The sequence below is a fragment of the Rhineura floridana genome, chromosome 15 (genome assembly GCF_030035675.1).
Source record: "Rhineura floridana isolate rRhiFlo1 chromosome 15, rRhiFlo1.hap2, whole genome shotgun sequence".
Taxonomy (NCBI): domain Eukaryota; kingdom Metazoa; phylum Chordata; class Lepidosauria; order Squamata; family Rhineuridae; genus Rhineura; species Rhineura floridana.
Genome location: NC_084494.1, coordinates 35,817,571 through 35,954,325, shown reverse-complemented (window position 1 = coordinate 35,954,325; position 136,755 = coordinate 35,817,571). Strand labels below are relative to the sequence as shown.

General features: G+C 43.5%; 2 protein-coding genes across 3 annotated transcripts; one reads left to right on the top strand and one right to left on the bottom strand.

Annotated features, from left to right (window-relative positions):
* Positions 1–18,297: 18,297 nt before the first annotated feature.
* Positions 18,298–94,607, bottom strand: ARHGAP35 (Rho GTPase activating protein 35). Of its 2 annotated transcripts, XM_061596418.1 has the most exons (7): positions 94,127–94,215; positions 65,905–69,784; positions 53,768–53,912; positions 27,417–27,494; positions 26,818–26,949; positions 22,891–22,996; positions 18,298–21,683 (listed from the first exon to the last, which is right to left on the bottom strand). In XM_061596418.1, the coding sequence occupies exons 2-7, from the start codon at positions 69,592–69,594 to the stop codon at positions 21,323–21,325; spliced, it is 4,512 nt and encodes a 1,503-aa protein (XP_061452402.1). In that variant the 5' UTR covers positions 69,595–69,784; positions 94,127–94,215; the 3' UTR covers positions 18,298–21,322. The 2 variants fall into 2 exon arrangements, with proteins under 2 accessions (XP_061452402.1, XP_061452403.1); XM_061596419.1 differs by lacking the exon at positions 65,905–69,784 and having other exon boundaries at positions 94,127–94,607.
* Positions 94,608–108,577: 13,970 nt separating this feature from the next.
* Positions 108,578–123,702, top strand: AP2S1 (adaptor related protein complex 2 subunit sigma 1). The gene is made up of 5 exons (XM_061597479.1): positions 108,578–108,827; positions 117,851–118,000; positions 119,538–119,651; positions 121,974–122,033; positions 123,085–123,702. The coding sequence occupies exons 1-5, from the start codon at positions 108,825–108,827 to the stop codon at positions 123,184–123,186; spliced, it is 429 nt and encodes a 142-aa protein (XP_061453463.1). The 5' UTR covers positions 108,578–108,824; the 3' UTR covers positions 123,187–123,702.
* Positions 123,703–136,755: the final 13,053 nt, after the last annotated feature.

The following is a 136,755-nucleotide window of genomic DNA, read 5'->3' as shown; positions in this document are numbered from 1 at the left end:
TGCAACATTGTAATGGAAAAAACCACAAGGTGAAATTCTCCCTTCCCCCTGCACAACTTTTAAAGATACAGCCTCCAAGAGGTCTTTTGTATCTTTAAAAGTTCTGTAGGGGGGAGGGAGAATCCCACCTTGTGGTTTTCTCATTACAGTGTTGCAAGAACACCTGCACTTGGCTGACTTTCTCTTCTCCTAAAGATACAGGATCAGTCTCAGGCCAGGAACCTGGCAACCCTAATTCAGAGGCAAATTCCCTCTAACAGTGGAGGCAGACCTGGCCATCCTGGCTAGCAGACAGCCTTTTCTCCACGTATTTGGCTAACCCTCTTTCAAAGCCATCCAAGCTAGTGGCCATCCCTGCCTCCTGTGAGCGCAAATGCCATTGTTTACCTCTGCCCTGCGTGAAGAAGTCCTCTCTTTTGTCTGTCCTGAATCTTCCGACATTCAAGCTTCATTGGAAGGTCCCATCTGCTAGTATTACAAGAGTGAGGTAGAGAAACTTATCTCTACCCACTTTCTCCACACCATGCATAATCTTATACATATTTATTTATTAATTTATTTATGACATTCATATGCCATCCCGTAACACTGAGGCTCTCCTGGACAGCTTACAATAAATAAGTAAAAATCAATTGAAATACAAAAACATAACATGATTAAAAAGGGAGGCGTGTAGGGGGGGAACTTACACAACTCACCATGTGGCAGCTGAAGTTGTGAATACTTTGGTTTTCAAAAGAACACTTAAAAAAAAAAGTATTGAGTACCAGGCATCAGGTCAGTTCTCCCTGGCACTTAGGATATCCGTTCACGTCCACATATGCACAATCTGTCAATTCTGGTTTCTGTTTCTCATTTTTCAATCTTCACTTCATCACCGAATGTCTCCTTATATACACATACTTGTCTGCAATTTTGCCTAATGTACCCTTTTTTGCAAAACAATTTCCCCTAAGATAATGCATTTTTGTATGTTCTTTTCACCAATATATGTGTTTCTACACACTTTGCCCTAGCATATGCATTTATGTACAGATGACTTGGCTAAAGAACTGCACTGCAAAATCTGAAGAAGGGTGAATTTAGAAGCATGGCTCCATCTCAGTTCTGGTATGGTTTCAGAAAGAACAAATAAGGTCGGTCACCTACAAATGTGAACTGAATTTAATTTATTCTCCACCCACCATGGGCATTGCTTGATTTCTTATTGCTTCTGAAACCTGTGTGAATTGGTTACTTTTAAAATAATTGAGGAACAGCCAGTGCTCAGTGGGCAGACCGTCTGCTTGGCATGCAGAAGGTCCCAAGTTCAATCCTCAGTGGCATCTCCAGGTAGAGCTAGGAGAGACCCCAGTCTGAAATCATGGAGAGCCACTGCCAGTCAGTGTAGACAGTATTGAAGTAGATGGCCCAGTGGTCTGAATCAGTGCAAGGCAGCTTCCTATGTTCAGTGGAGACTGGTGGCTCTGATGTCAGCGGGACAGTGGAATCCGCTCCGGGGTTTAGTCCAAATTTTCAAGGAGCTGAAAGCACCTTGGACAGTTCCTTGAAAGTTTGGACTAAAACCTGGAGCAGATTCACTGCCCTATTGAGATTGGAGCCACCAGCCTCCACTGCCTATGTTTCTATGTGTTTGAAGCTGTACAAAGGTTTGCTCCGTGAAGCTGGATCTATGAAGGCCCAGGCACACACTCCAAGCCGTCACTTGATTCCGCAGTCATCAGACAATGGATGGGCCAAGTGCAAAGCACCTTATGATGTTTCATGAGGTCTACCACTGTTGGAGGGCTGCCGTGCCCCACTATTTCCCTCCTCGAATGTGGCCAAGGTTATGCCTTTCAGCCACAGGCCTTGGCTCCGTTCTGAGAAGCCACGGTTTGTCGGCTGATTGAGGTGGGAGTGTGTGTGTATGTATGTGCGCATGGGCATGATTTCCTGCATACTTGAAGAGGCTTCTTCCAAGCAATGGAATGCAAGCGTGATCAGACAGATGAATGGGAAGGGAGGTGCATGGAGATGCAGGGTGCACATGGAGAGGGGCTGTGGATACCTTTTCCCCCACGCACACACAGGTTGCCTGGAGGGACTAGGCCCAAACCTGACCTGTGGCTCGTTTGGGAAGCCCTTTGACCCCAGCTGAGCCTCGGCTGTCAGTCAGGTAGTTTCTAATCCATGTCAGATGATCCCTGGGGGGACCCTGCGCTGCTTCATAACTGATGCACCAGTTTCCAGACACTGCCAGCTGCTGACACAAGCCTGACCCCCATTAACTCTTTCATTGCTTGAGTAGAGGGGTGGGAGCGGAGAGGAGGCCCAGAGACTGGCTCTGGCATTAACCCTTCAAGCACAGCAGCTGGGCCCACAACGGCTATGTCCTCCCTCCATCGTTGGAGGAAGTATACCTCTGAATACCACTTGCTGGAAACCGCAGGAGGGGAGAGGGCTGTTGGGCTCAGGTCCTGCTTGTGGGCTTCTCAGAGGCATCGGGTGGGCCAGTGTGAGAACAGGATGCCAGCCTAGACGGGCCACTGGCCTGATCTGGGAAGCTCGTATGTCCTCACATCTTGCACTTTTAACATTGTAATTGTTGAGGGCACATTACCTTGTCCCTGATTCACATCTTCCGCAATACTGCATTTTAGAGCTGGTGCTGAGCCCAGGGGTGTTGAGCCCAGGGGTGCTGAGCCCAGGGGTGCTGAGCCCAGGGGTGTTGAGCCCAGGGGTGTTGAGCCCAGGGGTGCTGAGCCCAGGGGTGCTGAGCCCAGCTTCTCTCCTGAGGATCAAGGAGGGGGAAGGCATGAGTTGCAGGCGCCTCAGCCATCAGCAGGCATGGACGATCCAGCTGTTGTTGAGTCTAGACCAGACCTTGAGGAAGAGAGCGAGCTAGCTGCCCTGCCAGTTCCCACGGATGGCCCTGCCCCTCAATGGGACAACGCTCAGCCATCAAGCACCCCCACGGAGCCCTTAGGGGAGGATTCCGAAAGAGCAGTAACTCCTCCTGTGCCAAGCAGTATCTTAGAGACGCCCGATGCTCCCCAGCCCTCTGCTTCCCCGCCTGCAGATGAGGACCCTGTTCTGTCAGATGAGCCCAGGGAGACTCACCCCCCTTCACCGCACTCACGATGTAGGGAAAAGCGGACAGGGCAGAGGGCGTGTGTGCGCAGGAGTGAGAGGTTACGCTCCAAGACCTCTCCTATTTAAGACTGCTGCGCTGTGAATGGGGTGTTGCATCAACTTTCATCACATGTTGCAGAGCATGTCTAGAGGGTAGTTAGGGACTTGCAGTGAGTTAGCATAGGGTCTTCTCTATGAGGCGCTCAGCCTTTGATGTATCCATTACGTTAATAAAACAAGAGTTCCTTGCACCCTCGTCTCCAACTTGTGATTCCCGCTCTGAACCGGACAGCTGGTGGACTTCATTTATTTATAAAAAAGGGGACAAGACCTGTCTGGAATTCAGCCTCTGTGCCACCACCCCGCCTTCCCATCCCAGCCCTGTCCCCTAATCTCAGGTACACCAAGACAGCTTGCAGTTTTTCAGTGACTAAATAAAAGCAATTCACACATGCTCAGAAGCACTCTTTACCCCCATATGCCTGACTTCGAACCTAACTCTGCACCAGGTATCCTCAACTCTGCACCAGGTATCATCCTGGTGGCTGAGGTTTAAGTTAAAAGCTGCTCTGCTATTTGAAGGGGTTGGTGGGAAAGGAACTTCAGCCTGATGTTATGTGAACAGGATTGTTGTTGCACTCTTCATTCTCACCTGCCTCTTGTCCTAGTGGTAGGGCAGGCTAGAAATGTAATCAGATGTAGTGGCGTCTCCTTTTCTTTTGCCCTCCCAACCCAAGGGGGGAGTCTGTTTGATCGCCACCTCATTCTCTGTAGCAAACTGATGCCATGCTGCCACCTGCTGGCCAGGTAGTAACTACACAGTGCACTTCAGGGTTGTTCAGTTAACAGAAGTGGGGAACCTATATTAATATTAATATTATATTAATAATAATAATGATGATGATGATGCATTTATATCCCATCTTTTCTCCAAGGAGCTCAAGGTGGTCTACAAACATGGCTCTCCCCTCCTCATTTCATCCCCACAACAACCCTGTGAGGTAAGTTAGGCTGAGAGGCAGTGACTGGCCCAAGGTCACCCAGTGAGCTTCATGGCTGCATGGGGATTCAAACCCTGGTCTCCCAGGTCGTAGTCCAACACTCTAACTCCTGCACCATACTGGTTGACCCGAGGGCCACATTTCCTTGGGGGGGGGGGGACCTGCCAGTGAACAGAATACCTGACAGACGATTTATCTTTCCACAGTGTAGCTTCTACACACACCCTTCTCTGTCCTCTATCTAGGCAAGTCAGAAGCATGATCAAAGGACACGTTTCAGCCAGGTGAAAACACCTCAGGTGCAAAGCTGGGCCAGTGAGTGGTGTGGCCTGGGGAGAGTTCCAAGGGCCAGACAGAGAGGACTGGGAGGCCGCATATGACCACCAAGCCTGCTTTTCCCCACCCCGAGTTAAGCTGCCAATGACCCAAGGCAGAGAGAATGGGGCAGACCCCTTTCAGATCTTATCTGCAGAGTCGATGGGGAGACACAAGTGCTTTGAGCACCTTGGACAGCTCCTTGAAAGGTCAGACTAAAGCCCAGAGCGGATTCACTGCCCCCACTGACATCGGAGCCACCAGCCGCCACTGGTTCTAAGCCGTGGCCGCAGCGTACCCAAGGCAATGGCGAGGTCTAGCAGATGGGGCCGGCCCTACCATTAAGCAGACTGAGTCAGCTGCCTCCAGGGATGGCCCTAGAGACATTTTGCTGCCTGAGACAAAGGAGAAGATGGCCACTCCTTTCCCATTCTGCATACAAAAGTCAACTGGACTGGCTGCTGAATTGGAGTTCGGCACTGGTGCCAGGATAGCATTTCCCACTGCCCCTGAGGTTGCAGGGCCAAGAAGAAACAACTCCGCAATGGAAGGGAAGCATCGAAGGCTGAGAAAGAACCGACAGATGGCAGCTCCTGCTGCGGCCTACCCCTTGCATCTGCCACCCAAGGCAATCTCGCTCTGCTTCATGGTAGGGCTGGCCTCGGCTCAGCTGAATTCTGGATGAATTATGATTCGTTGCAGCCTTTCCCAACTGTTGGGTCCCCAGATTTTGCTGCACGATGATTCCCATCTGTCCCAGCCAGCATTGCCAATGGCCAGGAATGATCGGAATTGTATTCCAGCAACATCTGGAGAGCCCCAAAGGTTGGGAAAGGCTGATTTATTGCACATTTACCGCCAGGGAGGGGCAAAGGTGTTGCTGGGATTCTTCTGCATCAGGTGCCAAAAGAACTCTTGGGTGCTCGTCACTTTGGGTGCTGTCCCTCTGCAAATGTCTTGGGCCAACCCTGACCAAAATACCATGGGCAGTGTGTGCATTCTCCTTCCCAGAATGCACAGGGGCTCCTTGGCAAAGGAGTGGGTATGAAAGTGGGCCTCCTAAGGCAGAACTTTTGGCCCTCCGGATGTTGCTGCACCTGCAAGTCTTGTCATCCCTGGCCAATGGCTGTGTTTGCTGGAGCTGATGAGAGTTGTAGTTCAGAAACATCTGGAGGGCTGAAGGTCCCCCCCCCCATCTCTGTCCTAAAGGAAGACTGAATAAAAATTACTGAAACAGGAAGGTCTCTTCCGATCCCAGGTTGGGGGGTGGGGAGAATTTGTTGGGATGTGCTGCCACCTGCTGGACCCATACATATTTGTAGTTGTGTATTTATAAAGCAAACTTGGAGAAACTGGGTGGGGAGGGAAGGGAAATGCAAGAAGATAATAAGGGATGCTAAAAAAGAATTTGAGGAGCACATTGCTAAGAACATAAAATCCAACAACAAAAAATTCTATAAATACATTCAAAGCAGGAGACCATCTAGGGAGGCGATTGGACCCTTGGATGATAAGGGAGTCAAAGATGTACTAAAGAACAATAAGGAGATTGCAGAGAAGCTAAATGAATTCTTTGCATCTGTCTTCACAGTGGAAGATATAGGGCAGATCCCTGAACCTCAACTAACATTTGCAGGAAGGGATTCTGAGGAACTATGACAAATAGTGGTAACGAGAGAGGAAGTTCTAGGCTTAATGGACAATATAAAAACTGACAAATCACCAGGCCCGGATGGCATCCACCCGAGAGTTCTCAAAGAACTCAAATGGGAAATTGCTGATCTGCTAACTAAAATATGTAACTTGTCCCTCGGGTCCTCCTCCGTGCCTGAGTACTGGAAAGTGGCAAATGTAACGCCAATATTCAAAAAGGGATCCAGAGGGGATCCCGGAAATTACAGGCCAGTTAGCTTAACTTCTGTCCCTGGAAAACTGGTAGAAAGTATTATTAAAGCTAGATTAACTAAGCACATAGAAGAACAAGCCTTGCTGAAGCAGAGCCTAACCCTAACCCTAACCCAAGGGAAAGTCCTGTCTCAGTAACCTATTAGAATTCTTTGAGAGTGTCAACAAGCATATAGATAGAGATGAACCAGTGGACATAGTGTACTTAGATTTTCAAAAAGCGTTTGACAAGGTACCTCACCAAAGACTTCTGAGGAAGCTTAGCAGTCATGGAATAAGAGGAGAGGTCCTCTTGTGGATAAGGAATTGGTTAAGAAGCAGAAAGCAGAGAGTAGGAATAAACGGACAGTTCTCCCAATGGAGGGCTGTAGAAAGTGGAATCCCTCAAGGATCAGTATTGGGACCTGTACTTTTCAACTTGTTCATTAATGACCTAGAATTAGGAGTGAACAGTGAAGTGGCCAAGTTTGCTGACGACACTAAATTGTTCAGGGTTGTTCAAACAAAAAGGGATTGCGAAGAGCTCCAAAAAGACCTCTCCAAACTGAATGAATGGGTGGAAAAATGGCAAATGGAATTCAATATAAACAAGTGTAATATTATGCATATTGGAGCAAAAAAATCTTAATTTCACATATACGCTCATGGGGTCTGAACTGGCGGTGACCGACCAGGAGAGAGACCTTGGGGTTGTAGTGGACAGCACGATGAAAATGTCGACCCAGTGTGCGGCAGCTGTGAAAAAGGCAAATTCCATGCTAGGGATAATTAGGAAAGGTATTGAAAATAAAACAGCCGATATCATAATGCCGTTGTATAAATCTATGGTGCGGCCGCATTTGGAATACCGTGTACAGTTCTGGCCGCCTCATCTCAAAAAGGATATTATAGAGTTGGAAAAGGTTCAGAAGAGGGCAACCAGAATGATCAAGGGGATGGAGCGACTCCCTTACGAGGAAAGGTTGCAGCATTTGGGGCTTTTTAGTTTAGAGAAAAGGCGGGTCAGAGGAGACATGATAGAAATGTATAAAATTATGCATGGCATTGAGAAAGTGGATAGAGAAAAGTTCTTCTCCCTCTCTCATAATACTAGAACTCGTGGACATTCCAAGAAGCTGAATGTTGGAAGATTCAGGACAGACGAAAGGAAGTACTTCTTTACTCAGCGCATAGTTAAACTATGGAATTTGCTCCCACAAGATGCAGTAATGGCCACCAGCTTGGACGGCTTTTCGGCGCCAGGTGAAAACCTTTTTATACACCCAGGCATTTTAAAGTGTATTTTTACAGTATTTTATTACTATGCTGTATTCTGGATGTTGTTTGGTTCTCGTATTGTTTGTGTGTTTTTGTTTTTTGAGTTATTATATTTATTGTATTTATATATTGTGCCTGCTTTTACCTTTTATGTACACCGCCCAGAGAGCCTTCGGGCTTAGGGCGGTATATAAATTAAATTAAATAAATAAATAAATAAAAGATTAGACCAATTCATGGAGGACAGGGCTATCAATGGCTACTGGCCATGATGGCTGTGCTCTGCCACCCTAGTCAGAGGCAGCATGCTTCTGAAAACCAGTTGCCGGAAGCCTCAGGAGGGGCGAGTGTTCTTGCACTCGGGTCCTGCTTGCGGGCTTCCCCCAGGCACCTGGTTGGCCACTGTGAGAACAGGATGCTGGACTAGATGGGCCACTGGCCTGATCCAGCAGGCTCTTCTTATGTTCTTACTCCATCAATTGTTGCTTGAAGATCCCTGAAAAGGTAAACAGGAGAGGCAGGTTGCCTGGTGCCCAGGATTTTGTGAAAGAGCTCAACCCCTACGCAACCTGTCAGGTACGCTTTAAGTTGGATTCCTGTATTGAGCAGGGGGTTGAACTTGATGCCCTTATGGGTCCCTTCCAACTGTACAATTCTGCAAAAAGAAATACAGCATGTCAAGACATGCCATTGATCACAACAAAGCCCAGTAACATTAGAGCCCTACTGACTTTGCCTCTCCCTTTCTCTGCCCTCCTGCCACTATCAACTTTAATCATCCTTTGCCAACCTGGTGCTCTTCAGATGTTTTGGATTACAATTATTTATTTATTTTATTTATTTATTTAGTTTCATTTATAAACCGCCCATAACCAATGGCTCCCTGGGCGGTGTACAACATACAAAAGTACAATATAAAATACAAGTGCGCTAAACAATATCAAAAACAACTAAAGCAATTAACACATCAAAATACTTAAAAATATATTAAATATATTTAAAATGTATTTAAAATGCATTTAAAATGCCTGGGAGAATAGGAAGGTTTTAGCCTGGCGCCGAAAGGATAACAACATAGGCGCCAGGCGTACCTCCTCGGGGAGACTGTTCCACAATTCGGGGGCCACCACAGAAAAGGCCCTGGATCTTGTCATTACCGTCCGAGCTTCTCGATGACTTGGTACTCGGAGGAGGGCCTTAGATGTCGAACGAAGTGCACGGGTAGGTTCATAGCGGGAGAGGCGTTCCATCAGGTATTGTGGGCCCACACCGTGTAGGGCTTTGTAGGTCAGTACCAGCACCTTGAATCTGGCCCGGAAACAAATTGGCAGCCAGTGCAAACGGGCCACAACAGGTGTAATATGTGAGGACCGACTGGTCCTTGTCAATAATCTGGCTGCTGCGTTTTGCACTAGCTGCAGCTTCCGAACCGTCTTCAAGGGCAGCCCCACGTAGAGTGCATTACAGTAGTCCAATCTAGAGGTCACTAGAGCATGAACAACTGAGGCGAGGTCGTCACCGCCAAGATAGGGGCGTAGTTGGGCTACCAGACGAAGATGGTAGAACACATTCCGAGCCCCCGAGGCTACCTGAGCCTCGAGTGACAAGGAAGGATCGAAAAGAACCCCCAAACTACAAACCTGTTCCTTCAGGGGGAGTGTAACCCCATCCAGAACAGGATGAACATCGTCCATCTGTGCGGAAAAGGCACTCACCAACAGCGTCTCAGTCTTATCTGGATTGAGTTTATTAGCTCCCATCCAGTCCATTATCGCGGCTAGGCAACGGTTCAGCACATCAACAGCCTCACCTGAGGAAGATGAAAAGGAGTAGTAGAGCTGCGTGTCATCAGCGTACTGGTGGCAACGCACTCCAAAACTCCGGATGACCGTACCCAGAGGCTTCATGTAGATGTTGAAAAGCATGGGGGACCAAACCGATCCCTGTGGGACTCCACAATGGAGAGTCCAGGGTATCGAGCAATGCTCCCCAAGCACTACCTTCTGGAGACGATCCACCAAGTAGGAGCGAAGCCACTGCCAAGCAGTACCCCCAACTCCCAACTCCGCGAGTCTCTCCAGAAGGATACCATGGTCGATGGTATCAAAAGCCGCTGAGAGATCAAGGAGAATCAACAGAATTACACTCCCCCTGTCCCTCTCCCGACACAGATCATCATACAGGGCGACCAAGGCTGTTTCTGTGCCAAAACCAGGCCTAAAACCGGATTGAAATGGATCTAGATAATTGGTTTCATCCAAGAGCGCCTGGAGCTGGCTGGCAACCACACGTTCCAAGACCTTGCCCAGAAATGGAACATTCGCTACCGGTCGATAGTTGTTCAAATTATCTGGGTCCAAGGACGACCTCTTCAAGAGAGGTCTCACTACAGCCTCCTTAAGACAGCGAGGGACAACTCCCTCACTTAAGGAGGCATTGATCACTTCCTTGGCCCAGCCGGCAGTTCCAGCCTGGCTAGCTTTAACTAGCCAAGAGGGGCAAGGGTCTAGTACCGATGTGGTTGCACGCACCAGTCCAAGCATCTTGTCAACTTCCTCAAGCTGCACCAACTGAAACTCATCCAATAAATGCGGACAAGACCGTGATCTAGGTACCTCAATGGATCCAACTGTCCTAACATTAGAGTCGAGGTCCCTACGGATGCATGCGATTTTATTTTGGAAGTGCCCCGCAAACTCGTTGCAGCGGGCTTCAGATGACTCTATGATATCCTGAGGGCCAGAATGTAAAAGCCCACGTACTATCTTAAAAAGCTCTGCTGGGCGGCATAAAGATCTAATAGTGGCAGCAAAATAACACTTTTTTGCTGCTCTTACCGCTTTTATATACAACTTAGTGGAGGCACTTACCAAAGCATAATTGCATCCGTCGGGAGTTCGCCTCCATCTACACTCAAGCCTCCTCCTCTCTTGTTTCATCACTCAGCTCCGGGGTATACCACGGAGCTGTATGAGCTCTATATCGAAGGGGGCGCACAGGAGCGATCGTGTCAACAGCCCGGGTCATTTCCGTATTCCACAGTTCGACCAGGGCCTCGACAGGAGCACTAGTCTTATCAGCCGGAAAATCTCCCAGAGCCTTCTGAAAACCCAAAGGATCCATTAGTCTCCGGGAGCGGACCAACTTAATAGGTCCCCCACCTTTGCAGAGGGAAAGGGACGCTGTAAGCCTAAATCTCAGCAGGCGGTGATCTGTCCATGACAATGGGGTAGATGAAAAACACCCCACCTGCAGGTCACTATCTCCATGTCCAGTGGCGAAGATCAGATCAAGAGTGTGTCCTGACACATGCGTTGGTCCAGTAGAAAATTGAGACAGCCCCATTGTTGTCATGGCGGCAATGAAGTCCTGAGCTGCTCCAGATAAGACAGCCTCGGCATGGACGTTGAAATCCCCCAGTACCAAAAGTCTAGGGGATCCCAACAACACCTCCGAGACTATCTCAGTCAGCTCAGTTAGGGAAGCTGTTGGGCAGCAAGGTGGGCGGTACACCAACAGGATTCCCAATCTGTCTCGCTGGCCCAGCACAAGGTGGAGGCACTCCAATCCAGTCACCGTCTGGACAGGGTGCCTGGTGAGAAGAACTCTTATAGACCACAGCAACCCCCCCTCCCCGGCCCTCGGATCTACCACAGTGCTGAACCTCATACCCGGGTGGGCAAAGCTGGGAAAGAGCAACTCCTCCCTGCTCCCATCAGCCCCAGCCAGCACAGCACAGCTTTAGTTTGTAAACTCCCTGGGGCAAGGGCCTATTTATCCTTCCTTCATTTTTTGCTTATGCCATAAAGAGCACTATGTGAGTTGAAGGGTGCTGCATAAACAACAAGATGTGCAGGATTGCATCAATCGACAAAAAGTCTAATGTGCACCCTGGTCACCTCTCCCCCACCCCAACTATAGTATTCTTCTTATCCTTCTGGATTTCCCTTCCCGCATCTCGGTCCCCTCACCTCTGATTTTGGCAGCAGAGGCTAGACCTTCACTGCCCTCATCACTCTGGGATGCCCCCCTAACAACTCAAACATTAGCTTCCCCTTGGTTCCTAGATCCAGCACAACTTCCTTGTCCTTACCTTCAGAGCCTCCCATCACCTTGTTCCCTGCCCCTGGCTCTCTGCTGACATATTCCTGCATTGAGCAGGGGGTTGGTCTCGATGGCACCTTCCAACTCTACAATTGGATGATTCTGTGATTTCCATACGCAGCTCTACTCCTGAACTTTACCCCTCCAACTCCACCATCCTTCCCTGTTCAAAGGGATGCTTCTTCAAATGACTCTACCCCTTTCCCCTTGCTGTTCCTTACACCTGAAGCTGTATCTGAGAACACCTATGCGATGCCTTTCCTCAAAATTGAACTTTTCTGTGAGGCCTTTGGCAGAACTCCTTAATTCCCACACCTTGCTGCAAATTGGGCCCCCTCCAGAAATCCTTGTTATTGCACATTCATGATGATTTATGCGGATTCTATGGTCATATGCAATCCCGCTTTCACTACGTTTCCATCTGTGAAAGTTTCCAGGCAGACGTACAGCTTTGTTTCCACTCTGTGCATGACTCATAGCTTCCTGCTGAAATCCTGGAACTTTTCATACCACACGTTTCGATTTATTTTTTGTCCCTTTTGTTACATTGTAGTGCAAGAATGTCCCTCCAGATGGCAATAACGTGGCAACACTGAGGAAGCATCACAGAACAGTTGCAACTGGTATGACAGCTGTGGTAGTTCCTGGATTGCACTTGCTGCTGATTTGTTACTGGATCAAGTTCAAGGTGTTACCATTAGTCTACCAAGTCCTTAACCGCTTTGGACCAGTTAACCTGCAGGATTGCCTTACCCAATACATGTCCACTTGGCTGCTTTGAACTGCGGAACTGGCACTGTTGCAGATGCCACATAAGACTCAGCAATTGTCAGAAACCAATCTTTTAATGTGGCTGCACCTACACTTTGGAACTCCCTGCCCATTGACTCTTTCCAGTGCCTGCTTAAAATATTTTTGTTAGGCAATCCAATCCAGAAGTTGGACAGATGTAGAAGTTACATGTGTTTTAATCTGTTTTTATAGTTTACTGATGATTTTGTTTTTGAGTGTTTTTAAATACCTGTTTTTAAACTGTCTTCTATTGATAATTTTCTTTCTTTTGGTAAACTGCTTTGAGGTTTTATTACAGTAAAGTGGTATAAAAATTTACATAAACACAATTAATAAAGGAGAATGATGTTTGTGAATGGTCCAGTATGAATCCACCACTAATGCACTACAACATTGCGTCAACATGTTGCAAAACACACCTCACTCTGCCACCCCCCCCAAAAAAACCCATCCAGCCTGGAGGAGCTATAAGCTTAAGTGCACATCACTGCAGTGATCACATTTGTCCCAGATACTCCTGTTCCCGTTTCCCTCAGGTTATTATTATTTTGGTTATCCTATCCCCAATTTCAACTTTTAGACTCACTACAAGTCCATCCTCTTCTACTCTGCAGAACACTTTTTACCCAACCTGGCGCCCTGCAGTTCTGGACTACAGATCCCATCAATCCCAGCCAGCGTGGCCAGATGGGAGTTGTAGTTCAAAACATGGAGGGGCACCAAGTTGGGGAAGCTGCTGCAGAGCCCTGTGTGTGCATTGATTATTTGTTTTATAAATTATGAATGTTTAGTTGATTAATCCGTGCAGCCAATTATTACAAGCTCAGATTTTATTCCTGAAAATGAAGAGCAGTGAAGTGGATAGACTCTTGGGACAGGGACTAGACAAGGTCAGATTCACATCCGCACTCAGTTTAGTCTTAACATACCTCATGAGGTTGAGGTTACATCAACCTCCAGCTCTTTGAAAAAAGAGCTATTAAACATAACATGGGAGCTTTTATTAAATGGTAAGCTTTTTCTCATTTTAGTATCTCAAAACAAAAAAAGCACCTTCAGGGAGTTCTTGATAAATCTGTAATCAATTCAATTACTAGCTACCTGTCCTCAGACTATTCAGCTAACAATTATTCAATCAGTGAAGAGCCATAACAACAGGCTTCAGCTCCTAAATGTGCTCATTTTCTTGAAAAATGGGGGCACTGACATGGAGGGAAAAGGCGGTGAAGCCTGCAAGTGTTCCTAATTACTTAGTGCAGTTACATGAACCTAACACTTTTTAAAAAAGTTAAAAGTCACATTCCTCATAATTGATCAAATCACTAGACCGGGAGGAGCAGATGCATTCTGGGATCTAGTCCAGCATCCTGTTCTCACAGTGCCCAAACAGATGCCCTGATGGGAAGCCTGCAAGCAGAACCAGAGTGCAACAGCGCTCTCCCCTCCTGTGGTTTCCAGAAACTAGCATTTGGAAGCATACTGCCTCAATCATGGAGACAGAACATAGTCTGCAGCACTTTACAGATGAACTTGTTCATTGTATAATGAGCGTACACAGGAAGAACTCAACCTCATAAGTGTTTTATTGCGACCCAGAAATGGCTACACCTGACTCTCCCACATATGCTTTCTGCCCTTTAGGGCCAAGCGTATGGAGCTGAAAATACAACACCTAGAATTGACAGAGAAAAGGGAAGCAGGCCATGGCATCAGTTCTGCTATTGGACTCCTTGAACTGTTTCAATCCTAATAAGCCTGCAGAAGAACGTTGTCATTTTAAGAACCGGTGGCCGCATTTTCTTCTTTTCCTCCTCCTTCCCAATCTCTTTCTTTTTGTGTCACGCCCTTTAAATTGTAAGTCTAAATGCAGGGATTGTCTTTGATTGATCTGTAAGCAGATCTCTCTGAGCTATTCTGAGTGGGAGCTAAAAATGCTTTTTTTTTAAAGGGGAAGCCAGCCCTAATTTAGCATTGTAGAGCAATTTATAGCAATGAAAATAATCCAGATCATACCTGCAAAAACTTTCCTTCCTGGTTACAGCTCTAACAAAAAATAGGTGCTTTTCAAAAACTGTACGGTTTAGTGTCTTTTATAAGTATTTTTAAAATATGCACTTCAGAGCTAGCAAAAGTAGAACCGCACTGTGTGTTGGGAGAAATAGTTAAGCTTCATGACTTCATGCATTGGTATCATCTGCCTTTTTGGTGGCAATAAGCTTAACCTGAGAGGGGGTGTTCCAAAGGCCCGGCATGCAAAATGTAGCTGGCTGTTATGTGATCTTGCTCTGCATTTTAGAGCACTGCTTGTGCCACTCTTCTGAGACTGTGGAAACTGTTGCATGTCCAGATGCCATTCCTGTAACAGCTACTTGCTAGGGCATCACAGGCTGGGTTAGCCATCAAAGGTAGGATTTGCATGCACACGCACACACTTCCTTTTGGATAGAAGAAAACAAATGGGTTTTGGTTCAAGCTCACTGCGATGCTTACACAGATCAGATGAGCAAATGGGCTACAAATAATCTGCCACATATAACAGAATGTGTGCATGGCTTAATGGTACTTGGGTCTGTAGCAGCAGGCTGTGCTTGCCACATGTGTTAACGCTAAAATCCAGAGTCTAGATAGTGAGCATCATGTTCACTCCGGCAAAGTCTGTGGACAGGCAGCCATGTCAACCAAGCAGTAGGAAGCTTACTACCTTGGTCTTCAAACTGGGCTTGACTATCTTCTGCACAGGTATTGTCATGTATTTGTCAATCCCGGCTGACCTTCCACAACATACAGGTGCTTGTTGATAGATGTTCCCTAAGTTAGTGAACAGGTTAGACTAGGTGAACATTCAATTGCTCGCTCATCCCCACAATTCCAAAAAATTGTGGTTAAGCAACTTATGCTCTCCTAAGGGGATCCATCATCAATCTGCTTCAGGACAGATTGATAAACAGGGTGTATCTACTTTACAACATGGAGGGCTAAAGGCCTGCTTTTCATTGTTTTTAAAATGGAAGCTGTAATTCTTTGCCTGATAAATCCTGCAAGTTATAAGGGTCAGCCCTTTTCCAAGAAAGGCACAGACGTACATGAGGATGGGGGTTAAATTACCTCTCAAAGCCACACACTGCTGCATGTCACTTGTGTATCTAGTAGATCTTGCTAAAGAAAAACCAGCTAGTTCAAAAGATTGGGTTGGTGGGATAAAACAAAGGAAGAAGGTGGCAATCTGTTCCACTCCTGTGCTGGAGGGAATTATTTTTTCTCCTTTGGATATCTTAAACCATTCCCTGTACTCAGTTCTGCTACTTCTCTGCAATGCTAAGGTTTTCCTGCTGGAATGTAAGACAGCCTGTAGCTAGCAAAAATTTCTCTACAAGAGACAAAGAGGCAGGAGCAACACAAAGGATACGTGTGTGTTTATACGGAGAGACAAGAGCAGAAACAGCCGCATAGGTGGGTTTGGAGGGATTTTTTTTTTACAAGATTGATTTATTAACTATGATACATATAACATAAGGCCTTTAAGTTTTTACACCATTCCCACTGAGACACGTACAATACTCTGTAGCAAATACATGATTGTTGTTCATTTAAACTCAGCAGAAAAGGGCCTTTTTTGTTTGCTCAGAGCTTTCAACATTATCATGCACTAATTGGATTGGCCTGGGAAAAAAGAACCACAAATTGTTAAAAATGTCTTTTAAAAGAAGCATAAAAAGGAAATATTCTATCACCAATAACTAAAGGATGTTGTTAGGCTTCTAAAAATACAGAGAGGTAACCATTATACTTTTCTTTACATACAGATCTTCCAATATTTCTTGTTTGTTTCTGTGAAGAATGTTTTGGGCACATACTTAGGTGGAACTACTAACACATTTTTATTACCATTAATATTTTTTCCTCCTCTTCAGGTCCAAAAAATTGTTAATTCAACATATATAGAGATAATTTTACATGTGAAAATACAAGTACCAAGGGAAAAAAAAGCTGAGTGCAGAAGCTAAATCCAACTTTTCAGGACAAGTTTATTCCCATACCATATGAGAAACAGATGGGTCTTTTTAAAAAAATGTACACAGGAAAAAAGTTTTTTTTATTTAAACAATAACTTATGCCCTGCTTTAAACTACGCTTAAAATACAATACTTCTATTGTATTTCAGTTTTACAGAACAAGGGTGGGGGGAGTTAAACCTAACAGTTAAACTAGGACCTATTATAGAGGCAGTGAGGGGCAATGCTCCCCCCAAAAAAAACCTCTACAAAAGACTAATCAAAGATAGTTTCAGACAAAGACAGATCTTGTGGGTTGCTGGTGGTCACTGCTTGGTCTGCAGACCGAAAGCACATGCCACTGGCTAGGCATCAGAAACAGGTAAGGAGAAACCAAAACCAGATGTACAAAAATGCTAAGTTAGACTTTGAAGATTGGCTGTCGAGACAAAAGGACAAAAGATCCAAACAAAAACTAAAAAGAACTCCCCAGTAGGATTCCTTTAGATAATGTAAAAATTGCACATGTAAGTTAGCTGATAGCAGAGTCTCGATAGCCTTGAAATGTTTGCCATATTCAACCACAAGAGTGGTTGGATTTAGTGTACTTTTGAAATGAAGGTTGAGTGGCACAAATTTGCTGCTCGTCTCCCACCTTAAAACTATCACAAGATAGCAAAGCACAGCAACCCTCTCAAAGGGTGAAAAAGCAAAACCTTTGGCACCAAAAATTTGGACTTCCAAAGCATGTCTCTGTGAGCTTCCATGAAAACATGTGAGAGAAAGTGTCCAATTTGCACAGATAAGCACTTTTAGAACAACCTTCCCCAATCTGGTGACCTCAAGGTGTTTTGGACTGCAACTCCCACAAGCCCTACCCAGCATGGCCAAATAGTCATGGATGATGGAAGTTGTGGTCCAAGGCATCTGGAAGGCAACAGAAGGACTCTGCCACTCCCAAAGGTTCAGATGATGACATTCGAGCAACATTTTCAAGGCTTGAGGAGAATGTTGTCAGATTTAGCTGGACTGGGACCAGTGATACCCCTATGTGCTCCTGATCCTTCAATGACATCCTCTACCCCTACCTATATGACAGTCCAAATGCATGCAACTGCCTCACTGCCCATCTCAACTATGGAAAAGAGCCAGGAATATTTGTGCTACACACATGCGAAATGAAGTCCGTAGAGACACTGGTGTGTGCAAAGGGATAGCACTGCTTAGGCAGACCAGGGAGGGGGTGGCGCAGGATAGGGTATCAACTCCTTTAGCAAGCTGTAAACAGTCTCAGAAGAACCCCTTGGAACTAAAGAGACTTAGGTAGTTTATTGTCTCTCTCTCTCTGTGCCCAGTTTGAGTGGGCACTAGAAGCCACTTATCTCAAAAGGAGGAATGGCAGCACATGAAGCAAGTTGGTAGGTAGATTTGTAGAGCTCATCCGGTCTGTTCCTTGCCAAGAACTCTTTATTTACTGTGATTTGTTTTTTAAAAAATGGCCTCTTGGTCCTGCAGTGTACACTTCTTCCATTAGGCTGGACCATCAACCTTACTTCTCCAGCAGACTTGTAACATTGCAAGAATCCCCTTGAACAGCTAGAACAGCAAAGGTGTGTTTTCTCCCTTCTACATACAGAGCTGGCTTCCTCATCTCACTGCAATTTGAAAATTAAGCAGGATCAGACAGAAGTACAACTCTTACTACCACACACCTTCCCCTTTAAAGCACCACAACTGAGGACAGAATCCACAAGGCCAGATCAGTAACTGAAGAGAACCAGCCAGCATGCAGTGACACTCCTTCTCATCCCCATTAAGTGGAGGGAGAGGGAGGGAGAGAGAAAGAGATTATATGTTTGTGTGTAGTCCTCACAAAATAGCAGGAGTTAGAAATCATCCTGAATCAGCAAGCAATAATTAGGCTGTGGTGGAAGATTCAAGGGGCAGCAGCCCAAAGTGGTGGGAGGTGGTTCAGTCGAATATCTCATTGACCAAGCAAGATATATACTAGCAAGGAAGAGCATCCTAAATCCAAACAGTTGTTAATAAGAGGTCCTTCAGAGGGAGATGTTTGGCATTAGATCCTTAGAGAAGGCACAGAAATGACACACCAGGTAGGAAAACTCAATGCTCACCAGCCCAAGGACCACAGCCAAAGTGACCCTCATCTTTGTCAGGTGCAAGTCAGACAGGAACTTTTCCAGCCCCTTTATGCTCCTCTTCCTCCTCCCCCTGTGGGATTTTTCTCTAGCGTTATGCATGCATAAAGGATGGTGGAACAGCCTGCTTTCCTTTTTACAGTCTAAACAAACCAAAAGAAGTTTGTTATTTACACAAAAGCTTCATTAGCGTATGAGAATATAAAAACTTGTGAGGAATGCTTGCAAGGGAAGTTTCCAATCACATAATTCTGACATAGATAAGAATTTTAAATGTGGTTCTAAAATAAGGAGTACGTAATTCAGCTTTTTTATAGGAGAGAGTCAGTTTGCTTAAGATTGGGTTCTGTATGCTGGAAAGAGGCAGAATAAAGGTGAAATTTTGTTTTGGAAAGGATTGGGGTTTCTCTCCCCTCCCCCCCCCCGGCCTACTGAATTTAACACAAACATCCTTGAAATGTTAAAAATAGCAGTAAACCACAGGTTCTGTTTTAAAGTGCGAAGAGACAGAAAGGGTGGCATAGGGATTACGCCCTTGTGTCCTCCCAGGGGTACCGTGGAAATTCTAGTTAAAACTGCCATGTTACTGAGAATAAGTAGATTTCTCTCTCTCCCCCACCCCCCAAACACACTCACTTCACATGCACGCACACACACACACAGGACAGTTTGCCAGGCACTGCTGATATACAGCCACCATTCCATTCAATGGTGCCTGCACAGGAAACATTGAGTATCCCAAGTGGTTCACTTCTTGCCTCTTTCCTGCACATAAACCCACAGAAAATGCAAGGAAAGAAACAGGTCACACAGTAGCAAAGCTGGGTGCACTGCATGCCCAACAGGCACCCTGGTGAGGAAAAGACCACAGTTAGTTTAAGAGCTGATATGAACATACAGTGGCTTCAGGTGTGGGCAAAGGGCAAGAGCCAGTGCACTGAGACAGGGTGTACCACAGAGTGGTGCCAGGGCACATAAACACACACACTGCATGAAATCAGAGGTGGGGGGGAGTGGCAGAAGCAGCTCAGTAACAGCATGTAAAGAAGGTCCATGCATTGCACTTATGACTCATGACCACTTTCAGTGATGCTGGAAAGGCAGCTAATCCTAGTGCTTTACGTTTTGCCCAAAGGCTTTAAAAACTTGCCGTCATTCCCACACACACATGCTACCATCCCATGACACAGTCACTCCCTGAACCACCTTCATCATGGAAACCAACTCCATGCACTGAGTCATCAAGGAGAGAATGGATCAGGAGTCTGCTCCCTAGAACCCATCAGGCCACTTAGAGCATTTGGGTAGGAGTGACCAGAAACAAAGTCTTAATGAGTGTCTCTTTTTAAGAGGTATTTCCAGCTCAGCTCTCTGCCTCCAAAACTACCAGGTACTCAGCCACTCCAGAAGACCACAGCAACATGGAAACAGAGGGCTTTCAAAATAGCTCCGGCGATGCTCTTCTCCTGGCCCACTACTTGCAACTCTAAGGTTTGGGGGGAAAATATTGGCTTGCACTTCCCTCAACTTCATTCCTGCATCATTTTTAAAAAGCTATGGTACTAGTCACATCACTTGCATCCAAGCCCGTGCCCACACACACTCTCACACACAAACATTAGCAACAGTGTCTGTTAACATAGTGTTCTACGGGAATTAAATCCCAAGTCTGACAGCAAATCATCATCTGTGTTTGCAAAACACACACTCACCTTACACTCTCTCCTCTGTTAAGTGCCAACACCAATATTTTGCAGGAGACGGGGGGGGGGGGGTCTGCGGCAAGAGATGTTAATGATTTGTCAAATGAAGACAGCAGAACCAGCCAGACCAAACCTGGACTATCCTCACCCCACCCTGCCAGGGAACCTCTGCCACACAAATTATCTGCTCAAGTAAAAAGGAGCCATTGTCCCACACTACTTTGCCAGATTAAAAACAACCCAACCAGCAGATCATGGGGATGCTAGAAAAAGTGTTCCTCATTTTTTTGTTGTTTCAAGGTAAGTTTCTCCCCCCTTTATGATTGGCCACTACTTAAAAGTCAAGAGAAAGTTCTATTCCAGCTTTGCCAAAACATAAAAGAAGCCTTTCTTTCCAATGTGTTGGTCCAAACCTTCCGAGCAGCTATACTGGGATGGTGAGAGCTGGTCTAAGCTAAAATGATGGATGGTCCCCCAAAGAGGCAAGATGTCCAGCAGTGCACAACACGCCTTGGTTATAGCTCATGGAATGTGTTTGGGGGAGGTCTCCATATCTTGTCAGGCTCTAGCAGTTCTTCTCCCTTCATGCACAGGACAGATTCCCAAACACTCATCCAAAGCGACCAATTGAAGACCCATCCAGCTGAGCTTGGCAGTATTCACATGAATTCTACAGGTGTGATTGGGTAAGAACCGATCAAATCCAGCATTCAAAGACAGGTCCAGACCCTTCCTGCTCCAAGGAATGTCCGTCGCCATCCTTGACCCAGCAGGTCCTTCCGTGCCAGGCACTGAGGCACAACCAAGGCGTCACAACTGTCTGATGCTCCAGTTTGTCCCTGCTCTTCTATCAGGCCACTGAAGTTTGCAACAGGTGGTGTGGGGGGAGAGAGGGCCAAACAGATGGCGGGGTTGAGTTTCCAGTCTCTGTTCCACATGTACAAAGAGAAGTAGACCTCGATTTCCTCCTGTGCCAAGGTTCACAGTGTGTGCTGCTCAGCCTGAAGCTGGGGTGGAAGAAGGGGCTGGAGAGGAGACTGTGGTGAGGGAGGAGGAGTCTGTGGAGGGGATGGCTGGGCTATCACAGGTGTTGAGGAGAGGAAAGGCGTGCTGGCAGGAATAGCAGAGGGAGAACTGGGCATGGCACCAGGGGGCTCAATGATCGGCCGATTGTAGAAAAAGAAGGGACACTGATGGATGAAGAGTTCTATGATTGTCTGATAAATACGCGTAGCGGTGAGAGCATCCATGGTACTGAAGTCGGGCCTCATCAAGGTGGGCCAGAAGCAAATGGAGAGGTTCTCACTTGTCATCAGATTGATTTTGCTGTTGTGGCTCACTCTGAAAGACATGGGAGACACCACCACACAAGATTAGCAAGGTCTGCTCACAACCACAGGGGAGTTGTGCACTACTGCACAAGAGGAAGGCATACCCTACACTTTCTGAAGGAGGGTCTTACACAGGAATTGTAGAGATTAGGGGCTAGCTGTGGGGCAGGCTAACCCCTGACCCAAGCTCCTGCTGCAGGGCCGTTGCCTTTCCCCAATCATGTGTGTCTCTCGCAGCTGCTGGTATCCCAGTTATGCTCTTCTTATGATACTGGGTATGTGAAGTAAGGTAGGAGAGACAGCAAGAGGTGTTGATAGTCCCCAGGAACAGGAGGTGTGGTCACAGAGGCAACGGAGGGGGAGGAGATGAGGCAAAGTTTAGGTGGCCTGGATAGAGATGGCAGATCAACCAAAGTCTGCAGGCTACACCAGATCCACCTGTCATCTCCAACCAGCCTACCTAAACTTTGCTTCATCTCCTCCCCACTTTTTTATTCAGATCAGTCAGAATGGTTTAAAAAATACTAAAGAGGAGAGATTATTTTGCCTCCTCTCGTTCTATAAGGATTTAAAGAGCAGAGCAGGGCTGACAATAATATTCCTCCAATGAATACATCCAGAACTGAAACACAGAGATTAAAACTGGCCTTCAAAAATGCATTCACATCTATACAAGAAGAGTGGAAAATCTTTTCACCACCTTGCTTTTCTGAACTGTAAAGCTGTTAGAGTGATGCCAAGAACACACCTTCAAGTGTTGCAGGGTTATTATAAGCTGTATTGTGGGCTGTGAGAACAGAACCAGAGGGCTGGTGGTTATTTTGAACTCATTAACTGGGAATCTTAAGAGTACAGCCTTGCGAATATGACCTCTGACAAGCTGCAAATGCCCTCTGGCCGTGGCTAATGAAATTGGGGAGACAGCAGGCCTAATACAGCCTCTGCCCGAGCACTGCTGCCAATTTCTGGAGAAGCAGGATTTACCAAACTTAATGAGACCCCTGATAAATGGAGGCTTGCTTAATTGGGAGAAATGTCAGGGAAGAGATTCTCTTCAGGCAGGCTCCACCACACCATTGTGGCTGTGAAATGACCCAACTTTAGCTTTACACAACTCCAGTGCTTGTTAAGAAACCAACAGCTAAAACTAAGGTGACATCCCCTCCGCTCCCCCATTTGCATCTCAGAGGGACAGAAGAAATATGTGTTGACCATACTTGTTCAAGTGAGAGATAACATATTTGAAGACCTCGTGGTTTTCCTTGGGAAATTTCTTCAGCACCTCTTTAAGTGCATGCAACTTCTGCTCTCTGTCATTGATCTCTGTTTAACAGGGAAACAGCCAGAATTCAGAATTTTTCAAGAAGCAAAGTTACTCATGATCTCAATTATCCAAATGCAACTTGAAAAGCCTGCAACTGATGCTTAAGGAGTAAAATGCATAAATAAAAATCACACAAGGCCTTCCCCAAAATGGTACCTGACACCCCTTTGTGTCCATCAATCCAAAGAGCAAATACAGTCCATTTGTTAAACACTGAGGGCTTCATAGTGGAGAATCACAGCTAATTTGCAGGCAATGAAAATAATGTCCTTTTGTTTTATCACTATGACAGGTGCCAGACCACATTCAGTTTACAAATTGCATTTGTTCTGCAACAGTCTGCTTGCAATGGTTATCCTCCATTAAGGGTTCAAACTTAAAAATTAATATGGAAACTGCTGGGGAACTAAAATAAAATGAAGCTGAGCTTATTTCTACTGCCTCGCTTGATAACCAGTACTGTTGATTATGAAAGCTAGAAGTATATTTTTTTATAAAAAAATTGAAGATGACATAATCAGGATTTTAACGGAGGCCCATAGGCAAGTCTAGGTGTCCCCTGCAGACCACTTACTACCCATTCCTGTTCTAAAAAGAAACTGTTTTAAAATAAATTGCCTGACAGGTCAACTTTTTAAAATGCATGTTCCTTCAAGATCCAAATACTAGGAAGAAAATCGCTGCTTCCTGATTGGTTTCAGGGTCTTCAGTGTGTAATTATGAATATGCTAATTTTCTACATAGCTAGCAAACTTTCCTATGAAGGCCTCTTTTCCTTTTGAAGTATATAAGCATCACAGGGGTAAATTTGTCTTTTCCACCCTAAGACCTTTTGCATCTTATATCACCAAAAAAAGAAAGGGACAAGCACCATCTCTCAGAAATCTACTGGAGGTCACCTCTAAGGCAGTGGGGTACCAAAGCTCAGAGACTACTTGGATAGTCCAAGAAAGTTATAATATTTAAACACTGCACAGCATCAAGTCTTTTTCAAGCCCTGACAACTCTTGATGCACAGCTTGTAACAACTAGAAGCCTGCATTCAATGCAGTGGTCCCAATCCTGTGGACTTCTCTCCCAACTGAGAGTAGACAGGCACCCTTTTTGTTGAACTTCAGGTGCATGATTTTTCCCCCAGCAGGCATTTTAAGGTAGTGTTTGGTTTTATGATAATTGTATTGTTTTGTTTTATGTATGGCTCATTTTAATGCATGTCCCTTAGAAATGTGAATGATTAAGTGGTATATAGATCTTAAATATATATATAGGTCTTAAACAAACTCTGAGCATGTCTGAAATTAAATTCTGAAATGGACAGAATTATTTCAGATCTAAACCAGTGTCTTAGATCTGCACCAAAGTGGTTCCTGCAGAAACATGACAGTTGCTGTTCAAAGCAGTTCTGTGACCAAAATTGTGACTGGTGTAGTGGATCTTCTGTCTTGCTTTCTTTTTAAACCCAAAGAGCAGCTGTGTGCGATGCCTGATTTCACAGAAGAAATCTCTTGAGGTGGGATGCAGTGTGAGAGAATGTGGGGTTGCCTAGGCTTTGGTTGAGTAAACCCAAATGAGGAAAACACTTCTAGAATGCATATACCTGTTACCTGTTGGGTCGATGACAGGAAACTGGTCCAGCACATATTGCTGGTTTACTAATATAGTGGTATGGTTTGCTTCTATCTGCTGCTGTATTTTGTATGCCGATTGTAGTGTGTCATGTGGGCTTTGCTGCATTTGTTAAATTACCTGCTTTTTATGGCTCTACTGTGCAAACCTCTCTGGGTTGGATGCTTAATAGCTTAGTTAATTTGTTTCAAAGGGTTTTAAGAAGCTGAGCATGTTGCAAAACAAAACTGAACAGGGTACACATGCCAGTTTTGATTATGTGAAATCATCCAGTAAGAAGGCATCCAAGGAGTGGAAGACTGTTCATAATTTTTATAGTACCATCATGGACCACTAATTACACCAATGAAAGGATCCAGCCGAATCTGTGACACACCAGCAACCTCATGCCACATGATTCTGCTATTTAGGGGAGGTTTCACATTTCTCACTAGGTATAAAAAGCTATGCTTTGAGTGGACAGATATATTGATTCCTCCACAAGTGCTATCTTGAGGAAACACTCATGGGACACTGTGCAACCAATGAGTATTTACTATCCTACAAACTGATTGTGTCCTAAAGGCTGGAAGTCATTCAGATTCACAGTACTATCTCCTCGGTTGTAACAACTGCACTCTCTCGTTTGGGGCAGCTCCATTTGATATCTAAGGCCACCTTGCTTTAACCTTTCCCACGTCACTTTCCAATGTCTTTTGATCTCAGCAACCCCTTTGCTATGTACTGTGGAACAAGGAGGCCAGGCAAGTTCAACAAATGCCTGCCTCAATCATGCTGATTTTTACAATACTAAATATATCTTCAGACTAGTACATATGCTAAAAGGTTTAAAAACAAGTGCATTCTGCAATTCCAAAATAAGTTACAAGAGGCTCAGCTAGCTCATTTTATCATACAATAATAAAGTGCCAAATGGTCTTCAACCAGCACTGGTTATCCAGGCTATTTTGGGGGGAGGATGGGGTCAAATGTTAAAGAATCCCATTTCTTTTAAAGGGGATAGCACAAGAGAATTTCCCAGTGGATTAGTTTCTTGGCTCAGAACTGTTCCTCACCCATGCTGAAGCCTGTCATGTTGTGCCCAATACATTGATCGAGGCAAATATTGCACCTCAGGTTTTCATTCAGTGTAAACCAGGAATGGGGAACCTGTGGTCCTCTAGATGTTGGACAACATCTTCCTGATGGCTGATAGGGGTAGGAGTCCAAAATATCTGGAGGGCCACACGATCATCATCCCTGGTGTAATCAGTTACATTATAAAATCAAGTGACTGCTGTTTCTTATCAAGATTGGTAAAAAAAAATTACAATCCAGAAGATGCTGCCTCAGCAGCTGACACACAATAGAATTCTTTTCCGTGCTACTTTATTTTCTAGTTCTAGATGTCGCCACAGCAAGACTCAGGACTATTCACTAAATCCCCCCAGGGGGAAAATGTTCTTTTAAAAGAAAATATTTTAAACAGCCCTGTCAGAAGAACTGACTATAATTCTTCTGTGGAGAATTTGTTTGGTCAATTTTAAAGATTATTTGTGCCTAGCACAATTTGTGCATGCAACTCAGAAAGAACCACAGCATTATACCTGCTTTTAAACCGGAATACGAAAGAAAAAGCAGTTTTTAAAAAGCACACCCATTGACAGCTAAGCATGTAGCAGCCAAGAGTGGTCCTTAAGGATCTTGTGCAAGTCACCACATTGAGAATTTGAAAGCAGGCCTGTGAAACACAGGTCTTATATTTAAGGCAATTCTATAACTTCTTCAAATACCCTAGCTGTTAGCTACTTTCTTAAAATGTAGATCCTCAGTCTGTTGTTCTATTATCTGTGACTTTTGATCTTTATTAAGGTGGCAGCCTGTTATGTATTGGGAAAATGTTATCAGCAAGAGAATCCCAGGATATATTGCAGAATCTAAAGAACATAAGAATGGATTAAAAGGTTAGCAAGAGTATTCACAACCATTTCCTAACTCTCTTGCTATAAGCCATACACACGTTATGTTGGCAACATAATGGAAGTGAATCAAGATGGAAAAATATGAAATTAAAACCTGCACATGCAGGTCAGCAGTTATGAACATGGTTTCCTGAACAGAAGGAAAGTCAAATTTGACACTAGGTGAGAAATGTAGAAAATCTCTAATAATGGAAAAAATAATGACTTCTTATCACCAATTAATGCATACTCACTGTGGGCCTCCACCAGTTCGATCTGCATGTTGTAAGGTACCAGGGGGTCAGGCAGTTCTGAGAAGAAGCTCTTCATGGCTCCAGCTACAGCATTAACAGTGAAGTCTTTCTCTGCAAGGTCCAGATTGTGATCTACAAGGAGAAGATTTAATGGTCACACCTTGCTAAGTGCTGCAAGGAGACACACAAATTTCAGCTATTATTGTTACAAGTATCAGATCAATCAATGAATGAAAAAGAATTATCCCTGCTATTGCCAGATTACTTACAGGAGAATTATACCGACTACTGTAGTACAGCAGAGGTGCATGTATCTATGTACGTAGAATGATAGTTAGGACTTGGACAATTGATATATTTTGAATTTTTAGCAATTGGAGATCAAGTGCACACTAATTCAGATATTGCTGCTATAACGAGCGCACAATACCTAACACTTTGGAAAGTCAATTTGTAACCTGGCCATTCCTTGTGCCAGTATGTGTATCAACAGGAGAATTAACACAGCATTACAGAGATTGGCATTTCTACTATTGCAGTGAAGAGATCCAGAAATACACATGTGTATATTTCTAAGGTTTGTTACAGATGGGCCTTACCTTGATCAAACTGCCGCTGTAAACTTTCCATCTCAGACTTGTTTCCACTCACCCGATAGATACCTTCAGTGCCCAACCCTGGTAAAAGAAAAATAATGTTAGAGCAAAAATGCAGGTCTAAAGGCAACATCAACAGAGAAAAAATGTCTTGAGAAACAGAACAGAAAATTTCTGCCTGCAAAAAGAAAATTGCAGATATGTTCCAGGGTATGGTGTGAAGGCAGATGAGGCTACCATATTTCTGAAGTTCTGGGTCTGGTCAGTGCCTGGATAGGTGCTCATCTGGGAACCATGTGTATGCTACCTTGGGTTCCATGATGGATGAGAGGTGGGATATAAATGTAAGAAAATAAATGAATAAATGGCCATGTCACACTAGAATAGGAAGCATATGCATGCAGAATAGGAGCAAAAACAAGAGAAAGGAGTAGAACATTTGGGCTTGTATCTTGCTGCATTACGGAAGGATTGTAAAGTATTTTCCATAGATGATATCTGCAGCAACAACTTAGTTCACTTGTATTGCCTTATCTAAATCCACGGTCAAACTTTCTGAATAGATGCCACTGAAGACGACTTGTCTCAAGTCGAAACGCGTCTGGCCTATTTATTGTGATATGTGGTGTATTTTTTTTAAAGGGAGGGGCAGAAAGAGAGAAGGGGTGGCCGTGCCCACTCCCTGATCTGGCCCCTCACACTCATAAAATCACAGAACAGTAGAATGGGAAGGGGCCTATAAGGCTATCTAGTCTAACCCCTGCTCAATGCAGAAATCCAACTTAACTCATACCCAACAGGTGGCTGTCCAGCTACCTCTTGAATGTCTCCAGTGTTGGAGAGCCCATCACCTCCCTAGGTAATGGGTTCCATTGTCATACCGCTTAACAGTTAGGAAAATTTTCCTGATATTTAGCTGAAATCTGGCTTCCTGTAACTTGAGCCCATTATTCTGTGTCCTGCACTCTAGGATGATCGAGAAGAGATCCTGGCCCTCCTCTGTGTGACAACCTTTCAAGGACTTGAAGAGTGCTATCATATCCCCCCTCAGTTGTCTCTTCTCAAGGCTAAACATGCCCAGTTCTTTCAGTCTCTCCTCATAGGGCTTTGTTTCCAGTCCCGTGATCATCCTTGTTGCCCTCCTCTGAACCTGTTCCAGTTTGTCTGCATCCTCCTTAAAGTACGGTGTTCAGAACTGGATACAGTACTCAAGATGAGGCCTAACCAGTGCCAAATAGAGAAGAATTAATACTTCATGCGATTTGGAAACTATACTTCTGTTAATGGAGCCTAAAATAGCATTTGCCTTTTTTGCAGCCACATCACACTGTTGGCTCATATTCAGCTTGTGGTCAACAACAATTCCAGGATCCTTCTTGCATATAGTATTGCTGAGCCAAGTATCCCCCATCTTATAACCGTGCACTTGGTTTCTTTTTCCTAGGTGTAGAACTTTGCACATCCCTGTTAAATTTCATTCTGTTGTTTTCTGTCCAATACTCCAGCCTATCAATATCATTTTGAATTTTGTTTATGTTCTCCAATGTATCCCTCCCAATCTTGTATCATCTGCAAATATGAAAAGCATTCCCTGCACTTCCTCATCCAAGTCATTCATAAAATGTTGAAGAGTACTGTGCCCAGGACCCAGCCCTGTGGTACCCCGCTCATTACCTCCCCCCAGTTTGAGAAGGAACCATTGATAGCCACTCTTTAAGTATGATTCTGCAGCCACCTGCAGATCCACATGTTGTTCCATCCAGCCCACATTTAGCTAGCATGCTAATCAGAATATCATGGGGCACTTTGTCAAAAGCTTTTCTGAAGTCAAGATATATTATGTCCACAGCATCTCCACAGTCTACCAGGAAGGTTACCTGATCAAAAAGTGAGATAAGATTAGTCTGACAGGATTTGTTCTTGACAAATCCCATGTTGGCTTCTAGTAATCACTGCATTGTTTTCAAGGTGCTTACAGACTGACCACTTTATAATCTGCTCCAGAATTTTCCCAGAGATTGATGTCAGGCTGACTGGTCTGTAGTTCTCAGGTTCCTCCTTTTTGAAGATAGGGATAACATTAGTCCTCCTCCAGTCATCCTGCACTTCATCCATCTTCCACAATGTTGCAAAGATAATAGTGAGTGGTTCTGAGAGTTCTTCAGCCAGCTCCCTTCAATACTCTAGGATGCAGTTCACTGATGGCATGACAGGTACCCCTGACAGAAAACAGGTTTCCCCCTGTTTCTAAGGTATAGGAAAGTCAAGTGGTTAAGAAACCAAGATGCAAGTCATCGCCAGTTCAAATCTTATCTTGCTGGCATTGGGAAAGCCACTCTCTCAGCCTCAAATGTACCCATTTTACAGGCCTGTTAAGGATCAATATAATACATGTGAAGCACTTTTAACACTCTATGTAAGTGCTATATAAATCCCAATTGTTATGACAAGGTAAAAGGTAGCATGCCTCACCATTTTTGAGGCTTAGGTTGTTCTATTGTTTGAATAGATATTGTTGAAATAAACTGTTTGCAATTTCAAATGTTGTCTGTAACTTCTTTGAACAGTAAAATAAAGAGAAGTGGCATCTAAATCTACAATTAAATATAAAAAGGTCAAGGACACAAGATGGCAAACATGGCCAGCCTCACTAGCAGGATGGCCATCTTTGGTGCACCTATAATGCTGGAAGGGGGAGTGGAAAGTCTCAATGTAGTAATTGTTTTAATTACTGGTTTCTGAGAAACCAGTATTAGATGAAATAAAAGCTGAAGGCCAACCAGACTCCCAGTCTAGGGATAGATTGATGGTAGGTGGATCTGGAGCTAAGAGGATTTATTCAGAGTACAGGTCATCAATTGTACATCTTAAAAGCTTTTAATTGCTACAGAGGCTCCTGTGCAGGGAGCTAATTTCAGAGAAAGCAATTCACCTCACCAGGGAGGGAAACTGGGTTAATGGATCAGTCCAGAGAGCTGTATAATCCCAAGCCTGGAACAAAAGAGTCTGTGCCCAGGCATGGGGAGAGGGAAAACAGCAGCAGCTGCTGCTGCTGTCGCTGCCACCATTTGTCTTCCCACCGCCTGGAGTCCAAACAAACTTGTCAATGGACAATACAGGATAGATTAAACACGCAAAGTATCTGTTCTGTCTGCTCAGAAGCAGGCCTGAGTAGGAGGCAAGGTGAGGTGGGCTTCTTAGCAGTGACGCCTGAGTACAATAAAGGACAATAGAGTGGAAGACACTGTGTAGGAGAACTTCCAGTGGGTTGTGCTATTTGGATATTGCCTGCCTCTGGCACAAGAATCTCTTTAGGTTGGCTTCGCTAATCATGTTTTTTCCCAGTGAAGCTCTCATGCTCAAGTTTGGCCACATTGCCCAGCAAAGGCACCATTGAAAGGAGTTTCTGGGCTTCCTTCCTCACATTCATTTGTGTTTCCCAAGGCACATCACATTTTGCTATGTTATTTGCAGCTGCAATTGTGTTTCCTTGCCTTTAGAATGTCTCAGAGCACACTATCATCGCTTCTCTGTCACAAAAGGTGGCTAGTCAAGCAACTGCCCATACTGGTTCCATTTTCTTACACAATGGGGCCCAGGCAGAAAATCAAAAGGCAAGTGTGTAAACTAGGAGGAGAAGAAAAGAACCAGCGAGAAACATGAAGGGCTGTTTGAACACCTTAAAGCAATCATTAAGCCTCCATAAGCTCTGCGCTCTGGTTAGCAAGCTTGATCCTGAACGCTCCCTGATGCACCACACCAAACAAAGTTAGCCTAATTTCTGTGGCAGGAACATGTGTGCTACAGAATTATGCAGTACATGCCAAACTGATGCACAACACAAAGAGATCAAAATGAGACATGAGAGGAATTTTGTCCTTACACATCAGGCTATGCAAAGGTGTACATAACAAACAAAACACACCTTGGGGCAAAGAGGTCAGTTAAGATAGCTCTACAACAACCACCCAATGAATCCTGTGTCTGCTTGCCTCCCCACCCCACTCCCCATTTCCTGGAATGCTAAGACACCCTCACATATATGCAGTTGCTCTGTTTCTTCTTTCCATGACAGCAACTACAAAACATCAATTACCTACAAGTTGAGAGGAGAAGTGTAAGTCAGCGACAGCTTACAAACCATGCAGTTAACTGAGATGAATGCAAGACAATTGTAAAAGCCACTCAGCTTCAAGACACAGAAATGGAAATGTTTAATAACAGGCTCAATATTTCCTGCAATCCACTTCCATGTTTATGTTATAAAATCCTGTTTTACACCAGTCCTAGAGACATGCAAAAGTGGGCAGGCCTCATACACTAACAAGAGTATGCGAGCTAATATCATAGACTTGTGTATGTGCCAAGACAAAGAAAGGAAGAATGAGCAATGGCTTTGCAGAACACAAGCAACAAAGGCCCCTTGGATGCCAGGTATATTTGTATACTTGAATGAAATCACAAAAACCCAACTCTGAAGTAGGCCTAACACAGGCAAGCAATTAAAATGGCAATTGCACCTCTTGATCCATTCACTAGAGACCAACTAAAAGACTAGGAAACTATAAAAATATGTACACGTAATTATGATTAACAAAACAGAGTTTTTTATTATACCACCTGCAGCTACAAGGCACAACTACCAGAACTCGCAAGGCTCCATCATATACGAATCTATTTATGGCTAAACTGGAATAAGAGATCCTCAGAAAGGCCATTAACCACCCACTTATATGGTAGCAATATACTGATGACATCTTTGTGGTCTGGAGAAATGGCAAACAGAGCTTAGAACAATTTAAAAATTACATCAACCCTATTCATCCATCTATTAAAGTTTACATTTAGTAGTACAAATGATAATCCACACATCCCTTTTCTTGATATCCTCCTCACCATGGAACACAAAATAGCCACTGATCTCTACAGCAAATCCACTGAAGCCCACACCTATCTAAACTGGAAATCCTGCCATCCTAAACATATTCACTAATAGGCAAAAAACCTTGCAGTTTAAGAACATAGCTATAGCCAACAGATATTTCAATCAACCCTTAAAAAGCAGGGAGATTGGGCAGCTATAGAGAATGCACCAGGGGAGCAGGAGACCTAACCTCCTCCCTGAGATATTGTACTGCCCTTTCTAGGATGAATAATGAGAGAAATATAATCTTCTAGGTTAGATTCTCTGTAGAAACAGCAGTAACACAGAAAAGAAGCAAAGTAAAAACAACAGCAAACATACAAAAATGTAATTCTTCATCTTTGGAGATGGTAGGCGTTGCCACCACTCAGCATATGCTCAGAGGCACATGTTACCAAATTCTTCCAAGCTACACAGGAAGTGGATTGAACTGCGAAAGACCAACCAACCCAAATTGTGTTTGCATTTTTACAAATTTGTAGGGCAGTACAATATCTCAAAGAGGAGGTCAGGTCTCCTGCTCCCCTGGTGCATTCTCTATAGCTGCCCAATCTCCCTGCTTCTTAAAGGTTGACTGAAATATCTGTTGGCTATAGCTATGTTCTTAAACTGCAAGGTTTTTTGCCTATTAGTGCTCATCCTAAACCGATGCCTGGAGACTGTGAAGAGCTGGATGTAGGCTAACAAACGGAACCTTAATCCAGACAAGACGGAAGTACTGCTGGTCAAGGGAAAAACTGCACCAGGGACGGAGTTGCAACCTATTCTGGATTTATTTATTTATTTATTTATTATATTTATACCCCGCCTTTCTTTTCATGATTGAAACCCAAGGCGGCTTACATATGGTTCCCAGGAGGTCTCCCATCCAAGCACTGATCAGACCTGACCCTGCTTAGCTTCAGCAGGGAGCTGGCCACATGTGCCTTCAGACCATAGCCTGGGGTTGCACTCCCCCTTGAAGGAGCAGGTCCGCAGTTTGGGAGTCCTCCTGGATCCTGCCCTGCTGCTTAAATATCAGGTGGCTGAGGTAGCCAGGAGTGCTTTTGGCCAACTCAAACTGGTCTACCAGCTGCGTCTGTTCCTGGAGGCAGTTGACTTGGCCACAGTGACACATGCATTGGTGACATCGAGGCTTGATTACTGTAACGCACTCTATGTGGGGCTGCTTTTGAAAACGGTTCAGAAATTGCAGTTGGTTCAAAAATGCCGCAGCCAGAATGTTAACTGGAGCATGGCGCAGGGAGCATATCACCCCTGTGCTTTATCGACTTCACTGGCTCCTAATATATTTCCGGGCCCAATTCAATTTAAAATTTAAAATTGTGTTTTAAATTGTTTTTAAAATATGTGTTTTAAATTGTATATTGGTTTTAATGTTTTTGATTGCTGTAAACCACCCAGAGAGCTTTGGGTATGGGGCGGTATACAAGTGCAATAAATAAACAAACAAACAAACAAACTCACTCAAAGTGCTGGTTCTGACCTTTAAAGCCCTAAATGGCCTTGGACCAATATACCTGAGGGACTGCTTATGCCCTTATGTACCTGCCCAGGATTTAAGATCATCTGTCTCTGGTCTCCTCTGCGTGCCTGGAATAAAAGATGTTAGACTGACAGGCATGCAGGAGAGAGTTTTTTCAGCTGTGTCCCCCAAGCTTTGGAATACCCTACCCCAAGAAGTCTGCTCTGCTCCCTCCCTGTTGGTTTTCCGGAGACTTCTGAAAACGATCTTGTTCCAGAGAGCCTTTGTAAGGGACTGAAGGTAGAGCCTATATATTGTATTTTATATAGTTTAATTATATTTTAATTTATTTTAATGTTTTTGTGATTTTACTGTTTACAATTTTATTATGTAAGTGTTTGATTTTATTTTTGTAAGCCACCCTGAGTATAGAAGGGAGGGATAGAAATCTTTTAAATAAATAAATAAATAATAGTTCAAAAAGGTACCTGGACTAACTTCTTCCTCACCAAGGTTTGCTTTTACCACAATTTAGCATTACAACAGCCTTGGCATAAACAATGTAAGATTGCTCTCATAACAATAGTTTGCACACCCAATTCAAACCATTGTTTCAAGGACAAGCCTGGTTAGTGTTAACTATGTTTGTGCCAAAGCCATCATAAAACTAAACTGCAGTTAAATTAAACATTAGAAGGGAGAGGGGAATTTGCATATGAAGGGGAGAAGGGAGATTGTGCACAAGTTCACTGCACGCCATTCATTTTCTTCTCCCTAAACTGGTACTACAAATCAGACCTATTTTTAGCTTTTTTGTAAACTTTTCCAAGACATCAATGAATGACAATCATTCAATCAATCCCTAGAGGAAGATACTGCTATGAAACACACCTTATTGCTTCTTTTGTTTAATCTAGCCAAAATTGACCATATTGGGTAATGGCTATCGCATTAAGTAGTGCTTAATGGAGCCAGCAGCCTGCTTAATTCACTCTATTTCCAACATGCACCAAGGAAATACTGACAGTCTGCAATATTACTTACCATTTCATTCATTTACAAGACAAGCTAATGAGGATTATTTGTACTCCCTGTTCTGGCTACATTAAGCAAGAACGAGACCATACATGCTAAAATGGTACAAGAAAATCATCTGCCAACAACATTGGGGGAACATTGGGGCTGTGCACTGGGGGAGGGGCCATAGCCCAATGGAAGAGAGCATATTTTGTTTGCAAAAGATCCCAGCCTTAATCCCTACATCTCCAATTAAAACATCTCAGTCAGGGAAAGGTTTTCCTCTGACTGAAATCTTGGAAGGCCGCTGCCAGATAACATGGAAAGTACATGGCTAGATGGACCAATACTGTAACTCTGCACAAGACAGTTTTGTTACGTTCGTGCACAATACAATGCAGACTTGTTTCAGGACAATCCACAGTGATCAAATTATTATCACAACAATGAGTGCTTAAGTTTTGTATTTTCTGCTTTTAAATCTACCCAAAGCAAGCAATCCTACCTAACCAATACAGAGTTTCCACATGTTACAAAGATCAGCCAGAACATTGGTGGGACTGTCCCAAGACTGATTTTGGGGCATCATGACATTTATTACTTAACCTCTGACCAGAGATAGATGAGCTTCTCCCACCCCCAGGTTCACTTTGGACTGGGTCAGAAATGGGCCAAACTGTTTTCCCCAAACCCAAAAAATGGAGACAACCTCCACTGATTGGCATGGGAGCTGCCTGAAAGCATACATCTGCGGAAAGCCACCACCTGTAGGGGACCCTTCTTGCCCCAAAGATCTCATGCAGGGAGGGAATGGACTTTGTCTCCTCCCCCCACCACCCCCATTTGCCATTTTGGGAGGCTGCAGCCTCTTTAAATAATCCTGTTGAAATCATTAAAGAAAGAAGGCCAGAGGCCAAACAGCAACCCACTGCTTAAAATCCTCTTGCCCCAAGGCTTTCACTTCTGGGTTGCTACTTGTCCCTGTCCAGCTGTGCCATTTGGGGGGGGGGGGTTAACAGCACGGGTGGTCGGGCTTTAATCTGAGCCAAATAATAATCTGGGAGCTACTAATACTCACCTCTCCTTTGAGGGGAGCATTACTAAGCCCCTGAAACTCATTTTTGGGCCCAAATCTGATGAACTTCATTACCTCTAGTAGCAAGAGAGCCCTCTACTAATGACTTGCTTCCTGTTACTAATCCTCATGCAGAAGTGTCTTAACGAAGCCAACCTACACATGAGTTTTCAAAGAAGTCAGGAAGTTATAATTCAGCCTCTTCCTTGCCCATATATTAGGCTGGCATGATTTCCGGCCAAGGCAACAGCTTGGCCAACTCTAGTTACCCTCTATTAATATCCCAGTTTAAAAGTAATCTTTCTTGGACAGCTGGCCTTATTTATTTTAACATGTTCAAACCAATAGCTCAATTACTCAAACTAGCTATTGCTTCAACAGACTTTTGGACCTAAAGCAATTCATAAATTCTGATCAAATACACCCTTGACAAATATCAAACACACACTTAAACACAGAACTCATTTTCCAGCTGAATGCCTTACGTAGGTATTTAGCCTTACAAGTGGGACCTGCAACAAAATGTTCCCATGCTGGATGCTCTTGTTAAGAATTCCAGACAGGCAGCCATACCCTATTCCAAGGTAGTTGATTGTATTCCCCTCTCCTTCCCGCCCCAGGTTTCCAATCTCCCCCAACAGTCAATTCCATACTCACTGAGCACATCCAGTCCTCATTAGGTTATTTTGGAGTTCCCACCTCCTTAGGGTGTTTTTCTGCAAACCTAAGACTCCCCCCAAACCTGTTGAGATCTCCCAGCCCCTAATATGTGGATATTGTCACATAAGGATCCACACTCTGAGAGCTGAGTTCACTATTAGCACATAGATTTCATGATCAAAACAGTCCTAATTTAAAATGGGCTTTGATAATCCTTGGACAGTAAACAAATTATTTGCCTCTACTTGAAAACCTTCCATCTATATGCTAAATTATTCTGCCAGATTACTTATCTGCCTACTCATGCACATTTTTTTGGCTGGTGGCTGTGGAACTGGAAATCATTTGCTCAGTTCCATCCTTCCATTTCCAATCAACTATCCAAAACCTTGTTTACAGAGGTCTGATAGCGCTATTTTTATTACTGGGTGGTGGTTGTTGTTGTTTTGTTTTTCAGGCCACCACATTCATTATGGAAATCACTGGGCCAATTTTTGCTGGTGTACAGAAGGGTCACCAACTTTTTTGGGCCAGTGGGAACATTTGGAATTTTGAGAAAGTGCCACGGGTGCTAGCCACAAAATGGCTGCGTTGGGGGCTTGAAATGTTTGCCACGTCTAAAGGATCAGAAAGAGGCAGGATCACAAAAAGGCACAGACGCCTGCCTCCCAAAGCAACAGGGAAAAAGGCACCTACATCAGTCACTGCCACATTTACTCACAGAGAGAAGCTCTTTGCACCTTCCCTGTGTTCTGAACAGTTGGGAGGGTGGATGTCCAATCCTGCATCCAATATAATGCAGATATGTTCAATGTCGCAGATGCTGAGCCAGTGTAAACAGGAACTGAGCGCACAAAAAACAGCCATGCATTGTGGATTTTTGAGGAGATATTTATTGAGATCTTTCACAGGTGCCATAGCAGGAACTGGAGGACAGGCTGGCACCAATAGGCACCATGTTGGTGATCCTCGGTGTACAGGTAATATAACTTACATGGAATGCCTCATTAAGTGAAATGAAAGTAGCTTATTCTCAAATACATACAACGGTGGCAATAAACATTATTCTCCCTGGCATTCTAGTTTCCAAATTGTTAATTTTTAAAGTCATATTTGCTATTTCTCTCCCTTACTTTTATTCTTTACTCAGATTTTATTGTTTTATATTGTCATCTTGATATAAATGTTTAAAAAAATAAATGCAAAGTTTTAGACATCACATACTGCAACATTTTTGTAAAACACTAATTAAAAGGGGATTACAGTGTTAAAAAGTGATGCAGATTTTGTTTTAGGTCAAGACAGTTCAGAGGCAGACTGGTCAAGCTAGTAAAATGCTCATGCCCAGTGAACAAAACTATGCTTGGTTCAGAATAATTTTGACATATGATTGTCAAAACCTTCATACTATCAACTGAAGATATACCTGTTCACTCAGGCTTTCCCTGACTGATACTGATTCTGATACTGGTTACTGTGATTTTTACTATTATACTGATTATTTCTATTTAATTTGTTAGGTTTTATTACTGTGAACCGCTTTGGTATTTCTTTCTGTAAATGAAAAGCAGTATGCAAATATTTTAACAGATAAAAAATGACCTCCCTCTAAAAAGAGAGAAGCTGTTATTTGCAGACTGCTTCTTGCCACAAATTCAAGAGGGCCTCTATCCCTTATGTTGCACACAGATTTGATGTTAAGCCAAATATGCTCACTTCAGAGAGCAAATCAGTTACACAAAGTTCATCAACAGTAAACAAAGTACCTCACCAAGTGCTACACAGTGGGACATCTGCCACTACAATGAGTGGTTGTACCTTTGGCACGAGCTGCAGGCAAAGGATTTCCCATCATCTTTGAAGCTGAAGGCAGAATATGCTGAAGGAGGTACAAGAGCCAGAAGAGTGAGGAACAAGGTGCTGATTGGGTTGGAAAGACCCATGCGATTGGCCACACTGTCAGAAAAATACCATAGAGAAGGTGCTCCTAGAACTGTATAAAGGAGCCCACGTGGGGACATTAAGGACAGAAGGACAACCTTTGTTGTATTAACTCTTACAGATTTAATAGGGTTATTGTATTGTTGAGATGTGACATGAATTAAATCCTTTCTAATATTTTGATATATGCTATGTTTTTTAAACTGACTTTCATTCTAATATTTTGTGATATTTTCTTTTTTGCTGTTAGCTGCTTTGGGTTTCCCTCAAGAACACCATGTGGGATATAAGCAATAACTGAAATGAAGTCTAAAACTTATGCAGCACTTTCTGACCTTCAAACAGGAACTGCCTATTCATTTTCACCATCACTTTTGTTGTTATGTGCTTTCAAGTCGACTACAACTTATGGCGACCCTATGAATCAGCAACCTCCAAGAGCATCTACCACATCAAAAACACTTCAAAAGAGTATTTTAAGAATGAACCTGAGATTCCTATGATTCTTTTTAAAAGCCTCTTGAGAACAGCAGGAATTAATATTTAGACTATTAGGTATCAGTCACAGCATCTTCCATAAAGCTATGCACAATTGCCCACAAATAGCTGTTCAAATAAATGCATAGCAGTTTGAGTCTGCAGTGTTTAGCCAGAGCTTCTCAGGGAGTCATTCCTTATATTACACTATTTCATGATGTACTGAAACAAGAACACAGTCCTATGATCTTAACTACTTATGCCAAGCCCAACCTCCTACTTATTCAAAATTACCTGATGTGAACTAGGAAAAGCAACAATATATGGCTGGAAACCAAGAGACTCCATGCACCTAGTAAAGTTTGTTTTTTTTCTTCTGAGAGGTAAACACACTCCCAAAGCCATATCAAACTGCTTTAGAAGAATTGCTTCAAACTCAAGAAGGTGGTTTGCCATGTGGCACAGAGGACTGCTTTTCAGAGATAGCAGTGAAAGGCACATGAAACTGGCTGCACAGCTGTTTGAATCCTGGATTATGCTTGTCGCTGGGAAGCACGCTGATAGATACTGAAGCATGTGTTTAGGGTCAACAGTCTCAAATGATTACACTGCTATTAGAATATGGTCTGAAAATGTTAGCACCATAGTAGAGTATTGCAGAGAAACAGAGAGAGGGAGATTTAGATATCAGACATCTTTCTTTCTTTTAAGAAAAGCAGGAACTACTAAGATTATTCTGCATTCATATCTTAAGGCAGCACCAAGCTTGCAACTATGAACTAAAGTCCACTAATTCCGTCCAAATATTTTTATGTAACATTTTACACATGCAAAGATCAAAAGCAGATTTCTAAACCATCTTCTGTCTTTCAATCACAGTTGGTACCCACTTAGCATTTATTACCAAGGCTCACTGATGTGTCAACATCACCACACAGAAGAAATAGAAGCCTTTTGTGAAGGATAATCCCTTCATGTCTCACATAAGGACACAGGAATATAAGTAGAAAACAAAATGACAAACATGGATAATAAATGTGCCAATGCTCTGGGTAATGGTACATTCAAGTTCATGATTTAGGGTCCATCTTACAAGGTATTCTGTCTAAGACAGGAGTGGGGAACCCTTTTCAGCTGAGGGCCAGATTTTCTTCCAGGGGCCTTATTTGAGGGGGTGGAGGAAGAGTGCAGAGGCAAAACTAGGTGCAGCAATGAGTGGAACTTTTACTTTTATATAGTAGGCTAGTTTCTACACACATTCACACACACACCCCTCTATCCTCCATCCAGGCACACAAGATAGGCATTAACAGAGTTCACATTCCAGCCGGGAAAAAACACTGAAGGAGGGTTTGAAGCACGGTTGGTGAGGGATGTGACCAGGGAAAAGCCCCAAGGATCAGACAGAGAGGACCGCAGGGTCACAATCGGTCTCTGGGCCTGAGGTTCCCCACCTTGTGTAGCACCAAACAAACATCCAAACAAGCTACAGGCTAATTAATGAATGAGCAACTTCTTCATCCAAGCTCTCCCAATCCGTATGTGTTCTTGTTCAGAATACATGCCCAACCATCTTTGCAAACGTGACTTCTGATTATCCCAGCCTAAGTAACAAAAGGAAGTTAATAGTAAGGGTATATAAAGCAAGAATAAATGTTGGACTGAGCAGAGCTTTCTATAGGACACAATCTTTGGGAATGGGTGGGATGTAAAAGGGTTTTTGACATTTTTTTATTTTTTATTTTTTTAATTTATTTATTTTATTAAATTTTTATACCGCCCCACTAGCATAGCTCTCTGGGCAGTGAACAACAAAGCAATACAAGTATATACAATAAAATCCAATAAAACATACAGCAAAGTACAGAGAATGAAAGATCTAAAAACCATTACAACACACTTTAAAACTAAATTAAGTTAAATTAAAAGCCCTAGAAAAGAGGAAGGTTTTAACCTGGCGCCGAAAAGACAGCAGCGTCGGCGCCAGGCGCACCTCATCAGGGAGACTGTTCCACAGTTTGGGGGCCACCACAGAGAAGGCCCTAGTTCTTGTTACCACACTCTGAGCCTCTCTGTGGGTCGGAGCTTGCAGGAGGGCCTTCGATGTGGAATGCAGTGTACGGGCAGGTTCATATTGGGAGAGGCGTTCCAACAGGTATTGTGGTCCCGCGCCGTATAAGGCTTTATAGGTCAAAAACAGCACTTTGAATCTGGCCCGGAAGCAAACTGGAAGCCAGTGCAAGCGGGCCAGAACAGGTGTTATGTGTTCGGACCGCTTGGTCCTTGTTATCAATCTGGCAGCCGCGTTTTGCACGAGCTGTAGCTTCCGAACTGTCTTCGGAGGCAGCCCTACGTAGAGCGCATTGCAGTAATCCAATCGCGAGGTTACCAGAGCATGTACCACTGATGTGAGGTCGTCCCCGCTCAGATACGGACGTAGATGGGCTACCAACCGAAGATGGTAGAACGCATTCCGTGCCACCGAGGCTACTTGAGCCTCCAGTGACAGGGAAGGATCTAAAAGAACTCCCAGACTACGAACCCGCTCCTTTAGGGGGAGTGTAACCCCATCCAGGACAGGGTATATATCCACCGTCTGATCAGAGAAACCCCGCACCAACAGCATCTCAGTCTTGTCTGGATTGAGTCTCAGTTTGTTAGCTCTCATCCAGTCCATTATCGAGGTCAGGCAACGGTTCAGCACATTGACAGCCTCACCTGAGGAAGATGAAAAGGAGAAGTAGAGTTGCGTGTCATCAGCATACTGATGACAATGCACTCCAAAACTCCTGATGACCGCACCCAACGGCTTCATGTAGATGTTGAAAAGCATGGGAGACAAGACCGACCCTTGCGGGACTCCACATTGGAGAACCCATGGTGTCGAGCAATGTTCCCCAAGCACTACCTTCTGGAGACGACCCGCCAAGTAGAAGCGGAACCACTGCCAGGCAGTACCACCAACTCCCAGCTCCGCGAGCCTCTCCAGAAGGATACCATGGTCGATGGTATCAAAAGCCGCTGAGAGATCAAGGAGAATCAACAGAGTTACACTCCCTCTGTCCCTCTCCCGACATAGGTCATCATACAGGGCGACCAAGGCTGTCTCGGTGCCGAAACCAGGCCTGAAACCCGATTGAAATGGATCTAGATAATCGGTTTCATCCAACAGCGCCTGGAGCTGGCCAGCAACCACTCGTTCCAAGATCTTGCCCAGGAATGGAACATGCGCTACTGGTCTGTAGCTGTTGAAATTATCTGGGTCCAAGGAAGGTTTTTTCAGAAGTGGTCTCACTGCCGCCTCTTTCAGAGGGCCAGGGACCACTCCCTCTCGTAAAGAGGCGTTTTTCACCTCCCTGGCCCAACTAGCTGTTCCATCCCTGCTAGTTTTTATTAGCCAAGAGGGGCAAGGATCCAGTATCGAAGTGGTTGCACGTACCTGTCCAAGCACCTTGTCCACGTCCTCGAGCTGAACAAACTGAAACTCATCCAATAAAACATGACAAGACTGTGCTCCAGACACCTCATTAGGATCAACTGCTATAAACTGGGAATCTAAGTCCCGACGGATGCATGAGATCTTGTTTTGGAAGTGTCCAGCAAACTCATCGCAGCGGGCCACCAATGACTCTGACATGTCCTGAGGGCCAGAATGAAGTAGCCCTCAGACAACTCTAAAAAGCTCCGCTGGGCGGCAAAGAGATGACTTAATAGTGGCTGCGAAATGTTGTTTTTTTGCCGCCCTCACCGCCTTTGAATACAGTTTGGTGGAAGCACTTACCAACTCATAGTTGCATCCATCGGGAATTCGCCTCCACTTCTGCTCAAGCCGTCTCCTATCTTGTTTCATCGTTCTCAGCTCCGGAGTATACCATGGAGCTGTATGAACTCTACACAGGAAAGGGCGTGCAGGAGCGATCGTGTCAACAGCCCTGGTCATCTCCGCGTTCCACAGTTCGACCAGGGCTTCGACAGGAGCACCAGTCTTATCAGCCGGAAAAGCCCCCAGAGCCCTTTGAAAACCTTCAGGATCCATTAGTCTCCGGGGGCGGACCAGTTTAATAGGTCCCCCACCCTTGCAGAGGGGAAAAGCCACTGGAAGTCTGAACTTCAGCAAGCGGTGATCTGTCCATGACAAAGGGAGAGATGTAAAACTCCCAACATCCAGATCACCATCCCCATGTCCAGTAGCAAAAATAAGATCTAGAGTATGCCCTGATATATGTGTTGGGCCACTGACATATTGAGACAGCCCCATGGTTGTCATGGAATCCATGAAGTCCTGAGCCGCCCCAGATAAAGTAGCCTCGGCATGGATGTTGACATCCCCCAGTACCAATAGTTTAGGGGATCTCAGCAATACCTCTGAGACCACTTCCGTCAGCTCAGTTAGGGAAGCCGTTGGGCAGCAAGGTGGGCGGTACACCAACAAGATTCCCAGTCTGTCCCTCTGACCCAACACAAGGTGCAAACACTCCAGACCAGTAACTACATGGACATGGTGCTTGATGAGTGAGATGGAACTCTTGTAGACCACAGCGACCCCACCTCCCCGACCCTCGGATCTACCATGATGCTGAACCGAGTACCCTGGTGGGCAAAGCTGGGAAAGGCTGACTCCTCCCTGTTCACCCACCCAGGTCTCGGTTATACATGCCAGATTGGCTGCCTCATCCACAATTAAATCATGGACGAGGGAGGTTTTATTATGTACCGATCTGGCATTTAAAAGCAGCAACTGGAGATCCGAGGGCTGGCTGAGAGGACAACCAGCAACCCTGCAGATGTGAGAAGGACCGGAACAAGGCACAGCTGCTACATGTCTGGGCCGCGTTCCCCTTACCTGGCACGTCCTTCGCACAACACCATACCTCCCTCTGCCCGTCACTACACTAATTGGGGCCCCCTCAAGTCCCCCAGATTGATGATAAAGCCTCTTTCCCAGGCACATAATAAAACCTAAATACAAACACAGATCCACATTCACACCAGCCAGAATAACAAATACCCCCCAACATTCATTCAAAAAAGGTCAAATACACCAACACAATCCCCCACACTCTGTACCAGCAGGCATCAACACTTCTTCTATCTTGCTCCACCATTGGGGTCAATGGAAGGCACACTGCACCACAAGGACTGATGTCACGGCTTCTCCCCCACCGCCACAGAGAAGGGCGCCGAGGATGAAACAGGCACCACCACGATTCAGGTCCACTGCACCACACCCGCCACTGGCCGTCTCCCCACCAGACAGGAGGCACCCCGAGGCCACACCGGCGAACGCCACCCTCCTCAGGAGGCAACCAAGCAGCAGCAGGGAGGGCGGCCGCAACAGCGACGAAAGCCCAGGGCGCGACGAAAACACAAGCCGTAGCAGCGACGCCGAGGAAACACGGGGCGCAACGGGAAGCGGTAGTGGCGAAGAGGCACAGGCCAAGCAAGGAACACAGGCCGCAGCGGCGACGACGGGAAGAACATGAGCCGCCGCAGGAACGCAGACCACAGCGGCGGCGGCGGAGAGGCACAGGTGGCAGAGAGGCACAGGCCAAACAGGGAGAGGGAGGCAGGCAGAGGCCGCAACGGCGGCGACGAAAAAGAAAGCACGAACCGCCGCGAGAGCGCAAGGCGCGACAAAGAGAGCACGGGCCACGGCGGGAACACAGCGGCAACGGCAGAGAGGCACAAGCCGCAGCCGGGACCAGCGACAGCAGAGAAGGCACGAGCCGGAGAGGGACACCCGTCCCACACACTCCTCTTCTGAACCCCGCAGCCTCGAGCCCCACAGCAGATGGTGAGTCCCGCTCTCTCTGTCTACGGCGTTCGTACTATTGGAGTTTTTACTGCCAAACCCCTCAGTCCCCTCCAGAGGGTAGCCAAAATAGAAGAGAGAAAAACGGGGAGGAAACAATCACTTGCATTCTGCAGGTTCTCTCTCGAGCCCCAAAAGATGTTAAAACGATGCCAAACGATGTTAAGAACATAAGAACATAAGAAGAGCCTGCTGGATCAGGCCAGTGGCCTATCTAGTCCAGCATCCTGTTCTCACAGTGGCCAACCAGGTGCCTGGGGGAAGCCCGCAAGCAGGACCCGAGTGCAAGAACACTCTCCCCTCCTGAGGCTTCCGGCAACTGGTTTTCAGAAGCATGCTGCCTCTGACTAGGGTGGCACAGCACAGCCATCACGGCTAGTAGCCATTGATAGCCCTGTCCTCCATGAATTGGTCTAATCTTCTTTTAAAGCCGTCCAAGCTGGTGGCCATTATTGCATCTTGTGGGAGCAAATTTCATAGTTTAACTATGCGCTGAGTAAAGAAGTACTTCCTTTTGTCTGTCCTGAATCTTCCAACATTCAGCTTCTTTGAATGTCCACGAGTTCTAGTATTATGAGAGAGGGAGAAGAACTTTTCTCTATCCACTTTCTCAATGCCATGCATAATTTTATACACTTCTATCATGTCTCCTCTGACCCGCCTTTTCTCTAAACTAAAAAGCCCCAAATGCTGCAACCTTTCCTCGTAAGGGAGTCGCTCCATCCCCTTGATCATTCTGGTTGCCCTCTTCTGAACCTTCTCCAACTCTAGAATATCCTTTTTGAGATGAGGCGACCAGAACTGTACACAGTATTCCAAATGCGGCCACACCATAGATTTATACAACGGCATTATGATATCGGCTGTTTTATTTTCAATACCTTTCCTAATTATCGCTAGCATGGAATTTGCCTTTTTCACAGCTGCTGCACACTGGGTCGACATTTTCATTGTGCTGTCCACGTTAAATGTTAAAAAGATATAAAGCGGCGGAGCTCTAACTCCAGCGTCCTCCTATGCCGCCATCTTTTTCATTTCAGTTAGATATACAATATCATGTTCTCTTATACAGTAGTCATTCATAAACTGCCTGAGCGTTGGTGGATGGGGAGAGAAAGACAAAAACCTCTTGGTTGACCTTGAGAGGTACCTGTTCTGGGCCAGCTGAGTTGACACTTCAATTTTGGGAGGCGGGGGAGTGCTTCCAGGCACAGAATCAGCTCAAACACTCCTTGTGCTTTGCAAGAAAAAGGAACCCAAGGGTAATTCTGATCCATATAGAAGCATCTTAAACAGGACACAAGCGAGGTTTGTAGAACTGCATCTACTTACCCAAGCACAAACACATGTCTGCAGAAAATATACATGGCTATACATGGAAGAAGAAGAAAATCTTGCAGTCACCCAGGCAAAATTTGTGACTTGTCATTTAGTTTTTAAATTTCATTTGCCAGTGGAAAACGCAGGAAGCCAAGACTGTTATCAGATTTCAAAGCCATGGCTTCCTTGAGGTCTTAGAATTTATGCCCAGCAAAAATTTACTATCAGGAACCAAGCAGCCATTCTTGATTACTCTCTCCATTCAGAACTTTTTCTTAGAACTACTAAATGTCATAAGGCAGTTAAAACAGGTTCTGAGAATAAATCAGGTTTAGAGGCTTCAAAGCCAATCTGCTTTCTAAAGGTCTCTTGACCTGCAGAGAAAATGCTTTTCAGAACAGAAACTTCCACAAACAAAGGTAAAATGTAAAAATCTGTGTACTACACAAAAACTCTCAATCAGCATCTAGTTGGCCACTGCAAGAACAGGATGCTGAACTAGATGGGCCATTGGCCTGATCCAGCAGGCTCTTCTTATGTTCATATATTTGACCAAATCAGTGTGGCACAGCAGCAGACATCTCAACTACCTATAAATAAAAATTTAAAAATTCAAATGTTCAGCCACAACAGAAATTAACTGAGAACTATAGATGACACACAGTCTGATTTAAAGCAGCTATTTATCTACAAATTCAAGTAACAAACTGCCACTGTCCGGTCTATAGACTGAAGCTTGCACATTAAAGTAAGTACTTCTATGTGCTCAAATGCTAGCCTAACAAGAATGCCTACTGATAATTTATCTTCACAAGAACTTTAAGGTTATTAGTCATGATCAAGAATATCACCACTTTTGCTTGTAAGTTGATGGGCTAACAAAGCAGTACTCCAACCACTGGGGAATGAACTGTTTCAACAAGTAACCACACAAAGCCACAAGCAAATACCATTCATCCCACAATGTGACACCGCAGCCAAGCCCCCCCCCCTTAGAAGGAGGAAGTGGGGACTAGGCTAGAAGGCTAAGAGGATTTTTGTCCACATAGTCACTAACAAGACATCCTTGTTTTTGCTGTGAACGAGAGAGCAGATCTTTCACTTTAAGCGTTTATTTTGCAGTTTTAGCCTCAAGGTTCACTGAGCATTTCTCCTAGGGGCACAAATATATGCAAGAATCTCTTTTAAGGCTTCAAGATCAACCTGGCTAAAAATTCATTTTTAAAACAGTCCACAGATGTTATCCCATTTCACCTACCATTGTTGCAAGGGATAAAAAGAATCCATATTCTGTCTGAACTTCCATAGTTAGGCACATTACCTCAATTATTGATATAGCAAAGAGGTGATTTTAAACTAGCTTAAAGCCATTACTTTAGCTTTAAGCCATCACTGAAAAGTAGAAATTCCATTTTTGTCCATTGGGTACATGATACAGGCTCCATATGCTTAAGTATTATTTACATCACATTATCCCTCCCTCAGGGAACCTGGGACAATGTACATAGTTCCCTCCACCCACCTACCAATATCTACACAGCAACTCTGTGAGGTAGAATAACCTGAGAGTTGGTGATTGGCCCAAGGTCTCCCAAGTGAACATCATGGCTGGAAAAACTAAACTGAGGCTCCCTAATCCAAGTCCAGCATTCTAACCACTATACCACACTAACTCTTTCAAACTCTGGGTTTTAATCTAGTTGAGTGGTTTTCAATCAGTGTACTGTGTAACTCTAAGGCTTCATTCTGACTTATTAGAATTTTCTCAACTGGAAAATCAGCAATAAGCTTCCCTGATGGACAGCTTGCATATCATGGCTGATCTTTCCCTACAACATGCAGCTATAGGAGAATGTCAGGTGCCTTCTGGATCACACACATGCACAGTGATGGTAAAGGCCTGTTGGAATTGGAAGTGACCATGTCCCAGGATCCTCTGCCAAAGTAGACAAGTTGATTGGAAGAATTCCCCAAGTATAAATAGGTTTAAAAACCACTGCCCTAGCAACAACAAATGCTGGGCTATTAAAAGCATATAGTAGCCAAGTTCGTGTTCAAGAAACAAGGTTACTACAGATGCTTCATCTTTTCTGCCAGAACAACTGAGCCATGTCCACAATGCTACTTTGGCAAGCCATTTGAAAGCTTTTGTGGTGGCAGCTAACTTGCACTGTTTTGAAGTCAGCCAGAAGACAACATGATCATGACAGATTTGAGGATCATTGCATAAACTAACCCACCTGCAAATGGATGCCCTTTTGCAACATCAACCCAAAGTGTCTAATTTTAGAACTTCCATTACTTAACTGATACTGTGTTTGTGTAGGAGGCTGAGTTCTTTTGCTTTAAGGCCCATCCTCTGACCACAAAGTACCGTGATGCACTGTTCTCTGTGTCACACAAATACCCATCTGCAAGATTATCCTGGGTTACCTCTTAGGGTTACATTGGAATAGTGAAGTCAAATACTATGAACACTTGAAATGCACTGTTAAATACATTGCCTAGTATTATTACCAGCACAGTTCTATGGACTTAGACTATGAACCTTGTTCGCTCCTCACCCCACCTCTGGGCTTGTCAGGAAAATCCCAGGCACCCAGTAGCCTGCACTCCTTCATATTTTATGCTGACAACTAGGAATCTGAAAAATTTGTTCAGCCAAGCACAAGGCTGGTGCCAAGAAATCTGAAGCTCATTTCCTCAAATACTAAGGCAATGCCTAAGAATTCAAAATATTTTCTCCAGACCCCAGTTTGATCCAACTTTCTTTGGCCGAGGTCCTGATAATACAACCTGTCAAAGGTGGGTCTCTTTTTCTACAGAGCTAGGAAAAAAGAATGTTACAGCACTTGGAACTCTGCGTTAGAAGAGGGAGAGCTGTGGTGCTATCCACAGGTTATTTCATCCCACTGGGACTACAAGATATAGAAGCACTAAAAACAAATCTTGTTCTTGTAGCTATTTATACAATACTGTCTCAATATATTACTGCCAAATATGTTAAAAGCAGCTGAAGAGAATAGCTGTCCATGCAATGTGGAATCAGCTATCTGATGTCACAAGACACCGATAGGAAGAATTGACAAAAAATCCCCCTCTCCAAACTGCAAGCAGCAAAGAGGGGGATTGTTGTGGCGACTGAATGCCAGCCTCTGATGTTGGGCTGATGTGGTCTTGCAGTAGCCAGGATTTCATGGCCATCAGGAGACCAAATGAGAGCATCTGGTCTCAGCCTTCTCATGTGACCTGAGGTTGGGACTTGCAAGAGACTATAAAAAGTCCCCACATTATGCAGCCTCCTTTTGGCACCAGCCATCAACACTCACCCTCCCAATGTAGGTGGGGTACTCCAAGCATATGTTGGTTGCCCTTTAAGGAGGCCAGGAAGGAAAATTCCTTAATGCTGTTCAGACTAGGTTAATCTCTAGTGTAGTCTTCCAACTAGCTTCTCACGGTCCTTCTTAAGCTGTCATGTGCAGTGTAGCTTATACCTGTTCAGATTCAAAGGGCCAGTGTGACAGTTAGCAGGTAGGACAGAAAAGGGGGAAGGAGTCCAGAGAGAGTGGGAAATGCATTCCTGTCCTACTAAATAACGGAGACGAGAGCTCCTCCAGGAAGGAAGAGGTGTCTGTACTTGGCTACTGAGCAGGGTAGCATAGCAAGGGATGGCCAGCTGACCTGTGCAGCTGGTAGACTTCGTACCTGCTTGTAGCTTCTCACACACACACATGAATTTTACAGGGTTTTTAAGGCTCAAGCATGAGCACAGCACCTGAGTAACATACGGGGCATGAACAGTCAGGTCAGTTGTTTAGGTGCAGAGTGTATGGGTGTCTCCCTCCTCCCCCTTAACTTTTAAGAATAGCCCCAGTTGAATTTCAGGTATTTAACAAAGGTTGTGACAGTGGTTCATAGGAGCTATGGCCCTTCAATCCAGTATCAGTCTCTTCAATGTCACCACAAAGCAGACACAGTTATAATGCACAACACAGACACCTACAATCCTTCATTTAATCTCTGCATAATTTAACAGAAAGAACGCAATATGGTTTTGATATCCACAGAATTCTTTAAAATACCAAGCTCAAATACTAGTGGGACAGAAAGCCACAAACTTGGTATCTGCAAAGCACTTTTAGTCAATAATGCCTTTCAAACCCTTCCAGTTTCTAGAAATGGTGTTTTAGCTTAAAACTCCATACCTTCTTTTCTAATCCTCTCTGTGATTGCTGAGGACCAATAGAGCACACTCTTAACACTACCTAAGAACCAAGATAAATACCATGAAATCTCAGTAGTTTGTTCAGAGTTAAGAGGAAACGCCCTTCAGATGCGGATTTGTATGCCACAGCCCTACCTAAGCTAATTTTTGAAAACACAGCACTAGGTCCTCTCTGCTTGGGTGCTGAGGTTAAGATACAAGTTTCGTATTAATCATGTACTGTTATCTATTCTAAGTGAGGACAAAGCACAATAAAACGCCTTCTTGTGCTCTGCTATCTTTGGCTATTAAAAGGATGCAGAGAGGCACAAGCAAAGCAGGAAAGGCCCTGGCCAATTAGGAGCTCCTGACTTTAGGTTTTGGTATGCAAACATGCTCATTATCACAATTATACAGAGGGAAACACTGCTTGCAATTCCAAAGAACTACACAATTACCCAAGTGACCCTAAAAACCTGAGAAAAGGAAGGAGTGAAAAACCAAAGAGATTTACCTTATATTAACAAGGGTGCTAAATCCCAAAGTACGCCTGGTGCCTCTGATTATGCAAATCAGCCCCATGTCTATCCATTATCAATTTTTATACTATATATAAAACAAAATAGGACCTGCAACAAAATGTCATGTTCCAACATTCTAGTACAGGGCAATGTTTGATTGTTTTTATGGGGGGAGGAGTTTTGTAAACTGCTTTGTAATGGCAATTATATGGTTCTGTTTAATTAAAGCCATATACTGTATTATGGTTTTATAATATGTCAGTTTAACACTAGTGATCAGGGATGTATCATTGTGAATTATTGAAAAATTTTTTTAACATTTTTTAAATTATTCATATTGAATGTGGTCTTTAAAAATTTTTTGCTTATGTTTATGACCACTGTGTTGTCTCCACGACCCTAATTTGAGTTTGTTTGAATGTTTTTAGCTCCTGAGGAAGGAAAACATTTCTGAAACGCATAGAGCATTACAATAAATCTACCCTTAGCACCAGAGCCTGTCTCTCTCCTTTTTGACCAACATTCTAGTGAGCCAACCTGCCACAAACCTTTTCAGGATGCTCCATCCCATTCCCCACCTCTGGTTTTCTGTTTAGTCAGCATTCTGTGCCAACTGAATGCTCTATCTTCATTGGGCTGCTCTGGGTCAACTCCAATTTTTTTGTAATTTTGCAAAAGATCTCGTTCTCATACAGAGATGGTGCCAATTTGGCCTCATAATGATCCATACTCTGAGAACTGAATTCACCATGAGTAGATAAGGTGTCCATTAATGGGTATAACAGGCCTTTAGTACAATTCAGATTAGCATGTACAGCACCACAAATCCACACTTTACTAGTTTTATTTGAAACTACTTCTGGGAAGTTGGCACTATTAAAAATACTAAAGCTGTTTACACACAGGACAGGTTTCCCACTCAGATGAGTCACCTGCAGCGCAACCCAAAGGCCATATGGGAACTTTCAAAGGCGCTACCGTGTTCATCTCAGGTAGAGAAGTCACATGGCAGTTTCCTTGTGTAGCAAAATCTCAACTTGTAGCCAAGGCTTTCCAGCCACTACTTTGAAGTTGCACTTAACAGGATGGATGCATCTTGGGTTCTGCCAAGAACTGCTTCTAGCTACAATAACACAAGTAGTCTGCAAAGGCGGAAAAAACCTCTAATATCTCCTTAGGATAGTAGAGAATGCACCAATTTCTCTCTGGAGGATGTATCCCCAATACTTTAAGACCACAGAATATTTTTCTCATACATACAGTAGGAACCCGCTTTTCAGCATTCTGCTTTTTGGCGTTCTGCTAATACGGCGGCTTTCAATTAGAGTAAGGCCCCACTCATATGGCGCTTGTTCCGCTTTTACGGTGGGGCACCGGGCGCCATTCTACTGAATGAGTTCTGCTTTAAGGCGGGTTTCGCTTTTAGGCGGGGTTTGCAACGTAACCCACCGTATGAGTGGGGCCCTACTGTATATATAAAAATGTAAGCTGTCACAATTGTCCAGCAGGAGGAGCTTCTGAGGTGCGTTGGGGGGGAGGGGGGAGCCTCAGAGTCCCGTGGGGGGTTGGCAAACAAAACAAGAGGGCAGAGCCCCTAGTTTTATATAAGCACCAGTTCAAAGCAATAAACAATCACACTCTTAAATGATTGAAAGGGGCTAAAAACCAAATGGCAGTGATGGATGGGTGAAAATTAGCAGTGTATTCACAATCTCAATGTTGGAAGCAAAATGAAGCTACCAAAAATGCACCACCAATTTCTGAGATGCAGGAATTTTACAGACACAGAAAGATATGGAAGGCCTTTAAAGCTTTCTCCTCTCACTAAACTGCACAAGTCAGCTGCTCTCTGTTTTAGCTAAAACAGTACAGGACACAACAGTGCATAGGTTGGAGCTGACCGGAAATCAGCCCTTCCTTCTAAGACAGGATTCATTTTGTCAAAGCTGTGCAAAATGATTAAATGAGAATGCTTTACACTTGATAAATACCACTACAGCTACTATCAAGTTATTACCCTTTTAGTTACCTACTCAGGAGAAAGAAGCAAGTTCTGCTTTGGCAGCAACCAAAAAAATGAGGATTTAAACATAAAGGTCTAAAAGGAAACAAAATAAAACAGCAGGTAATACATCTATAGACTCCTCAAGCATAGAAGGCCTTAAGGTAAAAGCCTGCAAAGCACAGCAGGCATATCCTTCAAATACTGTTGAAACAATAAACTGTTTCTCCTCTCTGGAGATGCTAATCTGTTTGTGGAGCATTCCCTTTTAAATATTTGAAGACCAATACAGATGAGAAAAAGCAATATTTAGGAGTATTTAGTTTAGTATAAATAATATTTGGGGTTTTGTTTTTAAAAGCAGCCACATGCTATGATGACAATTTTCTAAGAAGTCCACTGCTGACTCATTTTACCCAAAATACAATGTACAACTGAAACAACATTTTATCAATGGTCTCAACAGTGTGTGACCAAAGTATAGAGGCTACTCTGCCAAACAAGGGTATATGCAAGAGCTTTCAGAGCTGCTAAATTACATATTTCCCACCTCCCCACCTCCATACACAAATAGAGCCATACACACTTTTATAAATGTCTTTATGGGATAGATGGGATAACAATTAGTTTGCTAACCAAACAGGTTTTGTCTCAGGATCTTAGTGTTGCTGCCTGACCCGCTGGGTGTTCATTCCTGCTGTTGGTTTTTTTTTACATTTTTGGGGAACTGGTATTTGCTTTCACGCACGGTCAAGAACATGTCTGGGTTTAAGTTTGTTTTTGTTTTGTATTTGCATTAGCCTTTGTGAGCCACCTTGAGGGTTGGACTTGATGGCCTTATAGGCCCCTTCCAACTCTACTATTCTATGATTCTTCTTGGACAAAAGGTGGCATCGAAAAAACTAACAAGAACATCTCTTGCCACAAAGATCTTACCTGTTGCTTCAATGTACTCAATGCATCTCTCAATAAAAATAGGAATGGGTTTCTCTGGTGTCACTACAGCAGACAAAGGCACCCCAAAATAGTTGCTTTCCCATGTAGTCTTTGTGATAGATGGCCGAGGTTTAGGCTTTGGTTTCTGTAGAAAATAATGTACCAGAGTTAATATAGAAACAAACAACATTATAAATAAAGAAGCAATAGATAAACAGCCAAAAGGTAAAAAATATAAGTACTGGATTATTTGAATGGTGATAAAAGTCCAGATTTAGTTGACTAGTCAAAAACAAGTTATAAATATGAATATGTGCTCAATTTGCTATAAAAAGATGACTGTAATTGCCAGGTAAGAGTTCTTACAACTATATACAGTATAATGTTTTAATATTAAAAGGAAACATTTTTAAACTACTGGGTATGATGGCACATTTCACAGCAAATGCTACAGATAATGGGTTCATTGTAACAAAACTAATTTGAACACTAGATACCTTTTACACCTGACTGGCAGAGAGACTAAAATAGCAGCAAGTACAAAATCAAACAAGGAAGCATTCTGCACCTCCTCCTCCAAACTAGGATGCCATGGTGCAAACTAAATTCTATTCACTTGGAAAATAATGCTATGAAGCCAACAGGTATTTTCTTCCCACAGTGGATAAAGAACAGCAAACAAATAATGACTGTTTTTTTTCAGTCTCAAGCAACAACTAGCCAAGCACAGGCAAGGGCACAATGCAGCAGGTCAAGCTCCAGCTCTATTCTAAGGCAGGGAGGGATTCACAAACTTTGCTTGAGTGAGCCTTTGAGTTCTAAAACTGTGCATTTGGACATTCTGAACTACAACTCTCATCAGGCCCTATCAGCATAGCCAATAGGAATGATGGGAGTCTTAGTCCAGCAATTTCTAGGGGGAACCATGTTGGCTATCCCTGTTGACAACAAGTATCTCTGGTACTGGAATAAGAGCCATCTTGCGATTCCATAATCCCTTTCAGGCTGCAAAAATAATTTTATTTATTATTTGAATATTTATCCCACCCTTCACCAAATTCATTTAACTGAAAAACAATTTGATGAAGAATAAAGTCTTAAAACACAATTTAATATATAACAGTGCACTAATATAGCAGAACAACAATTTCCAAGTACTAGGAGCCAAAATATTTTTTAGATACCAGTACTGCATAAGACTTGAAAAACTGTTAAATGTCACCACATTTTAAAATCTTTGGCTAGCAGAGGGACTGAATTTTTCAAGCAATAATTTGCTCTTACATATTCCTTGTGCATCCCTATTCTACTAAATGTTTGGAAAGAAGTCATAACTCTAATGAGATAGAGAAAAATACAAGTTCTCCTATATTTTCTATTTTTCATTACACTTAAGGCACATGGTACCCAAGTATCACCTGATTTTTAAATTTGTTTTCCCAGTCACATTTCCATGGCTAATCTTCCTTTATGGCCAGAGCTCCAGAAATCAAAGCAGTTCTTTTCCTATAGTTATGGCCTATGGTGACACAATAAATGTACCACACTGCAGCAAAGATGGAGAGAGAGAAAGCAGCCTCATTTCACTGGCTTTGCTAATGGACCACAATGTTTGGCTCTTCCTCTCTGTGAACAGTTTCCTTCCCAACTGGTCATTTCAAGAACGTGAAATTGCTTTCTCCCCCTCCTCCCACCCAATCCCTTTTCCTTTTAAATATTGCCTTTTTACTGTAAGCCTGAATACAGGCCTTAGTCTTTCTAAGTCTCTCTGGGAGCCTTTTTCAGCAAAGAGCAAGGTAAAAATGCTTCAAATAAATAAATCACTACTTTTCTTGCGGTTCTCAGTTACTAGAACTAGACATAGATTCACACGTGACATGGGAGATTGCATGGAGGAGGCTTAACTCCCCATGCAAAAGTCCCAATCCAAATCCCAAACCCAGTTACTTTTAGAAAAAGAAATTAAACAATCTTGGTTGATCCAATAATGGATGCTGCCTGTAGCTTGCCCCTCAGTATTTGGACTGAAAGAACTGAAAGAAGACGTTAAAAGGCACAGTGCATTCCTCATGAACAGCTCCTTAACCGGAATTTGTTTCATGATGCTATTGGTATTTGGATTCTGGGGGATGTTTTGCAAGCTCTTGCTCTCTCAGCAGCAATGAATGAGTGATGAAGGAAAATTCTTGATCGTGTGTGGTTTTGATAGTCCCTGATATCACTTTTTTTTGCCATTATCTACCAATGTCAGGTATAAAATAAAGTTCAAAAAGAACTTTTAAAAATAAACTTCATCCTAAAGTTATTCGTAATATTCTCTCCAGATGAGGAAGTTGGCAGGAAACCAGGGAAGATGGACATACTGCAGTAAATGAAAAGTCACAATATGTGATGTATGACTCAACTACAAGGTGGCTTCCAGCTTGATAAAAAGAGTTATACAAGGGCAGGTGTCCTGTTATTTTGAGCTCAAGAGAGGAGATTAACTCACTCCTAGCCAGCAGCTTCCCTTAAAGACATCTGTTGAACCATGTGGCCCCAGGAAACTTCACCCCCACCCAAGTCCCCTCCTCCATTGTCTATATCCTATTCCTAACTAAAAAAATTATCACTTCCTATTTAGTCTGTTTCCATACAACTTCCTCCTCTATAGCTTTGGTGACAGAAGGATACACAGAACAATACAGTACTGGTTTGAAACAACAGGGGGAGGGGTGACAATTTATTTTCAGACACCAATTACAGAAAAGTTTTTTTTTTGCCAAAAGCATGGCAATAATGAAGAGGCTTGTATCTCTTTCTGCAATGGGTGTACAGGCAAGAAACAAATCAGCAGCACTTTTAAAATTAAGTGATATTTACTACTATGACAGCCTTCCTAGAGTAATCACACACTTAAGTACCTAAAAACATAACAGCAGCCATGCTGGATCAGAACAAAGGCACAACTAGTCCAGTATACAGTCAAGTACTGTGACAAACGGTTATAAAGTAAGTGACACACAGTTTATTGTTAATATGATATAGAGCCCACTCTCCACTATAAGGTCTGAGAGCAGGGTATATATTTATCAAAACAACAATTAAACAACACAGTAAAATATCAGTTAATACATTAAACCCATTATAAACATCAGCTAACAATGACAGTACTGCAGAAGGGAAGTTATGTATTAATCAATTATACCCAACAGCTTGAACTAAATGGGAGTTTTAAGCAACTGCTGGAAAGCATATAATGAAGATGCCTGATGTCCCTCAATGAAGAGGGAATTCCATGGCCTGGGAGCTGAAGGCCCTCCCACATGCCACCACCCCTCCTACCTCAGAAGGCTGCAGCACTATGGGCAGGGTCACCCCAGCTGATCTAAACAAACAAGTACGTCTACATGGGAGAAGGCACACCTTCAATATTATGAGCCAAACTGCTTTAGGGCTTTGTATGCCAGTGTAAGACCCTGAAGTGGGCTCAGAAGCAAATACAGCAATCAGCGCTGACTGCTTAAGACTGGAATGATATGAGCCCTATCAGTCGTGCTTGGCAGTACCTCGGCTGCTACCAACTGCAACTTTAGAACCGTCTTCAAAGTCAATCCACACTGAGCGTGTTACAATAATTCAAGATGGAGGTTACCAGGACATGGTTTACTGTGGCCAATCTCTCTCTCCAGAAGGGCAATAGCTGGAAACAGGCACTCCATGCCACCAAAGCCACCTGAGCCTCCAGTGACAAAACTCAATCAAGCAGTACCACCAAGCTATGTATCTGCTCCTTCCAGGGGAGTACAATCCCATTCAGGACAGTCTTCCCATTTCCTGTACTCAAGAATTTGGAACACACAGCACTTCCATTTTTTCTAGATTCAGTTTCAATTTGTTGGCCCACCTCCAGTCCATAACCAATTTGAGTTTGCCACATACTTTTTTACTTGTTCTAACACAGGGGACACATGAAAAAAAACTGTGGCACTGGAAGGTAAGTCCCCCATGCCAGATTATGTTTCAAGATCAAACAGACTCAAAGATGCCCCTTAGGAAGCTGCCTATAATTATGCAATGATGTGCTGCCCAATGCTATAGAAATTCCACCACTAACACAAACAAATCCAACAGGCAATACAAACAGGACTATATATTTGATCATGGCCTTAAGAAATAACAAAAGGAAGGAATAGCAAAAGAAAGCTAACTTTGTAAAAGCACTGATGATTTGCAATCAACACCTCAGCAGGTAGTATTGAGATGAGATAGGGAAGTATAATTGTGATGACTCCAATCAGTGAAAAGATTTCACATTGTACAGCACAGCAGGAGAAAAGTCGAATACAAATCTCTAAGCTATGGATTTCCCTCTGCTTTTTAAGATAGTAAATGGAATGCAGTATTAAGGGACAAAGACATGAAGGTTAAATCAACTGGCAACATTTCTCTATTCATCAACAGGAGAGGAATTAACAGAAAAGTGACATGATACCTGGTGCTCTGCAGCTATTACTTCAAGACTGGCAATAAAGTAAAACAGGACTGCAACCTACAAGTTCCAACCTCATTTCGCTGGCCAGAATGCCCAACAGAGCATGACAGAACACATCTTAACTAGGAATGAAAACCTATACCACCTTACAGAACTAAAATGAGGGGCTTGATATAGCTATGACCTTCTGTAGCCTCCCCCTTGACAAAAAACACAGCACTGGCAAAAATGATAAACAGACACCTGAAGTCCCCCCCACACACACACACACATCCTGCCCACAGCTTTCTGCTTTGAGGTCCAGGCAGACAGGTCAACATGTTGTTAATAATGCATAATTCATCACAGGATGGATGTAAGAGAAGGGATCATCTCAAGGATGGATATAAGAGAAGTGGTAAGAGTACATGCTTGTCATACAGAAAGTCCCAAATTCAATCCCCCGCATCTACAGTTAAAAGGGCCAGGCAGCAGGTGATAGGAAGATCTCTGCTTGAGATTCTGGAGAACCAATGGCAATCAAAGTAGACAATACTAGGCCTAGATCAGGAGTGGCTAACCTGTAGCCTTCCAGATGTTGTTAACTATAACTGCCATCATCCCTGAACATTGACTATGCTGGCTGGGGCTGATGGCAGGTGAAAATCAATAATTTCTGGAGGGCCACAGATTAGCCATCCCTGGCCTAGACAGACTGATATCTGGAATGAGGCAACTTCCTACATGCCCAGAATCCTAACTAGGGCCCTAACTAGTACTTCAGTCATCAAAAGGGCTAAAAAGCACAAGTCCCCCTGCTGGATATACTATCGCTTTAGTGCTTGCCAGATGTCTGAGCCTACTACCCCCAGTCAGGCATGTGTCTGTCATTAGGGAGCCATTAAAATGTTACACAGCAGCAGCAGCAGCAGGCACTCTAGTGAAGAGAAAGCAACACTATTCCTGCATTTACCTTCATTTAGCCTAGTGAATTCTTAGCTAGAAAAGAACATTAAGGAGTCATCCGCACCACACACACACACACGTACGTATGCTAGCTCTATGGGGAAATCACATACGTCAGATCACTAAAACTATTAACTGGTAAGCAGCAGGGCTGTGGAGTCGGAGTTGAAGTCGGTAGAAACGTACAGACTCCGACTTCAAAATAAAAACTTTCATAGGAATTTAGTTTTCTTGTTCAGAAATTTTAATCAAATAAATATATTTTATGTTCTATCAATCTAGCCTGACGATTCACGTGGTGATGAAATGCCTTGTGCTACCATTTTACTACAGTAAATTTGTTATTACTAGTTAATGTACATTTGCCATTTATGAAGGAGTTGGGAGTCAGACAGTAGAAAAATAGAGGTGTCAGAGTCGAAGGTTTGGCATACCGACTCCACAGCCCTGGTAAGCAGAACCATTTTAAGATCTATGACCACCCAATACAATGGAACTACTCTTCACACTCACACAGACTTGATTCGGAACAACATAACTGCATTGTCTTTAAATGGCAGACAGGCCTCCTAGTTCCTCTTGCATGCTTACAGTTTCCATAAAGCAGCAGGTGCCTGAAACTCATCCCAGCATTAAAAAGCTTGCAAGAAAAGGACTGCAGAGAATATTTATAATTTATAAATATGTTAGAGACTCATTTGGAATCTGCCTTGGGACTCCTGCTTCCTGGCTCATGGCCATGAGAAAAAGGTGGGGATAACAGCATGCAAAGAATACATAACATATTCATCATGCAATCAATATCTACCAAATGCTTCATGGGGATAGACCATTTCCCACACGCTCCTTTGTTTACGTTCCTCAAAGAGGACTTTGGGAAAGGAATATAGATTTGACTGAGACACAGGAAAGCAGGGGACAAAACAAGTGTGGGGGTATTGCCTGAAATTTGACACAACTTTTGTGGGTGTCGGAAGGCAGAGCTGGGGTCCCAATCCCGGGGAGCTGGATCCCGGAGAGTTGGGAGAAGAGTATTCGGATGGATGGCAGAGGGAAGGGGGAGGAACTTCCCCCCTTTGGAGCGAAGACGAAACAGAGGAACTGCCAGTGATAAGGTCGCTTAGCAACGGGGAGCCTGAGCCCTCCCTGGACATTCTCACGCCTCCCCCTCTTTCAGGCTCAGAGCAAGAGGGGGAAGAGGGAGGGCTGCTCACAGCCGAAAAGCGGGGAGGCAGTTTACCATCAGCCCCTCCCCTATCCTGGAATCGGAAACTTCAGAAGAGGAGGTGGTGATGCTTCCCCCCTCACCGCGCACACGCAGACAGCTGAAAAGACAGGAGAGAAGGGGGGGAAGGCGGGCAGTACCTGAGGGGCAGTTAAGGAGGAGCGAAAGATTGCGTGCCCGTTTGGCCCCTTCTTAAAGAACAGGCGGGAAGAAGTCCCTTGCTCTGTCAACTTTCTCCCAATGTCGCAGGACCTGTATCCCTGTATTGATTCATGAGAAAACGCAGTCTTTGTTTGGACATTACCCTAATAAAACACGAATTAACTACAATCGTTGGTCTGGTTCCTGAGTCACATCCTGGGCCTGACAGTGGGCACCTGAAGGTTCTCTGCCAGTAACCTCATGAAAATAACAGCTGTTCCCCAGAGTGTCATCCACAACATTTCCTAGTGTGTATATTACATACCTTATTAATGACCCAATTATAATCAAGATCCTACTAAGCATTTGCAAGGCATAATAAACCCATTTATATGAGTACAAACTAGAAACCGTATTTAGCTATTATATAGTTTCATATGAGATTAATCCACATTCCCCAATACCATAATTTACCTGCACATTTTACTATCATTAAGCGTAAGTAAAATGAAGTATGAATCAAGGTGCATTTTCTTCCTTTTCACAGCAGCATACCATTTCTTTTTCATTTCTGAGCTAGGAGTGAGGATGAGCAACTCCAGAACACTAAATATGTTTCACAAGTTTGTGTAAACAAAGCTTCTGTATGCTTTCACATTACGCTATGTAAAAATACCCGAGACAAACCTTAGTGCAAATGCTGGTTCTTGGAGAGATCATGGCCCCTGTGGTTCTCCTCTGGTCCTGCTGCTCTGAGCTAAACCATAATTTGGCTTAGTGTATTGTCCAAACCTGGGCTTGCACTTAGTCTCACTCCAAACAAACCACAAGCTGTAAACCAAGAACCAACCTTCTGGGGCAAGACAAGCCATGAGCCCAGGTTTGAACAGACCATGGTTTGGCTCACAACAGCAAGACCAGAGGAGGACTAAAGGGGCTGCGACCCATGCATTTGCCCTAAGCCATGGTTTGGCTTAGTATTACGTGCGAACTGGGTCAAGGTCAAGATACAACAGCCATATTTATATGTAACTATTAAGACAGACTTTATGAATTATCATGCTTTTGCTTTGTTCCTATCCTGGCATGAGTGGAATAAATCTACCAGAAAGTACATTTGCTAGCTCACTTTAACCATGGTTTTTGACTTGCTGATACAGGCTTGTTAGGGAGCAACAAACCACCATTTGCGGTTCAGACATAATGGGAAGCCAAGGCTTCTTAGATTGTTTATCGTGCCCATACCAGGGTGGGAACAAAGCAGGAGTGGTTGGGCGTCGAGAAAATAATCTGCAGAATTTGGAACCAAAGCTTACAGTTTGCCCTTTGAAGACAAAAATTTACTCGTAAGATGTTTGCTATGTTCAATGAGCAACTTTAAAACAGCATTTTTAAAAACATTTTGAATTCAAGCTGCTTTCTAGACTTACAGTGAAAATACATGTGACACTGGGCAAAGGTTTGAAAGAGAGTCAAACTACATGTGATTTGGGAACTCCGTGAATAGAACTCTCAACATCCTATGAAAACCAGCTGCAGTGGTGTGTGTGTTTTGGATCAGGGCCCCAGCAGTGGGGGGGGGGAGAGTAAGTTAAGTACCAAATAGGTAAGAAAATTTGGGGAGGGGGTGAAATGCTAGAACAATCCTGACATGTAGGTCACATTGAGAGGGGGAGTAGCTACTCTTTTTAAAAAGTCTCTGTCCCAACCTTATTTGTTTCTCAGCCTTAACATATAACGTGCCTGCAATTATCACTGATGGATCTGTGTAGCTGGTGTGTGCTGCTGCTGCAGCAGCTACAATCCACGCTGGGTGAGCAGGAAAGCATTTATGCTTCCTGTTAGGCTTGCCTAGTAGATTGGTGGACAGGTACTGCTGCTGAAAATATAAAGCTGCTTCAGAACACACAATGAAAATTTTCACCTTTTAAGGCCCACAGAGAAAGCTGCCTGGTGCTACAGTAAGAGCTCACAAAAATATTTACGCTCCCAACTTTAATGAATTTAAGAAATGAGATCCCACCAAGAATTTCCTCTACTCCATTATTTATTCCCCAAAAGAATAGCTCTTCCCCATTCTGCCTTTTCTCTCTTAAGCAAGTTTCTCCCTATACCGCCAACAAAGCTTGAAATTAACAAAAACTGTCAATTTACTTGACTGTTCTTGCATCAGCTTTTAAGCTTAGGAAATTGTATCTGGCTATTAACTTGTGCTCCCTCTGCTGGCTATGTAGTAGTTAAGCACCTCCCAACCCCTTAAGGATCTCCCCTCTGCCTCTGAATGCGTTCCTGTCACAGTTATTGTTTTCTGATGGGTTAGCTATCATTTCTACAAGCTGTTTCTATTCTTCTTGAAAATGCTTGGAAGATTGACCATCTCCCTTCTCTCTGCACTTCCAAGTCTACTCTCTTCCCTTTACTAGCAGTTCAAATAGGTGTAGTTCAAAGTGCCCACACAGGCTTCACTGTCCACACCAGAAGGGAAAAGTAATGATATTAATCATCTTTTTTATCAACGTTTATCAACAAAGCCCTATACAGCTCCCCGGGACCAGGATACCTGAAAGATCGTCTTACTCCTTATATACCCAGTCAACCACTGCACTCTGCAGGTGAAGGCCTCCTGCAGATACCATCTTATTAGGAAGTTTGTTCTGCACAATATACGAAACGGACCTTTAGTGTGACGGCACCTACCCTGTGGAATTCCCTCCCCTTTAATTTATTTATTTAGTTAATTAGTTATTGTATTTATATACCGCCCCATAGCCGAAGCTCTCTGGGTGGTTTACAATAACTAAAAGCATTAAAAACAAATATACAAATTTAAAAACACATCTTTTAAAAATGATTTCAACACAATTTAAAACCATTTAAAACACATGCTAAAATGCCTGGGAGAAGGGAAAAGTCTTGACCTGGCGCCAAAAAAATAACAGTGTTGGCGCCAGGCACACCTCGTCACAAACATCATTCCATAATTTGGGGGCCACCACTGAGAAGGCTCTCTCCCTTGTTGCCAGCCTCCCAGCTTCCCTCGGAGTAGGCACCCAGAGGAGGGGCTTTGATGTTGAGCGTAGTGCATGGGTGGATTCGTATTGGGAGAGGCGTTCCATCAGGTATTGTGCTTCCAAGCCATGTAAGGCTTTATAGGTTAAAACCAGCACCTTGAATTGAGCTCCGAAACTTACAGGCAGCCAATGCAAGTGGGCCAGAATCGGTTTTATATGTTCAGACCATCTGGTCTCTGTTACCAATCTGACCGCTGCATTTTACACAAGCTGCAGTTTCCGAACCGTCTTCAAAAGCAGCCCCACTTAGAGCGCATTGCAGTAATCTAGCTTGGAGGTTACCAGAGCATGGACAACTGAACCAAGGTTATTATCCCTGTCCAGATAGGCGTAGCTGGGCCACCAGATAGGCGTAGCTGGGCCACCAGATAGGCGTAGCTGGGCCACCAACCAAAGTTGGTAGAAGGCACTCTGTACCACCAAGGCTACCTGAGCCTCAAGTGACAGAGATGGTTCTAGGAGAACCCCCAAGCTATGAACCCACTTCTTCAGGGGGAGTGCAACCCCATCCAGGACAGGTTGGACATCCACAATCTGGTCAGAAGAACCACCCACTAGCAGCATCTCAGTCTTCTCTGGATTGAGCCTCAGTTTATTAGCCCTCATCCAGTCCACTGTCATAGCCAGGCACAGAATATTAGGCAGGGGCCATCTCTGCTATATTTTCGGAGTCTTTTGAAGACTTTCCTCTTTCAACAAGCCTTTTATGTTGAGACCTATCCCAGTCTGTGCCTGTGTTAGAATTGCTTGTTAATATGTGTTTTTTAAATATGTTTTTAAAGCTTTTTAAAAAAATGTTTTTAACGTTTTGTTTTAATGTATTTTAAGGTCTGTTTTTATAATGTTTTGAAGTGTTTTTAGTGTTTCTGTTTGCTGCCCTGGGCTCCTGCTGGGAGGAAGGGCGGGATATAAATCAAATAAATAAATAAACAAACAAACAAACAAACAAACATTTGTTTTCCTATTGGGAGATCTGGGAAACCACTGTGAGATTCAGAAAGAGTATGGTTCTCTAAAACAGGATTTTTAACTTTTTCCATTTCTAGCTCCTACTTTATTAAGCCATAACAGAATTTTGAAGAAAAATAAAAGATTTTTTTTAAAAAAGAAAAAAAGAAAGTTCTACACCATTACTGAAGTGTCTTCAATTTTTTTTACCAGTCTTGTCTGCCTTTGTGTTTTTTTTCCTTTTCCAGGAACAGGACTCTAATGCCAATGAAGACAAGTATACCCTGCTGGCAAGAAGACAGCTGCTCAAAGTATGAAATCACCACTGTTTTGCAAAGCAGTCACGACATTGTTTAAAGAGACAAAAATCTTTGCATAAAAGAAATGAACCTACTTCTGTTCAGTTGCTTTTTGTGTTGTAATGGGAAAAGGCCCAGGTTAATAAAATATCTCACTGAAAACAAAGTGTGAAATGAAAAGATAACTCTTGTGTGAAAAATAGCTCTTTCCATATATCCTATTTAGAAGATTAAAAGCTGTTGTTTGATTGGCTTCTCTGCACAGGGGATATTGCAAGTCATTCCATTTTAGAATAATGGAGTTCCCAAATAGTAAGTTTAAACACAAGCTTCACATTGCATACCAGACAACTGCCTTTTAAAATTTACTACTCCATAAGAAGGGACCAGCTGCTTCATGCTCCTAATTTGCTTTTAGAAGCTGGACTTGAAAAAGAAAAATGGAATGTTAAAGGGAAACAATTTATAATCTTTCATTACAGCACATTTTCCAACTTATTAAGCAGACCCATGAAATCTATCATCTTGATCAGAGAAGGTCATCACCAGATATTTCAAAATAAAGCAAAAGTAGGATGAAAATGTGCATTTACTTTTAAGTTTCCAGACAAACCCTAGACAGAATTTGTTGGCATCCTTTACCATTTTGTTTCTGCTGAGATCTCATACACAGACTGCTGAATAGGTAAGGGAAGAGAGCTGTTTGTATCTATAAAAATATGAAGCACTGTATCCAAAACCTTTCTGTAATATATGCACTCTACTGTATTAAAATTAACTCCAATTATTTTTTGTACTTTTTCATGGAAGATGTGCAGTAAGCAACTGGATCAGGGACTCAAAAACTGCATTTGTGCATAATGTACTTTCTTGGGATAAGCTGAGCTTCTTATTTTTAAATCCACTCTCTCTGTACCCTTCCCCCAGCCCCTTGTATAGATATCCATGTTTCCAAAGCAGTATTAATCTGAACTGGAGGTAAAAGACCTTGAAAATTAAAAATTAAAATATAACAAAAGTATTAAGTAAGTTACCTTTGTTGTCCTCCTCAAGCTACGTAAGATGTTTCTTTTCCTTGGATCTTCATCAGTAGTCTCATATGGAATGACAGCATTATCTCCCTTATATCCATGGGAAGTGTGGTCTTCCTCTTTCTTCCTAATTGGCCCCAATTCATCATCACTCCCTACACTGAAACTGGTCCTGTAACTGGCAAATCTCCCAAGCCTTGTGCATCTTGTCCGATACAACACTGGTTTACTAATGATGGACACCTTTCGGCCACGTTCCAGGGAGCTTGTGTCCATTTCACTGTCTGACCCGTTGCCGCTACCATTTGACTGGGTTTTATTAATGTTACGAATGGTGATAATTTTGCCTTGGGTGCTGTCATGAGGCACAGAGTAGATATTTTCCTCCTCATTCCTTGGTTTCACGACTGCATCCATGGGTTCTGCATAATCAGAAGGGTCAAAGCCATCTGTAGGTGGCCAGCTAGTAGAAGACACAGACCTCCTCTGTGCATCCCTATGCCCTTGATCCAAATAGGAAAGATCCCCCTTTGTAATATCAAAGTGAGGGGGCTTTGGTTTCACTGGCGGAGGTATTTTGTTGTTCAATTTGCTTTCAAAAGTGTTCATAACAGAAAAGACAGAAAGACCATCATTCCCCTCCAGTTCCATGGAAAGTTTAGAAAGATCTTTGGACAAAGTGGGCATGGACGTGTCATCTCTGAAAGGGCTGTAGGTTGGAGGTTCAATATCTTCTTCTGAATCTTGAAGGTTTGAATTACAAAGAGGTGAACCAGCTCGGGGGGAATTGAACACTTCTTCTGTTGTACTGCAGGCTTCAGCAGCATTATCGTACATGTGGGTGGCTTCAATTATGTTTTTTCTCTCCACAACATCCTTAAAAAACAGGTGAAAAATCTCTAGTTTATGCTGAGGTTGACTACAAGGTATTGTCGTAAACTTTCCATCTATATCCTGGGCAATTTCTTCTCCCTCAGTTAACTGTTCTCTGCTTAAATCATTGTCTAAAACATCTATTGAGCCATCAGTGAGTGCCACTATCTGAACAGGGATAATGTCCTGCACTTCACAAAGAAAGGCACGTAACATTGCCAAAGATGCTTTACGTTTAGCTGAATAAAATAAAATATAGCCATGGACCAACCAGCTTTTCCTAATGCTAAAAGAGGAATGGTATGAAAGCAAGGAGAGTTCTATACGCCTCTTGTGTGGTCCTATGGGATACTCAAGTAACACAGAATTGCTACTTCCACACTGGGAAGGCCTACAGGTTTGGGACTGAAGAACAGGTAGAAGGATATCATCTGCATTAAAAGGATCTCCACACAACAAGCACATGACAATCCGAAGGTCGATATCAGCCAGATCTTTAATGCTTGCTGTTGAGCTCATCAGATTTAAGTTTCGCTTTGAGTCGAGCAAGCCTTTGAGAACTTGACTGATTTGCTTTTCATTAATATTACGCCCATATCCAATGCCAGTAGAAGCAGGGTCAAGGAAGACACACTGTAACTTACTGGCAATCTGCTGTCCGTGCTGTATTAAACTGTGTAGTGTTTCTCCACTGGTATCTCCTCTTTTATTCACCAAAATCAGAGTCAGGGGAAGATGAACTAAGTGGTTGTCCCTTCGGCCAAGGGTTGACTCTCTACTCTTTTCAATACTTTCAACAACATAAGACAGAGATTCCTTAGAGTTATAAAGGCAGAGGCAACCATGTGGCTGAAATGTTGGTGTCTGGAAAGAATTAACAGGAAGTCTGACATTACCCTCTATCGGTCTCAAGGAGAGCTCATACATTTTCCCATCTATCACATACTTGTCATCATTTGTGCAAAGAGCTCGAATCTCATTTGCTAGCTCACGTGCAAGTCCATCTTTACCAAGAATGACTAGATTGATTCTGTCTATATTGGAATCTGACAGCAAGTTTTTCTGATTGCGATCAGATGGCTTTATAAACCTGGAACTTATCAAGTGCTCGATTTTAGCATCTATGCAAGCTGGACAGCTGGGACAAGTTTCCTTTGTTGGGTGATACACAAAATGAATGTGCTTCAAGATCAGGGCATCTCGCTCAGCTTGTAGCTTTTGTAGTGCTTTAAATCTTTGTTCTTCGCCCAGCACATCCTGAATGACACCCATTTTCTCCTTGCTTGGTTTGGCATCAAGCTCCAGCTCATAGAACAGTTCTGAGTATTCTAAAAGCAGCTCCTGAAATTCCTCCTTGGCCTTCTCTATAATTTGCTTTTGATGTCTACTGTAAATATCCATGTAGACAGACTCCTCAAGCCACATATAGAAATCCTCATTCATGATGAAACTGCGAGCTTCCTCCCAAGGTTTTCCTGGTGTTATGAAAGGGGAAGTTTCCAAATTCTCTTTGAAGGATCTTCTCATTTCTGCCCTTTTTCGTTCATTCCTCAGCTTCTCTAGATGGGCCTCGTAGAGCTGCTGAGCAGGCATGGTCTCCATCAGATCAAATGGAATCCGTTCATTCTCCATGTTGTCTATATGGCTAGTGGCATCCCAAGGAGTCTCCTCAAGAACAACAAACCACTTTAAGAAGTCCGGTTTAGTCTCCAACAGCTTCTCCATTTTTATGCAGCTCAAGTGGTTGATTTCATCCAGGTCTGGAACAAGAGCATCAAAAGCAAGGGGCAAAGCAGCAAGATACAGCTTCCTCCTGCGCTCTATATGTTCTTGTTTGAGGCGATGAATGTGCTGCAGGAAGAGCTTCTTGGCTTTTTGTGTCCCTTCCAGATACACATAATCCTGATACTCGGAAGAAGACTGCATTCTTCGTGAGACGTTCAACCAAGTCTCATTGTGGTTTTTGACAATTCGGCTCACCAGCCACTCGTACTTATCTTTTGCAGCAGCAATCTGCTGGCTCTGCTGCTTCAAAGCCTCAAAGTAAGGGATAATTTTAGTTTTGCCCCTGCTTTTGTCGATCAGCTGCACTAAAGTGCTGAAAGCCAAGTCAACGTTCACATTGGATCTGGCAGACGTCTCCACCACCTGGAGGTTCTTTTTGCTTAAGGCAAAAGTGTGTGCATCTCTAATGTACCGCTCTACTCCTTCATCACACTTTGTCAAAACAACCACAGTGGGCTTTTTCGTTTTTGTGAGTTGATTGTACAAATTCGAAACAAACTTGAGTTGATCATCAAAGCTCCTGTTCATGCCTCTGCTGACATCGATGCAGAGAAGAAAGCCATCTACCAGCAGCTTCCCATCCGGCATCTGCTTCTGTTCAAAGTCCTGCTCCAGCCCAAGCTGATCAGTGCAAAAGTACATGAGCTTTTCAGCTGATGCAAGTTTTGTTGCAGCCGCCCTTTTGATGTAGGGCTGCAGGGCTGTGCTGCGATGAGGCTGAAAAGTCTGGTCATCAATAAATTCAGTCTGTTCCACAACATGCATTTTACATTCCACACAGTCCTCCAAAGAACGCACAACTTCTCCCCAGTACAAGAAGTGGTCATTATTAACAACCCTTCCTCCAAAGTCACTCGTGCTAAGAACTGAAGTGTGGTCCAAATGGAAATCATCTGCTCTGGGTCGTACAAACCGATTGCACAGGCAAGACTTCCCAATGCCACACTGTCCTTTCTCTTTTTCTGTCCCAGACAACCCCACCACACTGATGTTGTAGGTGGGAATGCGAACATCTTGCTTCCTTGCCATCATCATCGTCCAAACATCCTGTCACACTTGGCTTCTTCCTAGAATATTAGTGTCTGCCTTACTCCAATGCAATCTCAAAACTGATTGGATGATGATTAGCAATCCAGCAACATGAAGATGGCTATTCCCATGCTGCATGTGCCATCAGCAGCTCAGTTCTCACTGATCCTCACCAGTGGGCAGACAGCTTTTCCCCCTAGAGAAAATAAAATAAACAGTTTAAGGACAACCACAGTTACAGCACTAATACAATTATAAGAAAGTTCGTTAGCACGAATATAAAATAAAAACACATTTAAAGCTATAAATATATTACTAAGCTAAATAGAAAAGGAGAAACAACCCCTTCAACCTGACTTGGAGGCTGTGTTCTGAAACTGCTCATGGAATTGTCTCTCTCTCAGTCACTTCCAGGAAGCAAGCAAGGAACACCCCTTATCCTCTGCCTTTAGAACCCAGCTCCCCTCTTAACAGCCGGGTTACCCTGTCCCATTTTAAAAGCAATACAGAAGAGGGGTGGTCAGTTCCACAGGCAGCTTCTCCCCCTCCCCCTCTTTTCTGAAAAGGAAATGGCCCACTGTTATGGGGAACAAACTTGAGTGTGCTGTGCTCTTTTACACAATGTAATGCGAATACTGTTCTTCTTTATCTTGCAAGCAGCTTCCAAGGCATTGTCCCTGGAGGCATGGATGCTTTGCTTCTTGCTTCGCACTAGAAAGAAAAAGCATTTCCACTTGGAAGACCCAACAAAGCAGCATCCCAAAAGCTGTTTGTGGGGTTCTCTTGATACTAGGAAGGCTGGAAAAGGAAAAGCCTTGCATGCAGCTTTTAGGAAGCTGCTCTTTGTTGATACTTCCAAGTCAATCTTTTTCTTCACAATACAAAGCAAGAAGAAAGCCCCACCTACAACCTCCACAACGCAGCCCTGTTTTCAAAGAGACAGCATCATGGAGGACTGCATTCAAGATAAAGAGCACTATTAGCCTTGCACTGTGCAAATGAACCCTAAGGGTTGTCCCTCACTGCTCCCTCCCAGTTCAAGGGTAGGAGGCAATGCAGTTCATAGGGGTATAGGCAGAATGTGGGATGGAAGGAAGGAGCAAGGAGACACAAAAGGGAGGGACAGCGTGAACAATTATCCCATAAAACATTGCTTCTGAGGCTAAATTACAAAGCTACCTTTTTGTGGCAAAAGCCTTGTGTTTTTAAATGGCTTCTTGACAGGCAGAAATTGACAAATACAGCTTCCTCTGGCATCAAGATGCACCTGTTGAACATTTACCTGCTGGGAGGCTGTTGGAGGCATAGCAACCCTGGCAGAGAAGTATTTTGATTTCTATTTGCTTAATGTCTGTCTACCCATATTGCTCATGACTGAAAATAATAGGGCAGTAACTTCTTGCAGGACCATCACTTCTTTGTTTGAATTTGGTTATGCTATTTGGAGATTCTTTGTAAATATGAACTATATGGGAAATGGACTGCCTTCAAGTCGATCCCAACTTATGGCAACCCTATGAATAGGGTTTTCATGGTAAACGGTATTCAAAGGGGGGTTACCATTGTCTCCCTCTGAGGCTGAGAGGCAGTGACTGGCCCAAGGTCACCCAATGAGCTTCATGGCTGTGTGGGGATTCGAACCTTGATCTCCCAGGTCGTAGTCCAGCACCCTAACCACTACACCACTGTCTAATGACTGCACAGTCACAGCACTTGCCCTAAGGCAGTCTCCAAAGCACCATGGCAATTGACAGAACAGAAACCAATGTAGTTGTGAGCGAGTATTCTAATGAACAACATATTCTGTCACTGTCACATTTTATGGGTCCCCCCACCTTGCCAAATACACACATACAGGGTTTGTATGCTTCCTTGAATCACATGGAATTTTTAAAAAAGAGCATTATCAGTGGGCAAATTGCCTTAATCTTTTTCCTTGCTTGTCTTCAAAATAAGTAAGGTAGATGGTTGTTGTATCATTGTGTTACTGATGAGGTACTAATTCTAAGATATTTTGGGCACATCCATTAAAATACAAGAGGAATTGAACTGAAAGCTCCCACATACAAACCCAAAACCCTTTGCATTGGACCACAGTAGCTCATTACAATTGCTAGAATGTTGAGTTTTGGTTATTTTAGAAAATGTTGGAAGTCCTCAGTCATGAACAGAAATGTGATCAGTTTTAGTTTAAAACTTTCTACTGTAACAATTTGGGATTAGCAGCCCGTGGATCTTGGTGACTGCTGTGTGCTGAAAAGTTCAGCTAGCAATATTCACAAAATGGTACAAATACTTCCTTGTGGGAGGAAAAGTCTTGCATGACTCAGCCTGGTCATTATCAGTGCATCTAGATATCTCTTATCTTGTTTGTGGTGATTTCAAATGCTCTAGACAGAGGATGCATATAGGACCATGAGGCAAAGCTACTTCCAGATTTCCCAAACAAATTTGCAAGAAAAGCTGACCAGATAACCTAGTGTAAAAGGAGAGCAATTCTTATTCATCAGGCAAAAGGTTATGCAGTAAAGTTTTGGACAAACAACTATGTGTTCTACTTTATGAAGTTTATCTGGCAATGTTTACTAACCAAGTGCTAATCACAATGGATGAGAAATCTTCCCAACTACTAATTAAGTGCCACACTATGTGGTCTGTGGGCATTAGCCACATGTCAACTTTATGTCTGCAAACTGTAATTCTCTGCCACCTGGCTACAAAACAGTTAAAATACTGCTTCATTAACAATGAGAGTGGGAAATTTCCATCTTTGAAAAAATGGAGAACAGCAAGAAAAGCAAGTTCACTTAACACACAGCCCAGAGAGGCAGAAATTAAAAAAAAAATACTGCTACGAGCATTTATTCTCCCTCCACTCAAAAATATTTAATGTTTTATTTTCACACTGTTGTCATCACAGAATGTACCAAGCCAAAGTCCTCTTTGCATTTTTTTAATGTAAAGAATGGTACTAGATTAATAGCTGATGATTCCATTCATCAGGATTATGTCTCCCTGAATGGATAGGCTGTCTAACACGATCACAGTCAGATAAATGTGTGAAAAGACCCAAGTAAATTATTAAGGAATATTATTGTGGTAGATTAACCACATGTTTTTACTCTGCTGTTTTTTGGAACTGTTTTAAGATTTGCTTGATGATTAATTTTTTTTTAAAAAAACTGTTACACAATCCACCATGGGAGGTCTAAAAGGTAGACAATATACTTTTATAAATAAATTAAACAGAGGTTATCTTAACTCATTAAGCAATCAGCAAATTTTCTCATGATTTAGCAACATGCTTTTAAAAATCAAATTAAAACTGACATTACCATTTAAAATTTGGAAAAAGAAAAACTGGCATCCACATGACATTGCTGGCCTTCATAGTTGTAACATGCCTGGTATCACAGAATGTGGACTTTGAATCTGCAACCAGTATAAATTATCCTTTGCTCTGATGGCTGAATAATGCAGTATAACTAGTTCTTCAGTTGGAATGAATTACATAAGACAAAAAGCTTCTGTATGTTTGAAAATACTATTGTATGCTTGAGTTAGAAAAAGAAACCTGGAACATTTGATCTTAAGTGCATTCAACTTTTCTAAGAGGTAGCTTTTTAAAAAAAATCAGCTGAGTCACCAGATTAAGTATTTGGAATACTACAAAAAGATGGAATAGAGGAAGTTGACATGTACTGAAGACTGCTCTGAATCCAACCCAGCTGGGTTTTTAATAGTAGTTTAGTTATAAGTCAGAGGTCTTCTACCAACTCCAAGTCCCATTCAGTGCAGCTGGTGCAGGTGGAATGTTTTGAAGGGTTGGGCTTTTCTCATGTATCAAAAAGATAGTTATAGGCAATAAGATTCTCAGCCCCGATAGAACATAATTCTGCTAGATTTTTTAGTATCTACAAAGCTGGTGGTAATATCTAGAAGAACACAGGAATATATTATTTCTAAATGGGACCAGTGGTGTGCAATTTATACAGATGGGTCTTGAGAACCACAGGGTGACCATCTGGGTGCAGTTACCTGGATTCCAGTGTTTAGGATTCAAAAGGCTTACTGTCTGTCTGGTTTTGATGGCTATCCTGTCTGCTTTGGAGTAGGTTAGGGATATGAGACCTGACAGGACTTGTGTTCAAAACCCCTGTCAGGGCTACTGACTATTCAGGGTATAAAATGAAAATATAATCTAGTGAATGAAAAATGGCTTTTGAATACTGAATTGGAGTTAATGGGCCTTTTGGTTCAGTTTTGTTGGGTTCTGGCTCACATGGGGATTATTGGGAATGAAATGGCAGATCAGATGGCTAGGACAGCTTTGGGGGTATATGGACAGTGACCTTTCGTTACCACTGAAACAAAGTGTTACATGAATGGCAAAGGCAGTGGGAGATGTGCTCCAAGATAGAAGGATATTCTCCTTTTGTTTGTTGTTGGAGGATTTTCAATATTTTTAATTGAAAGGACAGCATAAAAACATAAAAAACCCTGTTGGATCAGGCCAATGCCCCATCTGGGCCAGCAACCTCCTCTCACAGTGACTAACCAGTTGCCCATGGGAAGCCCGCAAGCAGGACCTGAATACAAGAGCACTCTCCCCTCCTGCAGTTTCCAGCAACTGGTACTCGGAAGCATATCACCTCCAACTATGGAGGCAAAGCAAAGCATCATGGCTAGCAGCTATTGATAACCTTATCCTCCATGAACCTGTTTAATCCTCTTTTTAAAGCCACCTAAGTTGGTGGCCATCACTGCCTCTTCTGGGAGTGAATTCCATAGTTTAACTATGCACTGTGGGAAGAAGAACTTTTTTTTGTCTGTCCTGAATCTTCCAACATTCAACTTCATTGGATGTCCACAAGTTCTAGAGTTATGAGAGAAAAAAACTTTTCTATATCCCCTTACTCCATGCCATGCATAATTTTATACACTTCTGTCGCTTCTTACCTTTCCTCTAAAATGAAAAGCCCCAAATGCTTCAACCTTTCCTTGTATGGGAGTCGTTCCATCACCTTGATCATTTTGATTGCCCTTTTCTGAACCTTTTCCAGCTCTACAATATCTTTTTTGAGGTGAGGTGACCAGAACTGCATACAGTATTCCAAATGTGGCCATACCATAGATTTGTGTAATGGCATTATTACATCAGCAGTTTTATCTTCAATTCCTTTCCTAATGATCCCTAGCATGGAATTTGCCTTTTTCACAGCCACTGCACATTGTTGACATCTTAATCAAGCAAAGACAAATTAGTCTGTTCAGAGTTTTGATAGGGCATTGAGGTGTTCCGAGTGGCTTGTGCGGGGTTGCGAAGATTGACTCTGGGTGCTGTGACGTTTGGGGGGGAAGAAATAGTTGAGTGGTTTAAGGAAGACAGAGGGCCTCTCTTGTGTAGGTTTAGTAATTTAGGTCTTACACATTCATCTGTGGGGGCTGCCCTCCATACAGGAGTCTCTGGGGCTCAACGCTGGAGATTTTATGATGGTTTGTGAAAGATATGAGGCTTTATGAAAGGTGGTGAGTGAAATGCGATAATACTATTGCTAGTAAGTGATAGTAACAGGGTCTTTCCTTGGCCTTGCCAAAACCAAGAAGAATGGTAAGGGCTGTTTGATAACGGAACATACTGCTTCACAAGATGTTGGCTTTCCTTCACCGGAGGTATTTAAGCAGAGGCTATTTCTCAGGGATACTGTAGTTGCATTCTGCATTGCAGATCCTACATTGAGCAGGGGGTGGGGTGGACTCAATGAACATTAACCAGGCCCATGATCTAGCATACTTGCATTCTGTCCTTATTCCCCAATGCTGATGCTGTAAAGGTATTCACAGGCTAGAGCAACACTGCACCAGGGCAGCATCAAGTATTCTCACCACCAGTGCCACACATACCAAAGAGCCCTACTCCCTGACAGCCATGCATACAGCATGAACATCTGAGGGAGGAAGCTTATGCAGATAATAAATTCAAAAACATGGTCCTACACAATCAGGGCTTGTGGTATAGCCCTGCAAGTCCCAATTCAAAGACCACATAGCTAGCAGCATCAGTTCTAGGTTTTGGGAGGGCCCTTGGGGAAGTTAATTTCCATGGGCCCCTGCCCCTTCCATTAGCGAATCTGTTTCCTCAATGCCCTTTATCACCAATAGTTTCTGCTTCTTCTCTTCCTCATGATTACTACTACCTGCTTGCTTGCCAGGCAGAAAGCCAATGAGCAAACAGGCAAATGGCATTTACTACTTCTCAGCACTGCTGCTGCCTGAGCAAGAGTGCATAAACAAACTGAAGGGCAAGTCCAATGGGGCCCCTGCTGGGATATGGACCCTCCCAGATGCACAGTCATTCCAACCACTGATGCTGGACCTGATTGCCAATCCATCTGTAATGGGCTGTGGTGGAAATGATATGTGCTGCGACAAACGAGAGGTAGAACAAAGAGCTCACAGAAGCAGAGACTGATCTGTGTTCAAGCGAAGTCTGGAGAAGACTCTTGGCAGCAAGTCCAGCTAATATCTCAAGGTGAATCAGAAGATAAACCAAAAGCAATCTTCTCCATACTGGGCATCACATACCAGTAAATTCCAGCTTTGGGGGAAGTGTCCAAAGCAAGCAAGCCATAAGGGAAAGCATTAAAAACCTATGTGGAAAAGATTGAGGCTGCTGGGATTGAAAAGAAAGCAGGAGGATAGCAAAACAAACCAGCAAAGTGACACGCACAAGTGCTTGAGGAGAAAGGCAGCAGGGGGCTGTCGCAGCACTAGAAAAGATATTTCATTCAACAAAACAGCAGAATGACACATGCAACAATTTGATGATACTAATAAACCAGGGCAAGTTAGACACTGAACTTCACCACTCACTTAGATATCTTAGCAAATGCTCACCAAGCGCATTTGTTAATAAAGTTTCAGTGGTGGTGAAGTTCAGTGTCTAACATGGTTTATTGTTTTCAATGTTGTACTCAATAAGGATTGTTTACCTGGCAGATTTTCAAATTAGATATTGCTTGCCCTAGTTTATTTGCATCATCAGATTGTATGAAATCAATAGACCTAAGTTAGTAATGTCCATTCGTTTCAATGGGTCTGCTCTGAGTTGGACTAGCATTGAATACAATGTTTTGTTTTCAGATTTGTGTGTATTAACAGACACCAACTTAAAAGACGTATTCCCTCCTGCGAGAAAAAAGAAAGGAGAAATGCTTCTACTAAGACGGCACTCAATATCTGCAGTTTTTATGTAAATGTACTGCCTTCAAGTTGATTACGACTTATGGTGACCATATTAATAGGGTTTTCATGAGGCTGAGAGGCAATGACTGGCCCAAGGTCACCCAGTGAGTTTCATGGCTGTGTGGGGATTCAAACCCTGGTCTCCCAGGTCGTAGTCCAACACCTTAACCACTACGCCACACTGGCTCTCACAGTTTTTATAAACACCTATATTTAAAAGTTAAACCTTTTAAAATTGGTTCTCTGATCAATAAGGGCACCTTTTAGCCAAACTAACATTTTTTCATCACTAAAAGACTACAGATCTACAATTTAAACTTCTATGCTTCCAAGAGCTGACCCACTAGGGTTACCAGGTTTAGGGCCCAAGACTGAACCTGTATCTTTAGGAGAAGAGAAAGTCAGCCAAGTGCAGGTGTTCTTGCAACACTGTAATGAGAAAAACCACAAGGTGGAATTCTCCCTTCCCCCTGCACAACTTTTAAAGATACAGAAGACCTCTTAGAGGCTGGGCCTGGCGACCAAGAGGTCTTCTGTATCTTTAAAAGTTGTGCAGGGGGAAGGGAGCATTCCACCTTGTGGTTTTTCCCATTACCATGTTGCAAGAACACCTGCACTTGGCTGACTTTCTCTTCTCCTAAAAATACAGGATCAGTCTCAGGCCCTGAAACTGGCAACCCCTATGACCCACAGTCCTTGCAGAACATTGCCTATTCTACCAAACTATGAGAGAGTAATTTTGTCTGCCCATCACAGTTGTAGCAAGTGCAATGTTAAACAACAAAAAAGCAAGAGAAGAGGAAAAAACAGGATTCCTCTGCACAAAAGATTAGTTAGTGAAGCAGCAGCACAGGACTAGGGCCAACCCTAGTTAATCCTGTATTAGGTACAAGAAATACAACCCCAGTATATTAGGATGTTTTATTGGTACAGTACAGTGCTTCCCCGCCACAAGCAGCTCAACTAAATTATCTTCTGTTTGCTGGATACTGTTTCTTTTGCAAAATGAAACCCAACCCAACTAAGCACTCTCTTTAAAACATGACCCCAAATTAACCTAATTTAAGGGGTGTTTGTTGCTGCAAACATTTACACTATTTATATTTCATGCTAACTTTCAGCTTGCTGTGGTTTTAGTGTTCAGAATTACACTGTTGAAAATCACTAAGCAAATGCTGAACAACCCTGAAGCACAGCAGCACAAGGGGTGCCGTTTCAGTCCGCTGACTATACTGTATATGTAACAATGGGGAAAGGATTTCCTCACACAGTCGTAAATTTTCTCACTGCACCACAGTGGTGCAACTGCAGAAATTTTTTCAAATGGGTCATTTGTATCTTTAGAAAGGCTGATTTAAGCTTTTAACCATCTGGATCTGAAACATTTAACCTCAGGCAACAGATGGGCTATTCTTAGATGGGAGGGTGTACATGAGCTTACAGGCCATGCACACTAACCCCAGCATCACCCTATCTCTGGTCTCTTTGGAAATTTATTGATTGATACAAGGAGAACCACCAGGTATGAGCACAAATCACATAGGCACTGCTCCTGGATGACTGAGAAAAATATTATTTATTAGATTTGTTAGTTGCTTGTCACCTGAAGGTCTCCAAGTATCTTACAACACTGGTAAAAACGAAAATAAATGCATCATACTATAAAAAAGCCCAAACCCCACACAGCTATAGGACGTTTTGGCAGCATGCTAATAACAAAACAGTATCATCTCAGTCTATCAAATACCTGGGGAAAAAGGTAAGCTTTTACCTGGCACTGAAAAGATGTCAATGAATACAAATTTGCTAAAACAAATGAAAGCTGCATAGGAGCAAATATTCTCCTCAGCGGGTAAAACCCATAGCAGTTGCACGAATAAAGGCCAACAATGAGAGGTGGTTTTCTGAAGCACTACCCCCTGGAACCAAAATAGATGCTCTAGGCAAGTAAGCATATTGTAAAACTTAAATTAACAAATCTATGACACGTTAGTAGCCTACCCTCTCTGCATCCCAAAGAGGGGAGAGTAACATGGGCAACTCTTCTGCCAGTTCAATAAAAGAATGTTCATTAATTCCCTCGCAGTTCTTTCAGTAAAATAAGGCTGAAAACTAAGTATTTCTGTGCATGTTCCCAACTACTTCTACAGTTGTAGAATAAGTAATGAAATCCTAGTGCTGCATCAAATGCTGCTCCAGGGATTCTCGGATTTTGGGAGTGGCTTTTCAACGCTGCAAAAGGAAAGGGATGGCCTTCAGAAATCCCAGTGCATGCCCTAAAACCTATCACTCAGCTCCATAGCTTCCCACCTAGGAAGTCTTCTACTTGTGCAAAATAAATTTTTGTTTTACTATTATTGTGAAAAGAACTACTTTTTCTTCCAAGTGAGATAGAAAAAGCTTCTCTCTCACAGACTCCCATTTACTTCAAAATATACTTACATACCCAAATATTTTTGCTAACTCACAATGTAGTCAAAACATTCAGCATTCACACAACTTTTATTAGGTATTACAAAATCTATGTTAGGCAAAAGATTAATGTGCACATGCAGATTAAAAATACATCATGTATGGACTGTTATACAAATGCCCCCTCATTTTAACTTGCCCAATAATTCCAGTTCTGTATCTTTAAAATTAGAGCTGATATCATCCTTCCTATATACAAGATGCTGTATCATCATTTAGCATGTACAAAAAAATAAAAGAGGTATTTTTATTGAAACATTTGAGATAACATCTATTCTAGGAGGAAAAAAATCCTAATTTTGCTTCTTGCTCAGGGCAAACATTTTGGGTAATACTTGACAGGTGGTATCTTTGCTGATATGCGTAACTAGGGGTGTGAAAATTGAGGCACTCAGGGTCACTGATGCGTAAAAAAACTCAGACCTGGGAACTGCTACAAGGGTTGCAACAGAGGTTAAGAAAAGTTTCTCTGGCTCCTAAGATTTGCAAAAAATGTTGCACCCCAGCATTTAGCCAAATTTGCAATCAGAAAGAAGTCTCATACATTTTTAAATGAAGCATAAAGAGTGTTTCTGAACAAGCAGTACCAGTTATAGCTGACCATTCTTCTTACCTTCAGCTTTTAAGAACAATGGGATTCTCTATTTAGTTATAAATAGGAAGCCTGTTATTAAACATCATTTAGAAAGCAGACATGAAAAATACTATGAAACATAAAACAAAAAAAAACACAAAATGTATTGATATGTAGGAATTTTATCTCCCTACAAATTTAATTTTAAAACGGGATTTGTCTATTAAGCTCATCTGCTGGAAACCTTCACCAGCTTGCTCTGAGAGTGGAGGTCCAATTCTCACACACATATCAACATAAAAACTGAGTTCTTAAAGAAAAATAGCCCATTCAGCATCCCAGCAATTAGTTAGCAATAGCCCCATTGGTTATTAAATCGGAGCAAGTGACCATGTGAAATTAGATCGTAAACTAGAGGTGGGGAGCCTCAGGCCAAGGGCCAAGTACAGCCCTCCAGGCCTTTCTATCTGGCCCTCAGCATTTTCTTCAAGCCATACCCCTTGCTGGCCCTGCTTCATACCCGAAGTGTTTTGCCTGGCTGGAATGTATTCTTGAACTTGGATAATGCCCCTTGCTTGCATGGATGGAGGGCAGAGAGTGGTGTGCAGCTGGCCTTATGTGCCTTCAGACCATAGCCTGGGACTTTCATGAACCAATGAGTTTTTGCCTTGAAACAAAAGGTCTCCAATATTACCGTATCACAAGCTGCACTTGAAACCCCCTTCATTTTTAAAGGTGGCTTCCCATGAAGCATAGAGAGCAAAGAATTTCTGCTCACCACAAAAAAAAGTTGTTGGTTTTTTTTGGGGTGGTGGTGGTACTGTTTGCCACAAGTAGTCCATTTCTGGAAATATACTCTTATCTAGCCCTGCTCAGAGCCTTTCATAAAAAGCAGCATCACCACTCTACAGCCTTATGTGCTAGCAGGAAGGCTGTGCTTTCCTTTCCAATCCAGTCAGAGAACTGTGTTCTCTTGGACTGGTTTTTAAAACGGAATGAAGGACAATTTCTCTCACCTTTCTGCTTTAGTGCCCTAGACCAGCAGATGGGATGCTGTCTAACTGCTTTGTTCTTCAAGCAACAAAGCTCTCTCTCTTTGCCAGCTGTTAATTAAAAGTGATAAATGAGACAGAAAAAGGGAAATATCCATGCTAGCAGCATTTCCCCCCCCACCTATACTGGGGGTTTCCACACATGGCAGGGCCAAGCCCTGTGAATGCTATGTACTCTCCCTTCAGAAGAACCAGATAGCCTTCACAAATCTTAGATCTGTTGAACAGGGGTAATGAAGCTTACTATATCAGCCCTTGATGGATCATAAGGTGTCAGAAAAACCATAAACACTCAGAGGAGTTAAAATATACCAAAATATCTGCTGTATGAGAAGATTTTCTTATATCTTCCCCCAAACACACACCTTAAACTCCAAAGATACTAGTAGATATTGTTACTGGCCCTGTGTGGATTACTATTACTTATCCCTTATTGCCCTGTCATATTGAGAATGGCTGAAGTTCTTCCACTCTTTCAATACATCCTGGGATGAAGTATGGGATATTTCATCTACATTCGATAAGTAAAAGTATGTAACTTTGAAATGATATGTATGAAGTTCATGCAAGGAGATAAAATGATAACAGTGGAATAAATCTGTTTTCCATTTTAAAAAGCAATTTTTACTAATAAGGTTTTTTCAAGTTTTTTCCTATCACCAGATAAGAATCTTTAGAATTTGTATTGTACAACTTGGGTATATCAGGATGTCAATTAAGATGCAAGGCCACACACACCAAGCTCTAAGGTTCATTATCACTCTGTACTTCTCAACTCTTTTCACCGTGCTTTACTTAAGAGTGCAAGGCTATACAACATCTATTAATTTTAACCAAACTGTTTCAAATAATGTGCTACATGGCACTCTATAGTCATGCTCTTTGTCTCCATGATTTGTAAGCAATGTGCACAGTTTTTTCTCATCTACAGGTTTACCTTGCAAGGTTACAGTTCAATGGACTGTAAGAACAAAGCATTTCTTCTTTTTTCTATTTTAGGAAAAATTAAGCAAGCCAGGCTATCAATTCCGATGTATCTGTGATCAGCAAACGGAAATCCTAGTTTCCCCATCAAAATTCAAGAAGAGAAAAAATAAAGACCCCATTCTAGCATCATTATTCAAACAGCTTATTATAATCTCAAAAGCTATTTTTAGGGAAGCAGAATTGGGCTTCAAAAGTATAAGAATTAGACAAATAATGTGAGGCATTCTACAGTTTCCTCAAGCATTGGCAAAGCCCTATCACTGTGGTATCTGAACATTCTGAAGCATCTAGCAGCTCAGAGGGTTGAAGACCTGGACAATAGCCAAGCAGCCTGGATTCCCTCCCCAGCTGTGTAATTAAATCTAACTACTGTAATGTGGGGAGGGGGGGAGTGAGAGAATTCAGGCTCTAGTTAAGCAGTATTTCAGGGCATCATTGTCTGCCTTCCCCACTTCCAGGGATGTTTTAAGTGGACAAAGTTGTTCTCAAAAGAGACAGGTAAACCTATTGTTAAAAAGAATGGTTTAAGACTTCTGCAATTATAACTTGGCAGCTAACAGCTAGAATTTAGCCTCCAAAACGACAGCTGTAAATTCTCCACCTGAGCTAAAGAGAAGGGGGGCAATCCACTGGGGAACATTACCTGCAAAACCCCCAGTGAGATTAATAGTCCTGCATGAGAATGTAGCTCTTGCTTCTGTTCCATTTCAGATGGATTTAAAATCAAGCCATTCCCAGTGGACTGAGAACCAAAATTACTAACAATAGTAGACTAACAAAAGGCTGATCTTTTCCTGCAGTCAAGAATTCTTCTGAAATCCTCTATCAGCATAACCAGTGTGAAATATACCAAGGAAATTCCACTGAAAAAATCCACATTTAAGGAAGGCTCCCATACTGTGGGGGCCATTCAACAAAGCTGAATGTTGGAAGATTCAGGACAGACAAGGAAGCATTTCTTCACACAGTGTTTAGTTAAACTATGGAATTCACTCCCCCAAGAGGCAGAGATGAGCACCAAATTAGATGGCTTTGAAAGAGTAGATAAATTTATGAATAGTATGGCTTTCAATGGCTACTAACCATGATGTTCTACTTCCATTGTTGGAGGCAGTATGTTTCTGAATACCAGTTGCTGGAAACCGCAGGAGGGGACACTGGTGTTGCACTCAGGTTCTGTTTGCAAGCTTCCCACAGGAATCTCGTCAGCCACTGAGAGAACAAGATGGCAGACCATATGTACTATTTGCCTGATCCAGTAGGGCTCTTATGTTCTTGTGTTCACACAGGCAGGCATAATACCACTGTAATGTCAGAGAATGTGTATTGTGCCTGGCACAGGCGTTGCTTCATGCTCTTCATGATGCTGGCACAGCTGAGTCTTCAGATCTGGAAACAAACTTACCTGAGCATGAGCTAGATAATACCTGCCGCAGACAAGCAAGCTTTTATCCCAACCAGGCTAGCTTTTGTCCAGCATTTCTACCCCAGGGCCAATAACTTTGACAACTTTAAAGAATGAATTAGACAAACTCAGAGGAAATATTTATTTATTTTGCCAGTCACTTTTCTACACAAAGATGTGCACTCAAAGCGATACAATTAAAAAGGTTTTTTTATATCTATCTATCTATCTATCTATCTATCTATCTATCTATCTATCTATCTATCTATCTATCTAAAGTTTTTGTTTTAAAAAAAGTATATAAGGAAGTGGAGCAACCCTTCTTAGGAAGGCTACACAACAGAAGACCTCCAGATATATCCACAGCTAGTAACCATAATATCAAAATAGAACCTTTGTGTTCAGAAGCTGTACCACATGCTGCAGACAATCAACAAAACAAACTAACTGCCTTCATGCCCTGCTTGTGAGCTCCTAGCGGGATCTAGCTGGTCACTCTTGGAAATAAAATGCTGGACTAAATGAACCTTTTGGTGTGATCCAGCAAGTAAGTTGTTCTTATTAAACAGCTGGGGCATACTTAATTTCCCATGTTTTGGGTGATATCCAAAATGGAAATGGACTGCCTTCAAGTCGATTCCGACTTAATGGAGACCTTTTGAATAGGGTTTTCATGGTATACGATATTCAGAGGTGGTTTATCATTTCCTTCCTCTGAGGCTGAGAGGCAGTGACTGGCCCAAGGTCACCCAGTCAGCTTCATGGCTGTGTGGGGATTTGAACCCTGGTCTCCCAGGTCGTAGTCCAACATTCTAACCACTACACCACACTGGCTCTCAAATACCTTCTTTATTACATTTTATCAAATTCACTTATACTGTATTATCTTGCTAGCACAGCTTATATCTCCTGTTGGTCAGAGGATTAAAAAATAATAATCAATAGGTTTCAGGTCGTTAAAAACAATAGCAACATCACATCAACTATAAATAACTTTTGATGAGATGCTTATGCTTGCATCAAGCCTTATCTCATCAGTTTATAATGAAAATTATTACCAAGGCATTTAGAGCACTCCTAGCCAAAAGTCAATATCTAGAAATAAAAGCTTCTACAAGTGAGCAGCATCTTCAGCACTGAGGACTCCATGTATTTCAACTTGCAATTGAAAAACATAGTATATTTTTCTTCAGACTAAAACTACTGTAACTGTTGCCCTGAAAGGGTCAGACCATGAAGAGATTTTGACATACTTTTAAAGATGTTTTTAAAGTTTTGATTTTAAAATATGTTTTTAGAGATGTTTTGTTTTAATGTATTTTAAAGTCTTTTTAAAGATATTTTAGAGTGTTTTTAGTGTTTTTGTTTGGTGCTTTGGGCTCCTACTGGGAGGGGCGGTACATAAATGTAATTAATTAAAACTAAAACTAATAATAATAATACATCTAACAACATACTGGCTCCTTTTTAATTGCTTCAAGTCACATCCTTCAGCTGTTTCGCTACTGTATTTCCAAACTTCCCTCGACACACCTATGACTGCTAGAAACCAGGGTAGAGAAAAAATGAATGCATGGCTTTGTTTTTAATCAGTTTTTTTTAAAGGGTCAGGTAATTAAAATGCCCCCTAAAATAACCTGGTTTTAAATTATATATGACTGTAATAAAATACATTATATTTTATATTCATAGGCTCCAATCCAGCTGAAGTTAGTCATGGCTTGAGTACCATAGCTTTCAAAAGAACTTAACCAACTTCAGTTGAATTGTGGACAAAGGCTTAACATTCAATTATAGTCCTTTATCAAGCCATTCACTGCATTTGTATTTCATAATAAACCATAGTATAGCATAACTAAAAAATGGAGCAAGCCTCAGGCCCATGTGCTCCCCCTCCCACATACATCTATTAGCACAATTGGGAAGAGGAGCACAGAAGCTTCCAGTTCACTATATTTTGTCATGTTGTCTGGACCAGCAAACTGCAGTTAATATTGACTATGGTTTCAAACAAACCCATTTCAAACCATAATTTATTTATTTATTTATTTATTAGATTTATTAGTCGCCCATCTGGCTGATTTAATTACAGAGCATACTGTTTAAATTAACCATGGTTAAGATTAACTGAGTTGAGACAACACGACAAGTTACAGTTAATCAAAAGCAGAACCAAAAGCTTCTGAATTCCTCATTCCAGGTGCATGAGAGGATGACAGGAGTAGTTGGATCACACAAGCCCAAAGCTCTAAGGCTTCTTCCTGCTCATTTACTATGGTTAGATTGATGTGCAAACATAGCCAGAGAATTAAAGCCTCCTCTTCTATATCAGAATGAACCAGTCACAAAACATGTGACTTTTAAGGTCAAACACTGTAAGTAATTCACAGGTTGTCATTAACATTTTTCAACTCATGAAAGGACTGTTAATCAGGATTAGATGTTAATTTTACATGGCAAAATAGCCAGACAAGGAATTACCAGCCCTTGTTCTGTGCACTTAATCTTCAAAGAAATAATCTTGCTTAGTGTTCTTTCCTATGTAGAATATACCACACAAAAATCCTTGATTTCACAATCTCTCCCCTAAACTGCAAAAGGGAAGGGGGGTGCATGACCAGAGCTTTTGGATTCTGCTTCTGGGTCTACTAGTAGCTAACTGATGTTTTAGATCAGGGGTTGCCAATGGGTTGCCACTCACTTTGAGGTCTTCCCCTGGCATCCATGAAGTCTGAGCTACCTCATTCACTGCCTTCTTGGTCATGAGGTCATGAGTGTGGTTACCTTTTTCTCCCATTAAAAAAGTGATGCTCTTTCCCACTTGCTCATCCAGCTCTTTGTGTCTTTCAAGGCTTAGATTCTACTGGATCCGACTTTCACCCAGATCCCTTGGAAAAGCTAAGTGTGGTGTGCATGCGCTGCTCTCTTTTTGTCTCTCTGTGGGGGCAAGGAGCTAATTTGGGGGAAGAGAAGTGACCAGAAGGGGTGGCACCCACAGCACTCACTCAGAAATCCAAATGTGCCCACAAACCTAAAAAAATTGGTGCCCCATTTTAAATGTGATAGCAACCAACTGGTATGCATATTTGCGCAGAAAATAAAATTATATGGAAACAGGAAGGTTAATTTACATCAATTATTTCAATCACCTTGATTTACAAATGAATTAACCCTGCTACAAACCTATTTCTAGAAGTCAAAGACTATATTTGTGGAAACCTGAAAGTCTTACAGGACATGTCTTACTCATCCCTGTTCTACAACAACTGGATTTTTTCCACAGTTACGTTCACCTCCATAATTATTCTCTCTCACATCCAGATCCAAATGAAACTGCACACTTTTGATCTTTCCAAAGAGAATAAAAAATAGCTTAAGACCTTCCTTTAAATAGGGTTAGGGAACCTTTGGCTCTCACTGGACTACTCCTCCCATCAGCCCCAGCCAGCATGGCCAATAGCCAGGGATGAAGGGAGTTGAAATCCAGCAACATCTAAAAAGCCAAAGATTAGCCACCCCTGTTTTAAAGATATGTTAAATTAATTAGTGCTGTGTTTACTGCTGAACACAAAAGCTTGCCCCTATTTTGTGACATTTTAGTTGGCCCTAATGAAGGTATTGCCCTGCTGTGGATTTTGGCTTTATTCTAAAGTAGGTGTGGGGAGACAGCCGCCCTCCAGTTGTTGCTGAACTATAAGTACCATCATCCCTGGCCATGCTCGCTGGGGGTGATGCGAGTTGTACCTCAAGGCCATACATTCCCCACCCCTGTTCTAAAGGAACAATCAAAGTTGCTTACAGATTTGTTGTTCACTGACAATAAACCTAAACAGGCTAAATAATAATGTCTGTTATTTTGGGGCATAAATGATTTATATACACACCAGTTTTAAAAGAAAATGGATTGTGTCACATTGCAATTCTCCTGCTGAAAGTCTACTGCTGTTTGCCCCCAAAGGAAAAACCTTTGATATTTAAAATAATACTATTAAGTGAGTCTGGATTTTTGTTATTTCTATGAAAAAACAGAAGACAGAATCAACCTAAGCATATCTTTATAAATTTCTACGCTAAATAGATTATAGACTTGTTGCAAGATTCTTAAACAGTCTGAGTCTAGCATACATTAGAGAGTATCTTCTTATTTGAACCCCAGTACTTATTAATATCATTTGGGAAGGTGCTGCTTCTTGTTCTGCCTATGCATGGCAAGTCCTTGTCTGTAGCATTAGAATTCCCTTCCAAAGGAGGCTACTAAGACTTTAAATATTGCTGATTCATCTTATACTTATTGCTGCTTTATTGCCTTATTTTTATGATGCTTTAAAAATAAATTACAACCAATGTTTTGTTTTTTACTTTATGATAAGCTGCTTTTACCCGTTACAAAGGCAAAAAAGAATTAAAAAAACACCCAAGTTAAATCCCCATATTTGTAAGTGACCTTTCTAAGCAATCAATGCACAAGGCAACTTCAAAATGTAGTTACTGAAGATGGCTTATTTAAACTAGCCATAGTTAAGATTAGCAAGACTTTCCAAACTTTTCCCCACAGTCATGTGAAAGGATGAAAGGGAAGGTGAGACTGCATAAGTCTGAGACTTGCTGTGGCTCTTTCTGGCTTGTGCTAAACTATGGTTTTGCATGAAGCGTAAATGCAACCAGTATGTACTAACGTGGTTTGACCAGCAAAACTCTTAAGAATTTCATAAGTACAGTAACACCTTAAGACTGCAACAATTCAGATGTTACACCAAACCATCTTCTGGTGCTTTGTAAACAAGGCCTGTGCTAATATGTTCCCCGTCTCCCCTCTGATTTTCCTTCTCATTTCCGTTTAAGCACAAGCTATAGTCTGCTTGGTTTAAAGGTAACAGGAAAATATGGTTTCCACTAAACAAGAAGAAAAAATCAGAATGAGTGACTACAGGGCTTGTTCACACAGTGCCAAGCAAAAAACCCTGCCAGGGTAAGAGAAACCCTATTCACCATGATTCAAAACATCTGGAAACCACAATGTCAAAGTAGAGTGACCCTACTGATCAGCCCATTACAATGACCACCGCATTCTGCGGCTTGTTATGTGCACTGAAAATATGCACATATTTGGTGACATCACTCCAATTTCTTTCCTAAACATATCCTCTGGTACTGAACATGTTGTATATCTCCAATTCAATTCCACAGAATTTGTAAAATATAAACACAGTTTTAAGTGGCAGCAATTTTTTGTCAAACTCCAAGCAACTATACTAATGCAAGTGATTCAATTTGTTTTTCAACCACAAAGACAAGAGTTAAAGTTTGAAAGTTATCTGTCAGCACACAATGACTACGCTGTCAGAATAAGAAAGCATGCCATAAGCAAGAGGTTTCTTGATAAGCATAAGGAAACAATTCAATTTGAACAAAAGGAAAGATGGGGAGACTGGAAATAAGCAGGATATTTCAGGCAATCACATTAAAATGGCTCAAGAGGATACTTAATACTGAAAATACCCCACCATGTTTCAAAAATAAGAACCTCATAGTGGGATTACAGAGCATGTGAAAATATTTCTGCTGTAATAAATCGGCACATAGTTGGTCCTATAGTTAAAAATAATAATTCAACAGGGCTAGAAACATACCAACGTATTACTTTGTTTGTGAAACACAGCAATTCAAACTATTCATTCAGTCGCTATTTGAGGACAAGGTCAAAAATGATTTTTAAGCAACGTTTGGCATTGTATGCATTTTAAAACATGCTTAAGCTGCAGTCCTAACACACATGTATTGGGAACATAAGCAAAACAACTGAACTTACTTCCAAACAAACATTTAAAAGGTTGAGATACCAACTACAAAAGCTAAATAATGCCTGGATTGATGATTTTCTCTTTCATACACACACTTGCACTTCTATCTGAATTTGACTGAATATACCGTAGCATTACACTAGAATACCACAGATCTTTTACAAGACAAATATGAAATTACCAATACCACTGTGCTTTCAAATGTAGAATCCTAAGATACTTTTATATAAAGATTAGTTGAAACCATACATTACTACTTATTCACTTGATTCAACGCATCCTAGTAGCCCAGTTTTACCAACCCAGGTACTACCAGTCAGAAAAAAATGTTGAACTTTGCAGAACATGCACCTTCTTTGAGACAAAGAACCTCAGCAACAGGCATACAGAACTATCACAGAAAATGTTACCTCCAAGAATTCTTGAAGTCATATTTATTATTATTTATTTATTATCTTTATATCCTACCCTTCCTCCCAGTAGGAGCCCAGGGCAGCAAGTCATAAATATATGAACAAAAGCAGATGTAAATATATCACTTGCTCTGAATTTTCTCCATCACTTGCAGCTCTCAGCATGGAATAGGAGCATATCCAGCAGCTTCTACCAAATCAATTACATAGCTTAGAAGCATAGGAGGAAAAAATCAGCTCTTATTGAAGCTGTCTACTCAATCTATTATATAAAATGCTCTCACAGAGGAACACACACTTATGTTTCTCTCTAAGAATGTGAACGGTGGTAAAAAGCCAGGTCCAAGGCTTCAGTCTACACTGTGTGAAGAAAAAAATAGTTATTTACTTCCACATCCTGAAAATCTGCTCTTGGCAATATTTTCAGACCTCACTAAGAGAACAAACTTGAATTCTTGAGACCAGAACACTTTGCAGCTGAACACTCAAATGCAGATGAATCTAAAAGCTCTTTCAGGATTAAATTAATTTCCTACTGAATATAATTAACCAGCTTTACAAAAAAAAAAAAACAACCCTCAGCTAATGGTATGCATACTCTCTGGGTCCTTGCTAAGATTTCTCCAGCACCATTTACAATCAAAACCTCATGACTGCCCCACTGATCAAAATTATTTTGACTTGTGTCACAAAGAAACATTTTTGCTTGTATCACTGGGATGCACAAGATTACACAGATGTAAACCCATTACGAAAAGAAACACTTGAAACAAGTACTCATTTTGAACCAAGTGATCTTTTGCAGACCTCCCTCTGCAAAATAATTTTAATGATCAAATCAAGTTGGTGCCAGCACCAAGGGTATAGATCCAGTTTGATTTTCTGTGCACAAGATGAAACAGAAAGATATAATTTGACTTAGGGCCCTAATCAGAACTACAGCAACCAAAACACACTTATAGATGAGGGTATAAAGGAACTTAAGTTAGATGATAAATGAGAAGAACTTCCCAAAACACCCAAAAGAACTTTTATTCAATTAGTTTTAGACCAACAACACTCTAAAGCCCCAGTTTCCTGCGCGATTACAAGAACTAGCAGTTTAAGATATTTGATATACCAGGCAGTGTTTACTAACTTCTAATTATCTGAACAAGATCTACTTCACAAAAACAGAGGCATCCATAAAGATAAAATGCTGGCCTAACTTTGAGTAGGGCTGAGTCCTTGCAATATAATCAGTGACTAAAAGTAGACAGAGATAATGTCTAGTAAACTGGGCGCCCATCACTTGTCATTCAGCTGTGCACATTCTAACTTATTTCAGAACTGGCTATGCAAGGATGTTTGATGATGCCTGCACACAGATAACAGAGACAAAAATAAGCAGGAAAAATATTATATTGAAATAATTTGAGTTATTCATGCTCTGGAACTCTTTTGCTGTCTATCAGATTATTAGGGAAGTTTAAGCCCAGGGACAATAAGGTAAAGGAGTTCCACCGCAACCCTTCCTTACCCTGAAATGAGAGAAAAACAGTCTTGCATGTTACATAGCCCATCAAAAAGCCACAGAATGAACTCCTCCCAATAAAATAATTTTAATAGAATAAATTTTGAAGAAAAAGTCATTGTTTTCAATTAGACAACCCCACCCTTCTTCAGGAAAGCACAAAGATGAGGCACCTGTGACCTGACCTGCAGGCACAAGACCAGGAGGTCTAAAAAGAGTCAGTGGGGAAATATAGGAACGATGTGGGGAAAAGTTTCACATGGGTTCACAATATCCACCCAAGACAGTGTTTCCTCTTTTATTCTTCTCTATTTTGGATGACTTTTATTCTTCTCTATTTTGGATGACTTTCTAAGAAAAAGGACCACTCTGATGTTGTGTGAACCACTTAGAGATTCTGTTATATTAAGTGGTATGTAAGCTATACAAATAAATAAATAAAATGTAACTAAAATGTAACGCTATGTCATCAAACAATGTTAGGCACAGTGAAAGGAAAAGGGTCTTTGTCTCTCCAGGTACACTATGGTAATCCTTGTTTTACCTTCTTCTCTAGTATCACTATCCTCAAGAGATTAATTTAATTAACATCATCCTGATAAGCTCCTTGCTAAAAATACAGTTTGAACACACATTAAGGCTGTATCTAATATACACTTACCTGGGAGTAAGTCCTATTGAACTAAATGGAGTTTACTTCTGAGTAGACATGTACTGGATTGCAGCCTAACAATTTGAGGAAAACTCTATTACCTTTCATAGGACTAAGCACATATGACAACTACATATGTGCAGCAATATGTAGATTACATATGTGCAGACTACTGAAATATGTCATTCCTCAAAAATCTGGGAGATATCCCAGGATTGCAATATAGACGAGAGAGAGAGAGAGAAACACCGAAAGAGACATCTTCCACAATCATGCTACTCAAAAATAAGTAGGGAGACTGAAGGCTAATTTGAATGTCATGAATTTTCTACACAAAAAGCACCCAGAAAGGAAAAAAATAATAAAAACAAGAATGGATGCCTAACTTTTCCTACAGCTTCATACAAGATAGAAGAGGGCCTTTTGGGGTTGGGGGTAGGGGGAATAATGCATGCCAAATAAGAAGGCAAAAGCATTCTCCCTTATGTTCTACAAAGTCTTGGGGACATGCACAATAGGGCAACAGGCATCAATTCTCAGCCTCACTGGAACATAAAGAGAAGATTCATTTTCCCCTTATGGCATGATCTGAACAAACTCCTTTAAAACCATAAGAAACTCCAATTTCTAGAGAAATGAGCTGAAGAAAGCAACTTATTTATTTATTTAGACGATTTCTTAACTGCCCTTTACCATAATGTCCCAGGGCAGGTTACAACTTTATAATTAAACCATGTTAAAATCAAATAAAACCAAGAACAAAATCAAAATAATATGCATCCATACACAGATGTAGGTCCTGCAAAAAAATCACAGAAATCTTAACTGTCAAAAGGCCAGGATAAAGAGGAGTGGCTTCAGCATAGGACAAAAGCTGTATAACGAAGATGCTAGACTACAGCTCTATGCAGAGGGAATTGCAGAATTTAGGGGCTGCCCCAGAAAATGCCCTCTCCGCCATTCCCCATACTTCAGAGGGCAGTGAAACTCACACCCTGTTGATCTTAATACCTGAGAGGGTTAGGGTTAAGTTGTTTAAAGATTTAAACACCAACATGAACAACTTGCATTGGACCCAGAAACTATCTGGCAAACAATGCAGCTGTTTTAGAATAGGGTTATATGAGTTTGAAATGGAACACAAGCCAGTAACTTGCCTGCTGCATTTTGGGCCAGTTGAAGTTTCTGCATAGTCTTCAACCCCATGCAGATCACATTGAAATAATCAGTCTGGAGGTTACTAGAACGTGGAGTGCAGTTATGGCCATTTGCCACCCCAGTCATTCAGCACAAGTGCTTCTAGGACGTAGAACCACCCAACAGAAATTAGCAGTAAGATTATTAGCAGTTCTTGTCCAACATTTATTCAGGGATGAAGATACTGCCAAGTATCTTCCTATGCATCTCTCTTCCCTGAGCCTTGTAGCAAAAAATCAGCCCTCCCATGCCAAGACCAGAGGCCCCCCTGCTCAAAAGAGTAACATTGGTGAGAAAGTGGCTTCTACTTCCCTCCAGGAAAAATAGCACAAGTTTCTAGGGGGAGGGGAGAAAAATAATACTGTTGTTTTTTTCCTCCTCAACTCCACCTCCAATTTTATTCTAAGGACCCCCATATGCCCTTCCCCAATCTCAAGTGTCTTGCCTCCCCTATGTCATCACACTCCTCTCGCCATGAATTTCCATCTCCAGGACCCTCTTGCCTGTGTGTTTCTTACCCCATCCCCACCCTTCTGAACACTGGAGCAGTTTGTAGGGGAAGGCTCTCATCCCCCAGAGATGCAGGGAAGTTTCCCCCCACCAAATATGCAAAAGGGGGGGTGTGAGGCTGGAGAGAGACTCTTTATCCTTAACACCTCAAGTTTACCAGCCCTAACTAAACTGGGGAGGAGATAAAAGGGGGAAGAAGACTCTTCCTGCCTCCTCCACATACAAACCCCGAGAAAAAGGGGAGCAGATCATTTCCCGCTCCCCTCCCCCAAAATCCCCTCCTCCTCTTGAGACCTCGTCATATGGGTTGGAGGAGAATCGAAAGACGTATCTGTGGGGAAAGGAGGAGGAGGAGGCTCCCTTTGCCCTTCCCCCCCCCGCGCCTTCTCGCAGGGAAGGGTCTTTTCTTTGCACCGCACCCCTCCCTTCGCAATGTGTGAGTGTGCAACCGGGGGAGGAGGGAGATTCCTCCATTTCGGAAAACCACGAGAGCCCCCCGCTCAAACACACACACACGTATCCCCCTCCCCTCCTGCTTACCCTCTCCTTTAGATTCCATGCCTGAGGTAAACGGCGGCGGGGGGGGAGGTGGCTCTCTGCCCCTCAGGATGAAGCAGGGGCGGGGGCGGGAGGGGCGCCGCCGCCGCCTCATTGTCCCTTTCTCAATGGGGATCGGGGCGGGGGGCGGTGGGGGGGGCTCGATCCGAATATACCTACCGGATCGGCGGCGGGTCGTGGCCGGGCTCTCGGGGCGGGGCGGAGAAGGACCCGAGGCGGCAGCGGGAGGAGATGGAGGCGGCGCCATGTTCCCCTCCCTCTCTTCCTCTCTTCCTTCCTTTTCCCGGTCCCGGCGCGGTGCGAGAGGAAAGAAGGGAAAGGGTGGTGAGGAGGAGGAGGAGAGGAGGAGGAGGAGGGGTGGTGAGGGAAGAAAGCGGCCTGTAATGGCGGCAGCTGAGGCGGCTTCTTTGCCTCACAAGGGATAGCGGCGGCGGCGGCTGAGGCGGCACCACAGACCGAGAGACAGAGCGCGAGACCGCGGTGTGTGCGCGCGCAGCCCAGCAAGGGCGGGGAGGGAGAAGGGGGAGGAGAAGCTGCCGCTGCTCTTGGCGGCGCGCGCCGGCGGAGAGGAAGAACGTGGGCGGGGCTCCCGAGCCCGTGCATAGAGGAGAAATGAGGGCGAGCGCGCGCATGCATTGCATGCAGACAAGAATGAAGTAGCGAGCCGGGGCGCGCTTCGGTTCCTCCTCGCCGGGGGCTTTTGCGTGTGCGCGGGGCGGGTGTGCGCGGGGAAGGGCGAGCGCGAGGCGCTTCTCCGGCTGCCTTTGCGTGCGCACGTGGGAGGGGCAGGTAACGGGAGAAGCGCCGCGGCGCCGCCGCCAGGGGAGGACTGTGGCTGGCATGCATGCACGGGTGCAAGCGGGCCAAGTCGATGCTGAGGAAAGCAGGGGCTGCCGCCCGTGCCTCTCGCGCGGTTAGGCGTGCTGAGAAGCGCGTCCCGCTGGCACGGGGCTAAAAGGGGGCCCGTGCATGCCCGGGATCCGCGCAGCCGCCCGTGCAGGGCCCGCGCAGCTGACTCCCGGGCGCGATGGTGCGTCTTGGAGCCGGGTCTTGTGGACTTGGTTGGCTCCACGCAGGTCGCCGCGCTTAGGATCGCAGCCTTTTGTGTATGTCCTTAAATCCTGTTGGCGCGCGCGCGCGCGCACACCCCTTCTACCGTTATCGCCCGGGCAGATGCGAACGCTTCCTTGCAGCCTGCGAGCCAGCGCGCATCTTGGTGCGGCCTCCGCCTTGTTCCATCGGCGCCACCGAAATCGGTGCTCCTGCAGGCGGTTGTCAAAGCACATGCAAGTATCTGAAGGGGTCACGTCGCTTGCCTTTCTTCTTTTGAAACACATAAACCTCTTTTTTAAAATAAAATAAATTACAACAATTAATTTATTGAACACAAAGTGTGTGCTGAAAGTTTTTTTTTTAATCGCATAAATCGAGGCACCCGTTGTGTTCTAGATCAGGGATCAGCAATTGGAGGCCAGAAACGGAGAACCTGCGGATCCCGACAGGTATTTTACCCCAGCTGTCATCTCCCTCAGCCAAGCATAGCCAGTGGCCAGAGACAATGGGAGTCATAGTCCATCAACATCTGCAGGGCCACAGGTTAGCCATTCCTGTCCTAGGCCAAATCAGCGGGTCCCCCATGCAGATTCACTTCTTTCCTCTCCCCCAGTTTAAATGTATTGCAGCTTTCTCCAACCTGGTGCCCTCCTGCTGTTTTGGGCTTCTACTATCAGTCGTGGTCAAAAGAGCTGGAAGGCACCATGTTGGGGAAGAGTTGATAGACAGGCAAAAGTCATCTGCAACAGCGGAATATTCCAGAAGGCCATTTTGGAGAGAGGAGGAGCAAGTTGTGGTTCTTGGCCCAGCGGATCTCTCACTCTCTGAAGCGTCCATCCAGAGAATCTAGTTGCTAACCCGAAGTTCTTGGTTCTCTCACCTGCTGCAAGATGATGATGATTAAAAAATAATAATAGAGCCAGTGTGGTGTAGTGGTTGTGTTGGGCTACAACCTTGGAGACCAGGGTTCGAATACCCACACAGCCACGAAGCTCCCTGGGTGACCTTGGGCCAGTCACTGCCTCTCAGCCTCAGAAGGAGGCAATGGGAAACCCCCTCTGGATACTGCTTACCATGAAAACCCTATTCACAGGATTGGGATCGACTTGAAGGTAGTCCGTTGTTGTTCAGCTGCCCATTCCCCCAAGGAGTTCAATCAGAGGGCAGTATACATGGTTTCCCCCCCCATCCTTTATCCTCACAACAATCATGGGTGGCTGAAAGAGTGTCACTGGCCCCAGCTGAGTGATGATTTGACCCCGTGTTACACACACACCCTACTCAATCCTCCTCCTGGTGGCAGTGGATGCAGCCTGTGCTAAGGTGTTGCCCTCCTGATATTTTGGACCATTCTCCCATCTGCCCTGGTGTCATATGCCCATGGTGGCTGGGGCTGAGGGCAGTTGTACTCCAAAACATCTGGAGGGCACCAGGTTGGGGAAGGCCTCTCTGAGGCTGAAATCCCATGTACGTGCCTACTTGGGAGCAAATCCCTTTGAACTAAATGGGATTTACTCCCAAGAAGAGATGTAAACTTCCCAGAAATTTTGAAGCCATGGGGGGAAAACAGGTTGGAAAAATATGCAGTACTTACATTTTTAGTATCTTTTACACATTAAAGTCACTTTATTACTTGAGGAACATAAAATGTATCATGTTGAACTTGGTTTGCCATTAAATTATCATGTTTGGTATATTAAAAGTACAGTTTAATCAGACAATAATTACAAATTTAATTTAGTGTTGTTGTTTTAATTTGGTTACAAACAGAGCTACAAGCTGGTGAACTATAATGACTCCAGCATCTCTTTCATTTTGCCAGTATATGAGCAGCAGGCCAAAAACAATAAAAACAGGATAAAACCATTGATATTGCAGTTACGGTAAAAAAAGAAACGATGAATTCTGGAAAAAACTATGTCTCTAGTCCTCCACAGTGTCAAGCAGACATAAAGCACTCATTCCCATAGAAAGAGCAGAGGAAAAGACCCACTGAACGCTACGTGAAATTTAATCAGTGTCATTTTCTGAGCTATTCTGTGCCATCAGTTTCTGTTCTGATTCTTCATATTTGTCATTGTATTTATCATAGACTTCTAAAAATAGATTAAAATAAGCTTGTATATACTTTCAGATGTCATCATCCAAGGTTTTTCGGTTTTTCCAATTCTTTGGAAAATAATACAAAAAAAAAACACACACAAAGAAACTTTCCCTCAAAAAAAATTTGTTTTTTTTTTCTGGGCCTTCACATCTCTACTCCCAAATGAAGATGCAGAGGAGTGGGTTGTGCTACAGACTTTCTAAACACACATGCAACACAATCCAGGAGTATATTTACTATGGGCAATGAGACTAACTCCCACGGTAACGCACACAGAGATACAGGCTTTATTGGCAACTAATAGGATTTCCCAGGAAAACATTGATGGGGTTCCGCTGCATGGAGGTCCTGAATGGTTGCTGGTTGAAGCATAACTTCTGGACCAGTGTAAGGGTTAGAGTCTGGGGTGGAGTTGATACTGTGGCTTGGGGCACCTGTGGTTGTTTAGAGATGCCTGTGGTATAATGTGCAACTCAAGAAATGTGCCCCAGGATTGCAGGTGGACTATTTATTTATTGCATTTATATACCGCCCCATAGCGGAAGCTCTTTGGGTGGTTTACAACAATTAAGAACATTAAAAACAAGTATACAAATTTAAACCATACCAAATTAAAACCCACAAAACCCGAAAAACAAGTTAAAAACACATGCTATTCAGATGCTGTTAAAATGCCTGGGAGAAGAGGAAAGTCTTGACCTGGCTCCAAAAAGATAACTGTTGGTGCCAGGCACACCTCGTCAAAGAGATCATTCTGTAATTTGGGGGGCACCACTGAGAAGGCCCTCTCCCTTGTTGCCATCCTCCGAGCTTCCCTCAGAATAGACACCCAGAGGAGATGGTGAACCATCTGTTATTTCTGCAGGGCAACTGCCTGGGTTAGCAAGAAAAAAATGGGTACAGCATAAATCAGCATTTTGCTGGTTCATCTGGACCAGGCTGTGCCAATCTGAGGCCCTCCAGGTGGTTTGGACTACTACTTCCATCATCCCCAGCCAGCACAACTGTCCTAGTTAAGGCTGATTGGAGTTGTGATCCAAAACATATGGAGGGCCCAGGTTGGTGGAGCCTGATCTGGAGCTTTGGCAGATTCGTTCTTCAACATGCGAGGCTGCCTTGCATCAGGAACATAAGAGTCTGGCTGCTGAACAAGGCCAAAAGGGGCCCACCTAATCCAGGATTCTGTTCTCAGTGGCTAACCAGATGCCTGCTCTGGAAAGTCCAAAAGTTTCCCATCACCTTCTTGCCCAATACTGACTACTTTGACTGACAACGGCTCTCCAAAGTCTCAGGCATCAGTCACTGCTGTCACCTGCCACCTGATCCTTGTTTACAGGCCAGTTAGCTTAACTTCTGTCCCTGGAAAACTGGTAGAAAGTATTATTAAAGCTAGATTAACTAAGCACATAGAAGAACAAGCCTTGCTGAAGCAGAGCCAGCATGGCTTCTGCAAGGGAAAGTCCTGTCTCAGTAACCTATTAGAATTCTTTGAGAGTGTCAACAAGCATATAGATAGAGGTGATCCAGTGGACATAGTGTACTTAGACTTTCAAAAAGCGTTTGACAAGGTACCTCACCAAAGACTTCTGAGGAAGCTTAGCAGTCATGGAATAAGAGGAGAGGTCCTCTTGTGGATAAGGAATTGGTTAAGAAGCAGAAAGCAGAGAGTAGGAATAAACGGACAGTTCTCCCAATGGAGGGCTGTAGAAAGTGGAGTCCCTCAAGGATCAGTATTGGGACCTGTACTTTTCAACTTGTTCATTAATGACCTAGAATTAGGAGTGAGCAGTGAAGTGGCCAAGTTTGCTGACGACACTAAATTGTTCAGGGTTGTTAAAACAAAAAGGGATTGTGAAGAGCTCCAAAAAGATCTCTCCAAACTGAGTGAATGGGTGGAAAAATGGCAAATGCAATTCAATATAAACAAGTGTAAAATTATGCATATTGGAGCAAAAAATCTTAATTTCACATATACGCTCATGGGGTCTGAACTGGCGGTGACCGACCAGGAGAGAGACCTCGGGGTTGTAGTGGACAGCACGATGAAAATGTCGACCCAGTGTGTGGCAGCTGTGAAAAAGGCAAATTCCATGCTAGGGATAATTAGGAAAGGTATTGAAAATAAAACAGCCGATATCATAATGCCGTTGTATAAATCTATGGTGCGGCCGCATTTGGAATACTGTGTACAGTTCTGGTCGCCTCATCTCAAAAAGGATATTCTAGAGTTGGAAAAGGTTCAGAAGAGGGCAACCAGAATGATCAAGGGGATGGAGCGACTCCCTTATGAGGAAAGGTTGCAGCATTTGGGGCTTTTTAGTTTAGAGAAAAGGCGGGTCAGAGGAGACATGATAGAAGTGTATAAAATTATGCATGGCATTGAGAAAGTGGATAGAGAAAAGTTCTTCTCCCTCTCTCATAATACTAGAACTCGTGGACATTCAAAGAAGCTGAATGTTGGAAGATTCAGGACAGACACTTTACTCAGTGCATAGTTAAACTATGGAATTTGCTCCCACAAGATGCAGTAATGGCCACCAGCTTGGACGGCTTTAAAAGAAGATTAGACCAATTCATGGAGGACAGGGCTATCAATGGCTACTAGCCGTGATGGCTGTGCTGTGCCACCCTAGTCAGAGGCAGCATGCTTCTGAAAACCAGTTGCCGGAAGCCTCAGGAGGGGAGAGTGTTCTTGCACTCGGGTCCTGCTTGCGGGCTTCCCCTAGGCACCTGGTTGGCCACTGTGAGAACAGGATGCTGGACTAGATGGGCCACTGGCCTGATCCAGCAGGCTCTTCTTAAGTTCTTATGTTTAACTGGAAATGATGGCAACTTCTGCATGCAAGACATATACCCTGCCTACACCTGAGTGGTGGTCTCCTCTCTCTTTGAAGGTACAGGTTCACTTTAAGGACTTTTTATTCTCTTCTCATCACTATGGCTCTATGATTTTGTCATCCAGGTCACCACAGATCCCAACTGGGAAAGTTTTTCACATTTCTAGGAACCACTATAATATTTTAGGAGTTTAGGCCACAAGATTCCTGGGAGGTGACATTATTAAATCCTTTTCCAGCACTGAACACCACAGTCTTTTGGGGATTGGGCTTCATAATATTATAATGCAATCCTATGCATGTTTACTCAGAAGTAAATACCACTGTGTTCAATGGGGCTAAACCCCTAGTAAGTACATTTAGCCTTAGGCTGCAATCCTATGCCCACTTACTTATAAATAAGCCCAACTGGACTCAGTGGGGCTTATTTCTGAGTAGGCATGTATACTACACTGTTAAACTGCAATCCTGGGCACATTTATTGGGAGTAATTGCTTCTGAACCAACATGCATAAGATCTGGGTGTTAAATATTTGTTTTAGTTCTGTGCAAAAGTACTGGCTCCCAAAAACTTATTTCCTCCCTGAATTATTCACAGATTTTGTGACTTTATGAAAAGACCAAGAAATCAGGATATCTGAAAGAGCTCTTTATTTAGAAGCAAACTCTGCTGCCTGTAATCCGAGCTCTGCAGTGTATCAAGATGCTTCTTATGCAATTAAAAACCAACATTGGCTAGAAATCTGGCAGAGCCTCACCAATCCATGACACAGCCTTAGCAGCTCCTAGCATTCTAGCGAGACAGCTGGGTCTGAAATCCTTTCCGCCAGAAGGAGCACAGTAAATTTATCATAAGTATTGATGTGGCTTCTTAATATAGATAAGGGGAGTGCTAATTGCATAATACAGAGTCGCTTTGCTCTGTCAAGTACAGAGCCTGCCCCTGCAAAATGATCACAACAGACGAACCATAAGGAAATGGCAGCCCACTAACTAAAGGCCCTTCTAGGGCTTAAAAATGGACTGCCTTCAAGTCAATCCTGACTTGATTTCAATAGGGATTTCATGGTAAGCGGTATTCAGAGGGGGTTTACCATTGCCTCCCTCTGAGGCTAGTCCTCCCCAGCTGGCTAGAGCCTGCTCAGCTTGCCACAGCTGCACAAGCCAGCCCCTTCCTTGTCCTCAACTGCCAGCTGGGGGGCAACTGGGCTCCTTGGGACTATGCAGCATGCCCACGGCTGCACAGGGGGCAGGGCACATGACCCCTGAGCCACTCACTGTTGGGGTGATCTTTAGCTGGCCCTTTGCACCCAGGAGACACGAGCGGGGATTAACTCACAGACTCTGGACTACCAGCCAGGCTCTCCTCCTCACTGTGCTATACCAGCTGTTCTAGGGCTTAAGGGCGGCCTTAAAGGTTTTCTAATTGTTTGGGGAGAAGGTGACTTCTTAAGAAAGGGAAAGGGGGGGTCCAAATCAGAGTACGGACCAAAAGTTTGACTTCAGATAAAGCAGCTTCCTATATTCCGAGGCAATCTGTCCACAAATACTAAATTGTAGGGACAAATAACCTGAAGGGCGGAGCAAGGGGGGGGGAGTTGCCTGTGTCACGCCTTGATTGTGAGCTTCCCATAGACATCTAGTTGGCTGTTAGGGGGAGCAACAAGGGAAACCAGAAGGGCCTTTGGTCTGATCCAGCAGGGCTCTTTATTCTCTGTCATACAAAGATCAGCTTCTTTTTTTCTACAGTGCCAAGCACCACTGCTTTACAAACAAGTAATAGCAACAAGGAATGTAACTGTAATAATAATTAACAAGGAGGATAAACAAGCTCTACATTGCCTTCCACTTACAATTCTTCAACTGTTGTTTGTGCATTCCAAGCCCCTCCTGTATGTTGAAAGACCTGGGGATGGGGAAGGAAGGGGAAACCAGACTGCAACATCCAACAGACAATTTTGGCCCCATGCAGCAAAACATTTGTCCATGTTATTATGGGGGTGGTGTAGTGGTTAAGGTGTTGGACTATCCTGGGAAACCTGGGTTCGAATCCTCACACAGCCACAAAGCTCACTGGGTAACCTGGGGCCAGTCACTGCCTCTCAGCCTCAGAGGAAGGCAATGGTAAACTCCCTCTGAATACCGCTTACCATGAAAATCCTATTCATGGGGTCGCCATAAGTTGGCATTGACTTGAAGGCAGTCAATTTCCATTATGGAGGAGGGGAGACAGGAGGAGCTTGATCTGAGACAAATCTTCTTCCTTCATCCCCTGCTTCATCCTTTTGGGAGAGCAGTGAGAAAAGAGGGTGGATGTGGCTAAAACTGTTTGTGTGGCGGTTTCTCTCAGACATTTCTTCTTCTGGTACTATATTAGAAAAAGAGAGATCCAGCTATATGTTCATTTCAGAGTGGATATTTGCAAAATTGGACGGGGGGGAGGAACTAGTAGGAGTCACAGTGGAAAAAAAATGCCCTTCTGATATTTGTTACTTTTCAACTAAAGTCGTCTGTTTTGCAGTGACCTTTACTGCTGCCAAAAGCTTGTGTCAATATTTCCCACTGAGGCTCACGGACAGTGAGATTTGAACTCTGCTCCTTCCTGTACCTGAACCTTGCCCAGCCATCTTTTAGGCAAAGAGGGTGTGGGAGAAGGTGGTGCTTTTTCTTTCTTTCTTGCTCCAAAAAATTCCTTTTTCTGGTTTTAATCCTGATTTGCCAGTTGTGGCTCAGAGTCAGACAGTCCTAAAAGGTTCCATATTTAGGTCACATAGATTTAGGATAGCACAGACATCATCAACCTGGAGTCTTCCAGATGTTTTGGACTCCAGCCCCCTCCCACCTTAGCTAGTGGTCAAGGATGATGGGTTGTAGTCTAGGAACTTCCTGAGGGCCACAGGTTCCCCGTTCATCCCACCCCCATTTTACAACTCCTTATACACAGGGGGTGGGGAGAGATGGCTGCAGGCTCTCCTCAAGGATTTTGCTTGTTTTTTCCTCTTGCTCCTTTGTTGTTGTTGTGTGCCTTCAAGTCGATTACGACTTATGGTGACCCTATGAATCAGCGACCTCCAATTGCATCTGTCGTGAACCCTCCTGTTCAGATCTTGTAAGTTCAGGTCTGTGGCTTCCTTTATGAAATCAATCCATCTCCTGTTTGGCCTTCCTCTTTTTCTACTCCCTGTTGTTTTTCCCAGCATTATTGTCTTTTCTAGTGAATCCTGACTTCTCATTATGTGTCCAAAGTATTATAACCTCAATTTCATCATTTTAGCTTCTAATGATAGTTCTAGTTTAATTTGTTCTAACACCCAACTATTGGCCTTTTTTGCAGTCCATGGTATGTGCAAAGGTCTCCTCCAACACCACATTTCAAATTAGTTTTTTTCTTATCCACCTTTTTCACTGTCCAACTTTCACATCCATACATAGAGATTGGGAATACCATGGTCTGAATGATCCTGACTTTGGTGTTCAGTGATACATCTTTGCATTTGGGGACCTTTTCTAGTTCCCTCACAGCTGCCCTCCCCAGTCCTAGCCTTCTTCTGATTTCTTGACTATTGTCTCCATTTTGGTTAAGGACTGTGCCCAGGTATTGATAATCCTTGACAAGTCCAATGTCCTCGTTGTCAACTTTGAAGCTACATAAATCTTCTGTTGTCGTTACTCTAGTCTTCTTCACATTCAGCTATAGTCCTGCTTTTGTGCTTTCCTCTTTAACTTTCATCAGCATTCGTTTCAGATCATTACTGGTTTCTGCTAATAGTATGGTATCATCTGCATATCCTAAATTATTTATATTTCTCCCTCCAATTTTCACACCTCCTTCGTCTTGGTCCAATCCCACTTTCCGTATGATATGTTCTGAAAGAGAGGTGATCAATATGAGTGATCACATTTCCCTTTTCAGATAATCCAAGAAAATTCAACAACAATAACCACAGCCCTCCCAACATACCCTCCCCCCTCCCCCCACCAACCACTCCACTCCTCCATAATCAACCTATACAATGCAACAAGAAAAAAAAATACAGCTCTCTAGGACAGAAGCCTCATTATATACCAACACTTAAAAGGAAAACGAATCGTTAACTACACAATCCATAAGCGCCCAAAGGGAGCTGGAACTTGCCTGGTACTGTTATCCGCCATAAATGTAAAGGGCCACCTGTTTGTCGTAAAGTTGTATTTTTTCTTCTTCCCTTTGGAGAGCCTTAATTTTAGAGTGTGGTGTAGTGGTTAGTGTTGGACTACGATCTGGGAGACCAGGGTTCAAATCCCCACACAGCCATGAAGCTCCCTGGGTGACCTTGGGCCAGTCACTGCCTCTCAGCCTCAGAGGGAGGCGATGGGAAACCCCCTCGGAATACCGCTTACCATGAAAACCCTATTCGTAGAGTCACCGTAAGTTGGGATCGACTTGAAGGCAGGCCATTTCCATTTTTCAAGCAACACAATCTCCTACACCTTCCAATACCAGTGATCCAGTGAGAGGCCTGCCAAGACCTTCCAGAAGTGGTGCTATCAATAATCCAGCTGCAACCACCATATGACCTATCAGCTTGTTATATCAAACATCTCTGTTTTTCCTCCAAGAATAAATTCAATAAAGCAAGCTCTGGCATCAGTTGCGATTCTTGACCTGTAATCTTTCTCACACACACACACACACACACACACACACACACACACACACACACACACACACACACACACACACACACACACACACACACACACACCACACACACACACACACACACACACACACACACACACACACACACTTTACCCGAGTCCAGAAATTTGCCACCTTCTGATAGTGCCACTTTCTGATATTCCCACTGCATATGCTTACACTGGCCCTCCAGTCATCCTGTGCCATTGCCAGCATGCATTAGAGGATGTCTTGGTGATATGGGAGTGATATGCAAGGGAGTCATATACCATCTTTGTATTATTTTCAGTGCCGTCTGCCTGTACGAGGACACAGCCGTTTTATATGGAAACTTTCCTCTCATCTTGTCCCATATCTGTTTATCTACCTGGATACCTAGCTCAGTCTCCCAATGTTGTTTCAAATCCATCTTCGAGCCCATATCCTTGCCCACCAAAAAAAATGTAAACCTTAGAAACAATGTCCCTCTGAGTGACCACACTTCCCTAGAGCATTCTGCAATATGCAATGGTTTAAAGGCTTTTTGAGCCGGCCTTAGAAGTTTTACACACATACCTCAATATGTCCTTGGTCATGGGAGGGGGGAGGAGTCCTTTGCTTTTCCAGGGCAACCAGAATAAAGGGATATTTTGCAACAGTCTGCATGAGATGGGGTTGTAAAACATTTGGGATACTGAACAAGTTCAACCTCGGATGCTGCCTTAGAGCAGGTCAGAGACATTTAAAGCTCTTGACTTCAAATCCTGGGAACTATAGTTTGCTAAGGGTGCTGGGAATTGTAGCTCTGTGAGGGATAAAGTGATGATTTCCAGGATTCTTTGTGGAGGGGAAGTCATGCACTTTAAATGTATGGTGTCCATGCAGTCTATTTGCCTATCTAGCCTAGTAACTCTGACTAGCAACAGGCTTTTCAAGGTCTTTCACATCACCTGCTGCCTCAGATGCTTTTAACTGGAGATGCCATCGAGCACTGAAGCTGGGACCCTCTGCATGCAAATAATGTGTTTGACCATAGAGCGATGGCCCCTCCCAAACATATAACGGTTAATGCCAGGACCAGTCAGTACCCTGACAACTAGAGACCTGAAACTGTTACACACCTGTATTTGATGCTCCTTCCCTCACGCAAAGACTTCTGGCTACCTAAGACCGTATCATAAGTACTCAAAAGTCCTACATTTCCCGGCCTCCACTAATGCTTTATGTTTGTTAAGCAAGCTCCTTGCTTTCAGCCCAGTTGCAAATGTGCTGCCTAAGCAAGGGTGGGAGGCAGCTGTCAGCCCATGCTGGGAAGCAGACATTTATCCTAGACACCTCTGCACTGGATGCCAGCCCCATGCCAGGACATGATACATAAATAGAGCTACCAATGTGCAGCGTTTGACTCATTGCAGGAGCCGACAGCCAGACTTCCCAGCTTCAGGGTGACAAGCTGGGGATCAGAGTCAGCACCTTTCTGTCAGGCAGCCCTGACTCCTCCTCAGGGACATCCTTCTCCCCTCTTGCCCATTTCAAACATAGCTGCTGTGCGGCAGGGGATGGCAGATTTCAGGATTATGGGATCTACCATGTTTTTGCGCCAACCAGAGCCAGAGACAAAACAGTGGCTCACACATGTGCGCATGCACTGAAGAAGCAGAGAAACAGGGTTACTCACATGCTCAGCCCAGGAAATTTATTTTCGGAACCAGAATTGTGCCTTCACACACAAAAACACTCCTGGTTTTCCACCTAAGCTGTGCTGTCATCACATCCCTCATCAGCAGCCATTCCATCAGGCTGTGTAGAGACAGATGGGACTGCAGGGCCTTTTCATCTGTTCTGCTTCAAGGCCAGCCAGCTTCATCAGGCTCCTCCCTCAGCTGTCCTCACAAGCCAGTCCATCATGACAGGGCAACAGATGGGACTACAGGAGGGCCTCTCCAGAAAGACCGGCAATTTCTGGCTTCTCCTCCTCAAAATCTTTCTATTCCAGCTTGCCATTATAAGAAAGCTATAACTAAGAAATAGTGTCTGAATAGTCTTTTTCTCCTCCCTCCCAATCACATTTCCTTTTCCGGTCTTTTCTTTTTTGTAAGATTGCAAACCTGATGGCAGGGACTTTATTATCAATGACATTTCTAAGCTACTCCAAGAGCTTATTTTGGCTGAAAAGCTGGACAAAAATGCTTTAAATAAATAATATAAATGAGTAAGTTTTCTTTATTTTGGCAGCTTAATTTAGAAGGAGCAAGGAGAAGGCCTGACAGTTGTTGCCATTATTAAGCCCTTGGGAATGAGAAACCCCTACAAGTGACCCAGAGATCTACCAGGAGATCTACCTGCTGCCTACCCCTGCTTTATAGTATGTTAGAAAGTTCAACCACCACCAAATAACTCAAGGCTATGAGTTCAAATCTCACCCATGCTAAGATCTCACCCCAAAGTCAGTCTCATATGATAGGTGGCTGTCACTTGTCCCTGAAAAGGAGGCTTGAATAGAAAGGTCATCGGCTGTGTACACACCATACATTTAAGACACATGTTATTTATTTATTCATTTATTTATTTTATACCCCACCCTTTCTCTCAGAAGGAGCCCAGGGCAGCAAACAAAAATACTAAAAACACTCTAAAACATCTTAAAAAGAAAAGACTTTAAAACTTATTAAAACAAAACATATATTACAACATATTAAAACAAAACATTTTTTTAAAAAAACAGCTTTAAAAATATCTTAAAAAGCAATTCCGTCACAAAAGCAGATAAGGTTTCTACTCAAAAGGCTTGTTGAAAGAGGAAGGTCTTCAGTAGACACCACAAAAATAACAGAGATGGAGACTGTCTAATATTTAAGGGGAGGGAATACAACCCCATCCAAAGCAGGCAACTGACCAATTATCCGAACCACCAACCCACAGCTCCTCTGTCTTGCTAGGATAGACTCACTTTATTGGCCCTCATCCAACCCACCACTGAGTCCAGGCACTGGTCCAGGGCTTGCACGGCCTCTCCTGATTCAGATGTTTGACGCATTGTTGTTATCCTGGCAACATTTGAGTGGCAACATTTGATTGATGAAAATGTTGCACTTTTTTATAGTTGTAAGCAACCATGAAGGGTCTTATTGAAAGCAGGCCTATAAAAGTGAATTATTGTTGTTCACAATAAAGGGGTGAGCGTGGGGGAAGCAATTATGAATTACAATGCATTTTGTTAATCTGGTGACATTTATACAACTCTTAATACATCATCATCAATATCTGTTCATTTCTATGCCACGTTTCTACTAAATTGCACCCAAAATGGCTCACATCATATCAAAGGAACAATAAGACAGTTCAAAAATCAAAGCATACAACACTGCATAATTTTTTAAAAATAAATTAACTGAATGTACCAGTTTAAAATGAAACAGGAGAGAGAATAATGCCTTACAGAGATATAAAATGACAGTATACAGATTTTTCAGGGAGGGGAACTATTTCAATAGTTATAATAATTATATTATGATTATATTATAATTAAGCAATGACCATATGCAAATTGGGATGTTTTATTTATTCTGTCCACCTCCAAAACAGGCATAATCCAAGGCAGTAAGGCTGTGATCCAATACATGTATGTTGGGTTCAATGGGACTTACTCCCAGGTCACTGTGTATTGCATTGTAGCCTTAACCACTGCCGCCACCTCCGTTTCCAGTAATCGCTTTCCCTCCCGTGAGGCGAGGGCGCCCCCTTCTGTTGTGGCCTATTTGCCCCACTCAGGGCCTACTAGGCCTTGCCAATCCCAGGGCTCCAGTAACCCTCTGGCAGGGCCTGAGATACGTGACGCTCGGTTTCTTTCCTCCAGACAACTCCCCGGCTTCGCGCAAGCGCCGCGTAACTCGGGCTCCCCCAGCTGGAGCTATATAGTTAACCGACTGTGCGTTTTCCTACCGCGCCACTCGAAGACACTACAACTCCCGTCATGCAACGCAGCTATCGCGGGGGAAGTGTCGGCAACAGAGTGTGCGGCTCTGCTGGGCGGGTTCCCCTCTCCGACTTGTCATTCCTTCTCCTCCGTTTCTCAGACTACAACTCCCGATTTCAAAGGACTAACGCGCTTTACCGGATATCCGGTGGGAAGGAAGAGGAAGGGGGGTTTCAAGCCTCTGCCTTGAGCTCTGCTTGGAAAGAGGATTTAGGGGAGGGGTCGCCATGGTAAGAAGTGGGGCACTTGAAGCAGGCCTCCGTCGGCGGGGAGGCAGCCTGAGGAAGCGGGGAGGGTCGCAGGACGGGTAAACTATTGCGGGGGGGGAAGGGTTGCTGAGGGTAACTGCTAGTGAAAATGGCAATGGCAATGATGGTGATGACAGTTTTAATACTAGCATTTGTGCAGCTCTTTATTTAGAGTTCTTCACCTCTGTTAATCCTTACAGCAGCCCTGTAAAGTAAGCTGGTGGTCTTATCCATGCTGCTGTCGGTAGGTCTTTGGGGCAAGAGCCTGCCCCCCTCCCCCTCCAAAAAAAACAACGCAGCAAGGCTGGGACTTACCACAATGTGGAAGAAGAAGTGAAGTTGCCCACTTCAGGGGGACCCTGGAAGGCAGTCTAAAACGATCTTGTTGCGGACATTGTTTTATTATGCCAAGGGTTCGCCAGTTGCGGTCCGTGGGCCACCAGTGGTCTGGGAGCTTTGAGTTCAGGTGGTCTGTGGATTTGTGGTTGAAGTTGAGAGATGGTACCTCCATCAGATGAAGTATTTGTATTGATTTTTAATTGCATTTTGATTGCTGCGTTTATTTCTTATATTGGAATTCTGTGGATTCAAATTGTAATGTGATACAACATATAACAAATGAAATAAAACAATGAAAATGCAATTGCCCTCATACAGTGTCTAGCATACCTCATTACAGTGGCACAAAAAGCATTGAGTGGTCTGCTAAGACCTTCAGCAATTTTCAAGTGGTCCATGGTGAAAAAAGTTTGGGAACTGCTGTAGTATACAAATATTGCTAGCAGGGGTGGAGAGGTGGAGAATATTGGCTGGCCAAAGGCCACCCTGTGATTTCATGGCAGAGGTGAGACTTCAGTTGAGCAGCTCATCCTCATCTGAGCCACTCTGCTTGTTGGAGGTTTCACTTTTGCAAAAGAGAGTGAGATGGAGACAAGGGGTGCAGTGCAGTGAGGTCCATCGGTGGGAGAGTAATGTGTAGTCCCAGTTAATTGGGAGAGATTGGGGAGGGTGGTGACTCTAAAGCAGGTGTAGGGAACCGTTTACCCTCCAGATGTTGCTGAGCTACAGCTCCCATCGGCCCCAGCGAGCACGGCTAGTGGCCCGGGATGATGGGGATTGTGGTTCAGCAACATCTGGAGGGCCATAGGTTCCTCACATCTGCTGTAAAGTGTGTGTGTGTGTGAGAGAGAGAGAGAGTGAGAGAGAGAGAGACAGAGAGAGTGAGACAGAGAGAGAGAGAGAGAGAGAGAGATTATTTTGATGCACAGGTGAAAGGAATGTCTGTGCTGTGTTGGAATACGCTGGGAGGAAGGATGTGTGCCTGTGGGATGAGGCCCCATTTAAGTGGAAGGTGCACACAAATGAGACTTGGGGCGGAGAGCATTCAGTGCTCAAAGTTTCTGGGCGTCCTTCATCTTTTCTGCTTCCTCTTGTCTTTCCTTTGCTCCCTCTGACCCCCAAGTGCTCTCTAGAAACACACACCCTGTCACAGCATGCTGAATTTCCCAGAAAGTCCAATATTTCAACTAGAACAGTAGTTCCCAAACTTTATTTCCTGACTGCTTGACAGTTGCTGATGATCTTGGCGGACCACTTAAAGATCTGTTGCTTGTTGTAGCAATTGTAATATATTGTACTACATGCTGTATGATTTTTAATTCTATTTTTATTAATTCATTTATTTTTTATGTTGTATTTTACTGTATTGCAATTTGCATTCCGTAGAATTCAAACTGTAATACAATGAAATACAATACGAGATGTAAGATGCAATCAAAATACAATTAGAAATCAATATGAATATTTAATTTTGTGCATACCATGGACTGTGAAAAAGACAAATAACTGGGTGTTAGAACAAATCAAACCAGAACTGTCACTAGAAGCTAAAATGATGAAACTGAGGCTTTGGACACATAATGACAAAACTTTGGACACATAATGAGAAGACATGATTCACTAGAAAAGACCATAATGCTGGGGAAACAGAAGGGAGTAGAAAAAGAGGAAGGCCAAACAAGAGATGGATTGATTCCATAAAGGAAGCCACAGACCTAAACTTACAAGATTAAAAAGCAGAAAGCAGAGAGTAGGAATAAACGGACAGTTCTCCCAGTGGAGGGCTGTAGAAAGTGGAGTCCCTCAAGGATCAGTATTGGGACCTGTACTTTTCAACTTGTTCATTAATGACCTAGAATTAGGAGTGAGCAGTGAAGTGGCCAAGTTTGCTGACGACACTAAATTGTTCAGGGTTGTTAAAACAAAAAGGGATTGCGAAGAGCTCCAAAAAGACCTCTCCAAACTGAGTGAATGAGCGGAAAAATGGCAAATGCAATTCAATATAAACAAGTGTAAAATTATGCATATTGGAGCAAAAAATCTTAATTTCACATATACGCTCATGGGGTCTGAACTGGCGGTGACCGACCAGGAGAGAGACCTCGGGGTTGTAGTGGACAGCACGATGAAAATGTCGACCCAGTGTGTGGCAGCTGTGAAAAAGGCAAATTCCATGCTAGGGATAATTAGGAAAGGTATTGAAAATAAAACAGGCGATATCATAATGCCGTTGTATAAATCTATGGTGCGGCCGCATTTGGAATACTGTGTACAGTTCTGGTCGCCTCATCTCAAAAAGGATATTATAGAGTTGGAAAAGGTTCAGAGGAGGGCAACCAGAATGATCGGGGGATGGAGCAACTCCCTTACGAGGAAAGGTTGCAGCATTTGGGGCTTTTTAGTTTAGAGAAAAGGCGGGTCAGAGGAGACATGATAGAAGTGTATAAAATTATGCATGGCGTTGAGAAAGTGGATAGAGAAAAGTTCTTCTCCCTCTCTCATAATACTAGAACTCATGGACATTCAAAGAAGCTGAATGTTGGAAGATTCAGGACAGAGAAAAGGAAGTACTTCTTTACTCAGCGCATAGTTAAACTATGAAATTTGCTCCCACAAGATGCAATAACGGCCACCAGCTTGGATCGCTTTAAAAGAAAATTAGAGAAATTCATGGAGGACAGGGCTATCAATGGCTACTAGCCACGATGGCTGTGCTCTGCCACCCTAGTCAGAGGCAGCATGGTTCTGAAAACCAGTTGCCGGAAGCCTCAGGAGGGGCGAGTGTTCTTGCACTCAGGTCCTGCTTGCGGGCTTCCCCCAGGCACCTGGGTGGCCACTGTGAGAACAGGATGCTGGACTAGATGGGCCACTGGCCTGATCCAGCAAGCTCTTCTTATGTTCTTATCTGAACAGGGTGGTTCATGACAGATGCTCTTGGAGGTCGCTGATTCATAGGGTCACCATAAGTCATAATTGACTTGAAGGCACATAACAACAACAAATGAATATTTAATGTATGGACAATGCCACAGACCACCTGAAGGAAGCTCGCAGACCGCTGGTGGTCCACAGGCCATAGTTTTGGAACCCCTGCACTAGAACGTATCACAGTTTTTAATCTGGTGCCTTTGATGTAGTGCATTGGAAAGGCAATGTGGTATCCTTTCTTGGGAAGATTTTGGAGTGCTTTGGGGGGGGTGTTGTCCAATGAACAAATAAATCTTAGTCATATGAGGATTAATTGTTTTAAATTTGCATATGGATAAGACAAATTTTCCTATGAATAAGACAATATTTTTGTACATAAAAACATACTTATTTTGTCTTAGCAGGCACCATTTTAGCAAAGTCATTCTGAAATGATACTTGCCATCTGCATGTAGATTAAAATATTATTTTTAGGGGAAAATGTGTTCCCTGATATAATCGATTAACACTTTTTGACTTGCAAAAATGATAGTTGTTTAAATGACTAAACACTGCAGCTTTTGAAAAATTATCTTGAGTTAATTACAGATTGCTACCACTCGTGTTCTAGTTCTTTGTTAAGTTCCACTAGACAAATACTGTGCAAGGTCTGCTTTTGGAGTCGAGAAGTGGTCCACTTTATTAGAAAGAGGGGGAAGCTGGCCTTCTTCTGTGGCTTGGATCACTTTCTTGAGTTACCTAGCGTCTTCAGACATCTTAATGTGAGATTTTTGCTTAACATAAGTTGAGCTGATTGAATTGTGTTCCTACCTTGTGGTGTAGTTTTGAATTGGATTTCGTTTTGGTCCCTTGAAATTAGAATAATGGGAAAGCATGAGCCTTTCCCCGTGCACTTCAAATCTTGAATATCATAATACTGTGCACAAAAATCTGAATTAAAAAAGGAAAAGGCTATGCTGGAGCCTGAACACTGGATTCTTTGGAAGCATCTGTTCTTGGGAATTCCAGAGAGAAATGGAGGGAGAGAACATATTTGTATGTCTATGGATCTGTGGCATTTCTTCTCAAGTCAATTCTTGGGGGAGGAGAAATTCTAAGGGGAAGGATCTGTCTGACAACTGTTGTGCAACTCTCATTTCCCTTGTGGCTTTTCTGTGGAAGTGTATATCCGTTAACACAAGCTTATCAGATAACTAGGGGCACTATCTATTAATTTTGGAGTCCGTGTTTTTTTAATGCAGACAAATGCAGACAACCAAACACATAATCCAGCCTTCCCCAACCCGCTGTCCTCCAAATGCTTTGGACTACAACTCCCATCAGCCCCAGCCAGCATGGCCATGTCCAGTGTCTGGGGCTGAGGGGTGTCGGAAGAGCCCTCCAAGTTGAGCCCTGGACATGACTGTTTCCAAATCTAGTTGAGGGTGAGGTTGAATTAAACATTGTAGAAACTAGAAGAGGGGAGCAAGTATCTCATCACAAGGGCAGCTGGAGCAACAGTAGCCTAAGGCAGGGGGTCCCAAACTGTAGCCTGTGAGCTTAATTCCGGTGGTATGTAGCACGGCCACAGTAGATATTCATACTGGTTTTTAACTGGATTTTAATTGCTTCTTTTATTTCTTATGCTGTGTTCTATTTGATTGTATTACAGTTTTGAATTCTATGCTGGCTGGGGCTGATGCGAGTTGTAGTGCAAAGCATAGGGAGGGCACCAGCTTGAGGAATGCTGTCCTATGCCAGGTTTAAGCTGATGGTTGTCCAGGCTATCTTGTAGGGTCTGTGACTCATTGAACCCATACAACTATCTCAGATTCCCCAGCTTTGGAATGCCCTCTCCCTAAAGAGGTGCACCAGACACCTGGTTTACAGCCTTACACTAGGTTAAGACATTACTAATTTGTATAGTCCCTCTGCTTGCGTTGTAACTTGCGTTGTAACATTCTGTCTTCTGTCAAGGCCGTTAATACTGTTGCTTTATTGAATGTAGGGTTTAAAATACCTTATTGTGTTTCTACGTGTTGTACGCCGCCCTGAAATCTCATCTGAAGAAGGGCAGCCTAGAAATATTTTAAATGAATGAATAAACCATTCTGGCAGCGGAAATGGTTGTGGGAAGCAGGTGTGGGGAATTTCTTTCAGCCTGAGGGCTGCATCTCACGCAGAGCCTTTCGGGGGCCACATGCCAGTGGTGGGCAGGGCCAGAGGCAAAAGGAGGGGGGAAATCAATGGAGGTGAACCTTACCTATGTACAGTAGGCTATATCAGCCACACAAATGGTAGAAATTTGTACACTCGCATCTTTCCAACCTCTGTCCAAGCAAACATGAGGCATTATCCCAGTTCAAGGGCCCATTGACAGCCAGATGAAAGCTCTTAGGTTGTGAAGTATGGTTAATGAGAGGAGCATGCTGAACGCAGGAGTGGGGAGCCTTTTGCCACCCAGATGTTGCTGAACTACAAGTCCCATCAGCCCTACCAATCGTGGCCAAGGATGATGGGAGGTGCAGTTCAGCAACATCTGGAGGGCCAAAGGTTCCTCACACCTGGCCTGGTGAGAGTCCTGAGGGCCAGATACAGGGATACCTGGAGGGCCACATTTGGCCCCCCAGGCCTGAGGTTCCCCACCCTTGGCGGAGAGCATGGGTAGCCAACTGGTGATAAAAGTGGCTCTGGAAGACGGAGGCTCCAAAGAGGCTTCCTCTTGCAGGTGTGCCTGCACTTGGGGCTGGAGCACAAAGATTTTTGTAGCCTCAGACTTGCACTGCCTGCCTCTTCTGTGTTTCTCTGAGGTGTGCATCTTATATTTGGGACCAGTTCTCTTGGCAAATGTGCCACTGCTGTAGTGCAGCCTCTGTAATGGGGAGGTGTCCCTTCATGAACGAGAGAGCTTGTCCACATAAAAAGCACTAGTCATGGCTTGCCTGTTCAACCTTTTTTATTTTTTTAAGGCATCATGTGAGGCTGGAACAGATAGCAAGCCATCCGTCGTTTGTCTTTGCAGTTTCTGCTGGGCTGGCATTCTCGATCAGGGTGGGGTCCCTTTCCTATCTCCCGAACACACTGGAAGCAGGAAGAAGACCTAAGCAAGTATGGAGGCCGACCAGAAGTTGCGGCTCTGTTCTTGGGTGTCCCTATAGTGCAATCCATGCATTCCACAGCAAAGGGAAGCCAGTGGGAGGAAGAGAGGAGCCGCAAGATCTGGCAAGAGCATCAGAAAAGAGGCAGGAGCTGCATCAGTTAACAGCAGCCTTTGCCAAACCGGTTCCTCTCAGATGTTTTGCGCTACAACTCCCATCAGCCCCAGCCGGCCAATGGGAGTTGTAGCCCAAAACATCTGGAGAGCACCAGGTTGGGGAAGGCTGAGTTACAGCATTAATATTTGCACACATTGGGAAGTGGGACTTAGAACCCCTGTGGATTTTGGCTTTTTAAAAAGTTTGAATTTATTTATTTATTTTTAAATTTTATTTATTAATTAAATTTCTATCCCACCCTTCCTCCCAGAATTTGTACGACGGCGATCCTGTATGAGCGTTCTTGAGAGTAACCCCTATTGAATTTATGCTAGTCTTATTCCAGAATAAGCAACATATTAAGCTATAAACTGTAATTCTCATTGTGTCTGCAGGAAACTGTATAGTGTGTTGTGAGAAATAAATAACAAAGGTTCCAATGAGCCCCAAACATCCATGCTTCAAGGAGGGAAGGAGGCCTGTTACATCTCTGTATGAATACCTGCTCTGACTTTGCTTCCTTCCAATCAGCCTTTCCTGAGGATGTGTAATTATGCTGTATGTGTTGTGGCACCGACCCTTTGGGATTCCCTCCCCTTAAATATTAGACAGGTGCCATCTCTATTATCTTTTCGGCGCCTGTTGAAGATATTCCTCTTTCAACAAGCCTTTTAAGTAGAGACCTTATCCTAGTCTGCGTTTGTGTTAGAACTGCTTTTTAAGAGGTTTTGAAAGCTTTTTTTTAAAGACGTTTTGTTTTAATATGTTTTTTAAAGATGTAGTATGTTTTAAAATCTGTTTTTAAGATGTTTTAGAGTGTTTGTAGTATTTTGTTTGCTGCCCTGGGCTCCTTCTGGGAGGAAGGGTGGAATTTAAATTTAATCAATAAAAATAAATAAATCAGTGTGTACGTCTTCATTGGTAGTGACTAATAAAATCGCTCCAGTCACTTCTGGTGCAGAGCCTTGGTAGAATTATGGGCACTCAGCTCAGGCTGCCCTTTATCTCTGAGTGACTGACTGCTCTGGGCTTATGTCCTGATCAAAAGGCCCACTCATACAGTGACTGTGGGCAAGTCTTGACTCCTGCATGCTGTAAAAACAAAGAACAAAGGGTATTTTCAGTTATAATTTGGATCATAGAATCATAGAATAGTTAGAGTTGGAAGGGGCCTATAAGGCCATCAAGTCCAACCCCCTGCGCCATGCAGGAATCCAAATCAAAGCATTCCCGACCGATGGCTGTCCAGCTGCCTCTTGAATGCCTCCAGTGTTGGAGAGTCCACTACCTTTCTAGGTAATGATTCCATTGTCGTATGGCTCTAACAGTTAGGAGGTTTTTCCTGATGTCCAGTCGAAATCTGGCTTCCTGCAACTTGAGCCCATTATTCTGTGTCCTGCACTCTGGGGCGACCGAGAAGAGATCCCGGCCCTCCTCTATGTGACAACCTGTCATGTACTTGAAGAGTGCTATCATACCTCCCCTCAGTTTTCTCTTCTCCAGGCTAAACATGCCCAGTTCTTTCAGTCTCTCCTCATAGGGCTTTGTTTCCAGTCCCCTGATCTTCCTTGTTGCCCTCCTCTGAACCTGTTCCAGTTTGTCTGCATCCTTCTTGAAGTGCGGAGACCAGAACTGGACGCAGTATTCAAGATGAGGCCTAACCAGTGCTGAATAGAGGGGAACTAATACTTAATGTGATTTGGAAACTATACTTCTGTTAATGCAACCTAATATAGCATTTGCCTTTTTTGCAGCCACATCACACTGTTGGCTCATATTCAGCTTGTGATCAATGACAATTCCAAGATCCTTCTCACATGTTGTATTGCTGAGCCAAGTATCCCCCATCTTATAACTGCATTTGGTTTCTTTTTCCTAAGTGTAGAACTTTGCATTTATCCCTGTTGAATTTCCCAATGCTCCAGCCTATCAAGGTCCCTTTGAATTTTGTTTTTGTCTTCCACAGTATTAGCTATGCTTCCCAATTTTGTATCATCTGCAGATTTGATAAGCATGCTCTGTACCTCCTCATCCAAATTGTTAATAAAAATGTTGAAGAGCACTGGGCCCAGGACCGAGCCTTATGGTACCCCACTCCTTACTTCTGCCCAGTTTGAGAAGGAACTGTTGATAAGTACTCTTTGAGTATGATTCTGGAGCCAACTGTGGATCCACCTGGTAGTTGTTCCATCCAGCCCACATTTAGCTAGCTTGCTCATCAGAATATTATGGGGCACTTTGTCAAAAGCTTTGCTGAAGTCGAGGTATATTATGTCCACAGCATTCCCACAGTCTACAAGGGAGGTTACCCGGTCAAAAAATGAGATAAGATTGGTTTGGCAGGATTTGTTCTTCATAAATCCATGTTGGCTCCTACTAATCACTGCATTGTTTTCAAGGTGCTTACAGACTGACTGCTTTAAAACACGATGTAAAAGCGTGTCTCAGATAATCCCTCTGGAGAATGTTGCTTGAATCCTAAATATCTTTGCTTCCCTTTTACAGATTCGCTTTATTCTGATCCAGAACCGAGCCGGTAAAACGCGCCTGGCCAAGTGGTACATGCAGTTTGATGATGACGAGAAGCAGAAACTCATTGAAGAGGTTCATGCCGTTGTCACTGTGCGGGATGCAAAGCACACCAACTTTGTCGAGGTAACGTGTCCCCCTCTGTGCTTGCTGCTTCCTTTCACCTCTGGAGCCGGCGTGCTTTTGTTTTCTGCAGACCAAACTGCCCTGGGCAGAGGGGGTTCAAGAGCAGGGTCTCTTGGCACTTTTTGCTGTAGTGCTGCTTGGCTGCAGGACTCGAGTAACCTGCTTTCATTTGCTCTGTAGGTACCCCTTTGGCAGGATGCCTGATCTTTGTTTTCACGGTAATGTGTGTTTATGCTTCTCCAAACTCCACAGAGTTCTGGAGGCAGATTCCAGTGTAGCATCAGTTTAACATCAGTAAAAACCTCTGTCAAGCCTAAAAGTGTAAACAAACTCACTAGAAGCAGCATAAATTCAGAATATCAGTAGGAGATGAAAAGCTGGCTGCCTTGGAATATTCAAGTCATCCAACGCCACCCCCATCCCCAATTCAAGTTTCTTCTACATCTGGGCCACTTCACACATTCGTTTCTTAGAATCTCTACAGAAAATTAAAAAAATGTGATGCGGCCCTCTAATTCTCTTAACAATACCATCTTTTGATCCCTTTGGTCTCTTTGGTCTCATTATTGGTCTTAAACACACATGGGGATGTCTTAGATAAGAGATCAAGCTGCGAATTGGCATGACCAGGGCTGTGGGGTTTACTGAGAAAAAGTACATTGGCAAATTTGGAAAAGGAGGTCCCCAGCCTAGCTGCCTTGGAGCATTTATCTTCCCTCCTCTTGCCTCCAGATGCTTGCTAAAATTAAAAAAATGTATATATCCAAAATTCTTGGGAAGAGAGTTCCTTAAAACGGGTAACCAACCCTCCTTCAGCCAGCTAGAGGGAACATACTGCAGTGGCAGAGCACCTGCTTTGTAGACAGAAGGTCCCACATTCTCTATCTAGCTCTCTCCCAACCTCCTTTCCACATGGAAATGTTGAAGGATTAGACAAAGACGCCCCATTAAAAAAGGTCACGTCTACTCTGGCTTGCTGCGCAACTGCAGATCACAGTGTAAGTAAGAGTTTGGCATTCAGAGAACCTCCTCTTTAAGATTAATTTAGATTGTAAGCCTAATGGCAGGGATCTCTTAACTACTCTGGAAGGCTTTTTTCAGCTGAAGAGCAGGGTAATAACACTTTCAATAAGCAGATATGTGTTCTGGCTCCTTCCCTTCACATTTCTAATTGGCATAAATGCAGAAAGAGAGGTGTCTCAGGAAGCCTCGGGCTAGCCAGTATCTGGTTTTTAAGAGGTCATGGGTTAGGAACACAGGAAGCTGCCTTATACTGTACAGACTCAAGCCATTGGTCCACCTAGCTCAGTGTTTTCTGTGCTGACTGGCTGCAATTCTCCAGGGTTTCATACCAGGAAGAGTCATTTTCCAGCCCTACCTGGAGATGTCAGGGATTGGTTCATTCCCCCCCATCAAGAGAGCAGCCTCCACAGTCCTATGCTACTCCACATTTCTGGCCAAGACTGCACTAGCATATAAAGGATAACATCATGTATTTCCATCCAGTGACTGCCATTTTCACCTCCTTTTCTTTCAGTTCCGCAACTTCAAAATTATCTACAGGCGCTATGCGGGCCTTTATTTCTGCATCTGCGTGGATGTGAATGACAACAACCTGGCCTACCTAGAAGCCATTCACAACTTTGTGGAGGTGAGTATCTGTAGCCTCGGTCTGAACGCGCATATACATACATGTGCAGGAGTGTGAGTGCATGTGTGGTGTTTGTGTGTGTGTTACATGCACACCCCTGATGAGGTGGCAACAGTACTTTTGAATAGTACCACTCTAGACCATGGGTGGAGGTTGGCACGATCAAATGCTCCTATACATCTTTTTCATACTTTATTATAATTTTAGCAAGGAACATCTTTTTTAAAAATATGCAAGTAGCCCAAGGTAACAGATTAGTTGAAAATACAGGAGCTACCCAAATTTTTTTCTGTAATTTAAAAAGAGAAAAATAAAAACAATGAACTCCTGAGTTCACTGAAGAGATGAATCCAATAACAACCATAAAAGCTTTTACATGGACAAATTTTAACAGAGATTTAACCTACCAATGGGCAAACAAAATTGTTTATAAAATGGTCAGATTGATATGCACAAAATGCCACTATTTCGTTAGCATTACATTGTGCGAATCTGGCTTGTTAACTGCCTCTAGCTTATACTCGATCTTTAATGGGTCCGTTTCTCTGTATAAAACATGCCTGAAATGTTAGTCAAGTTTGCTTCTTTACGCTTAAAAAACAAACTTGCCCCCATCTTCCTGCAAACAGGAGGCTCACAACTCTTCGCCTTGATACGTTATTTTTATGAGTACAGATATTCTACCATTATTACCAGAAGCGAGCATCCTGCCATGTGATTTCCCCCTACGCACATGCACACACACACACGTGTGTACTTGTAATCTGACAAAATAGAGTCAAAGAGCAGTGTTATCAAGCTCCTCTGTTGTGCTTTTGGTGACCCAGCCTTAGTCACGCCTCCCAAAATGCCTCATATTTTGGGCCTCAGTGAAGGTGCTAACTAAAGCCGCAAAATACCCAGCCCCTCGTCTCCAATTTGCACTCCTTTAAGATGACTGGAGAACATGCTGTCAAGACAGTTGCATCTGTGTGCTAGATGGCAATAGGAAGCTGCCTCATGCCAGGTCAGTCATCTGGCTCTTGGGTTGGTAATATGGTGCTCATGGGCATTAATGATGCCATTAAGGACTCCCCCACTCCCAGTGCCTGTGAAGCCTCTGAGGTCCATCCCGCACTGCCCCCTTCGTCATGAAGTGATGAGAGTGGTTACTTTCCCCTCCCCTTTAAAAGTCCATAGAGTTGAAGGAGGGTTGAAAGAGTGACACTTTCTCACTTCCTCTTTTGAGTTCTATGTGCTTTGACATCTAAGTAGCTGAACAGAAAATGGAGTGACCCAGAGAGTAGGAGTAAAAAGGGGAGCAATCTGGGAGACTGCGGGGAGAAAAAGAGAGCATGCGGTGGGGGGGGGGAGAAGGGAGGGAAAATGGAGTGCCACAGGGGTCAGGAGAGAAAATGGAAGACCTGAGAGATAGAAGGTGTGTGCATATGCAGAAGTTGGATCCACTAAAGCATCCTCTCTGAGATTGCATCATTTTTCATGGTTTCTCCACCCCCTAATCACCATCTTTCCAGCACTGCCCTGGCATAAAAACATGGATCCATTGCATATGGATCATAACTTCTACAAGGGATCCTTTCAAAACCGCCATCAAGTCATAGGGGACCTCTTTGTCCACAGTTGTGTTCTGTGATCTGTTGGTGGTTTTCTTGCCATCCTGTGTGAAACTCATGAGAATCCATGCTTTAAGTCAATGTGATTCTGGTGCTGGGAAGCCTTGGGTCTCTGGTTTTTCTTTACTGTGCAATCTACCACTGAAAGTTTTAATATGATGGTGGTTTGCAGGGTGCAGCCATGTAAAATCATGCAAATTCAAGAGGATCCATTTTAATTCTACTGGAACCATTTTTTTTATCCAGAACACCTAGGAAAAGCAAATTGTGTGTGCACATGTCTTGGGGGCAGGGGGAGCATTGAGTGACCCGGAGAAGCAACCAGAGCAGGTGGTATCCACAACACTCTTTCAAAATTCCAAATGGCCCATGGGCCCAAAAACATTTGCTGTCCCAACACAATATTGTCTGCTCAGACTGGCAGAGATTTTCCTGGGTCTCAGGCAGAAGGAACGGCCTTTCTTATTGTCTGATCCTATTAACTGGAGATGCCAAACCTGGAACCTTCTGCATGCAGAATGAGTGCCCCACCGCTGAACTACAGCCCCTTCCTAAGATCAGAGAGAGATTATGTTCTTATCTTCCCCACAACTGTTGGTTCTGTCAGTTCTTCAGAGCAAATGGGATCCAGATAACTGGATTTTGGATCCTGGCACAGGTTGTAAGAGTGGTTCCATATAGCAAGACCAACTGCCTTCTCTTTTCCCAGGTATTAAATGAATATTTCCACAACGTCTGTGAGCTTGACCTCGTGTTCAACTTCTACAAGGTGGGTTTTTGTCCCAATCTTTCCATTAAGGCAGTGTGGGTGAGGGGAAACAAACTAGACTTGGAGATAAAATCTTGGGGCTCTCGTTTTATTTATTTATTTAGACCATTTATATTCCACTTAATCACAGTTGTCTCCAAGTGGCATACAATAAGCTTAGCAAATACAAGAGAGATAAAACTGATTAAAAACTAACTATAAAATCAGAAATGACTTAAAATGCCTGATGAACTAAAAAGATCTCTGAAAAGGCCTGATGAAATCAAAAGGACACTTGAGAAGATTGTAATTCTTGTACTCTCTCATGCTGCCTCCATAGAAATGGGATGGTACGTTTTGTCTGTTCACCTCAATGGTTCATGTGTTTATAGTCTACGTACTGTACTTTCTTTTTTAAGGAAAATGCTGATTCTGAGCTAAGGCAAGGGCAGGGCATAGCACCAGCAAGGAATAGGTTGGGTGACCTGTTGGTGCCAGCCCTGCCCACAAGGTGGTGTTTGAGAGCTGCTTAAGGCTACACTTCGTAGAGGATTGTGCCTTTCATTCAGTAGCTACTGAAAGAGTTTTCTCTTTTCCTGTTCTGGCCTCCTTTCCGGCACCCAAGAGAAGCAGAGGGATTGAGAAAGGGTGAAGCAATGAGCAAAACATCCAGCCACAGTGGCATCAGGGAGGCACCCAGCATGCGGAAGCCAAAATCGCTTGGCAGCTGGAGACCTGGGGTTCATGCATAAGGAGTGTACAGTAAGGAAGAGTTGGCTGCTGGGTAAACCAGGGGGAGTGGAGGTCTTGCTGGTGAGCAGGATGTGTGAAGAGGCCTCCAGATCAGGTCAGACCTTGAGGAGGCTGTAACCAGCTGGGCAAAATCTAGACCTTGCCAGTACCTTGCCGGGGGGAGGGCAGTGTTAAGGTGTACTCTTGAGCCTTCCCCTGCAGGGGCTGGCTGTGCCAGCTCCTGCTTGGAAGTGTGGTGAAGTCTAAATGAACACTACTTTGGTTGCTTCATCACGGTGCCCCTTTTTGCTTAGATTAGAAATGAATATTCTCTCTGCAGGTTTACACCGTGGTGGACGAGATGTTCCTTGCTGGTGAGATCCGAGAGACCAGCCAGACGAAGGTCTTGAAGCAGCTCCTCATGTTGCAGTCCTTGGAATGAGGCATGGAGAGAGAAAGAAGCAGATTGCATCGGATCTCTTCTTGCAAGATCCTGATGCCACCCCTCAAAGGCTCATCTCTCTTCACCCAGTCCCCTGAATCAGTGACTTGCTCAGAGCAAATTTTTGCCACTTAACCCTTAGCTGGAGGCTGGCAGATGGAAGCATTTTGAGTTAGCACCAGTTTGGATTTCTAGTGGTGCTTCTTCCTGCACAGAACAAAGGCAAAGGGGTGGAGAGTTCCCAAGTTGTTGCTGGATTGCTTTTCTGAAAAAGAGTGGGAGGGGGGAATTGGAAATGGAGAGAGTTCCCATCATCCCCTGCCTTTCTGCTGCCATCCCAACACACCCGTGTCACCGGCCTGCTGTCCCCTCCCCATCTATTCACTTAAAAATGTGTTGTGCTGCAGTAGAAGAGGGACCATAACTGTGCGTGTGTGTGTGAGATGAGTGTTAGTACTGCCAGTAAAGTGATGTACTGATTAAATAAATCATCCATGGAATACCTAAAACAAAAAACCATGAGCTTCTTGTACGTGTTTGGAAGGAGGGCTCCTGGGCCTTTAGTCCCGTGTGGACAGGATGGTTTCATGTGGCGCTTAGAAGCCCTGGCATCAAATACACATAGTAGGGTGATCATTGGCTCTATCCTGTAGTGGAAAGTATCTAGAGGATGAACCGTCCAGACCTCAGTAGTTTCTACTCCCCTTTTGCTGGCATATTTTAAAGTGACCAAAGGCTGGAGAAGCAACAGTTGCCACGACCATGTGCCTCTCGCCTGTAAGACTAGACATCACCAATTTACCTGCCTTGGCCCAAATACACAGCTGTTCAAGGGATCCTGCTACCCTTCACAGTGGCCAAACTTGCAGCAGCGGGGTGGGGTAAGGGTTGTAGGAAGCTAGCTTTTTTGTGAGCTGGAAAGCAGGGCAATGCACTAAGCGGGGCAATGCAATAAGCCTACTAAGAAATTGAGTTGCTGGGCAAGAGAAACACAAGCATTAAAGTTCCTTGGGGATCCAGGCAAAAGTGACATTTTTGCTTGATGGTGCTTTCTCCAGAATGGGGTATGCACACTTTTTTAAAATGTAAAGTGTTTCTTCCTTCTTTGTCTGCAAGCAAACTCTTACTTTCTCAGATAACCAGGCCACTCTACCCACCTCTCCTTTCCAGCATGGAGAGCAGCAGAGGCTTTGGTGGTGTCCATGCTTTGAGCACCTTGACGAAACGGCTGGTTGCAGACTGCCACGTGTGTCTGCGCATATGTTTAGTATGGGAATTTACCTTTTACCCCAGTAGCTGAATTCTCCCGCGTGCCTGAGAGGAGGACCTCTTCATCAGGTTCTCTATAAGTGCTTTGATAAGTTTTGCATGCAATCCTAGAGCTTTTCAAGGTCAAAATGACCCAGTTGTACATCTTTATATTTTAAAGCAGTATTTAATCAGGAGCGTCATGAGGCTGCAGATTGGCCCTGATTATTTCTTAAAGGGCAGATGCTTTGTATATTGCATCCTTAATTGCTTTATATTGCCTCCACAGTACCATGATGAATCAAGGTCGGAGCCAAATGTAAAAGGCTGCCCTCAGCCCCAGCTGGGCCAGAGCCAGCTGTCCCAAGGTGGCACCTGCTAACCTACCGCAAAGTTCAATAGAGTTAAAGCAGCAGCTTTTGTCAAAGACCACCAGGGGGCAGCCTTTTGTGCCTAAATATGAAAAGGCTGGTGGGGGTGAATATGGAAAAGTGGGGAGGAGAGCCTGGCTGGGAGTCCAGAGTCTGTGAGTTCAAATCCCCGCTCGTGTCTCCAGGGTGTAAAGGGCCAGCTAAAGATCACCTTCACAGTGAGTGGCTCAGGGGTCACATGCTCTGCCACCTGTGTAGCCGTGGGCAAGCTGCATAGTCCCAAGGAGCCCAGTTGCCCCCCAGCTGGCAGTTGCAGACAAAGAAGAGGCTGGCTTGTGCAACTGTGGCAAGCTGCGCATGCCGTAGCCTGCTGGGGAGGACTAGCCTCAGAGTGAGGCAATGGTAAACCCCCTCTGAATACTGCTTACCTTTAAATGCCTATTCATAGGGTTGCCATAAGTCAGGATCGACTTAAAGGCAGTCCATTTCCACATGAAAAGCTTGTATCTAGTTCAATATTGTCAGCACTGACTGGCAGTGGCTTTCCAGGGTTTCAGATGGGAGCATTTTCCCAACCCTGCCTGGAGATGCCAGGGACTCAGCCTGAGTCCTTTTGCATTCAAATTTGCATATGCTCTACAAACCTCTCTGTGATAGCAGCGATATATTCTGTGGGACTCCTAATAAACTTCCAGAGGTTAGGATGGATTCTTCTAGCTTCCAAGTGGGGTCCTCTGGCTGACAGGGAGCTGCTTGGATCAGCTGCAATCTTGACAAAACTCTGGATCCTCTTTAAGTAGGTTTACGAAGGTGTGAGGAACACCTTACAGTCTTGTGACCAAGGAGTAATCCAGGAAAGCAGAGGTGGTAAGGAAAGTCTCCCTTAGATTCCCAAGCAGATACAAGATATCATGATATCACATCATTTTGTTTTATTTAAGGCATTTATATACCTCTTAATAATTTGCATTTCTAAGTGGTATACATAAAACTAATAAACCATACAGAATAAAACAATAAAATAATCATAAAGCCAAATGGAAACCCAAATACTACTTTAAAATGCCTGCTGGAATAAGAAAATCGAAGTCATCATGTTACCAAAGTTCAGCAAGTGTATCATGATGTACAGATGGGGGGGCAAGCTGGTGTATTATTTGCATCCTTAGGGTGCAAATCATAACATTAATATGAACTGGCAATGACTAATTAGAGATCTTGAGGTCAGAAGCAAGTGCAGCTCTGCTGAACCATCCTACAGCACCTTTTGTCAACCTGGTGCCCTCCAGATGTTTTGGACAACTGCTCCCCTCACCTGTAGTCCGAAACATCTGGGGCGCCAGGTTAGGGAAGGCTATCCTATATGGGGAGTGGCAACTGTGTGTGTGTGTGGGGGGGAGCACATTACATGTGAGAGGTAATTAGGAGAGGGACTAAAACCTTTTTTAAACTAAGTGTAGCAATAGCTTTGTCCAAATCTGCAGTGTGTAGGTATGTGTAGATTGCTTTGTGCAGTTTGCTGACCCTGCCTCAAAAAAAAAAGGGGGGGGGAGAATATTATAGAGCTGGGAAATGTGCTGAAACAAATGACAAGAATGCCTAATGGAAACAAGAGGAGCTGTCTGAAGGCTCACATGAAATAAATAAATGGGAGCTCTTAATGCCCTTTGACAGGACTGAGCTCCATTGAAATAAACGTAGCCTACAAATAAAGCAAGGAATCTTGAGAGGGAATGCAAAGGGTTATGGGCAAACCATGTTAACAGGGAGGGATGTAAAGTACTGTTGCTATAAGAGCCCCCACACACATGCCCCCAGACACGTGCCCCCACAAGACAACAGCAGCAACAGAGACTGAACAGGCTTGAAGGCTTAGAGAGATGAAATGGGTGGGCAAGAGTATACTTTTATTGCAAAATTAACACATAGAATGAATGGAGTGGGGGCGAAGATGGGACAAATTCATGGAAGATAGCTTATGTTTTATGGTAAACTACAAAACTGAAAGAAGATAATCCATTTCCACAGCAGTATATATTGTAAAAGTACTTGGAATTTCTATTTCATTATGTACTTTCTTCAAATTATTAAACTAAATTGATTTCATTTACAAAATAGTCAATAAAACATAGTTTTCTGTGAATTTGCCCTATTTTGATTTCTGTCATTCCGATATGTGTTGGTTTTGCCATAAAAGCATGTTCCCACATTTTATCTATCCAACTCTTCAGAGGATGTTGCTCATAGTCTCCATTTTCCCCCACTTAAAGCAGACAAGTAGTCCATAATCATTTCTCCCTGACAATGAGGTCTATCCCCATGACCCATTCCATACCCTCTCATGATCCATTCCTTGCTTTATTTGTTGCTTGAATTTCTTTCAATGGAGCCCAGTCCAGTCAATGGGCATTGGCAGCACCCATGATTTCCTAGGGACCTTTGGGTAGTCCCCACTGTTTCCAAAGATGCAGAAAAGGGCAATCCAAATTATCAGGTGGCTAGAGAAATGCCATACAAGAAAAGGGGGAAATGTTTGACATTGATTTTAGGAAAGAGATGACCAAGGAGGAGTGGGTGGGATATATTCAGTACCTTGGACAGCTCCTTGAAGATTCAGACTAAAACCCAGAGCAAATTCACTGCCCCACTGATATTGGAGCCATCAGTGTCCACTGGCTACTAGCTTGTATGGAAGAGGGTGTCTAATCAGTGGCTACGAGTCAGAATGCCTATATGGGACTTCCAAGTTCAGAGAGAGAACACCACTGAATACCATTTGCTGGGGAGCACCAGAGGGAAAGGTCGTTGTCTTCATTGCTGTTTGTGGCCTTCCCGGGAGCATTGGTTTCAGGATGCTGACCTAGACAGACCTTTGGTCTGATCCAGTCAGGCTCTAATGCTTTACAGATGACTCCCTTACCAAGAGCCCATATGGACACCATGGTAAATTATTAGTTGATCATCTGTATCAAGAAACAAATTCTTGATACAGATGGTCAACGAATAGTTTACCATGACAATAAGGACATTGAACTTGTCAAGGATTACCAATATCTCAGCACAGTCATTAACCAAAATGGAGACAATAGTCAAGAAATCAGAAGAAGGCTAGGACTGGGGAGGGCAGCTCTGAGAGAACTAGAAAAGGTCCTCAAATGCAAAGATGTATCACTGAACACCAAAGTCAGGATCATTCAGACCATGGTATTCCTGATCTCTATGTATGGACGTGAAAGTTGGACAGTGAAAAAAGCAGGTAAGAAAAGAATTAACTCGTTTGAAATGTGGTGTTGGAGGAGAGCTTTGCGCATAACATGGATTCCTCTTAGGAATTAAGCACGGGAGATTAGATTTTTTTTTGAAGACAGCAGTACCCTTGTAAGAGCCAAGATGTTGCCAAACACAATCGTTCTCCCTTTTCCCAAGATGTCACTTTTAAAGAGTTGCAGCTGTTATATGTAGGAAAGTCACTTGAACAGCCGGTTCTGGCTAAGAAATTGTGACGCTGGCTCTGTTTACATAGTGCTCCAAGCTCTGACGTGAGCAATAGGAATCACCTTCAAAGAGGCCAGATGTGGCTTGGGAAGTTGATTAGGAGGATTAGGAGGATCTCAATTTCTCTCTCTCCACTGCAGTGGGAGAGCAGCGCTCCAAGATAACGGCTAGTGAGGATCCTGTAGCCACTGCTTGCAAACAGCTTCCAGAGCCACACCATACTTATTTATTTGATTTATATCCCGCCCTTCCTCCCTACAGGAGACCAGGATTTTTAAATCACATCTAATGCACATTTAGAGCACATGACTTCCCTCAGAGAATCCTGGGAAATATGGTTTTCCCCTCCCAGGGCTACAACTTCCCAGCACCCTTACCAAACTACAATGTCCGTGATTATTTGGAGGAAAGATGTGTTTAAATGTATGGTGTGGATCTCTGACACGGAAAGAACAACAGAGTGTCTTGTAGGACCTTAGTGTAATAGACTTCTGTGTCTCTCACAAAGGGAGATTTAGTCCATGAAAACTTATGCCATAATAAACGTGTTAGGGCACTTCCAGACCACCAGCTTATTGAGCATTCAGTCTGATTTGTTTGTGGGGAGGTTAGATGGCATTGTGTCAAAGCAAGTATTATCCTGCATTTTCCAGTCCCATTTTCCCCATCACTTTCCTTATCACAAAACATCTGGCCTTTTGGGGAAGTGGGTTTGTTGCACAAGACCTCCCAATTGACTGTAATGACACAACCTGAATTTGCTGGTATGTGATTGAATCCCACTCAAAAACAGCGACGGTCTGAAAGTAGCCTTAGTCTTTAAAACATGCTGTTTTTGCTTGCAAGCAGCATAAGAATATAAGGAGATCTTGGCTGCTGGATCATGCCAAAGGGGACCCATCTAATCCAGCATCCTGTTCTCACAGTGGCCAGCCAGATGTCCCAACGGGAAGCCAAAAAGTCACTGTTCCTTCTTGGATTGCCCCTTCTCGCCTTTAGGATTTGTTACAGCAGGGGTGGGGCACCTTTTTCAGACCGAGGGTCACATTCCTAGCTGGGCAATATTCCAGGGGCCACATGCCAGTAGTGAATCTTACTTTTGTACAGTAGGATTGTTTCTACACATGCTCTCACAACCCCATCTCAAGCCCCCCTCCAGGCAAGCAAATGGCATTATCAGAGTTCATGGACATATTCCAGCAAGCCAAAAAAACTCAAGGAGGGTATGAAGGAGGGCTGGTGAGAGGGTGTAACTGAGAAAGGGAGTCCCAAGGGAGTCCCATATAGAGTGGCCTGGAGGGCCACATTTGCCACTGCCCACAAGCCTCCCTCAAGTTTCCCAACCCTGCTTCATAAAAATGCAGGTCTAAGGAGACATGGTGCACAGTTCGAGCAAGGACTGGATGGAGAGTGGCTACCTCTTTTTTCCTTTCCTGTTCTGCTCTTGTGCCTTTAACAGCAGCCTGCTGTGCAGAAATAAAGCTGGTGGCATTTGCCCCCCTCACTTTTTTATCTGAATAGCAGGAATAGCTTCACCAGGTTGATTTCTGCATTACAGGCTACTGTTAAAAAGGCATAGGAACAGGTCCGGGGGGGGGGGGGAACAGGTGAACATCCTAACACCAATTAAAGCCTATAGCCCTGTGCAACCCCCCCCCCCTTTGCAATATGGTCCTTGGTTAGTCAAATGCATCAGGTGAGATTTGAGCTTACAGGTAGGGTTGCCACCTTTTTAATAGCCCTGGTGTTGTGATATTAATATCAGCTTGATGCTTTTTTCTTGGCCTAGAGATGGTGATGGGGGGGGGGGAACGTGCTGAGAAAAGTTTATTTAATTACTGCTTAAATACCCAGGAGCAACAGAGTGTCAACTTTATATTGTAAGTTAAAAGCAGGTAAGTAAAAAACCATCAGAGCAGAAGATGTTTTCCAGACTGGTGTTTCATTGTGGCTGTGTTCTGCAACACGTTCTTGACACAATAACAGTGCATGAGTAGCGGGTTTATTCTGCTTTCTTAGTTGTTCTGTGATGCTTCCCCGATGCTACCACATTATTGTGTACGGAGGGGCTATAGCGCAACAAAGCAGAATGAAAAAAAGATAAAAGAAAAAAGCCAGAACATTTGAGGTATGAACAATTACAAGATTTCAAGAGGAAGTTACAGGATATGCACTAACTGGAAATGAAGCAATATGTCCATCCCAAAACTTTTATAGGCATAAATAGTATCGAAAGTGGGATCAACACTCTGTATATACTATACACAGGGTGCATGAGTGCCCTGACAGCATAATGAGCACAAATCATCATGAATGTGCAATAAAAAGGCCATCTGGAGGAGTCCTTAGACTGTTACATTCACACCAAAATTGGAAGTGGCCTGTTTTTTTACTTCTGACTGAGCAGCTCTTTGAAGGACAGGAACTGGGCTGAGGATGTGAAACAGACAGGTTGGCTGCTTCTTTTGAACACATTGCTGCAGTCGTAACTTCTATACTGATGCAACTGAGCCAGCTATTTCATCTTTGCTCTGCCGCTAACAGCATTTAACTCCTCATTCATTCTGCTTTTTAGTGGCCCAACTCCACTACCGGATCTCTCACTTCCTTGATTGGCTGATGCAATGTGAGTGAGAAATAACAGCAGCACAAGCATCAGAAGTAGCAGACAGAAGGCAAATATTAGTATAACATCATGATCCTGGAAACTTATTATTATGGCCTATTGCAGGAGTTTCCTTACTGTGGGCCAAGCTAAACTCAAGTGGTCTGTGGTGTGTCCGTGGATCTTTGGGTGAAGACGGGAGGTGGCATATCCATTGCATCAAATGTTTATATTATTTGTATTGCTTCTTTTATTTCTTATATTGAATTTTACTGCATTACAGTTTGAATCCCATAGAATTCAAATTGTCATACAATAACATTCAATATATAAGACATAAAAGAAGGAATAAAAATATATATATTTAAATCATATAGCATCCAGCACAGTGCGTTATAATTCCTGTAACATACAGAGAAATAGTTAGTGGTTCACCAAGACCCTCAGCAATTGTCCGTGGGGAAAAAAGTTGGGGAAGCACTGGCCAGTCGCATAACAGTTTACTTTATCACAGGCCCAACCAGAAATTCAAGGACTTCTAATATTTTCCCCAGACTAGAGGACATCGAGAACATTAACACCCCAGGCCATGGTTGCTCAGTCAGAAATAAATCCCATTGATTTCAGTGTCACTTTTGTATCAAGCAAGTGTCTTTCTAGGATTGCTGATTTAGAACTGGAGGCCACTTACTAAGCACTGAGGTTTGTTTCTCAAGAGATACAAACAGGCTGATGGGAGTTATATTTCATAACATCTGCAGAGCACCAGACTGGGAAAGGCTGGGGCAGAACTCCCCCCCCCCCGATATATCTTTTGCCAAAAGAGTCATCACTTTTGCTTGTAAATTAGCACAGGAAGGTAAACTGATGCAACAGAGAGCAGGCAGGGTAGAGACCAGTGAAGGAGGGGAGCCTCAGGCAAGGCTTTGTGGCTGCAAGAAGGGGAGTGCCACACACGTGTCTCTAGTCCTACCTGTGAGATGCCGAAGGGCGTGTGTACGATCGTGAAAATTAAAATGCTTTGTGTTGACAACGGTAAAAGCTTATTTTCAAAACAGGAAAAACCAATAGTGCCCTGCAGCCCGGCAAAGAGTCCTTTAACGATAAAAGTCCTCTGGTAGGGTATCTAAGGTATGCTTTGTACCCAGGAGCTCCCAGGTTCATTCTCACCCCCAGGAGCTCCTGTCAGCCTGATAGATTTCTGCCAAAGCACTTAGAAAGCGGCTGTCAGTCGGAGTTTGCACTAGATGGGCCAATGACTCTTTACAACAGGAGTAGCCAATATGATACTACAAGGTGTTGCCTACCCCAGCTTTATACGGTAGTTTCCTATGGAGAGCCAGTATGCTTTGACTAGAGGAGGGGTAGCCAACATGATGCCCTCCATATGTTGTTGGACTACAACTCCCATTATCTCTGACCACTGACCATGCTGGCCAGGGTTGATGGGAGTCCATCTACATCTGGAGGGCACCATGTTGGCTACTCCTAGATTAGAACTAAGGACACCAGGATTTCAGATCCCCACTCAGCCTTGAAACTCACTAGGTAACTCTCTCCCTCCTCCCCGATTCAACCTAACCTACCTCACAGGGTTGTTGTGGGGATAAAATATGTGGGGAGGGTATGCACTTTGCTCTGAGCTCTGATGCAATAAATCATCAAGTAGCATATCTGTGACTGAGAACAGAGAAAGACATGACCCTGGATTGGTCTCTACGTTGCAAGAATACATGGAGGCATTCAAATGCCAGCACCAACTGGGCACACAAGGCTAGGTACATACAAAGCAGGCCTCCGTAGCAGGTAGAGGCAGGTACTTGAGCTGTGGGACCAGCTGTGCTCCTTGCAAACCTAGCCCAGAGCAGGTCCCTTTATCAGGAAAATAAATGTGCGTGCTATGGAAAACTGAGACCCTGAGAAGGACAGCGTCAAGGTGACAAACATATTTTCTGCAGTTTGAATCCAAAGTCAAACATAAAGACAAAAGAGCTTGAGTCATTATTAAAATAAGATGACTGAGCAAACAGTGCCCAGTGCCAGCAGGCAACAGCTTTGTACATTATAGCAATGGATAGGTCAACCACCCAAACTATAGCGAGTATTTTCTGAAGGAAATTAACATGCAGTTTGTAGGAAGGTTGCTGTCAGAGGAATGAAGCCAAACAAGTTGGGCAATGGTTCCTCCCCCCCCCCTTAGGTAGTATGATTGTTATTGTTATGTGCCTTCAAGTCAATTACGCCTTATGGCAACCCTATGAATTAGCGACCTCCAACAGCATCTGTTGTAAACCACCCTGTTCAGATCTTGTAAGTTCAGGTCTGTGGCTTCCTTTATGGAATCAATCCATCTCTTGTTTGGCCTTCCTCTTTTTCTACTCCCTTAGTGGTGACAAAAAGCTCTCAGTAGATGGAGAGGCTATTGAGCTGGCTAAGGGTGAGAACCTCATAGACCAGGGACGGGGAAACTTTTTAAGGTGGAGGGCCGCAATCCCTGAGGGGTTGCCTCAAGGGTGCAGTAACAGGCAAAAGGGAGTGTGGTGAGAGGCAGAAAGTGGATGGAGCAACAAAGGTGACTCTTAGCTTTGTATGGTAGACAACGTTCCATCCATGTAAGAGGATACCATATATCTGAAGCCCATCCAACACACATTTAAATCACATGACTTCTCCCAAAGAATTATGGGAAACGTTTCCTCTTCTCAGAGCTACAAATTCCCAGCAACCTTAACAAGCTACAGTTTCCATTATTTTTTGAGGGGGAGGGGGGAAGTCGTGATTTAAAGGTGTGTAGAATGTGCCTTAAAAGTATGCAGTGGATCTGCCTGACTGAGCGTGCGCACGCACGCACACACATACACACACACCTCCATCTCTCATCCAAGCAAGCAAGAAGCTTTATCACATGTCAGGTACACATTCCAGCCAGGCAAACCCACCCAACAGGGATGGTGAGGGATGTGATCTGTGTAGGGGGCCTGAAGAACAGATAGAGAGGTCCAGAGAGCAACATTCAGCCCCTGGGTAAAAAGAACATAAGAGCCCATCATGATCTGGCATCCTGTTCTCTCAGTGGCCAACCAGAGGCCCCAGTGAAACACCCACAAGCGGGACGAGAGCACAACAGCAGCACTCTCCCCACTGGTGACTCCTGGCAGATGGCATGCAGAGGCATACTGCTTCCAACAGTGGATGGAGAACATAGCCATCATGGCTAGTATTTATTTATTTATTTAATTTAATTTAATTTCTATACCGCCCAAAGCCAAAAGGCTCTCTGGGCGGTGTACATAAGAGTAAAACAGCAACATAAAATACAAAAACATAGAAATAAATAGCAAACTCAACAGAACAAATAATTAAATAGCATTAAAATACAATAAAATACAATTAAAGTGTAGTTAAAACAAGCAACGACTCACATACATACACACACCAATCTCATTCACACCACACAGCATACATCCGGCGACAATGTCCCACGCCGAAGACTCTCCTCGCACAGTGCAGCGGCAATGATGAAATAAGCTGGGACCTGGTCCTGCAGGGCGTGGCAGCTGTTAATAGCAGCAGTCCAGCAGGAAGGGTGGTGGTGGTGACAGCCAGGGGAAGCAGCACAGCAGCAGCAGATGACAAGGAGCTCTCCCTCCCTGGCAGCGCAATGTTCCTCTTCCTTCTGACATCGTGTTGTTATAAGGCCCTCCTGGCCACGTTTTGGTGAATCGGTGTGCTTGGGCAATGTAAAAGCCCCGCGCCTTAGCCCGGTATCAGGAGGGCCCTCAGGGAGCGTGAACTGCTGCCGCCGTTCTCCAGGAGCTGCATGAATCTGTCTAATCCTCTTTTAAAGTAATCTCAAATTGATAGCCATCCTTACACCGTACATCCTTATACTCTGTGGTACGTGAAGAATTTAAAAATCTGAGGTTCCTCATCTCTGCTTTGGAGAGACTGGATTTGTAAAGGTTGGGTGGTGTGTTTATGTGTGGACCTGTAGGTAGTGCACATTTTTTAAAAAGCAGAGATGTCAAGGCCCATCTATACCTGGAAACCCACTTCTTTCTCTCTCTGCACATACCCTACACAACTTGAGACCTACCAAACAGAACCATATAATAAGATCTGCCAGGGGCTTAGGAAACTCCTATTCCCGTTTTTCCAACAAGTAGCCAACCAGGAGTTCTGTTGAGCTCCAGGCAGTGGTGGCTGGTGCTCCTTCTCCTCCTTTATCCATGTTCTTCACCTCCGGATCCTTTTTCCCTCCACTCCGTTCTTCACCACCACTATCCGTATTTTAAAATAATTGTTTTCTCCACTCCACCTTGTCTCACTCTCCGCCTCCTCCCTCGTCGCCTCCTACACATCCACAGAGCATGAGGAAAGAGCGACACTGCACAGAAGCCCAGTTTGAGGCACATGATTTTCATCCACAAATCAGAGGAGCAGAAGACTTCCCCTGCTCCCCCCCACAAGTAATGACCAAAAGTAATTCTGGAAACGTTACAATTACTCCACAAAAGTAGTAAAATTACTCCTAGTTCTATTACAATCAAAATGGAAAGGAATTACCCACTCGTTACTCAAAAAAGTAATGAATTACAAGTAATTCGTTACTTGTAACTAGTTACTTCCAAGCTCTGCTCATGAGAAATTTGACACAATGCTGCCCAAAGAATTGGCAGTGCTGATCAAAAGCCTAAGTCGGTGCGGGAAGCAGGGTTAATTGCAGATGAATTGGCCTCCCACCGAGAGAGAGCCCCAGGCTTGCTTTTGTCCAGAAGTCGGAAACTTCAAAGGTAGCCAACCTGTGGGGGAAGGAGCAGATTGGAGAAGGAAGACCTGGCAGCCCCCGTGAAAGCCGAGAGAGAGGGAGAAGGATCCTCTTCGGTTCCAGCAGCAGCTATAACATCAAATAAAGCAGCTATGGAGGGTTTATGTTTTCTGTGCCATGCCCTGGGTCACCGTAAGGATGCCTGCCCACGTTTCGTCAAGAAGCCGGGCGCTGGGAGGATGAGCAAGGGAACGAAGATTGTGACACTCAGCTTGGGCCAACTTGTTTACCTGAATGGTAGTGTGGCCAAGACGTTTGTTGTTATTATGTGCCTTCAAGTCGTTCAGACATTTGGCGACCCTACGAATCAGTGACCTCCAGCAGCATCTGTCATGAACCACCCTGTTCAGATCTTGTAAGTTCAGGTCTGTGGCTTCCTTTATGGAATCAATCCATCTCTTGTTTGGCCTTCCTCTTTTTCAACTCCCTTCTGTTTCCCCCCACATTATTATCTTTTCTAATGAATCGTGTCTTCTCATTATGTATCCAAAGTTTCATCATTTTACCTTCTAATGCAAGATTGTTTATCATAGCACAAGGCAGGGGTTGTCTGTGGTTCAACTCCTGGATTGTGCTGGGAATGAGAATTTGCCCCTCGTGTCAGCTGGTTGTGTCCCTGTTTTACTAACAAAGACTTCTGCTGAGGGGCTTTTGCAGGAATCTTTGCAGCCTGTTCCTGGTGTGACTTTGGGACTGTATTTTTTCCAGTCTGATCCATGTAACAGACCTTGTGTTCCTCAAAAACTGCATTCTACTCTAATGCTATTGCTGATGTGTTATTTAATGCTGAAGTTACTAGTAATTCTGATAGCAAACCTGTTTTGTTTAATGTTCCTGTCATTCCTAAAGTTAATCTCATGGGAGGAAGGGGGAAAGTTAAACCTCCAGACAAAAAGGGATTGGGAATCTCATGTTAAGCACTTGCAAGCTGTGTTCCAAAGACTGCAGAATTCTGGTTTGACTGTCAAAGCTCAAAAATGTTAATTTCGACTGGGGGAAGTCATTTATTTGGGACACCGCTT

Excerpts from the sequence above, each read along its gene's own strand:
- ARHGAP35 (XM_061596418.1), bottom strand. The coding sequence starts at position 69,594 with ATGATGATGGCAAGGAAGCAAGATGTTCGCATTCCCACCTACAACATC. Across the intron at positions 22,997-26,817 it reads CGAACTGGTGGAGGCCCACA|AGATCAATGACAGAGAGCAG; the intron begins GTGAGTATGCAT and ends CCTGTTAAACAG. Across the intron at positions 21,684-22,890 it reads GTTATCTCTCACTTGAACAA|AGTGAGCCACAACAGCAAAA; the intron begins GTATGGTCAACA and ends CATGTCTTTCAG.
- AP2S1 (XM_061597479.1), top strand. Across the intron at positions 118,001-119,537 it reads AGCACACCAACTTTGTCGAG|TTCCGCAACTTCAAAATTAT; the intron begins GTAACGTGTCCC and ends CTTTTCTTTCAG. Across the intron at positions 119,652-121,973 it reads CCATTCACAACTTTGTGGAG|GTATTAAATGAATATTTCCA; the intron begins GTGAGTATCTGT and ends CTCTTTTCCCAG.